This window comes from Capra hircus, chromosome 3 (genome assembly GCF_001704415.2).
Source record: "Capra hircus breed San Clemente chromosome 3, ASM170441v1, whole genome shotgun sequence".
NCBI classification, from domain to species: domain Eukaryota; kingdom Metazoa; phylum Chordata; class Mammalia; order Artiodactyla; family Bovidae; genus Capra; species Capra hircus.
The window spans coordinates 71,995,193-72,136,725 of NC_030810.1; the positions used below are offsets into that span (position 1 = coordinate 71,995,193).

Here is a 141,533-nt window from a genome sequence, read left to right on the forward strand (position 1 = left end):
GGATTGAGGCCAACTACTCACAAAGCAAAACTGAAGAATAAAAAAAGATACTGGTTTATGCGCTCAGTTCTGGAAGCCTGTGGAGTGCAAATTGTCATGAAGCCAATTTAATATAACTGCTTCCTTTATGCTGAAAGGATTCACCAGGGACCTCTCTGTTTCCATACAGGAAATAAAGCCTGTTATGTCTGAACAAAAACTAAGAAATATTTTTCTTTCTATAACACAGAATACTGTAAAAAAAAAAAAAAACAACAACAACCAAACAAAAAACCTAAAGAACAAGAAATGTGGCTAATCATACAGATTCTTTATTTAGTCCTAGAAAAAATAGTAAGTAAAACAAGTCAGGAGATAATTTGCAGGCAGTGATAAATACTTTTATACAGAAAGGAAATTTAGAGCACAGAGACATACGTACTTAATAGTTTATTAATGTTTGTTTTATAACAGGAACCTCAGTTTCCTCACTGGGTTCCTGACACATTTCTTTACTCTTGATCACCAACAATTCTCAGGATTTTCAAAAGCTTTTTTATAAAAAACATGTAGTTTTTTTGTTCCCCATTTACAGTAAACACTGTGGTTAGCAAAATTCTAAAGAAGTAAGTTGTCGTAGGTCAAACAATTCGCCCGAGGTACACAGATTTGGGATACTTCTCCTTAAGAGTTGGCCACTGAACAATGAAGTAATCGGAGAGGTGAAACAGAATCTTTCCGGACAGGGATAAATGTTCCACTCGGCAGATGCTCTCAACGTAGACAATGATCACTTTCTTTATTCCCAGTATCCCAAGGAGAAGGGCAGATATACAGATAGGAACACATGTTCCTGGTCCGTTACACAACACCTTGGAAAAGAAAACAGTTGAAGGTCAAATAAAAACACAGGATACTACTCTAAGTGAGACATTTAAAATTAAAAATATTCTAACTAAGAGTTTTTTTTTTTTTTTTTTTCAATTCCAAGTCTTGAGTGATTCCCTGCTAAGATCCAGTCTGCAGCAAACTCATGTGCTTGGCAGCCAAGTGGGGCAGTGCTGTCGGCTCCCCTGCTTATCAACTGTGTGCCCTGGGGAAATTACTTTATTTCTCAGCACCTGGGTGGCCTGCTTTGCGTTAAGGGACGTGAGCACACAGTGCCCAGTGTTCGGCCAGCACCCAAGGGACGCGCGTCTGTTGCTCTTCTGACTGGTCTGTGGATCTCGAATGTTAAATACATGGAAATCAGCTGTGATTCACTGTTTTCTAATGTGCTGACTTGTTTGTGTTGATTTTTTTTAAAGTAATCTTTATAATAGTTGGAGGACTGACATGAAAGATATAGGAGAAAACATCTTTAAATGACCAAATTATGTAGAACATTTTTGTTGGAGGTGGAATCACTGTAGTTCAATCCAAAAAAACAAAAACAAACAAACAAAAAAAATCCACCAAAAAAAGGGGGATATTTGAGAGAAGGCTACCAAATGAATGAGATTTTCCCTCAAGAGAATTCAATCCACACTTGTAATCCAGAGACTTTTAATGCTTTGAATTCTGCTAATCCCCCCCCCTTTTTTTTAATAGAAAGCCACTGGTTAAAAACAATTTGGTTGCTGAATTTAATAAGAGAAATTAATATTTAACTCATAGAGTAATTGCAAAGAATTTTTATAAGTTTTTTAAGAAAATGAGAGGAAACCTATTACACAGAACTGTTGGTATGATCATTGCTTGTTGCTTAGATGCTAAGTTGTGTCCGACTCTTTGTGACCCTGTGGACTGTAGCCCACCAGGCTCCTCTGTCCATAGGATTTTCCGGGCAAGAATACTGCAGTGGGTTGCCATTTCCTTCGCCAGATGATCTTCCCGACCCAGGGATCAAACCTCCCGTGTTTCCTGCGTTGGCAGGCAGATTCCTTACCACTGAGCCACCAAGATCATTTATTATTATTTTTAAAACATTTTGCACATCTTAATCATATGTTCATGTTGACTGAATTAGTAAAACCTAATTAAACATTTTTTACTCCAAAAATCATAAAACAGAAGATCTGTGGTTGTCGACACACACTTACTAGGCATAGCCTACGATGTCACACAGGCACTTCAACACAAGGTCCACAAAACTTATTATTAGACATTTGCAACCCCAGGACTGTAGCCTGCTAGACTGCTCTGTTCTTGGGATTTTTCAGGCAAGAATACTGGAGTGGGTTGTCATTTCTTCCCTCAGGGGATCTTCCTGAGCCAGGGATCGGCAGGTGGATTCTTTACCACTGAGCCACCTGGGAAGCCTCAGAGAATTTTAGAGCTGAAATACCCAAATGAGCATTGCAGGGACCCTCTCTGACAGACATGTGTCACAGCTGTGAGACGCATGGAAGAATGTAAGGGTTTGGTAAAGGGCATGTGACCTAAGCCCCACCTTTCCCCGAGGTAGGACCACCTAGAACACCATTCACAGAGCTCTGGGGTCAGACAGAGTAACCTGTTTTCAGGTGGGAACCAATCCTTTTTAGTCTTCCTTAGCTCTTACCTACAAGTTAAATCCCCTGCCTGTCTCCTATGAAGAATTTTTGTTCAGACTTTCTCCTGAAGTCCCAGCTACCAAGCTGCCCTCCAGGCCAGTGCCCTTTAATTCTCAATGAGTTGCCCCTATAATCTTCCTTCATGGACCCTCAAGGGAGCATGAACAAAAAGAAAATGGGACAGGGAATTCCACATATATGCATTAATACATGATATTTGTTATTCTCTAACATGTTTCACTCTGTACAATAGGCTCTAGGTTCATTCACATCATTAGAACTCACTCACATTCATTCCTTTTCATGGCCGAGTAATATTTCATTGTATAAACATCCCACAACTGCTTTACCCATTCATCTGTCAGTGGACATCTAGATTGCTTCCATGTCCTAGCTATTGTAAATAGTGCTGCAATAAACACTGGGGTACATGTGTCTTTTTCAGTTATGGTTTTCTCAGGGAATATGCTCATTAGTGGGATTGTTGGGTCATACAATATTTTTGTGCCTAGTTTTTAAAGGAATCTCCATACTGTTTGTCATAGTGGTTGCACCAATTTACTTTCCTACCAACAGGGCAAGAGGGTTCCCTTTTCCCCACAACCTCTCCACCATTTATTGTTCACAGATTTTTTTGATGATAGCCACTCTGACCAGTGTGAGGTCAGACCTCATTGTAGTTTTGATTTGCGTTTCTCTAATAATGAGCAACGCTGAGCACTTTTTCATGTGTTTACTAGCCATCTGTGTCTTCTTTGGAGAAACATCTCTTTAGATCTTCTGTCTACTTTTTGATTGTGTTGTTTGTTTTTCTGGTAACAATGGTAATCTTAGTTACCACCTCAGCTCTCACTACCACTATTTATTGACAACCCACTGTGGTCAGGTACTGTACTAAACATCTCACATGTATTCTTTTCTTTATATCTCAGATGTATTTTTAAAAATTTTTAACTGGAGGACAATGTTGTGTTGGTCTCTGCCATACAACAATGTGAAGCAGCCACAAGTGTGCATATGTCCCCTCCCCGCTGTGTTAAGTTAATCCTCACAGCAATCGTTTGAGGTTTTGGTTCCCTTTTCACAGAATATGGAAACTGAGATGGACCAGTTGCCAGATCATGCATTGCAAAGGTGGAGTTCCACTGTTTCCAGTCTCCTTTCCTCTATGTGACTCCTAACCGTATATGGGAAGTAGGAAGACTGGACCAGATGACCTTTCCCGTTAGTTCCAGGATTCTAGAATTCTCTGAGTCTCATTTGTTTCTGGTTTTGTCTGAAGCCTAAGTTACAAGATTGTTCTGAATCCTTTCAGGGTTCAGAATTCTAAAAATGCTATTAATGCAAGGTTTCTCAATAGCGGCACTATTGACATTTTGGACTGGGTTATTTTTGCTTGCGGGGGCCCGTCCTGTGCATTGTAGGGTGTTGAGCAGCATCCCTGGCTTCTACCCACAAGATTCCAGTAGCCAAGACGATCAAGAATGTCTCTGGGCACTGCCAACTCTCCAGTTGAGAACCGCTGTGTTAATGTATTCCCTAATCCTTGGATTATTTGTGTTGCTTTTTCTCATTTTTTTCTCCCATAGCACAGAACAAAGTAAAACCTGCAGCTAAAAAAATAATAAAAAGGGTTGCATGTTGGATCTTGAATGTCACAAAAGTATTTTCATGTTTGTTGCCTTTAAAAAAAAAAAAAGAGTACAGGGCTTCCCTTGTGACTCAGTGGTGAAGGATTCGCTTGCCGATGCAGGGGACATGGAATTGACCCCTGATCTGAGAAGACTCCACATGCCACAGAGCAACTAAGCCTGCGTGCCACAGCTACTGAGTCTGTGCTCTGGAGCCTGGGAGCCACAACTATTGAGCCCACCTGCTGCAAACTACTGAAGCCTGCGTGCCTAGAGCCCGTGCTCCTCAACAAGAGAAGCCACCGCAGTGTGAAGCCTGTGCACAGCTAGAGAGAAGCCCCCACTCACTGCAACTGGAGAAAAGCCTGCACAGCAAAGAAGACCCAGCATGGACAAAAATTAACACATTTTTAAAAAGTACATACCTACACGTGTTCCTTCAGTATCTGGTTGGCTGTGAATACACACACACATATGTGTATATATATTATATATCTATATCTATATATACAAGCTGTGAATACATTGATAGAAATGTCTGGAGATAGGGGCATTGGTGGGAGATGCTTTAATAACCTGCCATAGACCAGAAGCAGAGACTGTTAAGGTAAAAGTGGAAATTAAAGGTATTTTGTTTGTTTGCCTCTCTGGACTGCTGAGAGTCAGACTTCACTGAGCGACTTCCCTTTCACTTTTCACTTTCATGTATTGGAGAAGGAAATGGCAACCCACTCCAGTGTTCTTGCCTGGAGAATCCCAGGGACAGGGGAGCCTGGTGGGCTGCCGTCTATGGGGTCGCACAGAGTCGGACACGACTGAAGTGACTTAGCAGCAGCAGCTTGTATCTTTGAGGTACCTTACTGCAAAAATCCTAGGAACAATAAAATCACAAAACCCTAAACCAAATGCTAAAAAAAAAAAACCCTTAATAGTTAAGTGAAGGAAAGCTTTTAATTACATACCGGTTTTAAATCTGAGTTTTACAGAAGCCTTATTATTGTTGTTTAGTTGCGAAGTCGTGTCTGACTAGTTGTGTCTGACTCTTTTGGGACCCCATGGACTGCAGCTTGCCAGGTTCCTCTGGGGGTTCATGGGATTTTCTAGGCAAGAATAGGGACTGGGTTGCCATCTTCTTCTCCAGGGGCTCTTCTGGACCCAGGGATTGAACCTGGGTCTCCTGCATTGCAGGCGGATTCTTCACCACTGAGCTACCAGGGAAGCCCTTACAGAAGCCTGGGTAAATACTGTAAAATTGTGGATTATGGAGTTTCTGTTGTTCATCGAAGCATACCAGAAAGACTTATTTCAAGCACTAAACAAAACGGAATTTACCGAGACAGCCTGGGGAAAGAAGATTTTAAACAATATAATGGTTGAAGTTGTCTTTTTAATTTATAAAAAACACAGAAATACTCTTTCTTATTTTTCTCTTTCCTAAAATACAAATCCTCAGTAAACATGGGTGCAGGGTTATTACTATCTTTCTACCTCACTATCTTGTAAGCTGCTTATGAGCAGGGTCAACTTCTAGTATAACCTATGCTGTTCACATGTGACAAAACAGGCACTCATTAAATTCTGCTGAAGGAAGAAAAAGATGTATTGGGGGACAAGGAAGCTGGAAATCATTTGCCTGTCATATATAAAGTCAAAGGCTCCTGTTGCCAGACTCGACCTTGTTTGTAGCTCTACCACACACATTCATCATGAGCGTAAAGGCTGTGACTGACAGCTTAAAAATTCTTTATTTTTTTTTTACCATCTCACATCCATTGCCTTTTCCTCAGGGGAACCACTGTACCCCTTGCTCTCAACTTAAGTGCTTGAACAGAGTTGAGTTCACACTCAACTACAAGGAGAGGCCATATGATTCTAGTCTGACCAGTGAGAGCCCTAAATTTCCCTGGCAAAAATCATTTGTTCAGAGAAGGGCATCTAATCCAGTGAGAACCACAAGACATAGTAGGACATTTGTTGGGGCTACTAAGAGAGCAGTACCTTCTCTGCTGTACTGGCGCCTAGGAGAATGTGGGCCTGGCACTGCTAACACCTCTCTTGCCGGCAGGTGGAGAGCGGAGAATGAAGCCATCACACAGCACAGTGGGGCAGAGCTGAGAGATGAAGACAGGCCAGGTCCCAAAGGTAGCATTTAAGATCCATGAAGCCAGCTGTGCCTGAAGGAAACCACATCTAGTCCCAGGTTTGTCAGGCATGTGAGGGAATACATTCCATTTTTGCTTAAGCCAGTCTGAATCAGGACGTCTGTCACTAGCAATAAAAAGCATCCCAATTGACACAGCCCTTTATTTTGTCTAACTTATTGCCTAGCCTCTGATTGCTTACGGCGCCAACCGGTAGGTGCTCATATAGGCCTGCTGGATGAATTAACAAATCAATAAATAAATGTCTCTGAAAGCAGGAAACCCAAGACACAGATATACTAAGGATAAAGTAAGTTATGGGTCCAGAAAACAGAGAGAGGTCAGGGCTAATATACACATGAAGTCATGAGGGTAGATGAGCCAGACCAAGGATTAAGAGCAGTTACAAAAGGACTGTTGTTCCATAGATTTGGGTCACCACAGGTCCAGTCCTGTTGACTGAGATATGACACAGCACATGCATGACAACATATATCTAACTAGGGTAGTCTGAACTTCACTCCCAGCTTCGCACGAACCCCATACACAGAATGTGGGCCAAGACCTTTGGGGTCCTAGGTTGGTTTGAAGGTCAATGAGGGTGATCCAAGCATATGAAGGTGAGCTTGAAAGCCAGATGAGGTGAAAGTTAGAGTGTTAATCACTCAGTCATGTCCGACTCTTTGTGACCCCATGGACTGTAGCCCACTAGGCTCCTCTGCCCATGGGGTTTTCCAGGCAAGAATACTGGAGTGGGCAGCCATTCCCTTCTCCAGGGGATCTTATCGATCCAGGGATGGAACCTGGGTCTTCTTCACTGGCAGGTGGATTCTTTATCATCTGAGTCACCTGAAAGCAAGATGTGTGTAAAAGTTAGTCATGTCTGACTCTTTGTGACCCAGTGGACTGTAGCCGGTTAGGTTTCTCTATCCATAGGATTTTCCAGGCAAGAACACTGGATTGGGTTGCCATATCCTTCTCCAGAGGATCTTCCTGACCAAGGGATTGAACCTGGGTCTCTAGCATTGCAAGCAGACTCTTTACCATCTGAGCCACTAGAGATGCCCCATAGAGAGCCCAATGATAGCTGTAATCTGAAAAGACTGGATAGAAAAGCAGATTTCAACTCTGAGGCTGTGGCCTGAAACCTGCCCACTTGCACAGCATCTTGCTGGTAGAGGTGGAAGCTGGAGAAAGCTAATGAATGGCAGGAACACAGCTGCAGGCAAGGTTTTACTGAGCTTCCAGGGCCATGGATAAAGCTGGGGGGAACTCAAACCTATTGTCAAAGCCGAGCTGGCTCAGGCAGGTAGTCTCTGGAGGTCACAGGTCCTGTCAAAACTAACACTTCCATGTATAGGATATTGGTTCCACTATGCTGGAACCAATACAGTGGTAAAAGAGATAAATGAGCAGATAAGGGAGGGAGTAAACACAGAGGCCTGGGACTGGTCAGGAGACACAGGAAGAGCTCAGATGTGAGGCTTCCTATGAAGCCTTATAGGTAGGGCGCTTAAGAATGAACCCTTCTTAGTTTAGAAAATAAGAAAACCACAAGGCGACCTGGCTAAACCGACAGAGACAAGATCTTCAGATTTGGCTAAAAGAAGAGTAATGGAAACCCTAGAGACGGTTATGTCAGTGAATCACTGAGCTAAAATGCAGGGAGGGGAAAATGAGCAGGAGAGAGGGGGAGCTCACATGCGAAGTGGGGCCGGGGAATGGCTTACAGAATGGAATGAAGGAGCTGTACATGAACATGAAGATTGGGAGAAAAGAGTAAGAATTTAGACTATTTAGTTTAAGATTGGTTTGGGAAAAATTGTACTGAGAACATGGCAAAGGTTAAAATGGTGGCGCAGGAAGTCTACCATCACCAGATTTTCTGTTCAATCTTTATAACTTCCCAGCTCAGTGTGGCACCCCACTCCAGTACTCTTGCCTGGAAAATTCCATGAACAGGGGAGCCTAGTGGGTTGCCATCTATGGGGTCGCACAGAGTCGGACACGACTGAAGCAACTTAGCAGCAGCAGCAGCAGCTCAGTGTGAAAAGAGCAGAAAAGCATAAAGAAAAAAAATAATTCTTCTAATCTCATCAATCTGTTAACATTTTGGTATATTATATATACATTTATATTTCACTATAAAATACGTTCATGTATGCACATATGTAATTCTGAGAGCTTACATATACATATTGTAAAGTTCTTTTCAGTTATATTTTTGTGTGTTGTAAAAATTTTTTCAAATTCATGATTTTTAATTACTGCATATATTTAATCCTATGGATATATCATAATTCATCCAACTACTCCTTTATTGTTGAAAATTCAGGCTTTTTCTTTTTGCTATTTTAAATCATGCTGTTATGAACATTTTGTATATAAATCTGTGACCCCTCAAGGCTTTCATTTTGCATTAAACTATGTTCCAGAGTTCTCACTAAGTGAGAGGTTAGAAGAAACAGCTTCAAAGACTTAAGGAAGTTGTAGAAAGTTCAATAAAACAACTGTCCTCAATTGGGAAGGGGCCATGTGGCCTTTTGTTTCTCTTTTTTGTTCTTGTCTGGAAAAGGAGTGATTTCCCACCGTAAGAGCTGGGGCAGCAGGCTGAGCCCAGCTCTCACAGCACCCGTGAGATACCCCTCTCTGCGTCCCCTCTGCAGCCAGTGACTGGGCTGTGACTTGGCCTGATGTTTCTGCCTAGGTCTGACCAGTATCTAGTGGTGCAGAGAGGCAAGGCCAGAGGAGAAGCTGTTCCGGTGGCAGAGGAATCACTGGCAGAATCTGGCACCCAGTACCGGGGGGCCAGCTACATGTTCACTGTCCAGAGGTGGTGGCGGCACTGCCCCTCCAAACCAGCCCTGAGGTTCTAGCTGCTCGGCTCCCCAGCTTGTCCCTCCATGCTTACTAATCCTCCTTCATTAGCTCTCAACAGTCTTTCACTGAATTCTTTTTCTGTTTCAGTCAGCCAGAGTAGATTTTTATGGTTCATTAACAAAGAACCTGACCGGTCTGGAAAAAGACAAAGGCTTTGAGAGCAGCGAATTCAGAGCGAGAGAAGGAACAGCTCACGGCAGAACAGTCGCAGGATTTCCTCGGGCAGGGCCCCGAGCGCTGGCCCGTGTGCACAGGAAGTGGCAGAGTGGGACACGGATGAGGATGCAGAAGGAGGAAAGGCCAGGGTGAATGCTCTGGCACACGGAGACGACACTCGCAAGTCCTCATTTCAGGAGCAGAGGAGGGCAGGAGCAGTGGGAGAAAAGCCTCAGAAAACTGGAGAGAGAGGCATCTGAGAGTAATCAAGAGGGTAAGGGAGAAAATGCAGTCAGAGGGCAGGTGGTCTGTAGCACGCATAGGGTATCGTCAGAGGACCGGAAGGCCGGGGGCGGAGGTACAGCGTGAGCAAAGGCAGCGGCGAGCGCTGGTGCTCACTGGAGGTGGACAGCCGGGAGGAGCAGGACGCAGAGCGGCTGGGATGACGCGTCCGCTTGGCTCACACTGTGGCACACTGCATCTTTTCTTTTTTATGTATATTTAATCATCTGAGTAGTAACAGTTCAATAGGAATATCTAAACATCAAGACCCACATGAAATAACCAAAAAGAATCACTATTTATGAACTTCAAGACCTCTTACAATTCTCTTGCTAACACAGTATTTTCAGAGTTGCCATCATTGTGTACATGGCATTTTGAGGTCTATTTTTCCGAATATATCACTACTTCCATTCCATGTTTGTACATGGGCATCAGCTGCTTCACTGCTTGAACATGTCACCGTCCACTCAGGCCCTGCCTTACTCCTCTTTACCCAGGCATAGCTTTCATCTTCTTTTAAATCATTTCAAAAAAGGTTAAGTTATAAATCATTTTTATTTAGGCCAATGGCTTATGGTATAAAGATAATGAATTTGTTAGTTCCTCAAATATCAGTTACTTCCATTTTGTTTGATAACAACTCAAAAAAATGGTTCCCAATGTAAATTAGGTTCCTGGACCCAATTCCAACGTGTGGACAGAGGAGAGAGAGAGAGAGGAGAGAGAGAGAGAGAGAGAGTGAGTGTGTGTGTGTGTGTGTGTGTGTATGTGTGTGTACTGGCTGTAAATCAGAGGTTCCCATGACCCACTCCTTGAGGTCGAGTCACATGCTAGAATGGCTCACAGAACTCAGAAAAACCAGTTTACTCACTAGTTTATTGATTTATTATGAAGGATACTAAAGGTCACAAACCAATAGCCAGAAAAAGAGACACACAGGGTAAGGTATGGGGCAAAGGTATGGAATTTCCATGCCATTCTCCCTAAGTCTGTACGTATTAACCAATCTGGAAACTCTCCCAACTCTGATGTCTTGAGTTTTTATGGTGGCTTCATTACATAGTCACAATTGATTAAATTACTGGCCATTGGTGACTGACCCATCCTCCATCCTCTCTCCTGTGCCAGAGGTAGAGGCTGGGGGTAGGGTGGGAGTGGGATTGGAGTTCTGACCCTTTAATCACACAGCTGGCTCCACTGGCAAGCAGCCCCCATTCTTGAGTATTTTCCAAAAGTCATCTCATTAACTTAACAAGGCACCTTTATCACTCTCATCACTTAGGAAATTCCAAGGGTTTTAGGAGTTGTGAGTCAGGAACAATGGACGAAGACCAAATATATACCAAAAATATTTTGGTGATCTGAATGGCCAAACATGTATATATATTTAAATCACATAACCATACACTGTAAACTTTGGTCCTGCAGGATCTTGCTCAGTTGATAAGTCCCTAACACTGACACCCCAATGCTGATTGCTCCCAGTCAACCAGAGCATTCTCGCTCATGCTGCAGCCACATAATCCATCAAGAAGCACCAAGGTGCTTATGGACCAAGGCTTTGCAATCACACAGGTGTGAGCTGTCTGCTTAGCAGCAACGTGAATAGGGACAGACTGCTTATTCATTCTGTATCTCAGTTCCCTCACTCACGGTTTCATTTGTTCAAGAAATTGTTATTAAGTAAGGATAGTATGCCAGGTACTGTTCTGGGTATTAGGGATACTGTTGTTTACTAGTAAACTAAAGCCCCTTCTCTCACAAACTTCACAGTCCAGTGGGAAGACAGACAACACGAGGTACACATTTATATCTTTATATAAAGAAGAAGGGGACAGAGACACAACCAATGGAGGTCAAAGGAGATCTGGGAGGAGGTGACTTGTGAGCTAGTAACTAATGAAGCGGTACAGTATTTTAGGTAAACCAACTAAAGCAAGATGGAGGAGAGAGGATGTAGACTTCATGGATGGACCATAAATCGGGGCCAATAAAAAGAGTCTGGGAGGTTGGGGAGAGGGTTGTGGGCTTGAGACTGATTATAATTTAACAGAGCTGACAGGTCCAGGTGACTCTCTCAGGGGCTTTCCCCTCTTGTGGTGAATAAAGTAAACTGAGACATATATACAGGACACGATGAGACTGTCCTGAGGGTCCTTCAGGGAGATAGTAAATGCTAATGTATTCTCCTTCTTGGGAGTTAGAGATGGTTAGGTAGAGGGCGCTGGGGTGGGAAATGGTAATCTAAACAGAAACAAATATAAACACAGGGAAAGCAGTATCTATTTAGTATTGCTGCGGAGATCAAATAACATCTGTAAGGTATTTAACATAGTGCTTGTCCCATGGTAAATATTCAAGAAATGGTAGCTAATCCCATGTACAGAGGAGCCTGGCAGGGATCCCATGGGGTCGCACAAGAGTTGGACATGACTTAGCAACTAAACAACAACAAAAGCTATTCTTATAGTCCATCCGAAAGTAAAGTAAAACGCTTGCGGCATTTTGCAGACTCTGGAGAGTACCGTGTGGCTTGCCCCTCACTCTGTCACAGGCACAGCACTGCCCTGGCATGACCCACCCTACACTTCAGAGGGTACCTTATGAGAGTAACCCAACCATCCATTTTAGTCTCTTTATCTTCAAGCCACTTTTTATTTTTCTCTGCCTGATCCATTCCAAGTGATACATACAAAAAAATGACAGAAGGAGCCTCGTTGCCAGGAGTAGTGTTTTCTCTTTTTCCACAGATGGTGAAAGACTGAAGGATTCTCGAGCTCCCCTGCTCAGGATCTGAGGAGCCGCTATCATGTACTTCTTGGCCTGTGGCCAAAAGGTCACCATTACATGGTAAACAAGCCTGATGACCCGACGCGTAAGGCTGATGTTCATTTCAAAATGAAGTTTGGCTATTTTAATCTTTTGGCCAAGTTGCACGGCATGTGGGATCCTAATTCCCTGACCAGGGACTGAACTGACAGCCCCTGCATTAGTAACGCGTTGTCCCAATCACTGGACCGCCAGGGAAGTCCCCAGGTTAAGCTATTTTGTCCTTGTGTGGGAAACCAGACTTCCCAACATTCCACAACCATCCTGATTTGTTGGGTTTGGGTTGAGATACAGAGGTGGAAGTTAAGCACATGAGAGATGCACAGACAGTAGACACCAGTGTCCGCTCACAACTCCAGGATGTTCACCAGCAGTTTCAGCACATGTCGCTAAGACCTTACCGACCCAAGGCTCCACATAATTCGGCCACTCCATAAATGTTTATGGCTCCTCTGACTCTAAGTACAGAGTAGGTAAAAGAGCTCAAGGGAGACTTCCCCGGTGGTCTAGAGGTTAAGACTCTAAGCTTACACTGCAGAGGGCACAAGTTCCATCCCTGATCAGGGGAACTAAGATCCCTCATGCCATGCGGCCTGGCCAAAAGAGTCCAGAGGTTGTCAGTGCCCATACTGGAGAGGCATTTCATTGCCTTGCCCTGATGTATTTATAGAAATAAATACAAAGGGGCTTCCCTGGTGGTCCAGTGGTTAAGACTCCGCCTGCCAATGCAGGGGACATGGGTTCAATCCCTGGTCTGGGAAGGTCCCCCATGCCTTCATTATGGCATGTGGTAACTAAGCCACAACTACTGAACCCACCGGCTTCCGTGACTGAAGCCCAGGCACTTAAGAGTGCAGGCTCCACAGCAAGAGAGTAGCCCCTGCTCGCCACAACTAGAGAAAGCCGGCATGCTGCAACAAAGACCCAGCACAGACAAAAATAATTCTTTTAAATAAATAAATACATAGATAAAATCAGTACTTACTTTTTTTTTTTTAATCTGAATGGTTAAGCTGTGCCTTCTTTGCATCATCGTTAAAGATCACTGTCAGGCTAGCCAAACATTGTTTTCCGAAGCTTCCTGGCTGATTCTACTTTCAGTTGAGGAAACTGAATCTTTTAGTTTTCCTGTTCTCTGAGCCAAATGGTCAAGGTGACGATTTCCTGACTTCTTGGTCTTTTTTTGTTTTCATTGTATTTTCAACACTCTGAAATGTTTACACGGAGGCCTTTAGGTCCTAGTAATCCAGTAGTTTTCCTCTTGTTTTCCTCACACCATATACTCAGAAGCACTGATTGCTAGTGCTGGGTGCAGTCTCGGGAGTCACTTAGGTTCAGTCCTTGCCCTTTAGCTTGAGAAGGGAAGGGAAAGATCTCGATATTCACAAGGCTGCTACTACTTGCCAGGTGCAGAGCCTAAGTGTGGCATTCTGCATAATTATCCCACTTTAACTTTTCAACAGCCCTCTGACGTGGGTTCTTTATCCTCATGTCTTAGACAAGGAGGCTGAAATGCAGAGCAATTAAGTGACCTATGAAAGATCACACAGCTGAGACTCAAACCAGCTTTAGAAGACAAGCCTGGGACTCTCTTGTCTCCCATCCTGGTCCTACACCTGTCCATCAGGTCCAGCATTAGTTGGAAGTGGGCTGAAGGCAAGGCAGACTCCAAGACACAAACAACACAGGGAGTTGGATTAAGGCAAAATTCTGGCAATAGATGTTCATATTTTATAGCTTTAATTGAGAAATTAGTGACAGACTATAACATACCATTGGACTACGATGGACTGCAAAAGCTTTTCAGCAGATAAAACTGGGGGGTGGTGGTGGAAATGGTTAACATTTTCAAAAGAAAAGGGAGTATCCTTTTTAAACAGGAAGGACTGGCTTGAATTCAAAGCAATTATATAACTCCTGACTTCTGTCAAGGCCCTCTCACAGGCAGATAAGTGATATTTTATTCATGATCCTTCCCTAATTTCTTTTACATGAACCTATGTATAAAATTTCTGTCTTGCTGAACTGAAAACTACTCAGCAGTTTTCCTTGGATAATTTCCTTTATGTACAGATTGTGTGTACAGTAATAAAAAAAGCTTTACAAGTTTCTTTTATAGAGGATTATCTAATTCCTTAATTCCAAGCTGAAAGGATAGATAGAAACACTTGTTTGAGAGTTTCTGGTTGTGTGTATAAAAGAAAGACATAATACTCAAAGACAGACAATGAAACAGAGGCGAGAAGACAGAATTCAACAAAGTGAGACGCATTAGGAAGCTGTACCTTACTGCAGCTTAAAGAACATAGTATTCTAGAGCTGAGCTTGGATTCCACACTTAGAATCAGAGGTTCAGAGTTCTCCAGAGACTATGTGCTTCATTCCGTGCAGTCAGAGATTCAAAAGGCATTTCTCTTTCACTGTCCACCACGCATCTATCTAGATCCCAGCATTGGTGCCCCTGACTCCATTGCTAACTTGCAGGAGCAGAATGACACTGCTTATCAAAATCAATATCTTTGGGAGGTTTTTCTTGCCTTCAAGCTTGGCTGAGTTTTGCTAAACTTGTTTAGGAATGTTCAGCTGTACTAACAACTCTCTCTTATTATAGACTGAGAGGACAGGAGTATTGGCAGAAACTGAGAGAAGCACTGAGTTTGTCCCAGTTCTGTTCAGAGAGGGACCCTTTAAACCAGCAAGGACAGAAGAGACTCCACGTTAGTATTTCACAGCCTTCCACATCACATTCGCCCAGGGGCACTTGTCAAAAATGCAGATTCTTTGGGGAGGGAGAGAGATGGACTGGGAATGTGGGGTTCAGTTCAGTTCAGTTCAGTCGCTCAGTCGTGTCTGACTCTTTGCAACCCCATGAATCGCAGCACGCCAGGCCTCCCTGTCCATCACCAACTCCCGGAGTTCACTCAGACTCACATCCATCAAGTCCGTGATGCCATCTAGCCATCTCATCCTGGGTCGTCCCCTTCTCCTCCTGACCCCAATCTCTCCCAGCATCAGAGTCTTTTCCAATGAGTCAACTCTTCTCATGAGGTGGCCAAAGTACTGGAGTTTCAGCTTTAGCATCATTCCTTCCAAAGAGATCCCAAGGCTGATCTCCTTCAGAATGGACTGGTTGGATCTCCTTGCAGTCCAAGGGACTCTAAAGAGTCTTCTCCCGACACCACAGTTCAAACGCATCAATTCTTCGGTGCTCAGCCTTCTTCACAGTCCAACTCTCACGTCCATACATGACCACTGGAAAAACCATAGCCTTGACTAGACGGACCTTAGTTGGCAAAGTAATGTCTCTGCTTTTGAATATACTGTCTAGGTTGGTCATAACTTTTCTTCCAAGGGTAAGCGTCTTTTAATTTCATGGCTACAGTCACCATCTGCAGTGATTTTGGAGCCCAAAAAATAAAGTCTGACACGGTCTCTACTGTTTCCCCATCTATTTGCCATGAAGTGATGGGACCAGATGCCATGATCTTTGTTTTCTGAATGTTGAGCTTTAAGCCTACTTTTTCACTCTCCTCTTTCACTTTCATCAAGAGGCTTTTAGGCTCCTCTTCACTTTTTGCCATAAGGGTGGTGTCATCTGCATATCTGAGGTTATTGATATTTCTCCCGGCAATTTTGATTCCAGCTTGTGTTTCTTCCAGTCCAGCGTTTCTCATGATGTACTCTGCATAGAAGTTAAATAAGCAGGGTGACAATATACAGCCTTGACGGACTCCTTTTCCTATTTGGAACCAGTCTGTTGTTCCATGTCCAGTTCTAACTGTGGCTTCCTGACCTGCATACAGATTTCTCAAGAGGCAGGTTAGGTGGTCTGGTATTCTCATCTCTTTCAGAATTTTCCACAGTTGATTGTGATCCACACAGTCAAAGGCTTTGGCATAGTCAATAAAGCAGAAATAGATGTATTTCTGGAACTCTCTTGCTTTTTCTATGATCCAGCGGATGTTGGCAATTTGATCTCTGGTTCCTCTGCCTTTTCTAAAACCAGCTTGAACATCTGGGAGTTCACGGTTCACTTATTGCTGAAGTCTGGCTTGGAGAATTTTGAGCATTACTTTACTAGTGTGTGAGATGAGTGCAATTGTGCAGTAGTTTGAGCATTCTTTTGCATTGCCTTTCTTTGGGATTGGAATGAAAACTGATCTTTTCCAGTCCTGTGGCCACTGCTGAGTTTTCCCAATTTGCTGGCATATTGAGTGCAGCACTTTCACAGCATCATCTTTCAGGATTTGAAACAGCTCCACTGGAATTCCATCACCTCCACTAGCTTTGTTCATAGTGATGCTTTCTAAGGCCCACTTGACTTCACATTCCAAGATGTCTGGCTCTAGATTAGTGATCACATCATCATGATTATCTGGGTCGTGAAGATCTTTTTGTACAGTTCTTCCGTGTATTCTTGCCACCTGTTCTTAATATCTTCTGGTTCTGTTAGATCCAGACCATTTCTGGCCTTTATCGAGCCCATCTTTGCATGAAATGTTCCCTTGGTATCTCTAATTTTCTTGAAGAGATCTCTAGTCTTTCCCATTCTGTTGTTTTCCTCTATTTCTTTGCATTGATCGCTGAAGAAGGCTTTCTTATCTCTTCTTGCTGTTCTTTGGAACCCAAGACGGGCGGGTCATGGTGGAGAGGCCTGACAGAATGTGGTCCACTGGAGAAGGGAATGGCAAGTCACTTCAGTATTCTTGCCTTGAGAACCCCATGAACAGTAGGAAAAGGCAAAATGATAGGATACCAAAAGAGGAACTCCCCAGGTCATTAGGTGCCCAATATGGTACTGGAGATCAGTGGAGAAATAACTCCAGAAAGAATGAAGGGACGGAGCCAAAGCAAAAACAATACCAAGCTGTGGATGTGACTGGTGATAGAAGCAAGGTCCAATGCTGTAAAGAGCAATATTGCATAGGAACCTGGAATGTCAGGTCCATGCATCAAGGCAAATTGGAAGTGGTCAAACAAGAGATGGCAAGGGTGAACGTCGACATTCTAGGAATCAGCGACCTAAAATGGACTGGAATGGGTGAATTTAACTCAGATGACCATTACATCTACTACTGCGGGCAGGAATCCCTCAGAAGAAATGGAGTAGCCATCATGGTCAACAAAAGAGTCTGAAGTGCAGTACTTGGATGCAATCTCAAAAACGACAGAATGATCTCTGTTCGTCTCCAAGGCAAATCATTCAATATCACAGTTATCCAAGTCTATGCCCCAACCAGTAACGCTGAAGAAACTGAAGTTGAACGGTTTTATGAAGACCTATAAATCTTTTAGAACTAACACCCAAAAAAGATGTCCTTTTCATTATAGGGGACTGGAATGCAAAAGTAGGAAGTCAAGAAACACTTGGAGTAACAGGCAAATTTGGCTTTGGAATGTGGAATGAAGCAGGGCAAAGACTAATAGAGTTCTGCCAAGAAAATGCACTGGTCATAGCAAACACCCTCTTCCAACAACACAAGAGAAGACTCTACACATGGACATCACCAGATGGTCAACACCGAAATCAGATTGATTATATTCTTTGCAGCCAAAGATGGAGAAGCTCTATACAGTCAACAAAAACAAGACTGGGAGCTGACTATGGCTCAGATCATGAAATCCTTATTGCCAAATTCAGACTGAAATTGAAGAAAGTAGGGAAAACCGCTAGACCTTTCAGGTATGACCTAAATCAAATCCCTTATGATGATACAGTGGAAGTGAGAAATAGATTTAAGGGTCTAGATCTGATAGATAGAGTGCTTGATGAACTATGGAATGAGGTTCGTGACATTGTGCAGGAGACAGGGATCAAGACCATCCCCATGGAAAAGAAATGCAAAAAAGCAAAATGGCTGTCTGGGGAGGCCTTACAAATAGTTGTGTGGGGTTAGTAGATGCAAATTATTACATTTAGAATGGATAAACAACAAGGTCCTACTGTAGAGCACAGCAAACTATTGGGTTGACCAAAAAGTTCATTTAGGTTTGGTATCTTACAGAAAACTCGAACTTCCTGGCTGGATATCCTGGAATAAACCATAATGGAAAAGAATATTTTAAAAAAGAATGTATGTGTGTGTAAAACGGAGTCATTTTCTACTGCAGAGATAGGCACAATATTGTAAATCAACTACATTTCAATTAAAGTGGAAGTGAAAGTTAGTTGCACAGTTGTGTCTGACTCTGTGATCCTATGGACTATGTAGCCTGCCTGGCTCCTCTGTCCATGGGATTCTCCAGGCAAAATACTGGAGTGGCTTGCCATTTCCTTCTCTAGGGAATCTTCCTGACCAGGGATTAAACCTGGGTCTCCTGCATTGCAGACAAATTCTTTACCAACTGAGCCACTAGGGAAGCCCAATATATTTGAATTAAAATGAATAAAAAATTCATATTCTTTCCAAATCAGAATCTCTGGGCCCGGGGCCCAGGAATACGCGTTTTAAACATGCTCCCAGGTGTTTCTGGTACAGATTAGCGCTTGGAAACCTCTGCTCTGCACTGCAGGAAGGGGGCTGGCAATCTACATAAGCATTGCCTCATCTGCCTTCCTGCGAAGGGTCTGAGTGTGCTGAAGGAGAAGACAGCATGGCGGGGGCGGCGGGGGGAGGAAACGCGGGGACCGGTGAGCCATCAAAGGCCACTCTCTCTCTCTCTTCCTGCTCAGAAACCACTCTGGGGACAAGCAGCCTAGTTGAACTCATCTGGAAGAGCTTTTCAGTGAGCCTGAGGCTCCTAATAGCAGTGAGAACTGCCAGAAATTGAGGGGCTCTGCCAGGACGCCCCTCTTCGCTTCCACTGGCTAGGCTTAGAGATCACCTCCTTACACGGGAGCCACCCCTGGTTGGAGTCCTATCTTAGAGACTAGAAGTTAACTCTTTAATTATCTAACTCTTTAAAAATGATAAGTGGACAACATTGTGAGCATAAGGACAGGCTAAAGAGAAGGAAGGCACCTGAGGGCGGGCGGAAAGGGACACTGATGAGGAAGAAGGCAAGGCAACAGAATCTCTGCCGCTCTGTCACCTTTGCTGCCAAGAGGCCCCATCCCAAGAAGGAGCGTCTCTGCAGACATGGGGAATGGTTGCTCACGCTTCTTGGCATCACAGCCCGGGTCTTTTGGGGGTGGGGGGTGGGCTGGACAAGCAGAGCCTCAGTGGTGGGCCTCAGCCTGTCAGTAGCACTGGGCGGGGAGGGGGGGTCCTTTGCCACAGTCATCGTAAGGGCAGGGCAACAGGTTTTGATCCAGTAGATAATCTCTGAAACATCTTGGTTGACCAAAAGTCAGATTTTGTTAAGAAGAAATTCTTAGCTACTATGGAGAGAAGACCAAACCTTCAGGTTTTCTCATTCACATGTGCTCTCTCCCCAGTTTTTGAAACAAGTTTCTGTCTTATGGTCAACACGATGTGGCATCTGAGGCATTGACAGTCCAGGGAAAGGGCAGTGATGAGAGCGTGGATCCTGGAGCCAGACCACCTGAGAGTGAATCCTGGCTCTACCGCTTTCTACCCTGTGACGCTGGGCTAGTTATCTCACCCCTCCGAATCTCAGTTTCCTCATTTGCAAAATGGGGACTGAAGTCGGGCTTTCCACATAGTGTTACAGCGATGACTAAGTGAGGCAGAGTCTGCCAAGCACTTAGAACTCAGCAAGTTCCTTGTGTATTATTTGCTGCCATTATTATTTTTTTAAATCTCTCTGCCTAAGGCTGCTTCACAACAGCGACTGAAAGAGGGGTCTCAGAGCTGGAGTGGGGACAGAATCCTTGCGTCATCTGTAGCTGATGCTCTTTCAAGATCAACGGTGGCTCTTTTGACTGAACTGCAGTCTTCCCCCTCCTGCAAACCCTGCCCAGGGCACCACTGGGCCATGATCCAGGCACCTTCTCGCAGGTTCTCGCAGCCTCTTTTAAGAGCCTTTAATGGAAAAGGTGGTGGGCCCTATTTTGTTCAGTTCAGCTAATAGGACAAATAACGTACACTGGATGACTTACTGGTAGGGCTTCCCAGGGCAAGACTGAAAATAAAATTCTGTTACAGGGACAGTCTATTCTAGGGTATTAAATGGAATTATGTTCACCAGGATTAAATCATACTTCCTGCCTGTGGCAGAGCGTTTCCAGGGAGAGTACGCGCCATGCAGCTCTTAATGCCGCTGGTTCATTGTTGCCCATGACTCCCACCCCCACTGGCTGTCTAACTCCATTCAGCCTCTCCCAGCCCGGCCCACCGCAGTTTCAGTCTTTGAAAGAGAGCTGGGTGTGGAAACAAAAGCGGGCTCCCTTTGGTCCGGGAAATGTTGGCAATGAGAATGCTGGAGGGGAACTGAAGTCAGGCACTCACACATGTGATAGACGCTAACTTCAAACTAGATTTTAATCATAATCAAGCATGTTTAAAGTCCATGCTGTAATTCTAATTAACTATCACCAGCCCGTCACAATGGATGGTCTCATCCGTACGACTGCATTAGGATATTTACTCATGAATTCAATAGTTTCGTCCTGAGCAGAAGGGTAGCAGAGCACAGTGGCGAGAGCACAGATGCTGCAGCCTCAAGCTATCCGGACTTGGATCTTGCTTCTGCCACTTAGTGTCCCTCAGACTTTGGGCAAATCAATTTTTCCCCCCTTATGCCTCAGTTTTCTTATCTGCAAAATGGGGATAAAGATAGGATAGGGTTATTGCAATAACTGAATGAGTTAACACATGTAAAGTATATAAAAGTGAATAAACAGAAACCTCAGTTAAAATTGAGTTGGGAGGCCAGAAGGTTCTCATGCCCTATGAAGACAGAGCCCAACAGGGAGAAGACAGACTCCTCTTCTTGCCTGGCAAGGGCTCACAGCCAGCCAATGAAAAGCCACTATTCTTCGAACTCTCAATTCCTCCAACACTCTTTGTTCACTATCACCCTCCCAGCTTCCTCTCCCCCTCTTTAAGAGAGGTTCCCTCTTCCTGTGGCCTGGCAGCAGGGATTTGCACATGGCTCACCCATGGTCACTTCAGTTCAGTTCAGTCGCTCGGTCATGTCTGACTCTTTGTGACCCCATGGACTGCAGCATGCCAGGCTTCCCTGTCCACCACCAACTCCCGGAGCCTGCTCAAGCTCATGTCCATTGAGTTGGTGATGCCATCCAGCCATCTCATCCTCTGTCGTCCCCTTCTCCTCCTGCCTTCAATCTTGCCCAGCATCAGGGTCTTTTCCACTGAGTCAGTTCTTCACATCAGGTGGCCACAGTATTGGAGCTTCAGTTTTAGTAGCAGTCCTTCCAATGAATATTCAGGATTGATTTCCTTTACGATCGACTGAATTGATCTCCTTGCAGTCCAAGGGACTCTCAAGAGTCTTCTCCAACACAATAGTTCAGAAGCATCAATTCTTCGGTGCTCAGCTTTCTATATGGTCCAACTCTCACATCCATATGTGACTACTGGAAAAACCATAGCTTTGACTAGACAGACCTTTGTTGGCAAAGTAATGTCTCTGCTTTTTAATAAGCTATCAAGGTTGGTCATAGCTTTTCTTCCAAGGAGCAAGCATCTTTTAAAACTATGGTCGCAAAAAACCCACAAAAAACAAAAAACTACGGTCGCAGTAGTTGAATGGCAATTCTTTGCCGATCCCAAGTAAACACACTTTTGGAGAAGTACCTGGCAGTCCATTTGTTTACAGTCAACAAGTATTGTTTTTATTTTGTTTTTTTTTTTAATTTATTTTTTAATTGGAGGATAGTTGCTTTCAATGTTGTGTTGGTTTTTGCTGTACAACGAAGTGAATCAGTTATATCTTCCCTCCCTCTTGAGCCTCCCTCCTACCCCTCCCCCATCCCACCCCTCTAGTTCCTCACAGAGAACCAGGCTGGGCTCCCTGTGCTAAACAGCAGCTTCCCACTAGCTATCTAGTCTATACATGTTAGTGTATATATATCAACGATACTTTCTCAATTCATTCTTCCCTGTCAACAAATGTAATGATGCTTGGCGTTCTTCTTGGCACTTGGGTTTGGGAAGACAAGTAAGCCATCTAGGAGCTTACAATCTAGACATGTGGCACTGTATTCAGCCTTTATCAACAAGCACTTTGCACAAAACAGGTGCCCAAAAAAGTCTTAGGGGAGCTGGCAGAAATACTGATTCACTGCTGGGTCTCTAGTTTTACTGTTTAACATATCAAAATACTTCAGAAAAAGCAATGGCTTTATACACTGACTCTACAAATATGAACAAAACCCTTCAATAGTATGTCATTAATTAAAAACTCCTTGCTCCAATACTGGGCCTTTAAAAACTATGAAATGGAAGGAAAACCTTTAGTCTTTAAACAGAGAAAATAGTTTTCCATTGTTTTATGTAACCACTTAGAAAACTAAAATGTATGTTCACCACAGATATGCCGAATACTGCTCTGTTATGATGGGAACAGAGTGCTCTGTTGAATTAGCATAATCTATGGATGTAAGAAGGCTTCTCAGGAGGCGCTAGTGGTAAAGAGCCTGACTGTCGATGCAGAGACACAGGAGTCTCAGGCTCAACCCTTGGGTCAGGAAGATCCCCTGGAGGAGGGCATGGCAACCCACTCCAGTATATACTCTTTCCTGAAGAATCCCATAGACAGAGGAGCCTGGCATGCTACGGTCCACAGGGTCGCACAGAGCTGGACACAAATGAAGCGACTCAGCACGCACACACACATGGGTATAAAAGGGTGAGAGAAGAACATCGTGGACTGTTCCAAAGCCATCGAGTCATTCCTCTCTCCTTCTCCTTCCACCTTGCAAAAGCATTCACTGATCTTTTCTTGTTTACTGCTTTTAGATCCGTTTTAAGACTGAGAAGTTCTGTAACATCCTATAAAAACTGACTACAAGGAGAGAGCCTGTCCCAAGGACTGAATTCCCTCCATCCCAGCCAATAACAGAATGCAATTAAAAAACCCCAAAGAAAAAAACTGTTCACAAAACAAAAAAACATCTAGCTTAGTATCCACCTAAGAGCTTTTGTTAAATCTGTTTTTCTGGGGGAAAAACTGAAATAAGGCTTTATGTGCCTATTATGGGAATGGCTGACATAATTATGCCAGAGGCAGGACAATCTGCAACTCCACAGCATTCTTGACAGTGCCCCCGCCCCAAAGCCCCCAACTGACTTAAATTCTCTGCCTTTCTTTTTCTTCCTCTCTCTTTCCCATCAGTGGAAGGCATATCTCTGTGTCATGCCATACCCTGCTGCTTTATCTTGCCAGAGGGCTCCCTCTCGGGAGACTGGTCCAGCCCCTCTTACTGGCCAAGTTCATCTCTCCTTTGGCTTGGTCTCTCTCAGGCTGAGTTTCCCATGTTAACTCTCTAATCCTGCTTGGGAAGGGCCTCTGGCAGCACTGCCATTTGAATTCTTATTATTCTAACTTTATTTTATAGTTTCTCTAATATTTATTTATTTGGCGGTGCCAGGTCTTAGTTGCCACCTTAGTTGCTACTTAGGTCTGAGTTGTGGCATGTGGGATCTAGCTTCTGGACCAGGAATCAAACCTGCCCTTCCTCCATTGGAACCTTGGAGTCTTAGCCACTGGACCACCAGGGAAATTCCTATTTTAACTTCAGAAAAGAGCCCTCTTACCAGATACACTTCTCTCCCCCGCCCTCCACCCCCGGCATCCTGACCCTGCCAATTCTACTTCTGAAGGCCCTTAAATCTGGGTGCTGCTACTTGGCGTGAATCAATTTCCTCTCACCTGGTTCACCTCCCTGCTCTCCCAACCCTGCCTTCTCCCCTGTTTCATTCCCATAGTGCTGCTATGTGGCGTTCGCCTACAGTACAAACCTGACCCTCTCAGCTTTTGTCATCAGTGGCTTCCTGCTGCCCTCAAAAGAAGTCCAAGTACCCTGAATTAAAAGTTTTTCCCTAAAACTCACTATCTTTACTGTTTTCCTTCATCACTGTGGTTTCTAGGGTCACCTGAATTATTTTCTACAGTAATAAAGAACCTCATGAACATTATTTCCCATGTAATATACCTGCTTGTAGCCATATATTGTACTTTGGTGACCCTTCAAGAACAACCAGTTTTGTAGCTCTAAAGTAGACTCAATTGTCTCTAATGCTTCCTTTTTCCAGATTAATGAGTTGTGTAACACGTACACCAGGATTAGAAAAGATTTGTGCTTACTGTGCTTTAGGACCAGTATTCCTGCTTTTTATTTCCATTTTTTTTTTTTTAAAACAGTAGTGAGGAGGGGAAAAATGACCAAACTTGGGCTCAAAAGGAGAAGATAAAGAGGACAACAAAGATATATCAAGCCACTGAATGACAAATTCTACTTTCGGCTGGTCCTGATCAAAGGGTGACAGCTAACAGGTACTCATATTCTTCATAAACAGCATTTCATTTCACCTTAGTCCCCACAGCCACAGTAAGAGATGGGTATGATGATTCATATTTTATAGGTGACGAAACAGACTGGCAATATTTATTTTGCCTGTTACGGTAATCACTGGTTAGGTACAGTGCTTAGAGTTAAGGGCACGCTCTCAACCCTCCTGTTTCCCTGGAGGGAAGGGAGTTTCCAGGTCCCAGGAGGGAGGGGTGAAATCTCCTCTCAGGCTCCCCACTAGGTCCTGCCCTGTAGGAGGAGTGGCCTGCCTATGGGTGAGGTCAGGAGATGAGGATGCACCATGCCCCTGGATTTCTTCACTCTCTTCTCAGCTTGTCTGTCTTTGGCATCCATCCTCTATACCTGGCTTGTGTGCTGAGTAGAGAAGAGAGGAGGGCCTAATGCCTAACTCAGCAGAGAAGTAAACCTATGGTGGCTGCATATGTTAGCCACATCCTCTAATCTGGCTTCCATCAGTTGATAAAGCTGATATTTTGATTTCTACTGTCTTAATTCCAATTGGCTGGGAATATAAGAGAGGAAGACAAAAAAAAAAAAAAAAAAAAAAGAGAGGAAGACAGAGAGTAATTAATTGGCTCCCTAGAAGGCACATCGGAGATGGCAATGGCACCCGACTCCAGTACTCTTGCCTGGAAAATCCCATGGATGGAGGAGCCTGGTAGGGTGCAGTCCATGGGGTCGTGAGGAGTCGGACACGACTGAGCGACTTCACTTGCACTTTTCACTTTCACGCGGTGGAGAAGGAAATGGCAACCCACTCCAATGTTCTTGCCTGGAGAATCCCAGGGACGGGGGAGCCTGGTGGGCTGCCGTCTATGGGGTCGCACAGAGTCGGACACGACTGAAGTGACTTAGCAGCAGAAGGCACATAATAGGCACTTGATAAACATTTGTCAAATGAATGAATTTGTCCAAGGCCACAAAGCTAATAAACCGCAGCGGAGAGACTTGAATCCACGTCTGTCAGAAAAGCCCACAGTTTTCTAAAATTTCCCCTTCAGCGCTTCTTGTAGAGTGTTTTGTTTCTAGGCTTCAGCTCATGCTTTAGCATGGCTGCCAGGAAACTGGAAACAAAGGCTAGTGTAGGCCATTAACTGCCTTAAAAACAAATCTGCCTAAGAATTTGGCTGACGACCTGTCTATAATGTGACCATGGACAAGTCCAGTCCGTCTGCCTGCTGTAGCATGGGCTATTCCGGACTGAGCCCACGGGTACATGAAGAGGGACCCCGAGGATGAGAACAGCAGTGGAGGCAGCACCAGCAGTGCCTGTAACAGACCGGGCAGGAGAGAGGAGGGCAGCCAGGCAGGAAGCAGGATGTGCACAAGAGGGGCGGGGCAAGGGCCTGGGGACCCAGCCGAGGAAGGCCCACAGGGACTTAGCAGGACGGGGATGGGGGGTGGGGAGAGAGCAGGGGAAGGAAAAGTGAACAGAAAAGTCCCAGAGAGAGAACAAAAGGCCGCACAGACGGGAAATAAAAACATGTTCAAACAAAGAGTATAAAGCGGAGACAGATAAAAGAACAGGAGTAAATCACTTGCTATGAAAATAGCCACAAACTGATTTTCCATTCCACGTCAAGATGATGAAAAGTGAGGGCTGTCCTGTGTGCCAGCAGCCTTCAGGAACTAAGAAATAAAACGCCCAGGTTGAAAATAGTTTGGGAGCCAGAGGATGACAAGACTCCTCCTGCAGGCAGAAGTGAAATTAAAGGACTGACAGCACCTTCTCCCCCTTCTCCCCACTGATCCCCACTCAGGTCACAAAGGAGCGGGGAGCTGCTTGGCTGGCAATCACGTATGAGCTCAGCAGGGACCCTGTTCTGACTGAGTGAATAGAGTTAGTTTTTAAGAGAATCTGGTAGAACTCAGGATTGTGTGTTCACAAACACCGTATTAAAAAAACAGGGTCATCGCTGCCTTTCAAGCAGTTTTTTTCAGTCTGTTTAAAGGCCGGGTTTCGTCTTTTTTTCCCCTCACTAGAACAGCACACAAAGACTTCTCTGACACACTGCATCCACTGCAGATGAAAGTGCTTAAGTGTGAGTGAAAGCAACAATGTTCAGAGTGACATTTACTAGCTGCAAACAGTGAAATCAGAGCGCTCCAGTTCATGGAGATTAAATGTCAGGCTTTAAACATTTAGCAGAGTATTGGCTATGGAAGTTTTTAAAATTTAGGATTTGGTCTTACACTGCAAGCAGCACTTAAAGGGTTTTTAAAGCAAATAGTTGAGTCATAAGCTGAATAAGAATATATATTTTGTACTGAAGGTGGGACAAGGGCAGGACAGTCATAGGGTTTGGATCAATGATGCTAGAGGTGGTCACTGGTCTTCACCGTTCAGATAAGTAAGAAAAAAGTGACATTCCCCACACTTCACGTTATGGAAACTACAAGTCAAAATCCAAAACACAGGAGTTTCTAGGCACATAATTTTCCACAGTGTGCATAGACTTTACAAGCCCAAGAGTTTTCACATTGCTGTTTCAGGATGAATGCTTTTTAATACACCTAAAACAAGACAGAGCTGAAAACAGATTCCTTTTTTCTTTCAAGAATATTTTCCATGGATAAATTTATGCATGATAAAATTGTCTATAAGTGCCAAATATAACATCCGTTTGAACATGACTAAATAATAAAATCTCCAAATATAACAATATCAGCAGTCTGTGCTTCCTTCATTCAAAACAGCTGGTAAGTACCTTCTCTATTTTGCTTCTTATGAGGTGCTGGACAGATACAAAGCCAATGAAAACGGTTAACATTTCAAGCTTTGCTCTAAATACTTTGTAAGCAGTATATTATCCCCATTTTACAGAAAGAAAAACTGGGGCTTCCAGAGGTGAAGAGCTTTGTTCAAGACCACAAGGACTGCTAAGTCATGCAGGATTCAAACTGTAGCCATTGACGCTAAAGCCTGAGCAATTAACTTCTATTCAAGGAAGTCTCAGTCTGGCAGAGGCCACAGGCACATGAACAAAGTTTAACACAAGAAATGATACAACAAAGATTTCAACAGAGACACAGAGTGGGTAATTCTGTCTGAGATCTGGGACCAGAGGAGGAGACATTTCAGCTGAGTCTCCATGTATGAGTAGGAATTTTTCAAGCTGAAAAAGGTAACAGTTACTCTAGGCATAAGGGGCTGCACTAAGATCATGGTATCTGGTCCCATCATTTCATGACAAACAGATAGGGAAACAATGGAAACAGTGACAGACTATTTTCTTGGGCTCCAAAATCACTGTGGATGGTGACTGCAGCCATGAAATTAAAAGACACTTGCTCCTTGGAAGAAAAGCTAGGACAAACCTAGACAGTATTATTAAAAATCAGAAACATTACTTTGCTGACAAAAGTCCACATAGTCAAAGCTATGCTTTTTCCAGTAGTCATGTATGGATGTGAGAGCTGGACAATAAAAGAGGCTGAGCGCTGAAGAATTGATGCTTTCAAACTGTGGTGCTGGAGAAGACTCTTGATAGTTTCTTGGACTGTAAGGAGATCAAACCAGGCAATCCTAAAGAAGATCAGTCCTGAATATTCATTGGAAGGACTGATGCTGAAGCTGAAGCTCCAACACTCTAGTCATCTGATGCGAAGAGCTGACTCACTGGAAGAGACCCTGATGCTGGGAAACACTGAAGGCAGGAGGAGAAGGGGGCAACAGAGGATGAGATGGCTGGATGGCATCATTGATGCCTCAATGGACGTGAGTTTGAGCAAGCTCCTGGAGATGGTGAAGGACAGGGAAGCCTGGCACGCTGCAGTCCATGGGGTTGCAAAGAGTCGGACACGACTAAGAGACTGAACAACAATGGGGCTACACTACTCCAAAACAGAAGGCTTGGCATGTCAATGGAATGCTTAAATTCACTGTGCATTTGAAGGATGGTGATCGTGGAGGCCAGAAAACAAGGGTATTATAATAGAAGAAGATATAAGGGAGGTTGGAGCAGGGGAAACAGAGGGTCCCTGAGTTAGGACAGGCAGAAGTGATGGTCTGTGACCTACCAGATGTGCACAGGAGCTAGCTTTTTGGACCACTGGAAAGACTGAGAATGAAGAAGGTTAGGAAAGACTGAGGAGCGAGGCTAGAGAAGAGGAAGATGATGCCTTGTTCAGTTTCAGAAAAGCTGAGCTACAGCTACTTGAGGGACATGTGGGCACCCTCTCTACTACATTCTCTACTTTAATAAACACTGAGAGCCTCTTGTACCAGATACCATGCATGCTAAGTCGCTTCAGTTGTGTCCAACTCTTTGTGAACCCTGGACTGTAGCCCACCAAGCTCCTCTGTCCATTGGATTCTCCAGGCAAGAATACAGGGAGCGGGTTGCCATGACCTCCTCCAGGGGATCTTCACGACCCAGGAATCAAACCCACGTCTCATTATGTCTCCTGCACTAGCAGGCAGGTAGGTTCTTTACCACTAGCCCCACCTGGGAAGCCCTACCAGGTACTAAGGAAGTTAAGAAAAGAACAAAACTGAGTCTTGCCTTAGAGTTCATGTACTGTACAGTCTGGCTCTCAGTGGTGGTAATGATAAGGGAATGAATAGGGTTGTTTCTGCTTGTTACAGTGACCAAGGGGTGGTACTTGCATTTAGTGGACAGGTGCCAATGATACGGAGATTCTGCAATATTTGGGTCTGTTTCAGTCAACAAGGCCCTGTCCTCCATCCCATTGGTCATCTGGATGGGTGATGATCCATTTATAATCACCTGAAGGAGAAGGCAATGGTAACCCAGTCCAGTACTCTTGCCTGGAAAATCCCATGGACGGAGGAGCCTGGTAGGCTGCAGTCCATGGGGTCACGAAGAGTCGGACACAACTGAAGCGACTTCCCTTTCACTTTTCACTTTCAGGCATTGGAGAAGGAAATGGCAACCCACTCCAGTGTTCTTGCCTGGAGAATCCCAGGGACGGGGGAGCCTGGTGGGCTGCTGTCTATGGGGTCGAACAGAGTCGGACACAACTGAAGCGACTTAGCAGCAGCGGCAGAACTTAAAACCTAACTCTGTTTTACATACAAAAACAAAACTTTTTTACATATTTTATATATACACTGAAATCTTATAAGTAGAATTACCAAGGAAACTGAGGGAAGACTGTTATACATTGTGTTGTTTGGATCTTTACCAGGAGGACTCATTACTTAAGAAAACTACATCGTAAGTTGAGGGAGATGAAAAGGTCTGGAAGATGGAAGGTGGTGATGGTTACACGACAATGTGAATGTACTTAGTGCCACAGAACTGTACACTTAAAAATGCTTAAAACAATGCATTTTATGCTACACATTTTAAAATAAACAAGTTATAAATTGAAAAAAATTAAAAAGGAAAGAAAAAGAATACTGTATCATGGGAAGCAAACACATGCCTAGTTTTTTTTTTTTTGAATTGCTGATACAATGTGCCTACACCAGCCTGCAGCGTAGCTGCCCTAACAGTGCTGCTCCCATATTCCAAATCCATCTACTTTACTGTGTTTCCTGGAGATTGTGTAAAATATGTAACTTGAATACAATTTTTTTTTCCTTTTAATTGCCCTTAATACGAGGGCTGGAGAATGGCATGGCAAGCCACTCCAGTATTCTTGCCTGGAGAATCCCATGGATAGAAGAGCCTGGTGGGCTATACAGTCCATGGGGTCGCAAAGAGTCGGACATGACTGAGCGACTAAGCACAATATGAGGGCATTACAGTATATTTTTGGAATTATGTGCTGCACAGGTGGGTTATATTAATTACGAATTTCACATAGTTAAATGTGAAACTATATGTATTATATTATAATGTATATTTATATGTATTATATTAAAGGGCTACCCTTATAGCTGAGTCGGTAAAGAATCTGCCTGCAATGTAGGAGACCCGGGTTCAATTCCTGGGTTGGGAAGATTCCCTGGAGAAGGAAATGGCAACACACTCCAGTATTCTTGCCTGGAGAATCCCATAGACAGAGGAGTCTGGCAGGCTATAGTCCATAGGGTCGCAAGAGTCAGACATAACTTAGTGACTAAACCACATGTATTTGTTACGATTTATATATACTTGTTATAAAGAGAATACAATTAGTTTGAAAGAATACTTAGGTCCGACTCTTTGCGACCCCATGGACTGTACAGTCCATGGAATTCTCCAGGCCAGAATTACCAGAGTGGGTAGCCTTTCCCTTCTCTAGGGGATCTTCCCAACCCAGGGATTGAACCCAGGTCTCCCGCACTGCAGGCGGATTCTTTACCAGCTGAGCCACAAGGGAAACCATAAAAAGAATACAATCAGGTTGAAAGTTGAGAATCACTAGTGAGAGACAGACAAGTATAAACAGAATTAAAGCACAAGCGAAACCATGGCAGTACTTCAGAGAGCCAAGAGTACAAAGGGCGAACAAAGGGAAGAGATGCTATTGGCCGGGGGTCCCGGGAAGGCCCACGGTGTAGCTGTGATGTGAGCAGGCACCGACTGACAGCCTCTGCGAGAATAATTTCAGAGATGTGGGGCTTGGTATCTGTCTCCAGTGATATCCATCCCTTTTGATATGCCTTTGATTTTTATCAAGTTCTTTTTGATGATGTTCTTCCTGTATCTCCCCTCAATGACCCTTGTTCTTGGAGGCTCTAGTAGGCAAAGCACGATGAAGCCTTAGCCCATCCTTAGCGCCTCTTCCAGAAACTGAAAACTGTGGTCTCTGTAATACTTTCTAGTTAATCTTCTCTTCTTTCGGCAAAATCTCCATACTTCCTCCAAGTGTTTCTCATATAACTTAGTTTCATATTCCCTTACCATCTGGGCCATTTTCCTCTGAACATGCTCCAATTTGTTAGTGGCCCTTTAGAAGTGTGGTGCCTAGAACTGAATGTGGTTTCCAGCACTGAAATACATAACTATATTTCCTAATATCCCCCCCAAAAGGGGAAAGTGTTGTTGCTCCACACAGTGAGATCAGGATGGGGGAGGGAACAGGGGAGATCTTAATCCTCAATATATCACCAGTATTGAAAAAAATTTTTCCTTTCTTTTGTTTAAACAAGTTAAATCTCAATTTTTAATAGTCACAAAGAGAGTACAGATCTTAGAGCTATTTTTTCTCCCTAGTTTGTTTTTGTCTTGAGGATCAAATGAAAATGTGGGTTTGGCTAATAAATACTAACATTTATTTGTATTTGCCAATAGCATCTGTTTACCACCCTCCTGCAGTCATTTCTTGTCTGCCCATGTCCCAAGTCTATCAAAGACTGGCAAGTATGCCACCCATTCTAGGGGCTTGGCCTGTAAGTTGGAATCAGCATTTTTGCATGAAGCATGGATCTGGTGTGTGCAGAAAGCCCCTGCATTCCTCTATGTCTAGTGAATGTCAGCTTGAGCCCCACCATGCATAATTCTATCCAGACTTTTGATTTTTCATCCCATTTTGGTCTGAGACTGAAGCCCTGCAATAACTTAACTGGCTCTTACCATGCTGTCCCTTGGGACTGAAACAGCACCAATTCATCTCCTCATTGTAGGTATAAGGACTCTTGAACCCCAGTACACCATCCACTGGTCTGAGTCTTTGGAAGCTACGCAGAACTCTGTAGAAGAACATCACTCTGATAGAAACACTAGCTTCCTATCTGCCCTGAATGCAAAGACTTCAATGGATTGATCAACAAATAGGGGACTGGTTAGCCTCAGAAATTTAAGCCCTTGATGTCACATCAACTGGCTGCCCGTGTCTCAATATGTTTTTGCAGTGGAACAGACCAGCTCAAAGGTAAGCTAGGTGAGGGCTGGGTTATTTGTCTGTTAGTTGATGTACCCCAAGCCCTCAGAACAGTGTTCATACTGCTCAACAAATATTTGCCGAATGAATTAATGAAATGACCTGATGTAGCAGACATCTATCTTTGTTTTGCCCAGTATTTTCTTCTTTTGTGAACTGCTTCTTGATGGTGCTGCCAATAATGAGACTGAACAAGCTAGTGTTATGAGTATGGAGCTCATTAATCTGCATATCCCTAGCCCCTAGATTCCCTACAGTTTAAGCAGGTATTTGTACTCCTTCCTATGTCTGGAGAATCAAGGCATAGTGTCAGGAGGTTTGATGAATGTGAGCGGTACATTTTGCAGATAGATCATTCAGAGGCTAAACTTTATGTGAATCTCCATCACAAAACCCAAGGCAACAAGATAAAATCTCTCTCTAGTGAGAATAAGCTTATCTTTCTAAGATTGTTCATCTTTGTAACTAATCAAATACTGGTCTCAGGATATATCTTACTCACACTGAAATAAATTTGGGGTGAAACTTTTTCAAACGTATAATGATGGAAGAAATACAGCTTTTATAAGGTCATCTTTACCATGATGATACTATTTAAGGTTTCTCAGAAAAATATAATCTGTGAAACATGGCAAAATGCATACAGGATTAAAATGACCCAATAAGTGGGGAGTGGGAAGACAGTGTTATTAACCCGTGAAATATGGAAAAAATTACATACTGGATTAAAATGATCCAATAAGTGGGGAGTGGGAAGACAGTGTTATTAACCTGTGAAATATGGAAAAAATTACATACTGGATTAAAATGACCCAGTAAGAGGCAGGGATGGGAAGGAAAGGGATATAGACGTCTTATTCAATATAGTTACTAAATTAATAAATTTTATTTTATAAATAATCTTTAAGAGCCTTATATTGGTTCGTTGAGTAAGACGTTTTAAAAACTGTGGTAAAATATACATAACATAGGACTTCCCTGTGGTCCAGTACTTAAGAATCTGCCTGCCAATGCAGGGGAGGTGTGTTCAATCACTGGTCTGGGAAGACTCTACGTGCTGCGGGAAGACTAAGCCCAAGCACCACAACTACTGAGGCAACACACGGCAACTACTGAAGCCCTCGCACCCTTGAGCCTGTGTTCCACAACAAGAGAAGCCACTGCAATGAGAAGCCTGTGCACCACAACAGAAGGAGCCTCCACTCGCTGCAACTAGAGAAAGCCTGTGCATCAACAAGACCCACTGTAGCCAAAATGAAATTGATTAAAAAACTAAAAACTACACATAACATAAAATTTACCCTTAAACCACTTTTAAGTATTGTTGTGCAACCTCACTGTTTACTGTCTCTAAAACTTTTGTATCATACCAAACAGAAACTCTGTACCCAATAATAACTCCCCATATCAGCTCCTCCCAGCCCCTGGTAATCTCTATTCTACTCTCTATCAGCTAGGTACCTCATATAACCAGAATGAAAAGATATGTCTTTTTGGGGGTCTGGTTTATTTCACTTAGCATAATGTTTTCAAATAGATGTTATAGCATATATCAGAATTTTATTCCTTTTTATGGCTGAATAATGCTATTCCATATACCACATGGTACTATGCATTCATCTCTTGAAGGACACTTGTGTTGTTTTCCTCTTTTGACTATGGCTAGTGTGCTATGGGCATCAGTGTACAAATAAATCAGTGACTCAATTATTTGAGTCATTTGGGGTTAAAACCAGGAGTGAAATTGGTGGATCATATGGTAATTCTATGCTTAATTTTTTGAGGAACCAATATAAGGCTCTTAAAGATAATTTATAAAATAAAATTTATTAATTTAGTAACTATATTCTGCATTAATTCCTCACATGATACTTCACATATTATTTCTGGAGACAGAGAGACTGCTTCTGTGAAAAGAACTGAGGATACATCATTTCCTTATACTGAAGGAGGAATTTTCAAATAACTATAGATCCCCAAGAAGGTAAGATATGACAAATAACTGCAACCTGGTAAAGGTCCATCTAGTAGGATTACTGGAAAAGTTTTTCCAGTAGTCATGAATGGATGTGAGAATTGGACTGTAAAGAAGGCTGAGCGCTGAAGAATTGATGCTTTTGAACTGTGGTGTTGGAGAAGATTGTTGAGAGTCCCTTCCACTGCAAGATCAAACCAGTCACCCTAAAGGATATCAGTCCTGAATATTCACTGAAAGGACTGATGCTGAAGCTGACACTCCAATACTTTGGCCACCTGATGTGAAGACCCGACTCACTGGAAAAGACTCTGATGCTGGGAAAGACTGAAGGCAGGAGGAGAAGGGGACAACAGAGGATGAGATGGTTGGATGGCACCACCGATCCAATGGACATGAGTTTCAGCAAACTCTGGGAGATGGTGGAAGGACAGGGAAGGCTGGCGTGCTGCAGTTCATGGGGTCGCAAAGAGTCGGACACGACTGAGCAACTGAACAACAGCAAAATGTAAACGGGGCTTCTCTGGTGACTCATTGGTAAAGAATCTGCTTGCCATTGCAGTAGACAAATGTTCAATCCCTGGGTCAGGAAGATCCCCTGGAGCAGGAAATGGCAACCCACTCTCCAGTATTTCCTAGAAAATTCCATGAACAGAGGAGTTGGGTAGGCTACAGTTCATGGGGTTACAAAAGAGTTGGATATGACTTAGCAACTAAACTAACAACAAAATGTAAACACCAGGATTTTCACAAACATGAAATAAAACCTTTAGAAAACTCAGACTTTCATTTAAAAATAAAGACACAGTGAATCCCACTATGTATCATACAACTGTAAACTCTGTATGCAAAATAATTGACCAGTTTGCTTCTAAAGTGTAAATGTTATGAAAGAGAAGGAAAGACTGGAGAAATGTCACAGATTAGAAGAAACTACTGAGGTCTGGTAAATAACTAGGATAGGAATCTCAGATTGGATCTTGAACAGAAAAAGTACAGTGACGGAAAAACTGACAACATCCAAATGAAGGCTGTAATTTAATTGTTAATGGTTACTATACCAGTGTTAATATTTTGGTTTAGGTAACTGTAGCACAGTTTTAAAAGATATTAAAACCAGTGAAAGCTGGATGAATGATACACATGAATTCTCTACTATTTTTGCAACTTTTGAGTAAGCCTAAAATGACTGCAAAATAAAAAGCAGTTCATATTTTAAAGAAATTATACCAATTCTCTACACTATCTTTTTCAGAGGATATAACTGGAGGGAATACTTCCTAACTCATTCCAGGAGTCCAGAATTACCCTAATTCCAAAAACTGACAAAGACATGAGAAGAAAACTAGAGATGAATTATAGCTCAGTTGGTAAAGAATCCTCCTGCAATGCAGGAGACCCTGGTTCGATTCCTGGGTCAGGAAGATCTGCTGGAGAAGGGATAGGGTACCCACTCCAGTATTCTTGGGCTTCTCTTGTGGCTCAGCTGGTAAAGAATCCGCCTGTGATGTGGGAGACCTGGGTTTGATCCCTGGGCTGGGAAGATCCCCTGGAGAAGGGAAAGGGTAGCCACTCCAGTATTCTGGCCTGGAGAATTCCATGGACTGTATAGTCCATGGTGTCACAAAGAGTTGGACAAGACTGAGCAACTTTCACTTTCATAAGCCAGTATCTTTCACAAACATAGATGCAAAAATTCTCAACAAAATACTGGCAAATCAAATCCAAGAATGTTTGAAAATAATTATACACTACCATCAAGTGGGATTTATTCCATGCACGCAAGCCAGGTTCAACATTTGAAAATCAATTCATGTAATCTATCACAGCAACAGGATAGAAAAGAAAAATCATATTATCATATTAATAGATGGAGAAAAAAGTATTTGATAAAATCCAAATCAATTCATGATTTAGAAAAAACTCTTATAAACTAGAGATAGAGGGAAATTTCCTCAATTTGATAAAAAAAATTTATGAAAAGCCTATAGCTAACATCATAGTTATTGGTGAGAAGCCAGGAGTTTTTCCACTAATATCAGAACAAGGGAGGGACGTCCACTTTCATCACTCCTTTTCAATGTTATGCTATACGTCCTAGCTAATGTAAGTGAGATGAGAAAAGGAAAGAAAAGGTGTATTAATTGGGAAGGAAGAAATAAAATTGTCTTTGTTTGTAGATGGCATGATCTGAAAGAAATGAACAAAACATTCCTGGAAGTAGTAAGTGATTATAGCAAGGTTATAGGATATAAGGTTAATATACAAAAGTCAATCACTTTTCTATTGAACAATTGAAATTTTCAATTAAAAACACATAACCATTTATATTAGCACCCCAAACCATTAAACACTTAGATATAAATCTAATAAAATATGTATAAGCTCTATAAGAGGAAAACTACAGATCTGAAAAACAAAATCAAGGCAGAATGAAATATACATTCCATGTTCATGGATAGGAAGACTCCATACTACCAAGATTTCACTTCTTCCCAATTTGACCTATAGATTCAATACAATCCCACTCAAAGTCTCAGCAAATTATTTCGTGGATATCAATGAATTGATTTTAATATTTATGTGTGCTAAGTCGCTTCAGTCATGTCTGACTCTTTGTGACCCTAAGGCCCGCAGCCTGCCAGGCTCTTCTGTCCATGGGATTCTTAAGACAAGAATACTGGAGTGGGTTACCATGCCCTCCTCGAGGGGATCTTCCCAACCCAGGGACCGAACCCATGTCTCTGATCTAGTGCCACCTTTAATATTTATATGGAGAGGCAAAAGACATAGAACAGACAACATAATATTGAAGAACAAAGTTGGACGACTGACACTACCTGACTTCAGTAAGTAAGTACTGACTTTGTTTTACTGTAGAACTACAATATCAAGACAGTGAGATATTGGTGAAAGAACAGACAAGTATAACAAAAGAGCATACCAGAAAGCCAGAAATAGAACCACATAACTATAGTCAACTGACAGTTGACTATATAGAGTGAAGGCAACACAATGGAACAGAGATAGCCTTTTCAACAAACGGTGTTAGAACAACTGGACGTCCATATGCCCCAAAGAAAAGACACAGATTCTTTCTTACACAGATCTTATACCCTTCACTAAAAGTAATTCAAAGTAGATCACAGACCTAAACATAACATGCAAACCTATGAAATTCCTAGATGATAACACAGAAAATCTATTAATGGATGACTGTGGGTTTGGTGATGACTTTTTAGATTTAATACCAAAGGCACAATCCACAGAAGAAATAATTGATAACGTGGACTTAGCTAAAATAAAAAATCTATTATTTAAAAGACTTTATCAAGAAAATGAAGACAAGTTACAGACTGGGAGAAAATATTTGCAAAAGACATATTAGACAAAGAGCTATTATCCAAAATACACAAAGAACTTTTAAAACTCAAAACTGAGAAAACGAACAAATCGACTAAGAAATGGGCCAGATCTTTACCAACACTTCACCAATAGCAAATAAGCACGTGAAAAGGTGCCCCACATCATACATTATTAGAAAAATGCAAATTAAAACAAGATACCAGTACATACCCACTGTTGTTGTTATTCAGTTGCTAAGTCATTTCCAACTTTTTGTGACCTCATGAACTGTAGCCCACCAGGCTCTCTGTCCATAGAATTCTCTGGGCAAGAATATTGGAGTGGGTTGCCATTTCCTCCTCCAGGGGATCTTCCTGACCCAGGGAAGATCCTGAACTTGTGTTTCCTGCATTGGCAGGCAGATTCTTTACCATTGATACATGTTATTATATATTTCTCAAAATCTATTGAATGTGTTAACACCAAGAGTGAATAATAATGTAAATATCTGGGCCTTGGATGATACTGATGTATCAATGCAGGTTCACCAAATATAATCAGTGTACCATTCTGGTGAGGGATATTGCTAATGGGGGATGTGATGCCTGTGTGGGGCAGAGGGTACATGGGCACTCTCTGTACCTTCTGCTAAATTTTGCTGTAAATCTAAAATGGCTCTAAAATAAAACTTACTTTAGAATAAAACCTACTTTAAAAAAAGAGAGAAAGAAACAACAAGTTACTGTATACTGTTATTTCTCTCAGCCATGTGACTATTCATTTATTTAGTATGGATTTAGGAAATACCACAAGAAATGAGTTAGTTCTTTTCCCCATTCCGAAGATCTGCAAAGAAAAGAAAGCTCTTACTGACTGGAAGTGAAAATGATATCAGCATATCATCCCATACTTAGTGAAAAGTTCTATGAAATTGGAAGAGAAAATTCCAACAGGACCTAGCAGAAATATAAACAAGCACATTCTTCTTTATGTAAACAAAGAAACTGAATAACATCAGGGGAACTGTTCTTATCATATACTTAGAATACTGTGCGCCTCTCTGGCTGCACTATGATCATAAAGCCATCTCAGAAAAGAATGAGTGGGGCGGAATCTAAATTAGCCTGGAAACCTGAAGATTCCAATTGCTGGGTTGGCCAAAGGGTATGTTTGGGTTTTTCTATAAGATGTTGCAGAAAAACTTGAACAAACTTTTTTGGCCAATCCAATCCTTTCATGTAAAGCAGGATTAGCATTCTATTATTCCTTGTTATTGAAATTCAAAAAGCAAATCTGATAATTGTTTTAGTCTTGTCTTTTAATGAGCAAAAGTGATAAAAAGTGAATTTCAATTATTTCATCACATGGACTTCCATGTAAACATGGTTTGGATCTTTTGGTGAATGTCATGGTAATCCACAATCTCTAGTTTAGATTCCAACTCAATGAGAAGTGGAATTGGAACTAAACTTACAGAACTATTTTCCAGTTGTTTTGTCTTATTAGAGAAAGCTATGAAGTTATTATAGTACAGCCCAGTAAGATTTTGCTGCTCATTAAGTAATAATGAATTCTCCATATCTGTTACTAAGAAATACACATGCTACATTTGCTGGTCACCAAGGCTACGCTGGCAGCATTAGGTGAAGTTCTGAGGTACCTCTAATCAGGCAGTCCTCTGCAGGTCAGTCACACTTACATCATCATACATTGGGTTTCCCCTGGAGAACATCTATACTCCAGGGCCAACAGGGCCTGTTCCAGGCAGTCCTGCTTTGGTAGAATTCCCTAGAATATCTCATTAGAATCAGTGAATTAAAGACTCTTAAAGCTGGAAGGAACCTCAAAGATCAAAAGTGATATCACAGGGAAAAGTATAACTTGGCAAGATATTGTTCAACTCTTTTATGGGTTTGTACCATTGATTAAACAACAAAAAAAACAATCCAGAAGAATCTTTCCCTCTCATCAAAAATACCAGAGTTGCCACATATACATATAATCATAGAAAATGAAGAATTGCCTCATTTTTCCAGTGTAGGATAAGTAACAGGCTGTATCTGAAGTTGACCAAAAGCTATTGTTTATTTACAATTTATCCTAACACTCTACTGCTTCTGATGGAAGTTTCCTGCGCTTTATAATAAAAATACAGCAACCAGAACCTGGCTGTTTACAGTGTTTTGCCAACAATTAAAACAAACAATCCACCTAATCTGTACCGACTTTATAGACAAAAGAAATCAAGCAGTTATTTCAAAGTTCACAAACTAACTTATTGGTCTAATGAAGACTAGGCTCCAACTTAGATATTTTACTGTTTTCAGGTCCCCAATGAGATAAAATGCTTCAGCATTTATTTTTAGCCTTGAGTTACTTTTCTTTTTTAAAAATAGCATTGCCTTTAAATCACTTTTCCTTAAAAAAACAAAAAAAAACCAAAAAACCCTCCAGCATTTCTAACTTTATGATTCTCTAATTGAATTATGAAATTAAATGGTGAAGCAACAGTTTAGTGTATTCAACTTTTATCATTTTATATTTAGAATCATTCTCAGAAATCCAAATTGGCTGATTACTGAACAAGTTCTAATTACTCCCCAGAGACTGTGGGAGCTGGGGCTTTTAGCATTGTTCACTGGCTGGGAAACAGGCTTCCTCTTGTAGCGCCCGATCTGTTATTGATTTAAAAACTGACCCAAAGGGCTATTTGTTCTGGGTTCTTTGAAGTACATTTGCTGCTCCTGCATTCTGGAACTGTTCTGTCAGACATCCTGAAGCCTTATGCCTATTCTTCACTATGTAGTTTGTGAATGATGGGATAATGGCTCATTAATCAGCTCTCACCTCCAAAAGAGGGTCTTGGATTTAAAACACCTCCAAATAATCACCCTGGTGTTTCTGTTTTAAACCCTGAGGCAGGTCAGTTCAATTTCCAGTCCACAGGATCTTACTAACCCAGCACTTGGGGCGGGGCCTGTCTCTAAGACTATAGACTCTTCTGAGCATGAATGCCACCCACATCTCGTGCTCACTCCACCTTTCATGGTGGCCAGCTCAGGTCTCAGCTCACAGCAGTTATTTACTGTAAAATAATAACACCAGGGTAAATAATTTACTTATTTATAATTAATTTACAAATAAATTACAATTTTTCATCAATTTATTTACAGATAATTTTTATTTGTAAATAATAAGTTTATAAAATAACAAATTCAGGAATAAATGACTTCAAAGGATAGACGTTCAGATTATAATCAGTAAAGCTTGCTCTGAAATATCAATAACCTCAGATATGCAGATGATACCACCCTTATGGCAGAAAGTGAGGAGGAACTAAAAAGCCTCTTGATGAAAGTGAAAGAGGAGAGTGAAAAAGTTGGCTTAAAGCTCAACATTCAGAAAACGAAGATCATGGCATCTGGTCCCATCACTTCATGGGAAATAGATGGGGAAACAGTAGAAACAGTGTCAGACTTTATTTTTGGGGGCTCCAAAATCACTGCAGATGGTGACTGCAGCCATGAAATTAAAAGACGCTTACTCCTTGGAAGAAAAGTTAGGACCAACCTAGATAGCATATTGAAAAGCAGAGACATTACTTTGCCAACAAAAGTCCATCTAGTCAAGGCTATGGTTTTTCCAGTGGTCATGTATGGATGTGAGAGTTGGACTGTGAAGAAGGCTGAGCGCCGAAGAATTGATGCGTTTGAACTGTGGTGTTGGATAAGACGCTTGAGAGTCCCTTGGACCGCAAGGAGATCCAACCAATCCATTCTAAAGGAGATCAGCCCTGGGATTTCTTTGGAAGGAATGATGCTAAAGCTGAAACTCCAGTACTTTGGCCACCTCATGAGAAGAGCTGACTCATTGGAAAAGACTCTGATGCTGGGAGGGATTGGGGGCAGGAGGAAAAGGGGATGACAGAGGATGAGATGGCTGGATGGCATCATCGACTCGATGGACGTGAGTCTGAGTGAACTCCGGGAATTGGTGATGGACAGGGAGGCCTGGCACGCTGGGTCGCAAAGAGTCGGACACGACTGAGCAACTGAACTGAACTGAACTGAAACCCAGGTTTTACAATCCTAAGAAGTGGCATCAGAAAACAATTTTTACATTGACAGTTTCAGGTTCTCTTAAAAAAATAAAGACTAATTAAATGAGTAACATCTTCCTTAAGAATCAAGTGGGTATTCTGGGGGAATGGCAGCAGAGGAAGAACTGAGTTTCTCAGGTTTGGTTATCTTTCCTAAACTTTCAGTTTGAAGGGAGCCCTGCATAGTTTTAGACTTGTCATGGTTTGCTCTTAGAGAAAGAGGAGGTCCAAGTTCCCATGATCTCTGATAACTAGGAGTACAGGGCACCCCTGGCTAGCAGGGAGGGAAAGAGTCTCAAGGATAAAGGTGACCCATGGGGCAGCTGAAGGGTCCTCTGAATGTCACTCCCTACCATTGAGTGGCACCTAAGAAGGAAAAGAGGGAGGTAGCCGGGGAGGAGAAATCATTAGTAACTGGCAGAGAAGGAAGACAGTGTGGTGGGCTGAGAAGAGACGGGATCAGGAGCTAATTTTTGCCATGCTGTCCTCCAGTTCCTCACGACCCAGTTATTAACCAGAGACCTCTATAGGCACCCACACATTGCTAAGCTCCCTGGGTGGTGATAATACAGTCGGGAGATTTTGTTTCTGGCCCTTAAAGCACTCATAATGTAATCTGGGGAAGGGGAAAAACGCATGGAAGTGAGATGACCAGAGAATGGTGAGATGCTAGCCTATAAGCCCTAGGAGTTCATGGGTGGGAAAGATCTGGATGGAGTGACAGTGCAAGATGCAGCCAAGAAGAAGCTTCCAGAAACTGAGTAAAGGAACAGTGCAGCTGAGAATCAGGCCCATGCAGATGAACTCCTAGGGAGGGGCAGATTGAGAAGGATGTTGCTGGTGGCCCGGCAGGAGAGAGAACCCTGACAGACCGGTTTGGAAGGGCTGGAGTCAGTGATGAAAACACAAGAGGGCCGAAAAAGAAAGAATGAGAAGCAAATAATCCTCAGTTTTTTCACGCCTGAAGGGGCTCACTGTGGCATGAAAATCAACATGAAAACAGACACATCACATCATCCAAGCTGGGCACCATGCAGGCATTCCTTGGCCTAAGTTTAAAAATATTTATTAACTCCTTGTTAACTCCTTGTTAGCCTTTCAATTTTTGGAAGAGAATATTTAACCTGATGATAAAGGGGTGAGAAGCACTGAATTACGCATATCAGTCTGATCAAATATTTTGTTCCAGATCATGAGTTAGTGATTGATCACTATGCTTTTAGATGTAGTTTTAAAGATAAGATTATATAAATATTTTTTGAAATATGATTTTTAAATAAATTTAACAAAGTGACTTTTGTGAAGTGATTGTGTATAATAGCATCATACAATGAATTATTTATCTTTTTCCTCTAATATAAGATAACTAAAGAGGAATATTTTAATAAATAGCATTATGTTTCTCATTAAGTCATATGATAATTGAATTCCTGCCAAATTGATTAAGCTCCAAACACAATATATTTAACAAACACATCTGGTATTCTGGTTCCCTTTTGAAGGAATAATCTCAGTAATAGGATACTGACATGAATTGATAAGAATAAATATTTCATGGTCTTTAAAAGTTACATCACAGTCCACTTACCTCATGTGGAAAACTCATAAATAATTAAAACTCAATTATACTTGTAAAAATAAATTAACAAAGTATGCTGCTTTATAAATATATTTTATTATGTTTATTTACCTAATAGCTTTTTACCAAAATCAGTAATTTGCAAAATTTCTTCTCAACATTAATGTATACAAAAGGCATTATTCTTAAATTATGTGCATAAGGCTTTTATTGTTCTCCTGTTATTGCTCTCTCCCTAAAAATTGGTTTTGTAAGTCATCAAAAATTTTCAATCATTTATAAAAAAACAAACTTAACATTTAAAAAAAAAAGAGGTGAAGAGGACCTAGGAATATACCATGGAGGCTCCTCATGTATACACTAGTTATATTCACATAAGACTAAGAAGTATGTATCATGGTCTCTGTTCTACAGAGGAAAAGGAAGTTTATGGATATCAAACAGCTCACTTAAGCTTGCCCATATACTAGAATGGCATACCTAGATCCTGAACCTTAGTATACCTGCTACCCAAAGCCCATTTGAGAATATACACTTGGATGCCCTAAGTATTAGTTGCTCAGTCATGTCTGACTCTTTGTGACCCTGTGGACTATAGCCCACCAGGCTCCTCTGTTCATGGGATTCTCCAGGCAAGAATACTGCAGTGGGTAGCCATTCCCTTCTCCAGGGTATCTTTCCAACTCAGAGGTTGAATCTAGATCTCCTGCACTTCAGCCAGATTCCTTACCATCTGAGCTACCAGGGATGCCCTTAGAGAGGAAGGAAATCCATGTTTCATTTCTAGTGTGGTCTAGAGTCGAGCCTGGAGGTGGGAGTGAGAAGAATGGGGTTTGTCAACCATGCTTTGCTATTAGTTCTAAGACAATACAAGGCAAGCCCCCTTTTGGCTTTATAATCTAAACTTTAAAAAGAAGATGTAGGATTAAACAATTGCATCATCTGTGAACATTTACGAGTCTAAGTGTACAAGTAGATTGCCCACCAGGGAATGACTTACTATGACTGTTCTAATTAAAAGAGGAGGGAGGAATATGAGGACACATATTGATCTCTGTAATACAGAAATCCACCAGGCTATAACTAAACAGTTCTGTCACAAAAGCAGTGGCAGCTCTGGGATTTTAAGGAGTAAGGGTTCAGGGATAGCAGGTCTGTCTTGCTACTGAGTACACTGAGCCCACTGCTCTCACTTGCATGGCCTGCATTTAGTCCCCTGAGTGTATGAGGCCTACAAACCACTGTGCTGAGCTGCTACCACCCACTCTGGTCGCCAAGAGAGGTATGAAGGCTGAACACAAGCACACCCTGCTCAGGGAGCCTACATAAATGAGACAGCCAGAGGTAAGAGAGTATGTGCCCCAGACAGGACAGTCACTACGCAGCTCTGGCTGATGCCTCCCTGCAGTCACCTGCTCTTCTAATCCCTCAAACAGACTCAGAAATATGGATTTTTGTGCACCATGAAACACCTGGAACCACCATGTGGGAAAAAATGCCAGCTAGCTAGGTGAGTTAGACAAAACACGTTTGTATCCGCGTGTGATCCAGTGCTGATCAGTTTGCTTCAGAATTAGCTGATAAAATAGAAATGCAGAAGACCTAGTCTTAAACACTGAAAAAAAAGGGGGGCCCTCGTTGAAGTAGGCAAAGAAAAGGCATTGAGAAAGACCTTTGCTGTTTTATTTGGATAAAGTCTATCACTAAAGGATAAGCTCTTACATGTCTAACTCTAATAATGCTTACAATTTTTGTTAGTACCTATCTGCTTCCTATAGTCAAGGGGAAGAGAGCTCTTAAAACAAAGGTGAGTGTGCCAGGGACACTCACCTGGCACAAAAAACTGGGAGAACTGTGGAAAATTAAAATTAAATTCTATCTCCCAAGAGAGCTAAGGGAAGAAGAATTCCTGCAGTAGAAGGTGATCAAGACAGCTGTAGAAAAGCAAAGGTTAATGGGCAAAACTAAGGGGGTTTCAACATGAATCCCAACGGGAGGTCAGAGGTATGAGTGAGAAAGCAGAAGACAGAGAAAGAACAGCCAAGGTATAAAAAGAGACAGAAGAGGGAAGGCTGCTCTATAGGGCAGGGCAGTAGAAGGGTAGCCAAGCATTTGAATGCGTGTGTATAGGTGACAGGTGTTCTGCAAATAAACTATGAGGAACCACAGAAATGTTCTCAGAAGTAAGTCATAACAATTTAAAAAAACATGTTTTGGGCATCCACTATATCTAAGATACTGCAAGGTGCAGGAGCTTCAAGGAGCCATCAGTCATTCAGACAGGAGGTGAACAGAGCAGGAGTTAGTGGTTTTAAGTGGCAGGGAATCCAACACCTTCCTGGCAGAGGGAGCGGCCTGTTCAAAAGCAAGCGGATCTGACATCTGTGCTCTGTCTACTTATTATTCCCATTTGATCGGGAAGAGAGGCTAAGCTCAGACAGGCTAACTGATTAGCTTCGAGTCACATGCCTAATTATTCACAAGGCTGAGAGTAAACCCAAAGCCTCCTGATACCCAGTGTGGCATATTTCCTCCTGTACCAAAACCAAGGTATAATGGGTGCAAGCCAGAGAAAACAATAATGTGGAAAACAATGATGTGGAAGAAAAAAATGTAAAGCAAATATTCAGAACAAATTCTTGATGAAAGCTATAGAACAAAAATGAACTCTTCTGTGACCTGAAGACTGGAAGTCTGCCATGCACAAGTCTCACCCAGTTCTCCTAGAGAGGAGGGAAATACCCACCGCCACCCACACCCACCCCAATTCTGTTCCCTGTGCCTACTGAGCAGTTAAGGTTTTTTTTTTTTTTCTCCTTATGTGACTTCACAGAGATGAATCATGGCTCCTTGAAAAGCCAGAACAGGAAAGCTGGCTTGGGAATAATAAAACAGCAACAAAGTCCCCTGAGCCCTGGGCTCTGACTTCACTAATAAGACTTATCTGCAAAATACTGTATTGTGTAAGCAAATCTTTTGAAATATAGCATCTGGAGCTTTTAAGATGTGGACACAACTGATGTGAGCATGAGACACCTGTCTTTAGAGAAAAGTAATTATTTAGCCCATAAGCACAAACGTGTTTTCACAAACTGTCAACTATAAACATTTTTTAAAAGTTGCTTTGTATTAAATTTTAAGATCTTTAATTCTTACATGCATTCCCAAACATGAACCCCCCTCCCACCTCCCTCCCCATAACATCTCTCTGGGTCATCCCCATGCACCAGCTCCAAGCATGCTGTTCATGTTTGGGAATGCATGTAAGAATTAAAGATCTTAAAATTTAAAAAAAAAAAAAAAAAGTTGCTTTGTCAAAGATTTGCATAAATGGCTTGAGTGTGACTTCAGGAAAACCAAGAATGCAAAACGGTATTCTGCTCACAAATGGAATTTGCTGCCCTTTGCAATTTTACAGATGATCCCTCTGCAGATTTCATTCTTTACGGCAGAATATGGAAATTTTGACATCATAACCATATGAAACTTATAAATCTGCTATTCACATTTCTTAAAAGGAATGATCAGTCACGATATGTTCTTTCTATAATTTAGAGGTCTTATCAGCAGGTGATGTCTTGCTATTTTTAAGAGAGCTCTCAAGCTCTCTAACTTAATTGGGCCCTTTTCACCACTCTAAGCAATAATGCTAAAATATCTTATTCTGTAAGCCACAGCAGTGTTTGAAATTTTTAGGGTTTTATTCATTTTTCTCAGTAAATCTAGGGTAGTCATAAGTTTCCTCATCCCTGATTATAAGGTCCTTTGGAAGAATATTTTTATAATTATTTGTCCATGTGTCTTAGAGAAAATCAGAGTTTGCCCTTTTCATCCTGTAGCAAGCAAGGACCCTTGGAAGGTAAGGTACTTGGCTTACATCTCCTGGTATAAGTGGAATCTCAAATGTCATGCTCCATGTAGAGAAGTGATAAGCTTTCCACAGCTGATTATTCTAACACTAGAAAAAGAAATCCACAACCAGGAGGCTTTGCTGTATTCATGCTACAAAACATATGAATTACACCAGGAGGCCAGCAGGAAAAGAAACCACTGAAAAGCAAACTACCAAAGAGGAAAAGCCAGCCTAAAAATGTAAGTTTTACCCAATGATTCGGGCGGAGGGAAAAGAGAAATTTCAAAGACAGACTATGACAAAGATAGCATTTAGTCTCCAGAGGCTGCTGGAAAACACTGTTTCAATCTTTTTTTTTTTTTTTAAAGTAAAACACTCTAAGTAGTTTCATGATACTCAGGCATTAAAATAAAGCAACTCTTGATGAAAACGTTTTGGAACCTAATAGAGGTGCTACTTAATACTGTCTATGTACTAAATGCTACTGAACTGTACATTTTAAAATGGTTCATTTTATGTTATGTAAATTTTATCTCAATAAAAAGAAAAGTATAGTAAAGCAACTGTATTCTGCTTAAGGTGAATGAGAAATGTTTGTTATTTCCTTTTGATTGCTCTGACAAAGACAATATTTAATGCTTCAGACACATGCCACCAAGAAAAGCCTTAGATGAATTCCAGGGATCAGTTCAGTGGGTGCAAAGGTTAGCCAAGGAGCAGTTACACAATGTTTTTTCCCCTATTCTATTTTTTCCACCCCCTTAAAAGCTCTCAGCAGTCATCACAAAGTTTTAATAGCTTCTCTGACTCTTTCCTTCCTATATTCCTCCTACCCAACTTCTTTCCTTCGGTATTTATTGAACTCCTACATGCCCCAGAGCACTTTAAGAGGTGCTAGGATTGCCAAGATGAGTAATACATCTTACCTTTCCTCAAGGAGTCCACAGTCTGTATTCAAATTTAAAATACTCCCCAAGCTACTTCCATACCAACTTGAGTTCCAGACATCTCCAAATCGTTAATGACTGCACTTGACTTGGACTGTAGCAGCCCTTCCTAAGCTCACCTATTTCACACCTATTTGTGTTCTGATTGTGCTCCTTTTTTTTCTTTTTAGTTCAGACCAAAGGGAATTTTTAAAAATCTGAGACAAAAATGGCACCTTAGTGATTTTCAGATACTATAAATACAGAGCTATACTGATTCACGTGAAACTTTAAAATAGGCACTGTAAGGTTCTGAAACTGGCAGTTCTTAGGAATCATTATTAAAACTGAAGATCATTTCAAAGATTTCCTTTCTCCTGATCCCACTCTCTGTTTTCACTTAGCTACTGGTGCCTTCCACCACCTTTCTGCACAAGGCCAGGTCTCTCTGAGGTCACTGCCTCTGATTACATATCAATCCTTTCTTGGAAAACAGCTTTGTTCCCATCACGCTTCCCTAACCCTTTCACAAATGAATTTCTCTTCCTTCAACTTTTGTTTCGGTTTTCACTCTAGCCACGTTGTTATCCTTATGAAAAGAGGCTAACTTTCATCTCAAGAGCAAGAGGCCCCGCCAGACCCAGATCTCATCTGTGCCTGTAATGATCTGAAACAGCGACAACTCAAAAGAGTGATGTAGGCAAAGTGAAATGAGAGAAAATGGTAGGCAAAGCCACACTGGCTTCTGCAGAGAGGAAAAACATCATGTTTACCAAGCAGAAAAAGGATCAACTCAGAAAAGAAAAGAAAACTTGTTTTCAAGCTTTGGAGAATCCCCCAAAGTGGAGAAAAAAAATTCAAAGCAATCTCTAACTGATAATACACAGCATAATTTTGACACAGATTTTAAGGGCACTCAAAATGTGAACCAGAAACCATAACATTTAAATCAAACACCTCAACTGTGGATGGAAGCAGCTACAGGTTGTCACCTAGCCAGGTGTCCGTGGCACAGCTGGTAGTGTCACACGCAGCTGGGAAAAGCAGTTCGTCAGGCCTAAGAAACCAGACATGGGGGAGAATGTTCACTCCTCACAGTGGGCTCTGATCTTTATCAGACCTGCTAAATGCATATACAACACCAGCTGTATCTCTATGAAAGTTGCTAAATTTACAGTACATGTATGGAGGGGAAATAGAAATTGGGAAAAAGTAACACTGGTATTATTTTAATGTGCTACAGGGGATTGGTCAACAGAGGAACAGGAACTGAACAAACTTAAACAAATGGCTCCAAGTATGATTTCATTAATCTTGGAAAACAAGAGGCAACAGACGACTGCGAGCTGATTGCTTCTTATTTGACTTGGCTTGAAAAATCATATTCTCACTTAACTCTAATTACAGATAGGCATCTTGGGCCAGCTGACCTTTTCTTTGTCTAGCTTAGTTTCCTTTGAACATGCTATAAAGGTTCTGATCACCGAAAAACATAATACCAGATGAAGGTCATTATACAAAGAATCAAACCGACACAAATTAAGAGGAAAAACAAAGTTCCTGTAAAGGTTCTGGCATATCAACAAGAAATTAACTGACTCTTCCTAATGTCTGAAACACATGTCAATCAAGAGGCCAATAAAATTTTTATATACTATGCAAACAAGTGGTAATCCCAGTACCACCCAGTTTGTGGTTTACCACTGAAAATACTTCATTAAAAAAAATCATAGTATTCCATTTATGGACAATAACCCATTATCCATGTCATCAACTTGCTACTGCTATGAACTTAGACACTTCACAGCTCAAACTGGATATAGAACATGGAAAAAAAAGACTAAGTAAAATAATGGATTTCTTTCATACAAAGCATGAGTGTACATGTAATAAATACATCTACATTTGTCATGGTGAATTAAATCAGCTTCAGCTTCAGGCAAAGAGGCAGTGTATTAGGCTGAAATGGTCCATTTCTTTCCAATTTGTTATACATGTAGAATCTGATATTTATTTTTTACTTGATTAAAAATTAAATTAGGTTTCATTTTAACATGCAGAGCTCTTTCTCTGAGTATTTCATTTAACAACAGCCAGGTTGGAAGGAAGCCAGTAATCAAACGCTTGCAGACCTGGGAAACCCTTCTGGTTTTTCAGACTCTTTAATAAAGACTGAGAAGAACACCAGTATAGGGACCATGGATCTTTGTTTTTGTGATGACTCACATCATCCAGTATTCATTCATTTATTTTTAAGTCATTCCACAAATATGTGGAAGACACTTTTCTAAGCAGGGACCATGGGAAACAGAAAAATACATGGCCTTTATCCTCAAGAACTTTACAGATCTCTCTCCCTCAACGTAAGCAGTCCTCTTTAGTTTAATGATCAGTAACTCACAAATTCAATGTTCTCTTTTTCACCTTGAAACAAATTTTTCCATAGAAGTATGTTTTCAAGAGAGTATGCGATCAGCCAACTTACTGAAAAAATGATTTAAAGACCCCTACTTTTAGGAGAAACTAAAAAAACACAATAGTGAAGAAATACATGGGTTTTGAGAGACAAAACAGTGAACTATAAGGTCTACTTAAAATTCATATTACTGCAGGATCAAAGTGTACATTACAATAGGGGGAACAGGGCACTGAATGGATTATGAAGAGCCAAGACCAATGAGACCATTTAGACATAGCTTTAGAATGACTCAGAAATGGTCCACGTCTTTCACAGTTATATGTAGGCCTATTAGATGGAAAATCAGCAAAAATATAGAAGAGCTCAACAGCATCATCCATCAAAAGGATCTAATGGACAATTACAGAACATCCTGTTCAACACAGCAGAACACACATTCTTTTCAAGCACCCATGGAATATTCATCAAGATAGACTATATCCTAGATCATAAAACATTAAGTCAACATATTTAAAACCAGAGCGTGTTCCCTGACCAAAATCAATCAAACTAGAAATCAGTAATAGGGGAAAAAAAATCTCCAAATAGGAATTAAAGCATGCTAAATAATCCATGGGTCAAAGAAGAAGCATCAAAGGACATAAAAAATACTTAGCACAGGATGAAAATACATCTACAGGATGATGCTAAAGCAGTGCTTAAAGATAAATTTAAAATACTAAATGCTTACATTAGAAAAGAAAGGTCTAATCAGTGATCTAAGTCCCTACCTTAAGAAACTAGAAAAAGAAGAGCAAAGTGAACCCAAGACAGCCACAAAAAGGAAAAAATAGAAGAGAAAATAGATGAAACAAAAACCTAACTATTAGAAAAGATCAAGAAAATTGATGTCTCTAGTAAGACTGACAAAAAGAAAAAGAGAGAAAACAGAACCTCACAATTTCAAGAATGAGACCAAAGATATAACCACAGACCCTAAACCTGTAAAAAAGAAAAATTAGGGAATATTATAGCTCTATGGCATCTGGTCCCATCACTTCATGGGAAATAGATGGGGAAACAGTGGAAACAGTGTCAGACTTTATTTTGGGGGGCTCCAAAATCACTGCAGATGGTGACTGCAGCCATGAAATTAAAAGATGCTTACTCCTTGGAAGAAAAGTTATGACCAACCTAGATAGCGCATTCAAAAGCAGAGACATTACTTTGTCAACAAAGGTCTGTCTAGTCAAGGCTATGGTTTTTCCAGTGGTCATGTATGGATGTGAGAGTTGAACTGTGAAGAAGGCTGAGCGCTGAAGAACTGATGCTTTTGAACTGTGGTGTTGGAGAAGACTCTTGAGAGTCCCTTGGACTGCAAGGAGATCCAACCAGTCCATTCTGAAGGAGATCAGCCCTGGGATTTCTTTGGAAGGACTGATGCTAAAGCTGAAGCTCCAGTACTTTGGCCACCTCATGCGAAGAGTTGACTCATTGGAAAAGACTCTGATGCTGGGAGGGATTGGAGGCAGGAGGAGAAGGGGACGACAGAGGATGAGATGGCTGGATGGCATCACCGACTCGATGGACGTGAGTGTCAGTGAATCCCGGGAGTTGGTGATGGACAGGGAGGCCTGGCGTGCGGCGATTCATGGGGTCGCAAAGAGTCGAACATGACTGAGTGACTGAACTGAACTGAACTGATGCACATAAATTTGAAAATTTAGATTAAATGGAACAATTCCTTAAAAACCACAAACTACAAAATCTCACTCAATATGAGACAGAGAACCTGAATAATCCTATGTCTATTAAAGAAATGTAATCTGTAGCTAAAGCTTTTGAAAAAGGAATCATCAGGACCAGATGTTTTCACTGCAGAATTTTACCAAACATTTAAAGAAGCATTAGCGTAGATTCTAAATAATTATTTTCAGAAAATAAAGAGGGTGAAACACCTACCAATCATTTTATAAGGTCAGCTTAATTTCAATACAAGGCTGAAAGTCTAAAACAGAAAGCTAATGACAAATAACCCTCATGAATATCATCATTAAAATTCTCACAAATTACTACCAAATCAAATCCATCTATACCCCAAAATGATTATATACCATGATCGGGTAGAATTCATTCCAGAAATGCAAGTCTGTTTCAATATTTGAAAATCTCTCACTGTATTGTATCAACAGCTAAACAAAAAATCATGGTTGTATCAATCAACAAAAAAAGTTTGGACAAAATTCATTTTGTCATTAATACATTAATTTTTCACTAATGTAATTAAGAAAAACATTATCAGAATACTAGGAATAGAGGTCGTAATGGTTAATTTTACATGTCAATTTGACTGGGCCATGAGGTGCCCAGAATTTGGTCAAAGGAGATCAAACCAGTCAATCTTAAAGGAAATCAGCCTTCAGTAGTCATTGGAAAGACTGATGCTGAAGCTGAAGCTCCAATATTTTGGCTACCTGATGTGAAGAGCCGACTCATAGGAAAAGAACCTGATGCTGGGAAAGTATTAAACATACTAGAAGTCTTAGCCAGTGTAATAAATTAAGAAAAAAAAAACTTTCATATTTGCAAAAAATATGATTGTCTAGAAAATCCCAGAAAATCTATTTAGGTGACAGAGGATGAGATAGTTGGATGGCATCACAGACACAATGGACATGAGTCTGAGCAAACTCCGGGAGATAGAAGAGGAGAGGGAAGCCTGGCATGCTGCAGTCCACGGGGTTGCAAAGAGTTGGACACAACTTAGTGACTGAACAATAACAACAATGTCAGTGAGGTGTTTTGGGGTTACGATTAACATTTCAATCAGCAGACTGAGTAAAGCGCATTGTTCTCCCTAATGTGTTAAACTGAACACCTAAATAGTACAAAAAGGCTGAGTCAAATTCTATCCTATTGTTTCTGGTTCAGTTTTTCTGGAGAACCCTGACTAATACAAAAGGGAAACTTCTTCAACTTGATAAGGAGCATCCATAAAAAACCTAAAGTTGACGTCATAATCAGTGGTAAAACAATGAATGCTTTTTCCCTAAAATTGGAAAAGAGACAAGGCTGCTCCCATCACTCTTATTAAACATAATACTAGAAGCCCTATTCAGTGCAATAAAGTAAGAAAAGGAAACAAATTATATACTGATTGGAAGAGAAGAGATAAAACTTTCTTATTTTCAAAAAATATGATTTTTTTCTAAAAAATCCAGGAAAATCTAGAAAAGCAAGATCACAGAATCTGAGTGAGATAAACAAAGATCAACAGTATTTTGGTATGTTAGCAACAAACATGTAGAAACCAAAATTAAAAACACAATTCCATTTATAACTTGCAATTTTCTAAAAAAGCACAATACCAAGATACTAATTTAAAACACATGCACATAATTTAGATGCTGAAAAATGATAAAACATTGATGAATAAAATATAAGAAGATCTAAATAAGTGAAGAGACATGCCATGTTCACATTTTGGAAGACTCAGTATAGTAAAGATGTCAATTTCCCCCCAATTGATTTATATACATAATGCAATTCCTATCAAAATCCCAGCAAAACTCTGTTTTATATATAGAGAAACTTATTCTAAAGTTTATATCGAAAGGTGAAGGGATCAGAATAGTTAAGACAATTTTGAAAAAGAAGAATGAAGTAGGAGAAATCGCTCTATCTGAAGTTAAGGTTTATATGCTATAGCAACCACAAGGGAGTGGTATTGAGAAAGGAGAGACACAGATCAATGCAACAGAAATTTCACACAAACACACAAAACTATCTTGTTTTTTAAATTTCTAACTGATTTTTTTGTTGATTTTTTAAAATAGTAATCATTCTCTTAAAAAATTTTATTTGGCGGCACCATGCTGCATGTGGAGTCTTAGTTCCATGACCAGGGAGGGATTCAACCTGAGTTCCCTGCAGTGAAAGCAAGCAGAGTCTTAACCACTGGGCCACCAGAGAAGTCCCTCCAACTAATTTTTAACAAAAGGGAGAAGCAATTCAACAGAGGAAGGAAAGTTTTCTTTTTCTTTTCTTTTTTTAAAAAAACAAACTGTGCTGGGCATCCAGGCAAAGTAAGCCTTCATCTAAACCTCACACCTGATGCAAAAATTGACTTATACATTTAAATGTAGAACATAAAACTAAAAGACTTTAGGGAGAAAATATGAGGAAATCTTTGTGATTGAGGGCTGGATGAAGAGTTATAGATATGATGATAAGAGAATAATCTATGAAAGAATTTGATAAATTAGACCTCATCAAAAGTAAAAAGTTTTGCTTTGTGAAAGACTTTGTTAAGAAGATGAAAAGACTATGAAGTGAGGGAAAATATTTGTCAATCACATATTAGACAACAGTCCAACGCCTAGAATATACAAAACTCAAAAGTAAAATGAAAAATTCAGTTAGAAAATGGGCAAAAGACATGAGCAAGCGTTTCAGTGAAGAAGAGCTATTAATGACAAAGAAGCACATGGAAAGATGTTCAACATCATTTGCCATTACGGAAATACAAATTAAAAACACAATGGTATATCACTACACACCTAAGAAATACTGATAATACCAAATGCTACAGAGAAGACAGAGAAACTGGATCTCTCATACACTGCTAGTGAGATGTAAAATGGTATTGGCACTATGGAATATAGTTTGGCTTTTCTTTGGGGGTAGGGGCTGTGAGGGTTGTGGGATATTAGTTCCCTGACTATGGGATCAAACCCTTGCCCTCAGCAGTGAAAGTGCAGAATCCTAACCACTGAATCGTCAGGGAATTCTTGGCAGTTTCTTATAAAGCTAAATTTGTACTTTCTATCAGACCCAGCAATCTTATTCTTGGGCCTTTATTCAGAGAAATGAAAACTTGTGTCTACACAAAAACCTATATATGAATATTCACAGTAGCTTTATTCATCACAGCAAAAAACTGAAAAATAATACAAATGGCCCTCAGTATAAATGGTTAAACAAACTGTAGTACATCCATAGGATGAAATCCTATTTAACAATAAAAAGGAATTATTGATACATATTAAAAAACTGAATGGATATCAAGGGCATTAAGCTCAGTGTAAAAAGTAAATTTCAAAAAGTTTCATACTGGGTGATTCCACTAATAGAATATTCTTGAAATGACAAACTATAGTGATGGAAAATGAATTAAAGGCTACCATGGAACATGGCCTGGGGCTAGAACAGGGCTAGCACAGTTCTCTGGCAGTGATGTGAAACAGTTATGTACCTCGACTTTGACACATGGATTAAAACAGCACAGAACTACATACGCACACACACACACGCACACACACACACACAACCACACATGAACACATATGAAAAACAGTGAAAACTGAATAAGGTTTTTAGTCTGGTTAATAGTATTATGGGGACACACACACAAAGTGCGGTTTTAGAAACTTACTGTAGTGTGTGTTAACTAGTGTGTGTTGTGCTCTGTTGAGTCCGACTCTTTTGTGATCCCCATGGGTTGTAGCCTGTCAGGCTCCTCTGTCCATGGAACTTCCCAGGCAAGAATACTAGAGTGGGTTGCCACTTCCTTTTCCAGGGGCTCTTTCCAACCCAGGGATCAAACACGTGGCTCCTGCCACGTCTCCTGCATTGCAGGAGGGTTCTTTACCGCTGAGCCTCTAGGGAAGACCCTGACAGTATTATACTAGTATCAATTTTGCACTACAGTTACATAAGACCACCACTAGGGGACGCTCGGTGAAGAGTACCTGGAACGCTATGTCTATTTCTGCAACTTCTTGGAATCTGGAATCATTTCAAAACAAAAAAATGCTAAAAAATCTACTCAAATGCTTTTTAAAAGAGTCTCAGCTACCAAACAAGGCGCAGGCTGAAGAGATGGATGAACTGTTTCTGATTTAAATGGCTTCCCCCTCCGCAACAGAATTACTAGTCCATGTCTACCTGTTATTTCTTTATTCCGTTTTCCTTGAAGCTAACTAAATAAAAGCTTCTTAAGGACACTGGCTATACTTTATTTAGCCAGTGCTGCTTTCAGTGCTGCAATACAGACATTAAAAAATGCTAGTTACGTTTCTATTGGACAAGTTATCTAATTCTGGCAGAACCTGACACATTTCTAAGAGAATTGGAACTATGCTGCTCTGACTAGGTTGGTGACCTTGGTTACTCAGACCTCTCTGGATTTTGAGCTTTTTATCCATCGAACAGAGATAAAGAGTACTGTGTCACAGGGCTGCTAAGGGAATTAAATGAGTTAACACGTGTAAAGCACACAAAATAGTAACTGACACGCGGAGAGTTGAAAAAATTTTATTTTTCTAAAATTTAAAAAAAATACGACTTTAAGGTGTTTCATTCTGATGAATCAAAATGACAAATCAATAAAATGTTTAAGTGGTCATTTCCTTTAAATACTATTGCACTTCAATGAAAAAAATCTGTTTATGGGATTTATAGAGAAAAAAGTCCCATATGTCGTCTTAACAGTACTCATAATAATTAACCTTATAAAAATGGCTACCTTGCTACTGCATTCAGGTCTTAAGTTTTGGATCTCATTAATTTCTAACAACAATAAAATATACATGAAATGCTAATTAATAAAGGTACAGTCTCAAGACTTCAATCTTATATACATTATGTGATTCACTCAACTGACTTATTAATCTTTTACTCTTTTTAAAATGACCTTTTTTCTATTCTCTGACTGATCAACTCTTATCCATCTTTGCTTAAATGTCATCTCCACTCTCAAGCCATATCCAGCTCCCCAGAGGGCCTACTGCACTATAATAACCCAGCTGGGGGCAAGACTGCTGTCTGCTGTGCTTGCTTTCATACTTCTCACACTCAGGATAAGTCCTGTCACAGAGCAGGGCTGACCACCATTTGTGAGTGAGGGAACCACTGAGTTCTTCCGATACTCCCATAGCAGTGTTCACTCGCCACCATAAGGCACCAGTGACTTAGCACCGTGCCTGGAACATTCATCAGAAATACGCGCTGAGAGGTTACCAAGCGCCAGGCACTGCTGCACCAGTACAGTGAACATGGCAGCGGCCGTTTCTTATGGAATGGCACACACATACATAAAATAGCTTTTTTAATCTTTTTTTAAAATTGGGATTAGGACTCTGAAGAAAGTAAAGCAGGGCAGTCTCTCAGAGAGGTGAGGACATGGGCTGGAGGAAGGGGAGGCCTTTGTGAGGAGGGAACATTTGAGCTCAGAGAACAAAAAGGCACCAGTCACATTTAGAGCAGGTGTGAAGAGCCCCACCCACAGGAAACGACCGGTACAAAGGCTCTGAGACATGAATCAGATGGGTTTGCCGGGGGAGAAAAAAAGGCAGGTCTGGCTGGCACAGAGAGAACTAGGAAAGAGAGGAGGAGGAGAAGAGGTCAGAGAAGCTGGTCAGGCTGGAGCATGCAGGCTACAGTGAGAAATTTGGATGTTATCCTAAGAACATAGAAGACTGCTGGACGTAACAGCATTCTGTGAGGAGTAACAGACTCTGATTTACATTATAAATCACACTGGCTGCTGAGTGGTGAAACTGCAGGGGGTTATGAATGTCCACGGGCAGACAAGAGACCATGCAATGGGGATGGGGTGGTGCTGGATCGCATGGGGACCGTGAAGATGGACGGAAACAGACAGAAATCATGATAAACTGTGAAGACATGGCTTGGCAGGGCTTGCTGTTGAACAGGAGTAGGGTGTGGCAGTGATAAATCAAAGACGTCTCCTGAGAACTTGACTTAAGTAAGTTTACCAAGATGGGGAAGAGTGTGTGTTTGATCCCTGGGTCAGGAAGTTCCTCTGGAGGAGGGCATGGTAACCCACTCCAGTACTCTGAGAATCCCCAGGGACAGAGGAGCCTGGCAGGCTACAGTCCATAGGGTCGCAAAGAGTTGGACATGACTGAAGTGACTTAGCATGCACGTACGCGCGTGCGTGTGTGTGTGCACGCGTGCGTGCATGCAAGTGGTCAGGGAAGAATACTGGAGTGCGCTGTCCTTTCCTTCTCCAGGGGATCTTCCCAACCCAGGGATCAAACCCACATCTCTTGTGTCTCCTGAGTTGGCAGGCAGAATCTTTACCACTGTGCCACCTGGGAAAAATAGGAAATACCTACTATTTTGAACCAAGAAAGTTTCAGATCCCTATTGGATGTACAAGTGGATAAGCAGTACAAGGGGAAAAGCAGTAGGCATTTAACATATACTTTCAATAACTCTTTGATGATAACAGACTCACCTAGAATCAAACACATAATACAGCATTGCAAACTTGACCAGCTCTACTTACTGTTTCCAAGGTTACAGAGACAAACATAAAATAATAAGTGATTGAAATGACTAGAAATCTCAGTTCATTTGATGAACTATGTCATTTTTGGCTGCTAGTGATGTTCCCTGACCCAGATTCGTAATTCAGCAAAGGAGTTGAATTTTCTGTTAGAAATTTTAGATAAACGTTGTAACTCGACCCTGGTATTTGTGCTACTTAAGAGAGGGTCTTAAAAACATTAGCGTGGTGAGGTGCAGGGAGGAGTAAGCAAGGATTCACCAAATCACTTTTACTCAAAGATAATTACATGTTATATATGAAGCTACTGGGAGGCAAAGATTTGAGGCTTTCAGCCACAATTCAGATTTTAAAATGGATATTTATTAAGATATAATTTATAGAGTGAAATTTATCCTTTTTAGCACACAAGTCTTAGTTATGACAAATGCGTGCAATTAACAACCACCACCATCACCATCACCACCACAATCAAGAACAGCTTTTCACCCAAAAATGTTCCTTCAAGTTTTTTTTGTAGTCAGTCCCTCCCCCACCTCAAATGCTGGCAACCAACGATCTATTTTCTGTCCAACTGTCTTTTTAGACTCAAGGATACCCTTAGGAACTTACAACTCTTACTCACAGGATGCCTGGCAAAGCCATATTTCTTGGAAAAATATGATACGTGAAATATCAGAACCACCTAAAAAGTTATTTCATGACCTTGTAAAAGAAGAAACCACCCGTTCCAATTAGTAAAGATTAGATTCAGGCCTCCAAATCAGAGTTTATAACCTTTCCTCTAAGATGCTTTTCATCTAATAATTGCTTAGAAGAAGCAAGCATGACTTTTTTTCCACTGCGTGGCATGTGGGAGCTTACTTTGCTAACCAGGGATCACACCCAAGCTCCCTACATTGGAGGCTTGGAGTCTTAACCACTGGGCTTCCAGGGAAGTCCCCCAAACAAGCATGCCTTTTAATACATGCTCAATAAGCACAATTGTACACTTTTCCCTCAAAACAAGCTGAGTTTTTGGATTACTATCTCATTTAAAAAGTTAAATTAAGATATAATATTACATATTCTTACAATGGTTTTGCATATGATTTTCTATAATAGAAAACTGATAAATATGAATTCAATCAATTTTCCACATCAGTCTCATTTGTTAAATTCTGTAATACTTCTTTATTAACACTTATTTGAATCATCCATTTTGAATTCTAAAAGTATTCTATTTTGAAAAATATACATGATACTTAATTTTGAAATATATACTATTATTATATTATTCAATTAGATCAGTCTTTATTAAATCTATTATGAAAGCAAATACTTAACTTGAGCTGTTGGGGTATATTTAAATTTACATACTCAATTAGAGGGCTGATATTTAACATAATTTATTTTTAAAGTAATTTATTAATTGACTTCTAATTGGCCTACATGAATGAATACACCTTCCATGGTGAGCCAGAATGGGGCATACAGTCCAGTAGTTAAGGCTTTGGGCTGTGGAATCAGAAAGACCTGGATTCTAGACCTAGCTCTGTTATTTCCTGGTTTTGCATACTCTGGGCAAGTAACTTCTTGTCTCACAGAGCCTGAGTTTCCTCCTCCATTGAATGTGCATAACAGAACTACCCACCTCACACAGCATGAATGCAAGTACTAAGGACCAAGCCTGGCACATATAAGTGTGGTCAATAAATGTTAGCTATTATATACCAGATGGAATTTCCATTTAAAAAACACTGAAATGTTCTATTATCCACCATTCGCTCTGAAACAAGGAAAGTGACTTTATTTCTGTTTTACAGATGACAAAGTGAGGAACAGAGACAGTTGAATGGAGAGTCAACTTACTGGCTCAGGTGCATACAACTGAGGTGAAGCAGAAAACCACCTTGCTGTTCAGACAACTCAGGTAATTTAAGGTCTGATATCACTACTGTTTCTAAAACTGGGGTTTTCTTTCCTAACAGAATTAAAAAGAAACTTTGATCAAAGTCATAAGAATGCACAAAAACAGACATATGGATCAATGGAACAGAACAGAGTGCACAGAAATAAACCCAGGCACTTGCGGTCAATTAATTTTTGACAAAGGAGGCAAGAATATACAATGGAGGAAAGGCAGTTTCTTCAGCAAGTGGTATTGGGAAAGCTGGACAGTCATGGGTAAACCAATGAAGTTAGAATATATCCTTATACTATACACAAAAGAAACTAAAAATGGCTTAAAGACCTAAATGTAAGGCATGATACCATAAAACTACAAAATAACATATGCAAAACATTCTCTGACACAAATTGCCAGACTATATCCCCAAGACAATAGAAATAAAAGCAAAAATAAACAAACAGGACCTAATCAAACTTAGAAGCTTTTACACAGCAAAGGAAACCCTCAACAGAACAAAAAGACAATCTACAGACGGGGAGAAAATATTTGAAAATGAAGCAAACAACAAGGGCTTAATTTCAAAAATATACAAACAGCTCATACAACTTAATAACGAAAAACCAAACAACCCAATCAAAAAATGGGCAGAAGATCTGGAGACAATTCTCCAAGGAAGACATACAGATGGCCAACAGTACATGAAAAGATGCCCATCATCATTAACTGTTAGGGAAATGAAAATCAAAATTCACACGAGTCAGAATGGCCATCACCAAAGAGTCTACAAAGAATAAGTGCTGAGGGCATGGAGAAAAGGGAACCCTCCTGCACGGTTGGTGGGAATGTAAATTGATGCAGTCACTGAGGAAAACAGTATGGACATTCCCTAAAAAATTAAAAACAGAGTTGCCATATGATCTAGCAATTCCACTCCTGAGCACAGATCCAGAAAAGATAAAAATGTTAATTTGAAAAGATACACGTTCATAGCAGCACTGTGTATAATATCCAAGACATGGAAGCAATGTAAGCATGCACAACAGATGAATGGGTAAGAATGTAGCATACATATACAATGAAATATTGCTCAGCATCAAAGAGAATGAAGCAATGGCATCTGCAGCATCATGAATGGAACTAGAGATTACCATACTAAGTGAACTCTGTCAGAGAAAGACAATACCATATGTTATCACTTATTTGTGGAACCCAAAACCAAACAAAGAAAAAAACGATACAGATGAACTTATTTACAAAACAGAAACAGACTCACAGACATAGAAAACAATCTTTTGGTTACCAAAGGGGAAGAAGGTGGGGGGACAAATTAGTTTGAGGTTAACAGATACAAACTACTATACATAAAAGAGATAAAGAACAAGGTCCTACTGTATAGCACAGGGAACTATAATCAATATCTTGCAATAACCTGTAATGGAAAAGAATCTGAAAAAGAACATATATACATAGACACACACACACAACTGAATCACTCTTCTGTATACCTGAAACTTACACAACAGCACAAATTTACTATATTTCAGTTTAAAAGGGCAAAAACATACAAAAGAATTAGAGCCATTTATAATTTTTAAAAAAAAGAAAAAGTCAAGGATGAATACAGGAGAGAGCTGCATGTTGTAGTCCTGCTTTTGAAGTAGGAAAAAAGGCCTTTTACTCATTAACTTGGTGTGTGTGTGTAAAAGGGACTTTCACTAAGTAGGAGTTCATTTTGTGAGGCCAACCATATCAGAACAGCAGACTGGACAATGTTCAGGTTTGAAATAATTTTGAAAACTCAGTTTAAAATGGAAATAAGTACCTCACATTCCCTCCTTTCCCCCCTCTTATTCCTTTAGAAACATAATAGTTTTTTTCCCCTTCCATTCTTTATAGGCAAATTTATGGCACTCATAAAATTTTAGACTAAGTTTGAAGGGAACTGAGAGGACATCTAGTTCAATCCTTTTGTTTTAAAGTAGAGAATCATGCCCAGAAGGGATCTAAAATCAAATAAAAGCCAAAATGAGCCTGGGACTCAGTGTCTTAATGCCCCATCGGCTACTCTTCCCACTACGAGGGTATCAAACACTTAGGCCAGGCAGACAGCAGAGTCCTTCACGTCCACAGCAGACGTCAGCCGTCACGTCATTGCCTCCTTCTCACTTTCACACCCTAGCGTCCTCAAGTCATCACACTCGAACCTGGCTGCTGCCTGCGACAGTGGCCATACCCCCAGTGGCTTAGTAGATGTAAACTCAAAACCTCCAGCTTAAAACGTGAAGACCATTTTTCTTCCTTCCACTTTATCTCTTACGTTTCAGGAATAATTAAATCTTTAAGAGCAGTACACACGTGTGCACTCAGTTGCTCAGTCACGTCCAACTCTTTTGCGGCCCCATGTACTACAGCCCACCAGGCTCCTCTGTCCATGGAATTCTCCAGGCAAAAACACTGGAGTGGGTTCCCATTTCCTCCTCCAGGGGATTTTCCTGACCCAGGGATCAAACTTGCGTCTCCTGCGTTGGCAGGTGGTTCTTTACCACTGAGTCATCAGGGAAGCCCCTTAAGAGCACTAATGATCTTTCAGAAAACATCTGAATTTTACACACTAAAGATGTGGTTGGAGACTGTGAGATAAATTTACTTTGTCAACAATTTTAAAATAAATATAAGCAAAATTAATCTATAGTGAAAGAAATCACCAGAAATTGGTTGCTTGAGGAGGGGCCGTTGGAGTGATAGAAATGTTCTAAACCTTGATAAGACATATAGTCAAATTATATACTTAAGATCTGTGCATTTCACTGCTTGTAAATTATAGCTTTTAAAAACAATCTAAATTATTCATATAGAACATTCTGGCTTTAAAATTCTAATCTAAAGGAGGCACTTGAATGGCAATTCAGTTGGTGAAAGGCAAAGACCAAACTGATAGCGGTCTTTCAAAATCATCAGAGCTAAGTGCATTTTTGCCCAACTATTCATGAAAATAATATCCACTGTGCCAGAAATCATGTATAAGGTAAGCTAATCAAGAGTTTCTTTCAGGCTACACAGATTAACGGATTCTGCGTTAAACAGGAATGAGAGTATTATTTAAGAGCTGTCTACACTATTGTGATAACATATCTGCTGATCTGCCTTACACTGAAATGCATTTAGAATTTAGTAACAGAACTTCATCCACAGAGAATTTAAGACCATTATAGATAAGGAAGGTAAGGTTTAATACGGTGTATTAATTAAGTTTTCACATTTCTATCTTCTGTATTACTTTCCTATAAAAACTTGGGAGTGTATGACATTCTGCCCATTGCATATCATTTCTGGTAACAGAGTTTTATTTGCCTACTAGATTGCTAATTTTTAAAGTTTTTACTGGGGTATAATTGATTTACAATGTTGTGTTTGCTGCAAGTGTTCAGCAGAGTAAATAACATACATATATCCACACTTTTTTAGATTCTTTTCTAAATAGGTCATTACAGAGTATCAGTAACAGAGTTTTATTTGCCTACTGCTGCTGCTACTGCTGCTAAGTTGCTTCAGTCATGTCCAACTCAGTGCGATCTCATAGATGGCAGCCTACCAGGCTCCCCCATCCCTGGGATTCTCCAGGCAAGAACACTGGAGTGGGTTGCCATTTCCTTCTCCAATGCATGAAAGTGAAAAGTGAAAGTGAAGTTGCTCAGCCGTGTCCGACTCTTAGCGACCCCATGGACTGCAGCCTACCAGGCTCCTCCATCCATGGGATTTTCCAGGCAAGAGTACTGGTGTGGGGTGCCATTGCCTTCTCCAATTTGCCTACTAGATTCCTAATTTTTAAAATTTTTACTGGGGTATAATTGATTTACAATGTTGTGTTTGCTATAAGGGTTCAGCAAAGTAAATACCATACATATATCCACACTTTCTTAGATTCTTTTCTGAATAGGCCATTACAGAGTATTGGTAACAGAGTTTTGACAAAACAAGAAGAGTATTGAAAAGGAATAGAAAACTGGTTCTTTTCCAGCTGACAAGTAAGCACATGATGTTGGCTCAGGAACCACAGGTGGACAGGAGCACAAATTGGTTAAAGACAGTGCTCTGTTAGTTCTTACTGCCATGAGACAGAGAGCTGAAGAAGGCAAATTCAGAGTTCAAGTTAGCCAGACAGGGAAGACAAATTCCTCACCTCTTTCAGGAAAGTGCACTGAAATGATAAATCTTAGCACATGCTAGTACAAGGCCTGGTACAGTATCTAGCGCAATGATAAATAGTAGCTGTTTAAGAAAACAACTTGTCCTATTACCAACAAAGCATCCACAGAAGAGTGACCCTCGCTCCCCTCCAAATACCAAATCTGGTATTTGGTACCAGATACATACCAAATCTGGCTTCACTCGGTAAGTCAGGGGGAAAGAGAGACACATGGAGTACAAGGTGGTGAGCACTGAAGACAGCCAGGACTGCTGGACCTCCCGGCTTCTGGGAATGCGGTGAACATAGTATTCAGGAAACTGGAAGGAAATAGCGAAAATCCAAATCAACTGGGCCACTGATACGGGAGTTAAACATAGTAACAGTTAACATTTGTACAAACAGGAAATGCTCTCTTGATTACTTTTAACTTTGGAATTAGATTTAAACTAAGCCTTTTTCCTGCTTTATACAACACACATCATTGGGTTATCACAAAAAGTTCCTAAATATGACAGGCTTGTTAAAGTCAAGACAGTAACTGTTAGTTGCTAGGTCATGTCCAGCTCTTTGCTACCCCATGGACTGCAGCCTGTCAGGCTCCTCTGTCCATGGAATTCTTCAGGCAAGAATACTGGAGTGGGTAGCCAGACCCTTCTCCAGGGGATCTTTCCAACTCAGGGATCGAACCTTGGTTTCCTGCATTGCAGGTGGATTCTTTATGGTTGAGCCACTAAGGAAGCCTACTGACAATAGTTGAGGGAAATTTTCTATCAAATATGTTTTATGTAAAGACCTTAACATACTGATATGCAGAGTCATTACAAATCAATATATAAGACAAGTAACCTAGTATCAAGATGGGCAAAGGAGATGAACAGATAATTCTAAACAAGAAACACAGTCAAACATTTGAAAAGATGGTTAACAATTAAACATAAAAGGAAGCAATGAGTTATTTTTCACCTACCGAGTTGGCAAAGATTGTGGATATTTAATGTTACTGAGGATATAGGGAAACAGATATTTACATTCCCTCGGCACACACACTGATGTAAATTTGGGGGGAGGCCGTTTGGGAATATCTATAAGAATTTTAAGTGTGTCTATTTTTGATCCAGCATTTCTGCTTCTAGAAATACATCCCACAGATTTATCCATAAGCTATCCACTTTATCACTGTATTTGTGGAAATTGGAAATGGTCCAAATATCCTCCAATAGGGATAGGAAAAGTCCATGCAATGAAATATATGGAGATACGTGAACAAATGATATAGATTTATATGAACAGATATGGAAGATGTGCCCAGATAAGTTGTCAAAGTGAATATGCACGTTGCAGGACAGTATGTTTAATATGATCCAGTATGTATTAACAAATCACAGAGTTATGTGTGTTGGTATACACACTGGTACACATATTAGTATTTGCATGAAGACATACAAATATTAGTATTTGCATGAAGAAATTGATCCCTGAGCCACGGACCACCTGGTCTGAGACTCATAAAGCATGAGATCATGTGTGAAGGTTTATGCTATCCTCCAGGAGGGCATCTATGTAGTTCCTAGAATTCAGCATAAAGTGAAAATGGGGGACACATGTGAACACTCTCTTTTACATATGATGATAAAGGATATTCCTTCTTCCTTCCATGCTACACCAGTGAAGAACAAAAGCTCTGGGCTCAATATGTTATTCACTATTATTATTTACTTATTATTTACTATTTCAGTGTGTTTGTTTTCTTCCAAAGGATTAAGGTACTAAATGGTCAATGAGAAAATAATACAAATAGTTTCCAAACTATAGACCGTACAAGGAGCAGAATCCAAAAGGGGGCAAACTTGTAAGGAATCTTGTTGGAGGTTGTATTTGCCTAATTTGTAGAGATTATTCATTGAAAACGTGTAATGGGTAAAATAGTCCTGTTAGCTGAAACTGAATTCCCCTAAAACGGAGTTCCCTTACTGAGTTTATGACTCATCTCTCTATCCAAATCTTTATTCCCTTTATTGTCCCCTCTGACCTCAATCCTATGCTAACTGAGCACTAATCCTACCAGTGTCCGATGACTAAAACATATATTGCCAACACTCATTGTCAATGTACTAAAATCACTAGTATGTGTTTTCATCATTAACATACAAACCCAGGTTGTTTCTCCAGGACAAGATAAACTAACAGACCCCCGAGTCATGGACCCCCTGGTCTGAGACTCACAAAACAGAACATCCTGACTCCCAAAACTATGATTAAGTAATGTCACAAGGCAATTAATATCAGTCTTTGTTCTTGCCCTTAAAAAAAAAAAATCCCTAACTTGAAGAAAAAGTGGGAATGGATCTGAGGCTTGCCTCCCACTCCCTTGCTTAGTGCCTAGCAGTAAACCCTTACTTTGCTGCAAACTCTGGCTGTCGGAATTTGGCTTTCTGCACTGTGGGCACATGGGGTCTAGATTTCAGCACTACAGAGGCAAAATCCCCTATCAGAAGCCTTTTGGGTCAGCAGTGTTGTGAACAGGTATTACAGTACATATACCATATATTACACAACACTCACCTTTAAAGTTTGGAGAAGTAACCAAAACTTCTCCAAGCTTCTTCAAATATTAATATTTCTGCAGCAAAATAGGAGTATTCACACTAAGTGAGATGAGACAATAAGCTTCACGCCAATTCAACCCAGGTTTTACTATCAGATAAACTTGTGACAAACTTGGAACTTTTTTTCTTCCTTGGTTTTCCAAGCTTTCTAAGATTTCAGAATAGGGACTGTGGACCTGTACTAGACAATACATCTGAACCCAGTAAGATGTCATTATTATTACAGTAAAAAAATTTTTTTGGTGTTACTTCCAAAATTTGAGGCCTGACTTTAATATCTACAATATTTTATTCAAAAAGCATGGGTATTTACTATGCCCCTTGAATCTTTTAAAGCTGTGAACAATATAACTTCAAAAAAATTTTTTATTTTATTGAAGTTTAGGTGATTTACAATGTTGTATTAATTTCTGCTGCATAGCAAAGAGACTGCTATACACATATATATATTCTTTTTCATATTCTTTTCCTTTATGGTTTATCACAGGATATTGAATGTGTAGTCCCCTGTGCTATATAGCAGGACCTTACTATTTATCCATTCTATACGTAACAGTTTGCATTTGCTAGTCCCAAACTCTCACTTCATCCCTCTGCCATCCCCACCTCGGCAGCCACAGTTTGGTTTCTATATCTGTGAATGTTTCGTAGATAAGCTCTATTGTGTCATATTTTAGATCCCAAATATGTGATAGGCATGGTATTTGCATTTCTCTTTCTTACTTCGCTTAGTATGACAGTCTCTAGGTCCATCCATGTTGCTGCAAACAGCATTATTTCACTCTATTATTAATATATATATACACACACGCACACACTGCGTCTTCTTTGCTTATAGCTATGTAAAGAAGCAATGAACAATATTTGGGGGGGTTAGCATCCTGAGGGGTTGGAAGGGAGAATGGTTTGACTCTGGCTTGAAAGTCCACTCCTCTGACTCCTTCTGAACCCCAGAGAGGCAAAAGCACAGGCCCCCTAGGGCCTATGCAAGGGTCTGGAGACAGCTCTCCGAGACCTGGACAAGGGAGAAGAGCCTACATCTCATCCCAGGTGGCGGCCTGAAGAAGTTGAGAAAACAGGTTCTGGGAATCTCTAGTCCATTCCCAGCAGAAGGGAAACTAGTGGAAGCGTGTTCTGGAGCCTCCTTGACAGAAACGAGAAAGACAAGCCTGAGGGTGAAAAAACAAGGTAGTGACTGAAGAGGGGTGGCCTATATTTGACTTCTGGATGAGCCATATAAGGAGCTAACCTCGTTCTTCAGATCAGATGCCAGGCTGGGGAGGGGGTCTTGGTTCCACTCCTGAGCTGGAGATAACTGGGCCCATCGCCACTTGCACACAGCGACCAATCATCCAGTTTGCACAGGATGGTCCCAGTTTATACCTGTAGTCCCAGCATAATTACTAATACTACTTCCTTATGCTCTCATAAGCGTCCCAATTCAATGATAGAGTATGTTGTTACCCACAGGGTGGTCAATGAGAAGGTAGGTTCATCCTAGAGATAGGAAAGAAAATTTATTCAGAATAGTCCAAGGCAATGTGATGCAAGCATCTACATTACCATCAAGGGTGAGAGCTTAAGTGGTCGCTGTGAAGAAAGCCAGCCTGGAAGTTCTACCAGTGCGATAAACAGGGCAAGAGAGAGGTGGTGACCAGTGTGGAGAAAGGGGGGTAGTAAGGATCGAGCTAGGCAAGGGGTCAGAACCATAACGGTTACTAGCAGGGGATGGGGCCAGGGTGAGTGGTGGTGGTTACATATGGTGCCACTTTCTGGCCTATGGCTTCACACCAGAGAGGCCAGTACCTCCAAATACCATCTAAATTTTCAGGTAACTGGCAATCCTACCAAAATAGAGATTTCTCTCCAAATCCAAGTCTCTTCCCACCCAAATCCACCAGATCAGTTCTCAGAGGCACCTTTTCCGACTAATCTTTCTACATAACCCTGCTCCTCTCGCCTGTACACATACTCCTTTCTCCTCCAAACACCAGGCTTGCCTTTTGTTTTAAAGTTACCCTAGTTACTCTCCTGGCATATTATATGTTTCCTCCACGTCTGTCTGTTTGCTCCACTAGAATATAATTTACCTGAAGAGGCCAGGAATCTGAATCACTGAAATCTCAGTGCTTATGAGTATTTGAGCAATGCATATTTACTGAATAAATGATTTGTACATTATTGGGTATTAATAGAAAATAATTCAAGCTTCCTGTCACTTAGCTGAGATGTATTTAGACTAGGAATGAAGAAATGACACAAAGGAGGTAATTTCAGAGTGCTTCCATGGGCCTTATTTGTACAATCTACTCAATAAATGGAAATTCCTGAGGCTAGAGGGAAAATGCCCAAGCACAGCTCAGGACTGAGAGTTCACAAACAGCCAGAGTCAAGAGGCATGAAACCTTAAGGAAGATGAGAAGGAACCAAAGACAAATTAACGAGACCTGGGTACACAGCCTAGACTTCTCTCTGTGAAACTGACCATTCACAAGGGCCTCGAGGAACTTCTTAGCCCTTGTGGATCCTCTCCCCAGAAAATAGATCCATGAGAGAGGAGTGATCTGATGCTTGAGGTATGAGCACAAAGGGAAAGGGAGTGAGGTTAAAGGAGAGCCTTCCACTGTGTATCTGGAAGAGTTTGAAGAATTCTATGTCCACCGGGTCTGTACTAACCTATGCGCAGGCATACAATCAAGTGGGGGAGCCTGAGGCCATCTGGATATGGACAGGGCCCTCAAGTTTCCCCTGCCTGATACACAGAAGTTGGTGCTGGGGTGTCTGATGTCCCACGTCACCTAAAAGAAATACTGAGAACCAGGCCAGGACAAAATCTTAAAGAGAATTTTTATTACTTTATAGAGTTTCAGAAGATAATCAAATATATAAAGAAGTGAATGAGGAAAACTGATTGACAGAATGCTTATATTTTGGGCTTCACAAAAGTTCCTTTGAAGACAAAGGAATGGAATAATTTCAGAGAGCTATAATTTAGGCTTGGCTACGACCAGGCATTCTGAGGAGTTGTGGCATCTGGAGCAATTCAAGTGAAGGCATCTTTATAGGCATACTGTTTTTGTTTGTCTGTACCTTTGCCTTGAAGAAACTGTCCCTGACCCTTTTTTTTATGTCTTATTAATAGGATGCAGGACACAAAGGATGCTTCATCCATCATTTTACCCACTGAGCCACATCCCCAGACCTAACATTTGATTTGGGAGTGGCCACATGACGCAAGCAATGGCACCCTACTCTAGTACTCTTGCCTGGAAAATCCCATGGACTGAGGAGCCGGGTAGGCTACAGTCCATGGGGTCACAAAGAGTCGGACACGACTGAGCGACTTGACTTCACTTCACTTCACATGACCCAAGCAGAGTCAGCTTTTTCCTGGATTCTTACAGAGACCCAGGGGAAGTTCTTCCTTTGAGAAATGCTGTGGACTGCTAACCTGGCCCTCAATCCATTCTGCTAGGGCAAGAAATATATACTTGGCTTTGGTGTTCCTCTGTTTACTAGGCTTTTCTATAACATCTTGAAACTCAACTATTATATTTGCTACCAAAACAGGATACTTACTCCTGCACTCCCACACCAGAAATTGACAAATGAACAGGAGACTCTGTCATAAGCAGATTTCCTGAAGAGACATGAGGATCTATGTCGGCACTAGCAGAGACGAGGGCTGGTGGGGGGACTGTCCCCGTTTCCTTCTTCCCAGACCTCTACACACATTCCTGTCTACCCACTTCTTCCCTACATCCTTGCCACTTTCATCCAAGCCATCACCACCTCTCACTATTCCAATTCCCTCTTTATTCATCTCTGCTTCTCCTCTTGCTCTCCTTCATTTTATCCTTCACAGAATCTCCAGAGCGATCTTTCCATAATGTACAGCAAGGCTTTCCTTTCATTCTCCTGCTTAAAACCCTCCAAAGGCTTACCGCTGCACTTGGGATGAGATCCAACTTTCTTACCACTGCCTCCAAGGTCCCATGTAGTCTGGTGCCGGCTTACCTCCCCAACAGCCCCCTGCTCACCCTAACCACACTGGTCTCCTTTCTGCTGTTTGAATGTGTCGGACTCATTCCTTCCTGAGGGCCTTTTCTGCTTCTTCTGAGCGGTCTGCCTTAGCCCTGGACTGTCTCCTAGGAAGCTCCTTCCTGCAAGTCAGGTTTCTCTCGAATGTTCTCTCCTCAGAGAGGATTCAGTTCTCCTCCATCAGCCCCTCCCCGACCACACTGCCTTCTTTTACCATCTTCACAGCAGTTCTTGGTAACGCAAATTAACTTGTTCGTGATGGTTTGCTCCCAGCCTCTTTCTCCAGGGCGAGAACTCCAAGGAAAGGACAGGATTCCGTGATGCTGGCACACAGCATGGTGCTTCATGAGTCACACATGCTCTCCACCACTGAGTAGATAAACAAGTGTCACTACCATTTCTAGAAGTCCCAACCTGTGGTCTCTGCTGCAGAGGATAATGGTTCTTTATCTCATAAAGCACCAATTAACCCCATCTCCTCATTTCACAGATGAGGAGTCAACTTTCCCGGGGGACAGAGCCAGCAAGTGGTAGAGCCAGGACTGGAACCCCAGCCTTGAGGCCCTAAGCCTTCCTGCTGAGAAGCCTGACTCCCCAACACACAGCTAGTTGAATCAGCCTGGAGCTGTGCTTCCTGGCCTCCTGTCGTTTCCGAGACAGCCAGCTACCCATCCTGACCCATTTTCTCTTCTTGCTCTGCGCGGCAACCCGCCTGCCCCGTGCGTCCCCAGCCTGCCACCCCGGAGTGAGCTGCAGCTCTCTGGGAACTGCTCTCCTGGCCTCCTTGCTCCTCTCTGCGCTTCGTGCTCCGCTCTGCACTGTTGGTTTGGCACCCCTCCCCCACCTACCACTGTTACCAGTGACTCCCTCCTCTGCCCCCAAGCCTTTCTGGGGAAAATTCAGGACAAAAACGCAGGGCCTTAGAAATCTTCAGACTTTTCTGTTGAATATTAGACCCCGAGTCCCTGTTGGCAGGTTCTGCCGCTTTGCTGTTGCTCCTACCTGGCAGCCAACTAGGTCACCCACTCCTAGAAAGTATGTTGTAGTTGAGTCCTTTCTCTCTGTGCAGGTCAACATGGCCACCCTGCAGTATGTGTCTGTCTTGCAACGTGATCCAGTTTCTTTCACACAACTGGCAGTGATATCAAAGACAAAGAGAGACTCTCTTATTCTCTCTTCACCATATAGTTAGAGACATCCTTTCCATCTATCTATATAAGCTTTCTCATTAAGAAGTGGCAGGGACCAGGCTTACGTTACTGTGTAGCCCACAGAGCCTCCCAGTGTTCCCCACACATACTTGATTGATGTATAACCAAATCCACAGCAAAGGCAGAATGGTTAAGAGTTAAAAAAAAAAAAAGAGTAATAGATTTTTTTTTCAAGCTTCTAGTTTGTCTGGAATTATATGGAACCCTAAGTGAAACGCTAAGGGTATACGACAACTTGTAACTTTCAAAGTGTCTTTCAGAATTACATCACTACTAAAAACCACAAACATATCTGGCTTTAGATTTGTGACAAGCTAAATAGGAGTTTATAGTGATTTAGATGGAAATAATTCCACCAAGGAATCCAGATGGCATCATAAACCACAACAGAGCAGGTCAAGTGGTCTATGAAGTCATTCTTTGCTGCTACCACACACTGAAACGTACAATACATTTATTATTTAGGGAATGCCACGCTAGTGCAGAATCTTGGAAACAAGACAAAATGAAAATGGTAAAATTCTATTCAACCAAAAATGGTTTCAGCTTTCATAACTGCTCTTTTTAATAATGAAAAGTATAATATACAGTAAAAGTATGTTGGATGATTCACCCAACTATTCTGAAATCAAGATGACCATAATTTACCAAAAAAAAAAAAAAAAAGGTTTTATATGCATGTCCTTCCAGAACTTGGTAGCTGCTCACTTCGCGGCAGATGATGACGATGCACCGTGAAGTGACTTAGGATGAATGAGCTGTGGGTTCCAAGCCAGGTTCCGCTCAGATAATCAGCTCTGAAACCCGGGTGACTTAGCCTCTCTGGACCTCAGGTCTCTCACTGGAAAGCAAGGAGGCCTGGCTGAGATCAGGGATCCTTAACCCATCACGATCCCATAACTGGTTCTCAAGCTTGACTTGTCAAAGAAGACAAGGCTGCTGCTCCAGCCCTGCCTCACGACTTGCAGTCACTCCTCACTTCACCTTGAGAAGCTCTTTTCTCATGTGGAGGTCTCAGGCTTCAGGGAAATAAAAGAGAAGTTTGTTCTTGAAACAATTATGGGAGTCTGGCCCAAAAGATTTCTAAAGTCCTTCATAATGAACATTAGTTGTCCTTTTCCAGACTTTTATTAACTCTTTCTTTTGCCAGCAATAATCCGATTTTTCCTTTGGGTAACGCACTCTTGCTCACATTCGCAGTCAGATGCTTTTGGTGGGATTTTAGCCCGTCTCCTTAACCCCCAACCTGTAGCTCCAAGAGTAGACCTGGAATAGCTTCAGCACCAGGGAACAACGCTCACCTCTGGCTGTGATGATGAGCTGAAAGATGGGAACATGACCCAGTTGGAGATCATTAGGCAGCAGATGTTAGCTTGGATTTTGGGGAAAAGATGCTTTATCTCTCCCTCTCCTACATCCTATAAGAGACCTTCTTCTTCCTTAGACAGTTAGGGCAAAGACATGAAGCCGGGAGGTGCTAATGCTCTTTGCTCCCCTGGAGGGAGAGTCAGGGGCTGCTGAAGGCAGCACTGGGGGGCCCCATGGTGGCGATGACTCTGCGGAGGATGGAGCAGAGACACGCCGCTATCCTTGGTGACCTCCCTGGGAAGCTGGACCAAGTCTTGCCAGAAACAAGACTGAATTTTTCCCATGTCGTAAGTCAAAACATTCTCTTTATTGTTCGAGCCAGTTTTGAGTTTGGTTTTAGGGCACTTGCAGTTGAAACACCCTTCCTTTTAGCTTTAAAATGGTATGAATTTAAAGACTGTTTTCCTCTGCTATATATTCAAATCATAGATGAAGCAGTCATTTACAACACTGGCTATCAGAGCTGGACTCTTCATTGTAAGCTCAGATCAACTCCCAAGAGCACCTACTAGGTGACAGAACTGGGCTGGGAGCACAGGGGTAAGTAAAATATTTATAAGGAACTCACTGCCAACTGGGAGAGTGACACAAGACAACTAATAATTGCAATCAGAGAGACTGATACAATAAGAGACATAATTAATAAAAATAATGTTAGCACCAAGTAAGAAATGATGAATTAATACTTTGAAAACTAAGTCAAGCTTTAAGGAAGAGCTGTTTTATCTAACTTGGAAGAATATGAGATTTACCATGTCTAGCAGAGGGGGAAAGAGGTTCTTCTGGCATGTTCACAGCAGGGAGGCATGGAGTGGCATGGAATACCTGGGAAACTAGATTTTGGCATGTAAAGAGCAGAGAGCAGCAGCAAATGGAGCTTGAGAAGTAGGCCCCCAAAGCCATGCTAAAGAGTATGTGCTCAAATCTAAAGGCAAAGAGGAGATACTGAAGATGCTAAAAAGGAGAGTATGAAGAGAGTGGATAGAGGGGCCCTGCTGAGGGGTCTCAACCAGAGAAGGGAAAGCATTTGGGAGAAACTGAAATATACCAGGAGAATGATGCTGAAGGCCTAATAGATACTCATAACACTAAGGCGAAGGACTGGAGAGGGCAAGAGGTGGGGATCAGGGATTTAAGGAGGATGCGGAGCTTGGGGTGACTCTCAGGTTTCTAGGGGAGTGATGGTAAAAGGGGAAACAGACTGAGAGCGTATCATTATGGTTTGGTTTTGAGCATAATTTTGAGTCAGAAAAACACTCTAAGGACAAAATATATCAGTGTTAGAGAATGTGCGTGCTAAGACGCTTCAGTTGTGTCCGACTCTTTGCGAACCTACTATAGCCCGCCAGGCTTTTCTGTCCATGGGATTCTCTAGGCAAGAATACTAGAGTGGGCAGCCACGGCCTCCTCCAGGGGATCTTCCCAACCCTGGGATCGAACTCACGTCTCTTATGTTTCCTGCATTGGCAGGCAGGTTCTTTACCACTAGCACCACCTGTTAGAGAATACATACAGGTAACTTTCAGGTTGAAATGGGACAGACAAGGATTTGTACAGGAACATGGGCAATGGACTGACTTGGCAGGGTGGTAGACAGAGTAAGACAACTGGGAATCTAGGAAAAGGCAGGGTTGGGAAATCTAGACTCTAGGCAGGTGCCGACAAGTCTCAGGGTAACCTGGCTTGGAGCAGAGGCCTCATTTGTCTCAGACAAGTCAGACTTGACAGCTAACAGTGGGATCACGGATGCCTGTTGAGGATCCCTGGCCTCAGCCAGGCCTTCTGGCTTCATTCACAGTGAGAGGCTGAGGTCCAGAGAGACTAAGTTGCCCCAGGTGAGAGAGGTGGTTGGTCATCAGCAGGACCCAGCTTGGAACCCAGAGCTCCTTTGTCATAGGTTGTCACTTTCTACCGTGACTCAGGCGCCTATTACATCCTTGAAGGACAAGTGAACACCGCTGGCACCCCCTCTTCCACTTTCGCCTCCTTCCAGTGGTCAGCTCTTTTGTCAGTTGGTGAATGAAACCACCACTGATCAGCCTCACTACTTGCAGGGCTTAGAACTATGTTGTCCCTGGCAGAATTGTGACTACTGGCTCCAGAATTATTTCCTGGAGCTTAAAGGCTAAAAGGGACCAAAGAGTCTCCATTTGTGCAAAAGGAAGGATAAAAGGAAACAGGCCACATCCTGATTTCGTGTCAACAACAACAAAAATTACTGTATGCTTGGGCCCACGAATTTTTAAAGCATGCTATTTAAGTATTTAAATTCAAACACTGGTTATTATAACATCTTTAATTTGCTTTAAAATGGAGAAATAACAGCATCATACTGTAAAATATTACCAGCTCTGCATGTTGTAAGAAGCCCATACAAATTTCATTGGCACAGGGAAGAAGTTAAGTTACCTGAAGGTTGAAATAACTGTAATATGCTATTTACAGTTACTTTAATAACACCAATTCAGAATCTGATTCAAAGAAAGTTTAAACTAACTTGCCTTTTTTGTAGAGATGGAGGATGTGACAATTAAGATTTGGGAAGGAGTTTAAGAGATTAAGCCACTTAAATTACTTGAGAACCATATATTATACATCTATCTGATGTACTGTTTTAGAAAGAATCATTTATTCACTGAAAGAGCCACGGCAGGATCTCTAAGTGCAATACATTTTAGATACTTTCTATTTAAGGTATCTCAGGCGTCTAGAATGATCCGCTTCCAAATTAGAGATATTTTTTACCTTCACCTATAATTGAATATAGTTAAGGTCCACTATAAAGAGGAAAAGTGCCTGTATACACTGGTCACACTCTAAAAAGGTAAATATGTTAAACCATGAACTGTAACACACAATTCAGAAACTGAAACAAAACCCCATAGCTGCTTTTACACAGTTCACAAACTTACTTCTTTTAGGATTGCAGGGGAATTATGTAAGAGAGATACCAAGTGTATTAGCACTAGATTTAGAAGTCTCAGCAGTGAAACACAGCCTCAGCTCACTGTGTGAAGTTAGCACCCCACCTTGTGGAAAATAGCAGGTGTTGTTAAATGGCAGCACGGCATGCTAATTTCAGAAGTACTGGTGGATGAGTCCTGCAATCAGGAAACTGCCACTGAATCATACAGACAGGCTAAAAGATGATGCCAAAAGATCCCTATTTATTAAAGTAACAGAAAAAGTAATGTGCTTCCAAAAACTTATACTAGTCCCAAAATATTAGTGCTGATGAAATGTGGGTATTCAGAAAATTACTTCCACTGTGGCTTTTCTCTCTTCTCAGCTTTATTTCTAAAAAAATTAACAACAACAACAACAAAAAACCCCAAACCCCTCCAAAACACTTTGTTTTCTAATTATAACTTTAGAAAACACAGAAAATGTTCAAACAAAACTGAAAATCAACCATTATCGGTAACGCTAAGATGATTCCTCTACCCACTTTGTACAATCTTAATACCAGCTAACTTACATCTCTTCTGCAACTGAAAACATTCTAAGACGGTCTTGGGTTTCTAAATCTGAAATTATTTCTTGCCTTGTAAACTTAACCGGCTGCTTTGAGCAGCTGTCGTGACTCTTGCCAAACACAGCCTCTATTTGTTTGTGCGAGCGCAGCACTTCCCACCTTCCTTGCTTTTCCCCAGGTTCCCTTCCGGAGAAGACCCCGCCCCCAACACCCTAGCTCCAGAGCTGTCCCTCCTCCACACGCACATCAGCATGGGCTTTCCTCTCTCCGGGCCTGCTGAACACGGCTGTCCTCACACGGAACTCCTTCCTTGCCATCCAATTCCGCTTGCTGCTCTCAGACTCCTGGACTAAAGATTTCCTCTTTCTTGGATTCCCCTTGTTTTGGTGGAGCGCGTCCCCTGTGAAAGGATTTATGGGGAATCAATTTGAGGACATGTCTCCACTGTCATTCTGAATGCCATTAGAATCCCCAATGTGACTCCTTTCCTTTTTCTTTCTGGATGTTTTTTGAATTTTTCTCTTTAACCACTAGTTCTGAAATAGTATGATGATATATCTTGTTATGACTACAGTTTTAACTGGCTTGGGGGTAGTCCTTTAGTTTGAAGGTCATATCCTTCAGGTGCTGGGAATTTTTTTTGGCTCTTCACTTAAAAAAAAAAAAAGACAACTTCCCCCATGTCCTTGGTCCTTTTGGATAGTAGACTGCCAACATCTAATTTAATTATTTAATTTTCTTACCTTTCCTCTACTGTTTTTATTTTTTGTTCTTATTTACAGGAGAGTTCTTGAATATGATCTTCCAATGTCCTGATTTTTTAATTCCTATAATTAAAATTTTAATAGCCAAAGGTCTTTCTTATTCTATGAGGGCTTTTAAAAAGTAGGTCTCATTCTTTTTTTTAAAGATACAATGTCCTTCATTTCTCTAACATTATTGTTTTCCTTCAAAATTCCCTCCTCCGCCCTCCCCATTCCTTTTCTCAAAGTCCCTTTCCAGGTTAGTTTTGCCTTCCTTTATGTTAGGGACTTTCTTCCAAGATTTGGTAGTCTGTGGATGCTGGTTCAAAGCAGTAGCTCTCAAGAGAGAGGGGGAGATTTCTCCCTCAGAGACCTTCAGGCGACAAGGATGAGAGACATGTTTGGTCGCCAAGACTAGGGGTGAGGGGTGGGACTGGGGGTGAGGGGTGGAGAAGGAATGGGTGCTACTGGCCTCTAGTGGTGAAGGCTGGGGATGCCGCTAAACATCCCACAGGGAGAAGACAGCCTCCCCATCTAAAATATCAACAGTACCACGGCTGAGAAATCCCAGTTCCTACTGAAGAATGAGGCATTAAAAGGAAGACGGAAGCTCTGCGTGCTGGGTGGAACTTGTCACGTAGAGGACAAAAACAGGACTTGACCACTTCACAGGGGGAAAATCCCAAGTGTTGGAATACATAGTTCTATTCTCCAAAGCAAATCAGTTTCTTCAAAGTTAATGTTTAAACTCCTGCCTGAGGGAAACATATGAAGTGATGGCAAAGGAGACCTAAGCGGTATGCATGGGGGGAACAGGGGTAGTTATACACATACCTTAAGCTCTCAGTTTTTAGGGCAAGGTCTTAACCCATCTGCAATTTGGTTTGTTGTTTCCAAAGCCAAAACTTCTTTACTTAACCTTTCCGGTGGATAAACCTTGGGTTTTCTACCAGGTAAGGGCAGAGAGGCTGGGAGCCTAACTGACAATGCATTAGGCAGACTTCAACCAAGAGGCTTCTCTCCCACCCTACCCTGTACTCCATACTCCAGAGGTACCTGGTGCTGTATTATTTTTTAGTCAGTAGCACTGCCCAATAACACTATCATTAGTTCCTAAGGTTTCCCGTATTCATGCTCTGCTGGTCCAACTACACCAAAAAGACCTCAGATTAAGGGTACTTCCTTTCCTTACTTTATAAAAACACAGTCCAAATTCTGCATACAGAAACTACTTAATATCCACTTATAATTTTCAAGGATTTTACTTTTGGGAAGGCTTCTAGGGAGCTGTTCTACCTGTCTCAAATAAGCGTATAAAACAAATAAACAGTACTGCAACCTCAAGAAGGTGTTTGGTGAAGAAAGTCTTTAAATTCACACTCTACATGGAAAGACTGCTAGAAAGACAGTTAGAGCCTTTTCAAACTCAAGAAAGGATATTATCCCTAGCAAGGCTATATGATGCTACTAAAAAAAGAATTGGGGACAATCTCTCGTCATCTTCCCCAAGCCAGAATAGTATGCGATATATATTAGAAATCCATTCTCAAGTCCAGCGGTCCCTTGCCAAAGAGTATAATGTTCCGCAGTGCGCTGCCACCTGGTGGCATCGTGAGGGAATGACAGCAACATGGGGTGAGGAGGCAGCCGAGGGAGAGTCTTAATATTTTACAAAGTTCTTCAACACCTGGAAGGACTTCGAAGAATCATTTCTGGAGCTTGAAAGGCCTTTTCGGGTTGGAAGAGGAGGATTGAGAGGGGAAGCAGGGAAGGGGAGAGAAAAAAGAGAAAGAGAAAGTGTAAGGGCACAGGGCTTAGGAAATAGTTTTAAACCAGTGCTGGGGGGGCCTGGGCAGCCCCTTTGAATCCCAGGTTACATCCTGGTTCCTCCAGCCAGTGTAGAGGCTGTTGACTCATCTGGGTGGTACAAAATATTATTTATAAAGACACTTGGAGATGAGGACGCTCCACTGATAGACTTTCCAGGGCCACTGACAGCATCTCCGAACTTCTGCTTGATTTCTCTCTTCTTCTCAACTCATATCCAATCTGTCAGGAAATTCTATTACTCTACTTTCAGGAAAAAAAAGAAACCCAGATTCTAACCATTTCCCCCTGTTCCTATCCCTAGTAATACAAGCCACACTCTCTCTGGCTTGGATTGCTTCAACTACCTAACTACCCTCTTTGGTTTCACCCTGTCCCTTACAGTCTACGTGCAACACAGCAACCAGAGTGATTTGTTTAAAATAGCAGTCAGGCCACTTCACTCTCTGGAACAAAACCTTCCAACAGCTCCCTATTCTCCTCAGAGCAAGACAGGAAGTCCTCACACGGGCTTACAAGGCCCCACACCATCTGGCCCCAACCTACCCTTCCGTCTCTTCTCTGGTGTCCCTCCCTCCACTCACTCTGACCCTCAGCCATTCCCCCAACATCTATTAGGCAGCTTTTCCAGACCACACCCTCTGCCTGAAATGCCTTCTCCCAGGTGCTCCCATTTTCTTGAAGATCCTGATCAGAATTGCAAATTTTTCCTCCTTGTCAGAATTCTCAATCCCCCACCCCACCCCCGGTTCTTGGGCAATCAGCCCCCAGCACTGATTGCCTACTAACAAGCTGTATGGTTTTCTTATTCACTCTGTCTAGTATTACTGCCTTTCTGATCCAGCTCAAGTAGAGTAAGTTTCATGATTGCAAAATATTTCTGGCCTGTTTTTTCACTGATGTATCCCAACTGCCTATTACAATGCCTGGCAAGTGGAAAACAAATATTTAACATTGAATTAAACCAAAAGTTAAAAAACTCTAGAATTCTGACTGATACTACATCATAAATTGGGGAAAGAAATGCTGGGCTGGATGAAGCACAAGCTAGAATCAAGATTGCCGGGAGAAATATCAATAACCTCAGATATGCAGATGACACCACCCTTATGGCAGAAAGTGAAGAATAACTAAAGAGCCTCTTGATAAAAGCGAAAGAGGAGAGTGAAAAGTTGGCTTAAGGCTCAACATTCAGAAAACTAAGATCATGGCATCCAGTCCCATCACTTCATGGGGAATGGATGCGGAAACAGTGGAAACAGTGGCTGATTTTATATTTGGGGGCTCCAAACTCACTGCAGATGGTGATTGCAGCTATGAAATTAAAAGACACTTACTCCCTGGAAGGAAAGTTATGACCAATCTAGACAGAATATTAAAAAGCCGAGACATTACTTTGTCAAATGTCCATCTAGTCAAGGCTATGATTTTTCCAGTAGTCATGTATGGATGTGAGAGTTGGACTATAAGGAAAGCTGAGTGCTGAAAAATTGATGCTTTTGAACTGTGGTGTTGGAGAAGACTCTTGAGAGTCCCTTGGACTGCAAGGAGATCCAACCAGAATCCTAAAGGAAATCAGTCCTGAATATTCATTGGAAGGACTGATGCTGAAGCTGAAACTGCAATACACTGGCCACCTGATGCGAAGAATTGCCTCATTGGAAAAGACCCTGATGCTGGGAAAGATTGAAGGCAGGAGAATAAGGGGATGACAGAGCATGAGATGGTTGGATGGCATCACCGACTCGATGGACATGAGTTTGAGCACGCTCCAGGAGCTGGTGATGGACAGGGAAGCCTGGTGTGCTACAGTCCATGGGGTCACAAAGAGTTGGATATGACTGAGTGACTGAACTGAACTGAACTGAATTGGCAGGTATGCTTGTTTGGGGTCTGATTCTAGGGAGAAGAATGCCTCTTATGGAGATTGGCTTTTGACTCCAAATACACTTTTTCACATTAAGGAAATTAAAAATGTTAGAATAATTGGTTATTTGTTCAATGCACTGTTTAAGGACGATAAATGTAGGCAGCCAAGAATATGAATATGATGCAGACAAGAAGACTAGAATTCAAAGTAACTGCAGTATATGTGGGGTTTGAACATAGCATGCATTCAGTACCACCTGGCCCAGTATATTACTGAAAAATATGAAGAGAGGGCCAGGAGGGTTTTATTTAATGACCAAAACAGTAAGAGTTTGGGATAGCTATTACACTGATTCACCCCACAGGATACTCTCATATATTTACTGCATTTACTTCAAATCAAGAATTCAATCAACATTCTAGCAGAATGCTACAGTACCAAAGGGGCCCTACAGTGCCCTTCCATGTCAGCAAGGTACTTACTTTGGGCTTTTTGTTTTTAATTTTTTTCTAATCAAAGTCACACTCACATTTGCAGAAAAATCTAGAAAGTTATAAGAATACTTGCAGACTATCTATAACATAAATTCAAAATTGTTTACTGCAGTATTCAATGAAAACTTGAAAACCGCAATAGGGAAAAGGTACAACAGTACTACATATCTAAGCTTTGTAAGGTAGACCTACAAGTACCAACATGGAAAACTATCTAGGTATGGAGTTCAAAGAAGAGAAAAGCTGAAAGCAATGTACAGGGTATGATTTACAAACTAGCCATGCTATGCTCTCCCACCCCTGTTTATATAGCCAAGTATATATATATGTACACATAATTCATAACATTCTGTTATAAGGATATGTGTAACAGGAGGGCAAAAAGTAATACCAGCAGGATATGACTCAAGCTGGTGCAGTGTTTCCCTCTAGACAGTGAGACTGGAGTCGTTACAGGAAACTCCCATTTTTTACTCCCATACTTCTTTGCTGTCTACAGTTTTTCAATCTAGGAACAAACAAAACTTTTGGAAAAGAAAAGAAACAGAAAAATAACTGTTTACAGTCCTGCAGCAGGTAATTATGGGGCATACTGATTATAAAGATATGCTGGAATATCCACCTAAGCATAATGTCTTGTACAGAATTGGCACACACTGAATATTCCTTTTTTTCCCCCCACAAAATAAACAAATAATCTTTCTTGGCAAAACATTATACGCTTAACTATAGAGTAGTGAGAAATCTAGTCAGTGACCCAAAAGTAAAGCAGGTTGACCCTAATTTTCAACCCTTCAACTCAGTTTTCAGAAACTTCTGTTATTGTTTTACATAAGAAAAAAGCCCACTCTTTTAATTTTTATGTGTATTCAAAAAATGTTTTATTCACGTGTCACTGAACTTCTGTCTTTACTGATACGATCTGAAGGTGCCAACTCAGGCTCTAACAGAAGCCACAAGGAGTAATGGTTGTCAAGCCGGGTGGTTAACAAATAAGGCGCAGACTGAGAAGCAAATAAAAAAATGAACCAGAATCTACAGTGCAATGCCCTGACTCTCATTTCCCTCAGTGTCCCAAAGGGGTGGATGTCCCTGCTGAAACACAGGCCAACAAGTGGATGACTGCTTTCCGGGAAGAAGCTCTGCTTTGATTTTTCACTTATGCTTTATATAATACAGCTCTGGTAATTGGTTCTATTTGGAAAGGTTACCATCCAATTTTTCGAAAAGATATTACTTTAGCCACTCTTTACTTTAGAGATAATCCCAGTGGAAATTACATTTTCTTTAGAATGCTTTTCCAGATTTTTTTCATACAGGTAATTTCACAGCTAAACATGGTTTTGTTTTTTATTTCGCTCAGCGTCCTGCCCCTCACCTTTCTAATCTCAGTTGCTTTATTTGAGTAGCATCGAGATGTTTCTCCCCAGAGAAGCCTGTTTCTTTTCCAAAGCTAGTTAAACTCCTTTAAGAAGCATAGACTGAGAGGAGTTAAAAGTGCACCAGAAATGACTATTTCTCTTCACTCTTGTGTAACTATAAATAAGATAAATTATGTACCTAAAGATGTTAAATACAAGTAAAAATGTACTGAATCAAAGGAATTAGGAGGAATTTGAATGAGGTTTCTGCAACAAAAGTAGGTCATCTCTACCATTCAATAATAAGACTATATTATTAACATAAAATTTAGCTTTAAAATCTGTTAGATTTTTATATCTATTATAAATAGACAAATATTAACATTTAAATATTTTTCTAAAAACTAACAAAAATATTTAGAAATTCCATATTACACTAAGTTATTACCAAACAGTAGAAACTTCCTATGCGACTTGGGCAACAATATGTGATTAACAATAGATCATTTGTATCTTCTGGTTTCTGGGAAGGTCTTCTTTATGTTTTTAGAAGAGCAGGCTTGTGCTGAAAATGTACGGTTTGGCTTCTTACCAGAACCAAGTGGGACTTGATGCACTTTTATTCCTAAAGTGCTCTGAGTGATATGGATGAGACACCCCACCCAGGCACAGAGGGCAATTATTGTTAATGCTTTAAAGTGGTACAGAGTTTCTGGTTTACTTAAGAAGTCTGAAAAAAATTAGACTAAAAAGAGACAGTCAAGAACTTGAACTGCAGGAGTATTATCAACTGCTAGAAAACTGCAGTTGGTACAATTATACCAGAGTTTAAAGAGTGAGGAAAATTGAATAGGTAGGAGGTGCTATTTATTAGGTGTACTAAACACATTAATAAAGACAGTGTAGAACAGGCATCTATCCAGAGGATACATTAAAACTCTGACTTAAACGAAGACCCAAACCCTTCTATAAATGGATTAAAATGCTGCAAGATACACAACAAAATATAATTTTATCTAAACTGGAAAGAAGGGAAATCTCTGCTTGCTAGAAACAAGAAGAAAATGAAATGGGAGCAGTCTGTGACCCTGGAGCTTGGGAGGAGGACATAATGATGCCAGAAACCTAGCGCTGGGTTTTGGGTTGCCCTCCCCAGGTTCCGGAGCAGAGGCCTAATGAGGGACAACAAACTGATGGCTGATAACTTCACAACAGTAACAGCTCCCCTATATCTGAAACCTAGAGTGCTCTGGGCTTAGTGCTTAGCCATCTTCTATTTCCTAACTACATTCAATCCCTGGGTGATATCACAGTTTTTCGTTTTGAGTCAAGTGGGCTTTAGAAAGCATCACTATGAACAAAGCTAGTGGAGGTGATGGAATTCCAGTTGAGCTATTTCAAATCCTGAAAGATGATGCTGTGAAAGTGCTGCACTCAATATGCCAGCAAATTTGGAAAACTCAGCAGTGGCCACACGACTGGAAAAGGTCAGTTTTCATTCCAATCCCAAAGAAAGGCAATGCCAAAGAATGCTCAAACTACTACACAATTGCATTCATCTCATACACTAGTAAAGTAATGGTCAAAGTTCTCCAAGCCAGGTTTCAGCAATACATGAACTGTGAACTTCCTGATGTTCAAGATGGTTTTAGAAAAGGCAGAGGAACCAGAGATCAAATTGCCAACATTCGCTGGATCATGGAAAAAGCAAGAGAGTTCCAGAAAAACATCCATTTCTGCTTTATTGACTATGCCAAAGCCTTTGACTGTGGAAAATTCTGAAAGAGATGGGAATACCAGACCACCTGACCTGCCTCTTAAGAAACCTATATGCAGGTCAGGAAGCCACAGTTCGAACTGGACATGGAACAACAGACTGGTTCCAAATAGGAAAAAGAGTATGTCAAGGCTCTATATTGTCACCCTGCTTATTTAACTTATATGCAAAGTACATCATGAGAAACGCTGGACTGGAAGAAGCACAAGCTGGAATCAAGATTGCCGGGAGAAATATCAATAACCTCAGATATGCAGATGACACCACCCTTATGGCAGAAAATAAAGAGGAACTAAAAAGCCTGTTGATGAAAGTGAAAGTGGAGAGTGAAAAAGTTGGCTTAAAGCTCAACATTCAGAAAACGAAGATTATGGCATCTGCTCCCATCACTTCATGGGAAATAGATGGGGCAACAGTGGAAACAGTGTCAGATTTTATTTTGTGGGGCTCCAAAATCACTGCAGATGGTGACTGCAGCCATGAAATTAAAAGACACTGACTCCTTGGAAGAAAAGTTATGACCAACATAGATAGTATATTCAAAAGCAGAGACATTACTTTGCCGACTAAGGTCCGTCTGGTCAAGGCTATGGTTTTTCCTGTGGTCATGTATGGATGTGAGAGTTGGACTGTGAAGAAGGCTGAGCGCCGAAGAATTGATGCTTTTGAACTGTGGTGTTGGAGAAGACTCTTGAGAGTCCCTTGGACTGCAAGGAGATCCAAGCAGTCCATTCTGAAGGAGATCAGCCCTGGGATTTCTTTGGAAGGAATGATGCTGAAGCTGAAACTCCAGTACTTTGGCCACCTCATGCAAAGAGTTGACTCATTGGAAAAGACTCTGATGCTGGGAGGGATTGGGGGCAGGAGGAGAAGGGGACGACCGAGGATGAGATGGCTGGATGGCATCACGGACTCGATGGACGTGAGTCTGAGTGAACTCCGGGAGATGGTGATGGACAGGGAGGCCTGGCGTGCTGCGATTCATGGGATCGCAAAGAGTCAGACACGACTGAGCGACTGAACTTAACTGATGTAAACACAGGTGACTCCAAAATTCATGTTGAAGACCAGCTTCCTTCAACTTCAGACTCACACATCTAACTGCACAGCCAACCTCCTTGCTTATATATTCGCAGATATCTTACACTCAGGCCTGCTGTTCTCTCATGTAGTCTTCCTCATGTAAATGAATGGCAGCTCCATTTTCCTGGTAGCTCAGGCCAAAAATCTGGATGTCATCTCCCACTCTGTTTTTTCTTCACATCTCACACCTTGTCTGCCAGGAAATCCTATTAGTGTTTCCTTCACAGTATGTCCAGAATCTGACCGCTCCCCATCACACCCACCACTGCCATCCTTGTCCAAGCCATGCTGGTCTCTCACCTGAATTATTGCAATGGCCTCCAAACTGCTTTCCTCGCTTCTGCCCTTGCCCCTTTTAGTGTATTCAGCAGCCAAAATGATCCTATTAAAATATAAGCCAGATCACATCATTCCCCTTTAAAACTTCCCAATGGTTCTCCACATCACTCATGGGGGGAAAAAAACCTAAGGTTAAAAATGGACCAAAAGGTCTTAAAAGATCTGACCCTGTTCTCCCCACTTTGACGTCTATGGCTTCGTAACCTACTGAGCTTTCTCTTGCTTACTCTGCTTTGGCCACACTGATTTCCTTTGCTGTTTCATAAATATGCCAGGTACAATTCTGTCTCAGGGCTCTTCACTGCAGTTATTGTTTCCTCTTCAAGAACTGGCTTTCCTCAGGCTGCCTTGCACCATACCTCCATCAAGTCTTGGTTCACATATCACCTTTCCCAACCACTCTACCAAAAACTGCAGTCTCCCTTCAACTCCCCAATATCTCTGTTCCCTTACTGCTCTACTTCTCTCTTTAGCATTTATCACTAGCAAATTATACATTTTATTTAAGTATCTTGTTTATCATCCCCCTACTGAGATATAGACACCATAAAGGAAGAGACACTTGTAATTTATTCACTAATGTATCCCTAGCACCCAATGGGAATGCAATAAATACTTGTTAAATAAATAAATGAATGCCAAATTCACAGTTATTAAGGGAAAAATTCAAACTAGAATTCTAAATACAGAATGCAATCAAAGGAGGGCCAAACCCAAACATATTTTCAAACAAACAAACAAAATGGAAAGAATAAATCCCTTACAGACCTTCCATGAAAGAACTAAATATATATATATATATTTCTAGAAGAAAAATAGTGGATCCAAAAGAAAGGAGTAGTGAGGGTGAGGAAAGAAAATACTACATACATCTAAATAAATACAAACTGCATAAAATAATAGTAATAAGTAATATAAGCGGAGTAAAAACAAAGTAGAACCAAAACTCCGAACAATAACATATAGGATGGGAGGTGGTGCTCACAGTTAAAATATTCTAAAAGCCTTTTCTTTTTTTTCAGAATACTAGAAATAATAAGATTTTGATTTTAAGTTGGATATCTCTATTAACAGTTTAAAGAAAATACCCAAGAGAAGAGGGTAATTTCCATTCCAGGATAAGAGGAGGACAATGAAAACTCAATCCAAACAGAAGGCAGAAACGGAACAAAAAAAGATTCAAAGAAAATGGTAAGTAGAAAGAACCAAATAAAATAGAAATAAATCTAATATATTAGTAACCAAAATAAACATACATCTACCAAACATGTTTGTTAAGAGACAATGATTCTCAGTTTTGAATTTTAAAATTATACTTTGTCATTTATAAAAGACACATTTAAAACATCATGACACACAAAACTCAAAAGAGATGGAAAATACGCAAACACTATAGCATAGATTACAAAAACAGCAAGAGAATATTATGAAAATATTAATGCCAAAATATTTGCAAAGTTACCAAAATTAAACATGTTCTTAGAAAAATATCTTAGTTACACTGGTTTTAAAAGAAACAGAAAGCCTGCAAAGTTATATTTCCATAACAAAAATAACACATTGGGGCCACTGTATAACAGACAAGTTATACAAAACTTAAACTGGAAAAGAACAAAATAGTGACTTTTTGTTGGTGCTATGATATTTTATATATAGAAAACCCTAAAGACTCCACCAAAAAACTGTTGGAATTAAGAGACACATTCAGCAAAGTTCCGGATACAAAATCAATAGGCAAAAATCTTTTGTATTTCTACAACTATTAACAAACTATCAGAAAGAGAAATTAAGAAAACAATAACATTTATGACTGCATCAAAAATAATAAAATACCTAGGAATAAATTTAGCCAAGGAGGTGAAAGACTTGTTCACTGAAAATTATTGGACAGTGATGAAAGAAATTAAAGAAAACACCAATAAATAGAAAGATATTCTGTGCTCATGGATTGGAAAAACTAATCTTGTTAAAATGCACCATCAAACCAGAAATGTTAAAGGAACTTACAAGAAATGTTAAAGGAACTTCTCTAGGTGAAAAAGAAAAGGTCACAATTAGAAACTAGAAACATGAAAATATGAATGGAAAAAATTAATCAGTAAAGGCTGTAGCTCAGCTGGTAAAGAATCTGCCTGCAATGCAGAAAACCCCAGTTCGATTTCTGAGTCAGGGAGATCTACTGGAGAAGGGATAGGCCACTCCAGCATTCTTGGGCTTTCCTGGTGGCTCAGCTGGTAAAGAATCTGCTTGCAATGTGGGAGACCTGGGTTTGATCCCTATGTTGGGAAGATCCCTTGGAAAAGGGAACGGCTACCCACTCCAGTATTCTAGCCTGGAGAACTCCATGGGCTATATAGTCAATGGGGTTGAAAAGAGTTGGATAGGACTGAGCGACTTTCACGTTCACTTACAAAGGCAAAAATACAGAAAAAGGTAGGAAATTTTCCATGCACAAAGCTAGCAGGAAGGTTATCCACAATAATCAGATAAGGGATACATGAAACAACTCCTGGTAAAACCTGATATCTAAAACAGTTATCATGAGGGGAGGAGAATACAAATGCAAAGTTGTTAAAATGCAGTTGAAATGAAGAGATCATGAATTTAATCATATATATATATAATCATAATCATATATATATCTCATGCAAAAAGAAAAAAGAATCCAAACCTAATCCTAAACACAGTCATCAAATCATGAGAGAACAAAAGAAGAACAAGAATAAGAAAGACCTACAAAACAATGAACAAAATGGCAAAAAGAACATGCATATTAATAATTACTTTAAATTTAACTGGACTAAATGATCTAATCAAAGACAATGAGTGGTTAAAAAAAAAGCTGCCTACAAGAGATGCGCTTCAGATCAAAAGATACACACAGACTACAAATGAGGTGATAGAAAAACATATTCCACGCAAGTGGAAATCAAAAGAAAGCTGGGGTAGCAATACTTATAGCAGAAGAAATAGATTTTAAAATAAACACTGTTACAAGAGACAAAGAAGGACATTACCTAATGATCCAGAGATTGCTCTAAGAAGACATAAACATATGCACCCAACATAGGAGCATCTAAATACATAAAAGAAATACAGACACAAAGGGAAAAATCAACAATAATAGTAAGGGACTTTAACACCCTACTCACATCAATGAACAGATCATCCAGACCAGATAGAAGATTAATAAAAAAAAAGTACTATCCCTAAATGACACAATAGTCCTGATGGACTTAGGAGTATTTATAGAACATTTCATCTAAAAGCAGCAGAATACACATTCTTTTCAAGTGCACATGGAACATTTTTCAGGATACATTACATGCTTCACAGAAAAGAAGCCTTGATAAATTTAAGAAAACTAGAGTACTATCAAGCATCTTTTCTGACCACACTGCTATGAGACCAACAGTCAACTCTAAAAGAAAAGCTTCAAAACACATATAGACCCGTGAAAGCTAAACACTATGCTACTGAACAATAAATGGATTGCTGAAGAAATTGAAAAGGAAATAAAAAAAATATGTGAAGACAAATGAAAATGAAAACACAATGATCCAAAACCTTTGGGATGCAGCAAAAGCAGTTCTAAAATGGACATTTACAGCAATACAAGCTTACCCCAGGAAACAAGAAAAATCTCAAATCAGAAACCTAGTCTCAAATCTAAAGGAGCTGGAAAGAGAAAAACAAATAAAACCTAAAGCTAACAGAAAAAAAGAACTTATAAAGGTCAGAGTGGAAATAAATGAAAGAGAGACTAAAAAACAATAGAAAAGATCAACAAAACTAAGAGTTGGTTCTTTGAAAAGGTAAACAAAATTGATAAACCTCTAGCCAGATTCATTAAGGAGAAAAAGAAAGTGGGCCCAAATCGATAAAATCGGAAATAAAAAAGAAGTTACAACCTACACCACAGAACTACAAAGAATCATGAGGCTACTACAACTATGTGGCAATACAAAATGGGCAACTTAGAAGTGGACAAATTCCTAAAACTCTTACATGACTTCTCAAGACTGAATCGGGAAGATACACAAATATGGACAGATCAATTACCAGAAATGAAAATGAATTAATAATTTTTAAAAAATTCCAAACAAACAGAAGTTGAGGATCAGAAGGCTTCACAGGTAAATTCCACCAAACATTTAGAGAAGAGTCAACACCTATCCTTCTCAAACTATTCTAAAAATGTGCAGAGGAAGGAACACTTCCAAACTCATTCTATGAGGTCAGTGTCACCTTGCCACCCAAACCAGACAGACATACCACAAAAAATAAATTATAGGCCAAGATCACTGATGAACATAGATGTAAAATCCTCAGTGAAACACTAGTTCTAACTGACTCTAACAATACATTAAAAGGATGATATACTACAATTAAGTGAAGTTTATCCCAGGATGTTAGGATTTTTCAATATCTGCAAATCAATAAATATGATACACCACATTAACAAACTGAAGCATAAAAGCCATATAATCATCTAAATGGGTGCAGAAAAACTTTTTCATAAACTTCAACATCTATTAATGATATTGAAAACGGGCATAGAGATAACACACTTCAACATAATAAAAGCCATATATGACAAGTCCACAGCTAAGATCATACTCAAAACTGAAAAGCTGAAAACATTTTTTTCTAAAATTAGGAATAAGACAAGAATGTCCACTCTCACCATGTTTATTCAACACAGTGTTGGAAGTCCTATCCACAGAAATCAGCAGGGAAACAGATTAAAAAATCCAAACTGGAAAGAAGTAAAACTGTCACTGTTTGCAGATGATATGATACTATATGTAAAAAATCCTGAGGACACCACTAAAAATCTATTAAGAGTTCATCAATGAATACAACAAAATTGCAGGCTACAAAATTAATATACAAAAATCTGCTGCACTTCCACACACTAATCACAAACCATCAGAAAGAGAAACTAAGGAAACAATCCCATTTACAATTGCACAAAAAAGAATAAAATATCAAGGAATAAACCTACCTAAGGAGGAAAAAGTCCTGTGTTCGGCAAATTATAAGACACTGATGAAGGAAATTGAAGACCACATAAACAGATGTAAAGGTATACCACGTTCATAGATTGCAAGAACTAATAATCTTAAAATGACCATGCTATCCAAGGCAATCCACAGGTTCAATGTAATTTCTATCAAACGACCAATGGCATTTTTCACAGAACTTAAAGAAATTTTTTAATTTGTATGGAAGTACAAAAGACAACAAAACAGCCAAACAATCTTGAGAAAGAACAGAGCTGGAGAAATTGTGCTCCCTGACCTCAGACTATACCATTAAGCTACAGTAATCAAAAGAGTATGGTACTGGCATAAAAACAGACACACGGATCAATGGCACAGAACAGAGATCCCTGAAATAAACTCACACACTGATGGTCAATTAGGATAAAGGAGGCAAGAATACACAGTGAAGAAAAGACAGTCTCATGGAAACAACCTAGATGTCCATCAGCAGATGAATGGATAAGAAAGCTGTGGTACATATACACAATGGAGTATTACTCAGCCGTAAAAAAGAATTCATTTGAATCAGTTCTGATGAGATGGACGAAACTGGAGCCGATTATACAGAGTGAAGTAAGCCAGAAAGAAAAACACCAATACAGTATACTAACACATATATATGGAATTTAGGAAGATGGCAATGATGACCCTGTATGCAAGACAGGGAAAGAGACACAGATGTGTATAATGGACTTTTGAACTCAGAGGGAGGGAGAGGGTGGGATGATTTGGGAGAATGACATTCTAACATGTGTACTATCATGCAAGAATTGAATCGCCAGTCTATGTCTGATGCAGGATACAGCATGCTTGGAGCTGGTGCACGGGGATGACCCAGAGGGATGTTGTGGGGAGGGAGGTGGGAGGGGGTTCATGTTTGGGAACGCATGTAAGAATTAAAGATTTTAAAATTTAAAAAAAATAAAAATAAAAAAAAAAAGAAAAGACAGTCTCTTAACCAAGTGGCAATGAGAAAGCTGTATAGCTACATATAAAAGAATAAAATTAGAATATTCTCTAACATCAGGTAGAAAAAATAAACTCAAAATGGATTAAAGGCCTAAATGTAAGACCAGAAACCATCAAACTCCTGGAAGAAAACATAGGCAGAAGATGCCCAACAGAAATTGTAGCAGTGTTTTTTGGATCTGTCTCCTAAAAAAAGGTAACAAAAGCAAAAATAAACAAATGGAACCTAATGAAAGTTAAAAGCCCCTGCACATGAAAGGAAAACAGTGACAAAATAAAAAGACAGCCTACTTAGTGGGAGAAGACATCTGCAAATATATGATCAATAGGGGGCTAATATCCAAAAATATATAAACAGCTCCAATATCAAAAAAGAAAAAAAAAAGCCGAGCAACCTGATTAAAAAAGGGGCAGAATATCTGCACAGACAATTTTCCAAAGAAAAGATCAGATGGCCAATGATCAGGGAAATGCCAGGTAAAACCACAATGAGATATCACCTCACACTTGTCTGGCTGTCATCAAAAAGAACACAGGTAACAAATATTGGTGAGGATGTGGGAAAAAAAGAACCCTCATACACTGTTGGTAAGAATGTCCATTGGTGCAAACAGTATGGTTTCCCAAAAAACTAAAAATAGAACTACCATATGACCCAGCAATTCCACTCCTGGGTATATATTTGAAAAAAGAAACAAAAACACTAAATCAAAAAGATACACGCACCCCAAGGTTTATAGCAGCATTATATACAACTGCCAAGATACAGAAGGAACCTAAGTGTCCATCAACAGATGAATGGATAACTAAGATGTAGTGTACACACACACATGCACAATGAAATACTACTCAGCTATAAAAAGAATGAAATTTTGCCAAATGCAACGATATGCATTGACTTGGAGCATATATACTAAGCAAAGTAAGTTAGAGAAAGACAAATACTGTATAATATCACAAGTGGAATCTAAAAAATAAACTAGTGAATATAATAAAAAAGAAATAAAATCACAAACACAGAGAACGAATTAGTGCTTCCCAATGGGGCAACGGAAGGAAGGAGGGGCAGGTCAGAGAAGGGATTAAACTCCTACACATGAAATAAATAAGTTATAAGGATATATTATACAGAATACAGCCATTATTTTATAATAACTACAAATGAAGTGAGAGAATAAATTTCCGTTGCTCTAAGCCACCCTGTGTACAGTACTTTGTTATAATAGCACTAGGAAACTAACGCACTATTGAGTCCTGAAACAGAAATGAAGCATTTTGGCTCATCCCATGCCACATATTTCACTATGGCTGAATAATAATAGCAGGTGGATTTCAATCTTGTTTAACGGGTATCTTACAAGAACACATTCTAATAGTGCGTAAGTGAGCGATGGCCACCTGATGCGAAGAGCTGACTCATTTGAAAAGACCCTGATGCTGGGAAAGATTTGAGGGCAGGAGGAGAAGGGGACGACAGAGGATGAGATGGCTGGATGCATGCACACAGTGAGGGATGACACTTACAAGTGACCAAATCGTAACTAAAACAAGGTTTAACTAGCTAAAAAGGTCAGCAGAGGGTGAGTTACCCATTAGTGCACCCTGATTTCCAAGAAAGATAACGATAGGGCCCATATGAGGGCAGCTCTGGAGTAACTGAAGGCAAGACTCAGCATCTGCTTTCCCATCTTGCTCTTCCTGTATATTAACTTCATAGTTTGCTCCAGCTGCAGTCTGTCTTTAGCTAGCAGGTGAAAACATGGCTGCTTTTCTCCAAGTTTTCTCTTTTATAGAGCTGAAGCACCTGAAGAAAGACTATTTCCATTCTCAGGGTCCTCAAGTCCAAAGAGCCCAGAGGAACACTTTGAGTGGCCTGAGCTGGGTTGTCTGTCCATTCCTGAACTACCTGTTGGAGCTCCATGGCCAGGCAGGTACCAGAGAGCGGGAACGATGGAGACAACCTAATGAAGAATAGCTCTGGTTTCTTTCCTTGATAAAATAGTTTTACTTTTTTTCAATTTACTCCAAATTCTGATCAAAATGCTAAAATGAAGTGAGCAATGAGGAGTTGAGAAGTAATTTTAAAGGCAGATACAGATATAATTGGAAGGATAAATAGTAGTAACAGATAAATTATCAATACACATAATACATTGATAAAGAACTTTAATGAGAGACTTCCTTGATGGTCCAGTGACTAAGACTCCATGCTCCCAATGCAGGGGGCTCAGGTTCAATCCCTGGTCAAGGAATTATATCCCACATGCCATGACCAAGAGTTTGCACATTGCAACTAAAACCCAGCACAGCCAAATAAATAGATAAATATTAAAAAAAATTACACTTTGGTGTGTTCTTCAAAAAAAAAAAACAAACAACTTTAACAAAGAGCCAATAAGCACATGAACTGGATGCTTTAATGTATGTACTTATAAATAAAACAATTTTTGCAGTTGGAATTACCAAAAAAAAAAAAATTTCCATTTAAAAGAAAAGAATATAAGAAATTAGCATCCATTTTTATCTGAAGATTTATTTTAAAGAAGCTTTTATCTTTGGGTAGTAAAGGCACTATATTTCATTGGCAATAAACATGTGACTGTATTGTGTGAGCAGGGCACTGAAGTGCCATGAGATTGCTTCATGAGAGAATGAAATTCAATATACAACCTGTAACTTTCTTAGACTCAGAAATTATTACTTACCGTAGCACTGGGGTTTCTATCAGCTCGAATTTGTTCAAAAGAATTTATTTTATGGGTACTCATTTCATCAGTGTCAGCAACGATATAATGTCTAGGAGAATAAGCATTGGACAGGTTCTCCAGCAGCCTTAGGATCTCAGTGGTATGCCCACCTGGAAAAAATATTGGAAGACCTAAGATGAAGAAACTTGTAATGGACATATCCATCTGATGATGTTATCCTAATGCTAACTTTTGTGTATTTCTCAAAATACAGAAGGAATATCTGGAAACAATAATCTGTGCCCTTGTAGAAATATTACTTCTATATGGGGGAAGAGGATAATAGATGTATAAAAATAAAATCAGTACCAGCAGTAAGTCGTGCTACTATACTAGCTGAAGAAGGTACAAAGAAGTATAAGACACTGTACTGTGCGTGCTCAGTGGCTCAGTCCTGCCCAGCTCTTTGCGACCCCATGGACTGTAGTCCATCAGGCTCCTCTGTCCATGGGATTGTTCCAGCAAAGAATACTGGAGAGAGTTAGCATTTCCTTCTCTAGGGGACCTTCCTGACACAGGGATCAAAACTGTGTCTCAAGTCTCCTGCATTGCAGGCAGATTCTTGGCGATTGCATCACTTGGGAAGCCTGGTATAAAACACAGGTCCTGTTATCAAGAAGTCTGATGGGACAGGGGCAAGACACACACAGGTATATAAAGAGTGATGCAAGACAGCAAAAAACATTAAAATGAGGGGGACAGGCAAGCAAACTGTTATGAAAAGCAATGCCCTCAGCATAGAGAAGATCCCTGGCAAAGGCTGAGATGACTTAAAAGTGAAGCTAATGGGCAGACAGGTTCAGGGATGCCACTGGGTGGGGTTGGATCATTAGGACATGAGAAGACAAGATCTGGGATGGGTGTTCAAGGCTTGGTGGGAACCCTGGGAAGAAAGATGAAGGTGAAGTAAGGTCAGCAAAGTAGGCTGGAAAATGGGAAGCAGCTGCTGAAGGCTTCCATGTTGTGAAGTAATATTAGGCAGGCATGAGCGCTGATTGCCAGGGCTCAGATCTTTCTAAGGAAGACTTTTGTTCAACACCTCCTAACAGAAGTCTCAGCTCTCTGCAGGTCCTCAAACACTTACCAAACTTCACCCAACCACTGTGTGTTCAATTTCTGAAATCGTACAATCTCCAAAATTTTCCCACTTTAATTTTAAAACCATGAATTTAAAAGTCAACCGTGTTCATTAAGGTTTCTTTCAGGGGAAAAAAATCAAAAGAATATATTTATCTCATTAACTATATGCCAATTAAGCAAGGCAACTGAACTTCTTAAGAATGAGCCCTATCATATCTATTTAATTGCACAATCCCTTGGCCTCAGCCAGGTTGATGTCTTTAACATTCTCTGTGTTCATCTTATTTGTTACCTCTTCTTTGCTTCTGGTCATGCTACAAAGCTCCCCCTGCTACAAAGCTCCCCCTGTTGTAAGAAAGCTTTCAATAGTGATACAAACAAACAAGTAGGATAATCAAACAAATTAAGTATGTGTTTTCTCGAAGCACATATATTTTCTTATAGTAGAAAGGGAAAGATTACTCTCTAGATCTCAGAAGGAATTAGATATAGAAATAGTCAGTACAAAAAATACATGGGAATTAGAATCATACTGTAACTTAATAACTTGTCACCCATTTCCTTCTGTGAAAGTGAATGAAAGCGTTAGCTGCTCAGTCCTGTTCGACTCTTTGTGACCCCATGGACTGTAGCCCACCAGGCGCCTCTGTCCATAACTTGTCACCCATCTTCTTATGCAAGTAATTCACACATCTCATACTCACCTTAGAATTTTTGTTTTTAACTTTGCGAAAGTGTGGTAGTTTGCAAAGTATGTACTTATTTTCACAGCTGGAACAATTAAGGATAAAACCTAATATACATAACATCTTCCACTGTAGCTAAGACTTCATTTTACCTGCTTTCATGGTCTTTTTTCCTTTAAAGGAAACCCTCACTGAATACATTCTTTGAAAATTTAACCTTGTTACTGAATCAGGTCATTAAAATGATGGGCTTTGTCTTCCATTTCACTCTTTCATTAAGATTTATTCTTTGGGAATGAAATCCTCTCAGTTCTATCTTAAGATGTACCCAGAATGCAATCACCCCTAACTTCCTTTGCAAGCATCCTGATCCAAACCACACCTTTCTTGCATGGATTATGACTATAGCTTCCCGGTCTATTCCCCTCACTGCTCTTGTCTATTTGAGTACCCAATATAGTCTATTCTCAACACAGCCTCTAGAGTGATCCTATTAAAAAGAGTTGATCAAATTATTTGTCTCTATTCAAAACCCTCCAAGAGCTCCCCTTCTCATATGGAATAAAAGACTTTTTGTAAGCTCTTGGGCCATTGCACTCATCTCACATGCTAGTAAAGTAATGCTCAAAATTCTCCAAGCCAGGCTTCAGCAATACGTGAACCGTGAACTCCCTGATGTTCAAGCTGGTTTTAGAAAAGGCAGAGGAACCAGAGATCAAATTGCCAACATCCGCTGGATCATGGAAAATGCAAGAGAGTTCCAGAAAAACATCTATTTCTGCTTTATTGACTATGCCAAAGCCTGTGACTGTGCGGATCACAATAAACTGTGGAAAATTCTGAAAGAGATGGGCATACCAGACCACCTGACCTGCCTCTTGAGAAATCTGTATGCAGGTCAGGAAGCAACAGTTAGAACTGGACATGGAACAACAGACTGGTTCCAAATAGGAAAAGGAGTACGTCAAGGCTGTATATTGTCACCCTGCTTATTTGACTTATATGCAGAGTACATCATGAGAAACGCTGGACTGGAAGAAACACAAGCTGGAATCAAGATTGCCGGGAGAAATATCAATCACCTCAGATATGCAGATGACACCACCCTTATGGCAGAAAGTGAAGAAGAGCTAAAAAGCCTCTTGATGAAAGTAAAAGAGGAGAGCGAAAAAGTTGGCTTAAAGCTCAACATTCAGACAACGAAGATCATGGCATCCAGTCCCATCACTTCATGGGAAATAGATGGGGAAACAGTGGAAACAGTGTCAGACTTTTTTTTGGGGGGCTCCAAAATCACTGCAGATGGTGATTGCAGCCATGAAATTAAAAGACACTTACTCCTTGGAAGAAAAGTTATGACCAACATAGATAGTATATTCAAAAGCGGAGACATTACTTTGCTGACTAAGATCTGCCTAGTCAAGGCCATGGTTTTTCCAGTGGTCATGTATGGATGTGAGAGTTGGACTGTGAAGAAGGCTGAGTGCCGAAGAATTGATGCTTTTGAACTGTGGTGTTGGAGAAGACTCTAGAGAGTCCCTTGGACTGCAAGGAGATCCAACCAGTCCATTCTGAAGGAGATCAACCCTGGGATTTCTTTGGAAGGAATGATGCTTAAGCTGAAACTCCAATACTTTGGCCACCTCATGCGAAGAGTTGACTCATTGGAAAAGACTCTGATGCTGGGAGGGATTGGGGGCAGGAGGAGAAGAGGACGACTGAGGATGAGATGGCTGCATGGCATCGCTGACTCGATGGACGTGAGTCTGAGTGAGCTCCGGGAGCTGGTGATGGACAGGGAGGCCTGGTGTGCTGCGATTCACGGGGTCGCAGAGTCGGAAGCGGCTGAGCAACTGGGATGGGCTGGGCTGGGCCTCATCTGCTTCTTCCCCACCTTATGCAGTATACTCCAGCCACTCTGGCCTCCTTGCTGATGTGTCATCTCGCTAAGGCGGCTTTCTCTGACAATTCTATCTAAAATGCAACTTCCTTTCTCTACTTCATAGTATTTATTGCCTATAACTAACTATACAGTCTATTCACTTTTTCTGTTTTGGTTTCCCCCACCCTAGTCCCAGTAGACAGTAAACACCATGATAGCAAGGGCTTTTATTTTGTTACTGCTATACCTCCAATGACAGACAATTTAATATTACATCTGAAATTGTCTAAGCAGGTCACATGTCTTTGAAACATAGTATTTCAAAGACAAATAATAATTTTGATTGGTATTCTTTAAACAAGTGATACATTATGGTAAGATTAAGCATTTTTTGATATTCAGGATAGACAAGGAAAATGCCTTCCCATGCTAAATTTTGGACATGAACTATTAAATTATTTATCTAACTACAAATCTTTCTTTGGTTTGGATGACTTTTGGAGGTCCTTGACTCTTCATACCCTTCATGGTTCGAATGACAGAGGGCACCGCTTGCCTGACAAATGCTCAATTTTAGTTTTGCTTCCCAGTCTGCCAAATCTCATGATGTTAAGTGAATGGCTCGAACATCCATTCTTCCATCTATCTGCTCAAGCCAGAAACCCAGACATCACTCTTGAGCCCACCTTCCCATCACCCTCCACTTCCAATCCACAATTCTAGTGATTTTTATCTCCTAAATCTCACTTAAATGCATATATTTTTCTCCATCCCCTCACTCATCAACCCCAGTCAGGCTGTCATCTGTCACCTGAAGTATTCAAAAGGCTACTACTTGTCTCCCTACCTCAGTCTTTGTCAAAACATTCTCGTGATAATGCAGGCTGAATGATCTTTGTGAAAGCTCAGATTCAACTGGGTCACTCTCCATTCAAAAATTCTTTAAAAGATTCCTTTGCTACTAGGACTATCAAAAGTCATCACTTATTAAATGCATTACTATGTGCCAAGCACTTTGCTAAGCACTTTACCACCACATTTACTCTCTCATCCTAACTCAAATTTTTCAAAGTAGAAATAGAAGGTTCAATGAGGTTAACTAATTTGCCCAAGATCACCACATTATTAAGTGGCAGAGATGTCATTGGAGAAGGCAATGGCACCCCACTCCAGTACTCTTGCCTGGAAAATCCCATGGATGGAGGAGCCTGGTGGGCTGCAGTCCATGGGGTCGCCAAGAGTCGGACATGACTGAGCGACTTCACTTTCACTTTTTACTTTCATGCATTGGAGAAGGAAATGGCAACCCACTCCAGTGTTCTTGCCTGGAGAATCCTAGGGACGGTGGAGCCTGGTGGGCTGCTGTCTATGGGGTCACACAGAGTCAGACATGACTGAAGTGACTTAGCAGCAGTAGCAGCAGAGATGTCATTTAACTCCAGTATTATGTTAATTTAGAGGTAAGTGATCCTAATGACTACATGGTAGAATGCAGTGGAGTAGTGTCCCTTGCTCTATGTGTGTGTTTGGGGGGTGTTAAAATACCCTCTCCAATCATTACCTCCCCACATCCAACTCACTGCAGGAGTGCTCTCTCACGTCTGGCCTTCCAAGTGCCATGGCTTTCTTTACACACCTTTCCGACCTCAAAGACCCAGCTCCCCCTTGTCTGGCTAATTCTTAGTCATCTTTCAAGCATCCCTTTAGACATCACTTCTTCCAGTAAGCTTCCTGCCTCAGGTTCAGATAAAGTGATGCCCAGTGTGAACTTACATAGCAGTTTCTACTTCCCAGGTTACAGCACTTTTCTCATTGCAGTAAGGATCCATTCTGTTTTTTGTTTTCTGTTAGTTTTTCTATATTCTCCATTTCATTCACAGCTGTTCCCTCACACCTTTCAGTGCTTGGTACATAGTCAGCACTCCACGACAAGTAGTGTTAATCAGGTTTGTTATTTTTAGGGCTTAGTTTATTGCCTGCCCTCTCTCCCATGGCTCAAAACACATTAAGGGAATAAAGTAACGAATTACACGTGAACATAGGTTTAGAACACGTGCTAATACTATAAATATTAATCTTTCTGGATGCAATCTTCTGGCATTTCTATATATACATAGTGTGGGTGTGTATGGCTCTCAGAACTGTCCATTTAAAGTTGTAAGCGCCTACAGAGCAGGCCGATTCCGTTTAGATTGCATTATCTGACTGTACAGATTGTTGTTCATTCCCTGACACAATATCCTGAGGTGTGTATTGTTCTCCTGTTGGTAGGTAATTGCTTCTACACTCGCAGATTTTGTATATCAGTTCCGTTCAGTTCAGTTGCTCAGTCGTGTTCGACTCTTTGCGACCCCATGAATCGCAGCACGCCAGGCCTCCCTGTCCATCACCAATTCCCGGAGTTCACTCAGACTCAACGTCCATCGAGTCAACGATGCCATCCAGCCATCTCATCCTCTGTCGTCCCCTTCTCCTCCTGCCCCCAATCCCTCCCAGCATCAGAGTCTTTTCCAATGAGTCAACTCTTCCCGTGAGGTGGCCAAAATACTGGAGTTTGTATATGTATACTTATAAATGCGACGATTCGGTTTGTCTTGTTTTTCATGCAGCAACTGTGATTCCTAAATCCCAAATGTCTAGATTAATAATGCAAAACAACATTTTTCAGGGAAATTTCATGTTGCATCAACAGGCTTCTGTGTCATCTTTGGTAACTGATACTTACTTTGTTAGAAAAATATACGCTACAGAAAAGCTTATTATAGATAAGTGTAAATTATGCATTTGTCAATAAACGCGCGGCTTGAGGCACTTTGACAACAAACCAGCGTTTTGCCCAGGTTGGGCTGACTTGAGCCAATCACTCAAACTACAAATCTCAGCATTCAAAGCTGCAAAAAGTCCTACTGGCGCTGCGAAGAGCGCCGCGGTGGACTCTGGGTTTTGTAGTCCCCGACCCTAATCCGCCAGTCACGGCCCGTATACTCACCAGATCCAGCCACCACCAAGAGGCTGAGAGACCGCCGAGGCACAGGAGCGCGAGGACTCAGGACTACCCACAGCCGCACTGCCAGCAGCAGCAAGGCCACGGCTCCTGCAGCCGCCGCGAGGATAAGGGCGCCAACCATTCAAAGAAAATACGCATGCGTGCTATCCCGGTGCCGGCCGAGGAGCGGTCAGAGTTCAAAACTACGGGCTCTCCGGAGACTCAAATTCGAAGAGTGGGCGTCTTGGTGGGTGTGGCTTGCTTGAGGTGGGAGGAGTTCAAGGCCAGAGGCGGAAGCCCGGGCTCAGACCGCTCCGCTGGCTTCCGGCGGGGTGGTGGGGGGCGGGTTTCTGCTAACAAATAGCCAGTGCATAAACTGAAATTCCCGGATTAACACCCTGGAGAAGTTTGGTTGCAGCGCATGAGAATGACACGCTACCTGTGCGCTCTAAAGAACCCCGGAGCGCCCAAGTTAGCAGGTGTTCCAGCTTTACCAACTTTGTGACTTCCACCTGAGGCCAATGGCATACATCGCCGTTTTTTTTTTTATGAAACGCCGAGAGAAATGTTTCTGTTGCACATGCGCAGCTACTACTGAAAGTGTTTGCAGTTAAAGTACCTTGGTACAGAAAGTTGAATTTAGGGCCTTCGTATTTCTCCTCTTTCCCAACGCTCAGACTTTTCACTTTTCTAGACGTTTTCACACATCTCAAACAGTGTGACCAGAGTAGGTGATCACCTCAGGTTACACCGTGATCCTGAGACGAGTGGATGCTCAGGGGCTCAAGGTGGCGGGCTAGAGATGGCATCGTCCTATTCAGTTAATTTTACCATAAAGGCAACACCTCCCCTATCTCAATTTTGCTTAATTTTGTGTTTACTTAATTCCCATTACAGCAATATAAAAATACTGGGAGGAACCCCTTCATCCCATGGGTAATTTGTCTTCAGTTCCCCGTGGACTTGTAGGTTAGATAGGACAAGTGTACAGAGGAGTAAACAAGTCCAGAAAGGTTAAACAGCTTGCTCAAGTGAGATAGTGGCAGGTTTAGATTTAGACAGTGGAAACCCCAGCTCCTGCTGCATAGGAGTTTACATTGTGTATTCCTTTGCTAGGTCTTCGCTGATTGCTCAGATGGTAAAGAATCTGCCTGCAATGCAGGAGACCTGGGTTCCTTCCCTGGATTCTGGATCAGGAAGATCCTTTGGAGAAGGAAATGGCAACCCACTCCAGTATTCTTGCCTGAAGAACTCCATGGACAGAGGAGCATGGTGGGCTACAGTCCTCAGGATCACAAAGAGTAGGACATGACTGAGCAACATTTTCACACATTCCTTTGGTAAATTCAAACTTGCTTAGATCCTAGAACAGTGTTTTTAAAAATGTGACTTCTAGGGTACAGTAGGGAGCTACTGAAACAGAATCCCCAGGGGAGAGGCCTAAGATCAACTCATCTAACCAATCCGTCTATTTGTATCAGCAGGCAAGTTTGGGAAGTATTTAGGAACTATGTGGCATCATTTTTTGGCTAATGGACCTTGCAGCACTTCCTGTGGTCTATCAAATCCTCTTAACGCTGTATCCTCACAATAAGGTCATTCATAAGGTGAATCTTATTTTTGAACTTTACAGATAAAGAAAAGGATTCTATAAAAGTTAAATTGCTTAACATTACTTAGCTGGTAGTGGTGGTGAAGTTTTATAATTGTGGGTTTGGAAGTCAGTGCCTCTCAAATTTTGATGGCATCAGAATCCCCTGGCCTTACAAATACATAGATGAAAGTCCAGAGGTAGAGCCTCTGGCTCAGTATGAACAACAGCTTAAGAACATTACAAAGGATATAGTTTTCTTTCATCTGCCCGCTCTGCCATTCCCAGCAATGGCTTCAGCTTAACGCTGTTTCCCCTCCTACTTAAAAGCAGGTATTTAGTGGTCTCAGAAATTATATCTGGTCTCCAGATTTCAAGAGGTTATCTTGTCATCAGGCCCTTGTTTGTTTGTTTGTTTAAGAGGGAGGAAACCTTTTCCAGAACCTCTCACAGAAGACTTTCACTGTCTGGCCTTGTTTATATCACCTGCCCACTCATCAAAGGAATGAGACCACAAAGCTGGCTGGGGTAGGATGGAGGATGACATACAACTCACCTGTTGTATCTGGCTGTTTGCTGTAGGGTGGGTGCTGAACAAAAAATGGACATTCTCTTGGAGAGGAGGAAGTTGGAGGAGGGTGGAGGAGAGAGAATTGTTGGGTAGGCAAATAATAGTGTTTGGATTGCTGCGGAGATCGTATGTCTGAGGTGGTGCTGTAAACTGACACAGGCAATGCAGATGTTGGACATATTGATAATGTCTAGAACCCAAGCCCCAGGAGATATCCCTACATTCCCTGTTACCCGTCTCCTCACTACTGGAATTACCTGTACGAAAAATCAGCTTGACCACACTTAGTTGCAGGTGGAATGAATAGAGGGTGATCAAGCGTTTTAGTGACTACCAATAAATACCTAGAATCAAAGAAGGTGGAGTAGTAGACATTGTTTGGAGTTATTGGTTATTTTGAATTAAGGCTGACAAGGAAGTTGAGGACACAGGGAGGAGCTGAGTGGCAGGCAGGGACAGAAACCAAGTTGGGAACTCCCGAACACAATAAATATCTGCTGTGTGAGCTGAGTCCTGTGGGCTTGACAGGCATGGAATATAATTAAGAGGTCAAGAAACTATACTGGATTAATCAGAAAAGGCTGGACTGATCAGGAAGGAGCAACAAAAATTTCTTTTGGGGAGGTAAGCTGCACTGACAATGCAGATAAATGCACAGAGGTAAAGTATGAAAGTGTGAAAATGTATTAGTAATTGATAAACTGAATAATAATATTGAGCCGTAATCAATCCTAAGTAAAGTCTGCCTGGAAGTGATTTTTATTATCGTCTTAAATCTGTTTTCTAAAATTTCTCTAACAAGTATTATTCATGAATATTTTTAAAAGTAAGATTATTTTGCACTATTAAATAGCATTGTACTTATTAATTTTTTTCAACATATTTGATGCACACATGCTGTGTTCTAGGTTTCAGTGCAGGGGATCGTGTATGAGAAGGACACTGATCCAGACAAAAACCTTAGACAAGGAAGATGACAGTGGGAGGCAGAAGAGGGTAGAGTTGACATATATTTTATGGATAGAGTCAGTAAGACTCATTGATGGATTAGATATTGGGAATCAAGGTGACTGCTAGATGTTTGGCTTGAAAACTGGTTGGATGATGTCATGCCAGGACTAGACAGGAGGAGAAACAAGCTTTTGTGGGTAAAGAAAGGGGAGGAGGGGATGACAGTGAAGTGTTCTGTTTTGGATGTTAGTTTGAATAGCCTGTTAAACATTCTGGTGGTTGTGTCAGTTAGGCATTTTACGTATAAATCTGAAGTCTGGGTTAGAGCTAGAGGTATAAATTTCAAATTCAACATATAGATGGTGTTTAAAGCCATGGGACTAGCTGGGTGAGATCACCTAGGGAAGGAATTTGGGTCAGTCAGGTCCAACAGAAGTTTCTGCAGTGACGGAGATGTTTTGTGTCCATGTTGTCCACCAGCCACACTTGCCTACTGAGCCCTTGAGATGTGGCTAGTGTGATGGAGGAACTGAACTTTTATTTCATTTCAGTTATTTTAAACTTAAATAAATACATGGACATTAGCCAATGGCTAATATATGAGACAGCTCAGAGTAGAGAAGAGTCTGGGGTCATTAATATTTAGAAATCCAGTTAAGGAGATTGCGCCAGCAAAGAAGAAAGATGGAGAAGGAAAAGCCAGGGAGCCAGGGAGGAAAATCAGGAAAAATGGTGTCCACAAAAACCACAGGAGGAAAATGACTCAAGAATAGGAGCCCAGTTAGCTGCAGATAGATCACATCAAGTGACTTGGGAACAAATTAGTCACTGGCAGTCTAAACAGGAGCAGCGTTTCCATGGAATGGTGGTAGTGGAAGGCAGATAGAAATGGGCAGAGGAGAGACTGGGAGGTGCAGAGAAGCAGCATCTGTACATAGTTGTTTCAGGTTTGCCTTTGAAGAGGAATGGATGAATTGGATGGGAAATGGAGGAGAATTTGTAGTCAAGGAAACATTAAAAAAATTAATTTATTGATTTCAATTGGATGCTAATTACTTTACAATATTGTGGTGGTTTTTGCCACACGTTGACATGAATCAGCCATGGGTGTACATATGTCCCCCATTCTGAACTCCCCTCCCCCCTCCCTCCCCATCCCATCCCTCTGGGTTGTCCCACTGCCCTGGCTTTGAGTGCCCTGTTTCATGCATTGAGCTTGGACTGGTCATCTATTTCACATATTGTAATATACGTGTTTCAGTGCTATTCTCTAAGATCATCCCACCCTCGCCTTCTCCCACGGAGTCCAAAAGTTTGTTCTTTATATCTGTGTCTCTTTTGCTGTCTCATGTATAGGGTCGTCATTACCATCTTTCTAAATCCCTAATATAAGGGAAATATTTTTTAAGATGGGAGTTAATTGTCATATTCAGTTCAGTTCAGTCGCTCAGTTGGGTCTGACTCTTTGCGACCCCATGGACTGCAGCACTCCAGGCTTCCCTGTCCATTACCAACTCCATATGATGTTAAAAATGGTCCAGTAGAGGCAAATTGATGCAGGAAAGAAAGGGAATGAGAATAGGAACACGTTTATTTATTTTAATTAATTATTTATTTTTATTTTTGTTTCCATTGGGTCTTCATTGCTGTGCACGGGTTTTCTCTGGTGGCGGGAAGTGGGGGCTACTCTTTAGTTATGGTAGGCAGACTTCTCATTGCAGTGGCTTCTCTTGTTGCAGAGCACAAGCTTTAGGGCACACGGGCTTCAGTAGTTGCGGCTCTCGGTTCTAGAGTGTGTTCTCAGCAGCTGTGGCTCACGGGCCTAGCTGCCTTGTGGTATGTGGAATTTTCCCGGATCAGGGATTGAACCTATGTCCTCTGCATTGTCAGGCAGATTCCCAACCACTGGACTACCAGGGAAGTCCTGTAATGCATTTATTTTAAAAATGAAAAGGGTTGAAATCTTGAGAACAAAGGGAGTGGTTGGGCTTTGGTGGGAGGGACCCTTATTCCATGGTTACAGGATGGAGGGCAGGGATATGGATGCAGTACTGGGAGGTTTGTAGAATTGGTGGTGAATAGAGAAGGGTGTGGAGACGTGGGTGCAGAAGAGTATGAGGAGCTCAAGAAGAAAGAATGGATGAATTAAGCATCTTGAAGAGTAATTGGCATACTTACCAGGATCAGCCTAGGATTTCTGAGTGGATTGGGATGCCCATTTGTAGCTTGAGATAGCAAATATAGAGAAAAACCAGCTGGCATGATTTTATGTCCCCCCCCCCCCCGCCCCGCCCCCACTGGAAAAGGTGAACAGTTGGCTTTAACCAGAGTTAAATTTTTGACAGGTGAATACATTAGAGAGGTTCTTTTCAAGGGAGTGAGTTCCATGGAGTTTTCTCTGGACACAGTGGAAAGTGAAGACAGGGGAGTGGAGGTGGGACTGTGGATGAATCATGGAAGAGTATAAAGTCAGTGGATTGGAGGCCTAAAAATTGTTTAAAAATTGCAATGAAAAGAGTCAGCGAACTTTAGAGATAAGAGGTGGTGGTCAGCAAATGAGATGCTTGAAGCCAATATTGTTATTGTTGGTGGTAGTAGTTAGGGTGTGACAGTATGAATGGATGAAAAAGATCACGGGGTGAGGATGCACACCCAAATGGATGCTGAGGTCACTAAGGGGTGGAGAGGAAGAAAATGAGCTAGGAGTTCACGTCGTCAGAGAGTAAGAGGTTGAAAGATGATAGCAACCAAAAAGAGCATTTTTTTTTAAAAGGGTATTTATTTATTTGGCTGCACTGGATCTTAGTTGCAGCACTCAAGAAGGGTCTTCTATTTTTGTTGCCACATGTGGGATATAGTTCCCTGACCAGGGATAGAACCTGGGACCTCTGTATTGGGAGCACAGAGTCTTAGCCATTGAGCTACCAGAGAAGTTCCCCCCCGCCCGGCCCCCATCCCTCCCACCCCCGCCAAAAGCATTGGTTTTAAGCTAGATATGTTCCATCTATTCCTCCAGATCTGCATTTCTCCATCGCGCTCAGTGCCATGGGAGCTCAAACCTAGATTAAACCAAGTGGGTTTTTTTGCCCTCTGGTTCTGGTTGGGTTTGGCCAGTGGGGATCCTCAGAAGATTGGATGGAGGGAGGCTGTGTCCCTGAACTCAAGATCTCTGCTCTTGAACGTGGCTTTGGCTACACATCTCTCTGCTTCTGGGTGCCAGTGTTCCCTTTCCTTGTTCATCAGGCCTAGGAATGATGATAGTTCCACTGATACTAACCTGAGTTGCTGCATGACCTCTTGTGCCTTCCTTACCTCATTCACATCTTTGTAAATATGTTGACCTTTAAATAGCACAGGTTTGAACTGTGGCAATCCGCTTATATGTGGAGCTTTTTCAATAATAAGCACTTCTGTACTTGTGAGCTGAAGGTGGTTTAAATTATGGATGCAGGAAACACAGATATGAAGGAATCATGGATATGGAGGGCTGACTATACTAGAATTTTCCACTGTACAGAGTGAAAACCCTAACTAGGGTTAGAGTCAACACTGCAGTCCCTTTATTAAATCATCTTCAAATTAACCGCATACAACTGTGCCATCTGTATGCTGTCTTTTAGGGATGCTGATACAGGGTGGTACAACGGCATGACTAGAACTTCAAAGGAGCTGGATTTTTTAAAAGAAGAAGGAGAAATGGTTTGGAAGCAGTGACAGGGGTCCAGAGGAGTACTTTCCCCACCTCTTGTAAGGATATGAGAATCAGACAGCCTCTGTTTGAGAGACATATTGAAGAAATGTGAGAGAGCAAGTTTTCAGCTTATGCAGCAAAAGGAAGAAGACATTCAGAAAGAAGTTGAAGATTCAGGGGAAATTTGCAGTTACAAGAGGTCTAAGGTGCAGTGAAAGGGTTTGTAAGGTGGTGAGGAATGCCATTGGGGCCATTTGGGTCAGTAAATACAGCGATGAGGCTTCTGGCTCATCTGGGACACTTCTGGATTGAAGTAAAGAGGGTTGAGGGCAGGCTCTCAATTCATTTCCATCCAGGTCTATTAGTACCTGTTACATGCTGCACTCTGTGGGCAGTGACAGCACCCCAACAGTGACTTTACAATGATCCTGGCTATATGAGCTGTGTATGTCTTACCAGAGCCTCCTAGAGAAGAGTCACCTTCCCATGCTTTCATGGGCTGCCTTGAAGTGTGGGCTGCCAGGAAGCCTAGCAGTGAAGCTCTTCCCACCAGAGTTTAGCAATCTTCAATCTTAATGAGAGTGGTAAAGAAGAATGAAGCTTTTCTGCAAGAGCATTATGTTTGATCTTGACAAGGTAGGATAAAGCTGGAAGGGAGTTCTTAGCCTGGGCTAGAGATAAAACTATGGCCACTAGGATGGATGGTTGTATGCTTTACCATAAAGATCTTCTGGAAAGTTGGGTCAGATAGGTGACAGAAATTGTGCCAGTACAATCAAATATCTGAGTTATAGCCAAGACTTTTTTTGGCCAAATGTACTTAACATATAGGGCTTCCCAGGTGGCTCAGTGGTAAAGAATCCACCTGGCAAGCAGGAGACACAGGAGACATGGGTTCTATTCCTAGGTAGGGAAGATCCTCTGGAGAAGAAAATGGCAACCCACTCTAGTATTCTTGCCTGGGAAATCCCATGGACAGAGGAGCTGTCAGGGCAAAGAATTGGACATAACTGAGTGACTGCACACACACACACACACACGTACACACACTTAGTATATATTTAAGTCACAACCTTTTCCTGGATGAAGCCAATTCCTAGTGTTTCTTGAATGCTACCTCTTTAAGGTCATTGTTTAATCCTTAACTGGCATTTGACTGTGTGCTTAATATATGCCAAGCACTCAGATCATGAATTAACTAATTTAATGCTCACAACAACTCCATGAGGTAGGCATTATAATGACCCCCATTTTGCAAATGAAGACATTAAGGTACAGAGAGATCACATCATTTACTCTAGGTCATAAAGCCAGGAACTGGTAGTCAGAATTCAAAATATCTCACACTCTTATCTTCTACAGTATCATTAAATGTGTTTATTGTGTATTTACACCAGCTGCTGTGCTACACATTATAGAAAGCAAGATAGAAATGCAGTATTGTTTACTATGCCTGACTTTTCATTTGTAAAATTAGAGCTCAATAGGAAGAAAAGGATTTTGAAAAGTAGCTGTTTCACATGCCAGTCAAGAATTGGTTTACTGTTAGCTTTTTCTCCAAGTATTGATACATTAAAATACGATACTAGATTAGATAGGTTGACAGACAAATGTATGCTTCTCTCTCTCTCTAGACATAAAGTGAGAGAACAAAATTAGTGTGTCTAGTCATTTCACTGTAAATTCATCTTAACACTTGATTCAATATATTTGCAGTGAAATGACTAGATATGCTATTTTTTTTCTCTCACTTTATGTCAGTTTATCTCAGCTATGCCTTTCCAGGCATGTTTATAAATCCCTGCCCTAGCCTTGTGCACCCAGAATGCCTTATCAGTTCCAAATTTAACAAGACATTAAAATCTTATTTATAAATGTATTCCAAAACTATCATGGTAAGTCCCATACCACATTATACTATTGACTAATGACAACCACAATAGAAGTAGCTCTTTTAATTTTCAAAGTTACCATATTTTCTGTTTTAGACTTATAAAGAAACAATTCCATTTTTCATGTAACACTGCTTGTCTTTGAAATCTGCTGAATTTTCTCCTCATCCCAACCCTTCCTCCCCCTCTCAGAGCCTCTGACCAGCACCTCCATCAAATCCATCTTTTCTTCTTCATTGTATATCTGCCCTTTATTCTGTCTTTCTCAATTTGTTTTCTGCTTCCAGAGAACTTTTTGTCCTTGACTTATTATTGTTTTTCAGTCACTAAGTTGTGTCTGACTCTGTGACCCCATGGACTGTAGCATGCCAGGGTCCTCTGTCCTCTACTACCTCCTGGAGTTTGCTCCGATTCATGTCCATTGAGTTGGTGATGCTATCTAACCATTTCATCCTCTACCAGCCCCTTCTCCTTTTGCCTTCAATTTTTCCCAGCATCAGGGTCTTCTCCAGTGATTTGGCTCTTTGTGTCAGGTGGCCAAAATATTGGAGCTTCAGCAACAGTCCTTCCAATGAATATTTAGGGTTGATTTCCTTTAGGATTGACTGGTTTGATCTCCTTGACGTCCAATGGACTTTCAAGAGTCTTACCCAGCACCACAGTTTGAAAGCAACAATTCTTTAGCACTCAGCCTTCTTTATGGACCAACTCTTACAGCTTTGCCATGGCCAAGGGGCTTGTGTAGATCAATGAAGCTATGAACCATGCTGTCTGTGCAGGACTGCCCAAGACAGATGGGTCACAGTGAAGATTTCTGACAAGATGTGGTCCACTGGAGAAGAAAATGGCAACCCACTCCAGTATTCTTGCCTGGATAACCCCATGGACAGTATGAAAAGCAAAAAGATATGAGACTAGAAGATGAGCCCTCCAGGTTGGAAGGTGTCCAGTGCTACTGGGGAAGGGCAGAGGGCAATTGGTAATAGCTCCAGAAAGAATGAAGTGGCTGGGCCAAAGCGGAATCAGTGCTCAGTTGTGGATGTGTCTGGTGGTGAAAGTAAAGTCCGATACTGTAAAGAACAATGTTGCATAGGAACCTTAGGTCTGTGAATCAAGGTAAATTGGATGTGGTCAAGTAGGAGATGGCAAGATTGAACATTGACATCGTAGGAATCAGTGAAGTAAATTGGATGGGAATGGGTGAATTTAATTCAGATGACCATTATATCTACCACTGTGGGCAAGAATCTCTTAGAAGAAATGAAGTACCTCTCAGAGTCAACGAAAGAGTCTGAAATGCAGTACTTTGATGTAATCTCAAAAATGACAAAATGATCTCAGTTCATTTTCAAGGTAAACCATTCAACATCCTAGTAATCTCAGTGTATGCCCCAACCACTGATGCTGAAGAAGCTGAAGTTGACCAGTTCTATGAAGACCTGCAACACCTTCTAGAACTAACACCAAGAAAAGTTGTCCTTTTCATCATGTGGGATTGGAAAGCAAATGTAGGAAGTAAAGAGATACCTGGAATATAGGCAAGTTTGGCCTTGGAGTGCGAAATGAAGCAGGGTAAAAGCTAACAGTTTTGTTAAGAGAACCCGCTGGTCATAGCAGAACACCTTTTTCAACAACCCAAGAGATGAATCTACACATGAACATCACCAAATGGTCAGTATCAAAATCAGATTGATTGTCCTTGATAGAAACACACAGATTATGTTTTCATCCTTTTATCTGACTATACATTATTCCTTAACTTTATATGAAAAAACAAAATTCAGATACACAGTCATACAAGCAGTCTGCCATTTAGTAGGCATTTGTATAGCTTCTCAACTACTTCTCCAACCATCTTATGAACTTAAGTACTATTATTATCCCCCTGGACCTCCCTGGTGGCTCAGACGGTAAAGCGTCTGTCTACAATGCGGGAGACCTGGGTTCGATCCCTGGGTTGGGAACATCCCCTGGAGAAGGAAATGGCAATCCACTCCAGGACTATTGCCTGGAAAATCCCATGGACAGAGGAGCCTGGTAGGCTACAGCCCATGGGGTTGCAAAGAGCTGGACACGACTGAGCGACTTCACTTTCACTTTGTAGGTGAGGAACTTAAGGCTCTACTGTGCTAAGTCAACACCACTGACGTTTTGATTTGACTTCCTGTGGATGTACTGTGGCCATCTAGTGGCTTCAGGAGTATAGTGATATTACTTAGGGAAAGTAATTCATGCAGAAAATACAGAGAACATGTTACATTATGAAGGAGATAAGAATGAAATTTACAGATGTGCCTCTTAAAGGTTAGTGTTTTTTTTCTCCCTAAAATTCTGTGTGAATAATATTGAGTATACTTTACAACAGGGGATATATAGCTCTTGCTGTGACGTGTAACATGTAACCTGGTTTCTTCTCAGCATCTCCACAGTTTATTTAATATCCTAATCAGTTTTCATCTATATTAGGTACTCTATTCACTGTGAATTACTTCTCAAGTTGTTACAAACAGGCTTGACAATTTACTGAAAACCTTTTTTTAGATAGGAATCTCAGATGGCTTGGCTGTTTCCCAAACGTAAGATTCCTTTCTCTACACCAGTGCTCCAGTGGGATCTTTGCTGGTTATGTTTATTTTGGAGTAAGGTGGCACATTGGTAAAAGAATCTGCCTACCAGCACAGAAGAGTCAAGAGAGTCGGGTTTGATCCCTGGTTTGGGAAGATCCCCTGGTGTAGGAAGTCGCAACCCACTTCACTGTTCTTGCCTGGAATATTCCATGGACAGAGGAGCCTGGCGGGCTACGGTCCATGGGGTCACAAAGAGTCAGACACGACTAATCACACACACAAGTTAAAAAATAACTTAAATGAACCTGAGAAATTCTTAACACTCTGTAATACTTCATTAATGTTTTCCTGGAAACTGGAATGTCTGTCTTAACTTAGGGAAAAAAACAACTCTCAATTTCCCTTTCTAAAAAGGTGCTATAAATGAAACAAAACCTTTTATGGTCAATTTCCTCCAGCAATTATGCCTTTTCTCCTGAATCTTTTAACTATGGACTCTAATTGTATTTTTGCCCTTAGCCTCTAAAGCTGAAGTCTTTCCCATTAAAAAATAAAAGCACAATCAATAAAACCCTCCCTCACTGGGCCTGTCTCAGCAGAACTCCTTTAAACTACCAGTCCTGCACAGCCCAACCACACCTTCTATCCTTTTGCCAGAGTGTTTTTCCACTCCCAGTCTATTTTTAAGCAATTGGGCTATTTCATAGAACTGAAGCCTTCTGGTGTGCACAGAACAGAATTATTTTTCAGTTGTTGAAAGGCAGTCATCCTGAACATGTAGCTAGGCAGCCTGTTTTTGGTGGACTCCAAGCATATGGAGGCTGCTCTCAGCATATGGAAGAAACTTGGTCCTCCGAGCACTACAGAAGTCAGGTATTGATTTACACAGGGCTTGTCCTAGAATGACAGTGCCCTGTGCATACTAGTTACTTTCATAATCTATTCCGAGGATCAGAGAGCTCTGTTGGGTTACTACCGTTTAAGATGTACATTATGTATATGCTGGACAGCTAGAACTGTGAACCACCCTAGTCTCCAGGACCCAATATCCCAACTCAGCCTTGGAGACTGGTTCTTATCTTAGTCCACATGCTAGTGGAACTACTCATAACTAGTTACCATCATATCTTTTCTTTCCTATAAAGTCTGTTGTTACAGACTACTCCATACTCACTGTCTAGTGTTTTTTTTTTTCCTCAATTCACTGAAATCTAGCTTCTGCCATAATTATTCTCTAGTAACTACTGGATTTTCAAACCCAAAGAACATTTCCTTTCCTGATTTTTTTTCTTTTGTCTTCATTCAGGCCATTGAATTTTTTTCTCTCATTGACCTCCACGACTCCATTTTCTCCTTCCTACTCTCCTCATACTAGTCATACTGCTCCTCATATTGCTCTTCTTTCTACTCTCGTACTGCAGCCTTATCTAACTCAGAGAAACTAAGCCATGCCATGGAGCGCCACCCAAGACGGATGGGTCATGGTGGAGAGTTCTGACAAAATATGGTCCATTGGAGAAAGCAATGGCATACCATTTCAGTATTCTTGCCTTGAGAACCCCATGAACAGTATGAAAAGGCAAAAAGATAGGACACTGAAAGATGAACTCCCCAGGTCGGTAGGTGCCCAATATGCTGCTGGAGATCTCTGGAAAAATAACTCTACAAAGAATACAGAGACAGAGCCAAAGCAAAAACAACACCCAGTTGTGGATGTGACTGGTGATAGAAGCAAAGTCCGATGCTGTAAAGAGCAATATTGCATAGGAACCTGGAATGTTGGGTCCATGAATCAAGGCAAAATGGAAGTGGTCAAAGAGGACATGGCAAGAGTGAACATGAGCATTTTAGTAAACAGAAAACTAAAATGGACTGGAATGGGTGAATTTAACTCAGGTGATCATTACATCTATACAGTGGGCAAGAATCCCTCAGAAGAAATGGAGTAGCCATCATAGACAACAAGAGAGTCCAAAAGGCAGTACTTGGATGCAGTCTCAAAAACGACAGAATGATCTCTGTTTCCAAGGCAAACCATTCAGTATCACAGTAATTCAAGTCTATGCCCCGACCAGTAATGCTGAAGAAGCTGAAGTTGGATGGTTCTATGAAGACCTACAAGACCTTCTAGAACTAACACCTAAAAAAGATGTCCTTTTCATTATAGGGAACTGGAATGCAAAAGTAGGAAGTCAAGAAACACCTGCAGTAACTGGCAAATTTGGCCTTGGAGTACAGAATGAAGCAGGGTGAATGCTAATAGAGTTTTGCCAAGAAAACACACTCGTCATAGCAAACACCCTCTTCCAACAACACAAGAGAAGACTCCATATGGACATCACCAGATGGCCCACACCGAAATCTGATTATATTCTTTGCAACCAAAGATGGAGAAGCTCTATACGGTCAGCAAAAACAAGACTGGGAGGTGGCTGTGGCTTAGATCATGAACTCCTTGTTGCCAAATTCAGACTTAACTTGAAGAAAGTAGGGAAAACCACTAGACCATTTAGGTATGACCTAAATCAAATCCCTTATGATTATGCAGTGGAAGTGAGAAACAGATTTAAGGGACTAGATCTGATAGACAGAGTGCCTGATGAACTATGGATGGAGGTTCATGACATTGTACAGGAGACAGGGATCAAGACCATCCGCAAGAAAAAGAAATGCAAAAACCCAAAATGGCTGTCTGAGGAAGCCTTACAAATAGCTGTGAAAAGAAGAGAAGCGAAAAGCAAAGGAGAAAAGGAAAGTAATACCCATTTGAGTGCAGAGTTCCAAAGAATAGCAAGGAGAGATAGGAAAGCCTTCCTCAGTGATCAGTGCAAAGAAATAGAGGAAAACAATAGAATGGGAAAGACCAGAGATCTCTTCAAGAAAATTAGAGATACCAAGGGAACATTTCATGCAAAGATGGGCTCGATAAAGGACAGAAATGGTATGGACCTAACAGAAGCAGAAGATATTAAGAAGAGGTGGCGAGAATACGCAGAACTGTACAAGAAAGATCTTCATGACCCAAATAATCACGATGGTGTGATTACTCATGTAGAGCCAGGCATCCTGGAATGTGAAGTCAAGTGGGCCTTAGGAAGCATCACTATGAACAAAGCTAGTGGAGGTGATGGGATTCCATTGAGCTATTTCAAATCCTAAAAGATGATTTTGTGAAAGTGCTGCACTCAGTATGCCAGCAAATTTGGAAAACTCAAAGGTGGCCAAAAGGACTGGAAACGGTAAGTCTTCATTCCAATCCCAAAGAAAGGCAATGCCAAAGAGTGCTTAAACTACCATACGATTGCACTTGTCTCACACACTAGTAAAGTAATGCTCGAAATTCTCCAAGCCAGGCTTCAACAGTATGTGAACTGTGAACTTCCAGATGTTTAAGCTGGTTTTAGAAAAGGCAGAGGAACCAGAGATCAAATTGCCAACATCCACTGGATCATGGAAAAAGCAAGAGAGTTCCAGAAAAATGTCTATTTCTGCTTTATTGACTATGCCAAAGCCTTTGACTATGTGGATCACAATAAACTGTGGAAAATTCTGAAAGAGATGGGAATACCAGACCACCTGACCTGCCTCTTGAAAAATCATATGCAGGTCAGAAAGCAACAGTTAGAACTGGACATGAACAACAGACTGGTTTCAAATAGGGAAAGGAGTATGTCAAGGCTGTATATTGTCACCCTGCTTATTTAACTTCTGTGCAGAGTACATCATGAGAAATGCTGGGCTGGATGAAGCACAGCAGGAATCAATATTGCTGGGAGAAATATCAATAGCCTCAGATATGCAGATGACACCATCCTTATGGCAGAAAGTGAAGAAGAACTAAAGAGCCTCTTGATGAAAGTGAAAGAGGAAAGTGAAATAGTTGGCTTAAAGCTCAACATTCAGAAAACTAAGATCATTGCATCCCATCCCATCAGTTCAGTTCAGTTCAGTCACTCAGTTGTGTTCAACTCTTTGCAACCCCATGAACGGCAGCACGCCAAGCCTCCCTGTCCATTACCAATTCTTGGTGTTTACCCAAATCATCCTTTGAGTCAGTGATGCCATCAAACCATCTCATCCTCTGTTGTCCCCTTCTCCTTCTGCCCTCATTCTTTCCCCTCATCAGGGTCTTTTGAAATGAGTCAGCTCTTCACATCAGGTGGCCAAAGTATTGGAGTTTCAGCTTCAACATCAGTCCTTCCAGTGAACAACCAGGACTGATCTCCTTTAGGATGGACTGGTTGGATCTCCTTGCAATCCAAGGGGCTCTCAAGAGTCTTCTCCAACACCACAGTTCAAAAGCATCAGTTCTTTGGCGCTCAGCTTTCTTTATAGTCCAGCTCTCACATCCATACATGACTACTGGAAAAGCCATAGCCTTGACTAGAAGGACTTTTGTTGACAAAGTAATGTCTCTGCTTTTTAATATGCTGTCTAGGTTGGTCATAGCTTTCCTTCCAAGGATTAAGTGTCTTAATTTCATGGCTGCAAGGCACTATTTGCGGTGATTTTGGAGCCCCCCCAAAATAAAGTCACCCACTGTTTCCACTCTTTCCCCATCTATTTGCCATGAAGTGATGGGACCGGATGCCATGATCTTAGTTTTCTGAATGTTGAGCCTTAAGCCAACTTTTCCACTCTCTTTCACTTTCATCAAGAGGCTTTTTAGTTCTTCTTCACTTTCTGCCATAAGAGTGGTGTCATCTGCATGTCTGAGGTTATTGATATTTCTTCCAGCAATCTTGATTCCAGCTTATGCTTCTTCCAGCCCAGCGTTTCTCATGATGTACTCTGCATATAAGTTAAATAAGCAGGGTGACAGTATACAGACTTGACGTACTCAGCTGGTCCCATCACATCATGGCAAATAGATGGGGAAACAGTAGAAACAGTGGCTGACTTTAATATTTGGGGCTCCAAAATCACTGCAGATGGTGACTGCAGCCATGAAATTAAAAGATGCTTATTCCTTGAAGGAGAGTTATAACCAACCTAGACAGCATATTAAAAAGCAGACATTACTTTGCCAATAAAGATCTGTCTAGTCAAGGCTATGGTTTTTCCAGTAGTCATGTATGGATGTGAGAGTTGGACCATAAAGAAAGCTGAGCAGTGAAGAACTGATGCTTTTGAACTGTGGTGTTGGAGAAGACTCTTGAGAGCCCCCTGGACTGCAAGGAGATCCAACCAGTGCATCCTAATGGAGATCAGTCCTGAGTATTCATTGGAAGGACTGATGATGAAGCTGAAACTCCAGTACTTTGGCCACCTGATGCGAAGAGCTGACTCATTTGTAAAGACCCTGATGCTGGGAAAGATTGAAGGCAGGTCGAGAAGGGGACAACAGGGGATGAGATGGTTGGATGGCATCACCGACTCAATTGACATGAGTTTTGGTAGACTCTGGGAGTTGGTAATGAACAGGGAGGTGTGGTGTGCGGCAGTCCATGGGTTTCAAAGAGTCAGACATGACTGAGGGACTGAACTGGACTGAACTGAACTGAGTCTCCTCATATCACTATTACTCTTCCTTCATATTCTTCCTGGGCCTTTCTTTCTCTATCTAATTCTCATTTAAAAAAAAAACACATATTGAAAAATATATTCAGACAAACATTGGAAAAAATAAAATTGGAGCTTAGGTACCCACTAGCTACATAATTTTGCCTTCCTTCTTTCTTTTCCTTCCCTCCATCCCTCCTTCCCTTCCTTCCTTTCTTCCTTGTTCAGACTGTCATTTTTTTCCTCTCTAAGAAAGAAAAGCTTTATTTATACCACCATGCCCCCTACACTTTAGCTTTTTAATTTTTATTTCTGAGGTTTCTTAACTTTGTATATCTTTTTTCTTAAGGTAAATGATTGTCACCATAAAATCCATTCTCTTCTCTATGGTTACATGCTCACTCAGTTGGCAGTTTCATTTCTTATCTTCTTCTGCCGCTAGGTATGATTTTGGGGTTAAGTTCTTGCCAGTGGAATATAACTAGAAATGATGAGAAAATCTTTTGCCTTACACTTTTTAAAAGAAAATGGCTTGCCTTAGACTCCTTTCTGTCTCCTTCATGGACATGTCTGTGACCCACTGCAGCACAAAACTGGGGGAGAAATGGTAGGAGAGGATGGAACAATGAGGTAGAAGGAATCCGGGTCCTAAATGACCTCATAGCACTGGATGCTGTGTCAGTCTAGGCCCAACTATTATCTGAGAAAGAAAGAAACTTTCATTTTCTTTATGTCCGTGACTTCTAGGGCTTCTTTATCACAGCAGTTTAGCAATTAATATAAAAATTGATACCTGGAAATGGGGAACTTCTAACAGAATCTTAAAACGTATGGCATTACATAAACAATCCGACAACTGACAGTGAAGGAACAGATCTTTCAGGTTGGAAAACTGGTGATCCTTGTAATACCACTGCAAAATGTTTGGTAGAAATTTTACCTACTCAACTTGGAAGCCTGACCATCTTCTTTCTATGGCTGAATTTTAGTGGAAGCATTTGGGAAGAACCAGAATATAAATGTGTGATGGTTGCTTCTTGCTGACTTTAGCAAGATTTTTTGAGAAAGAGATGAGCTCACATCAGAAATGAGGGTTTTGTAAACAGAAACAGAAGGAAATAGAGTGTATAGAAAATTTGGGCCTCACAGGATTAGAAAGTCCAACTATTTTTGTAGTGCAAACAGGAGAATAAAGGTTGTTTTTCAGATATATATATATTTAAAGCCCTTCCATTAAGATTTCTCATGCTCAGCTGTGTGTGACTCTTTGCAACCACAGGACAATAGCCCGACAGACATCTTTGACCATGGGACTGTCCAGACAGTAATACTGGAGACCACTTCCATTTACTACTGTACAACTGTGCTCATTTTCACACGCTAGTAAGGTTATGCTCAAAATCCTTCAAGCTAGGCCTCAGCAGTATGTGAAGCAAGAACTTTCAGATGTGTAAGCTGGGTTTAGAAAAGGCAGAGGAACCAGAGATTAAATTGCCAGTATTCATTGGATCATAGAGAAAGCAAAGGAATTCCAGAAAAACATCTACTGCTTCATTGACTAAGCTAAAGCCTTTGACTGTGTGGATCACAAGAAACTGTGGAAAATTCTTAAGGTGATGGGAATACCAGACCACCTTATCTATCTCCTGAGAAACCTGTATGCAGGTCAAGAACCAACAGTTAGAACTGGACCTGGAACCCCAGACTGGCTCCAAATTGGGAAAGGAGTACAACAAGGCTGTCTTTTGTCACCTTGCTTATTTAACTCATATGCAGAGTACCTCATGTGAAATTCTGGGCTAGATGAGTTGCAAGCTGGAATCTGGATTGCAGGGAGAAATATCAACAACCTCAGATACGCAGATGACACCACTCTAATGGCAGAAAGTGAAGAGAAACTAAAGAGCCTCTTGATGAGGGTGCTAGAGGACGGTGAAAAAGCTGGCTTAAAACTCAATATTCAAAAAACTAATATGGCATCCAGTCCCATCACTTCCTGGGAAATAGAGGGGGAAAATTTGGCTTCAAAATCACTGTGGACAGTGTCTGCAGCCATGAAATTAAAAGATATTTGCTCCTTGGAAGGAAAGCTATGACGCACCTAGCCAGTATATTAAAAAGCAGAGATCTCACTTTGCTGACAAAGGTTCTGTATAGTCTAAAGCTTTTCAGTAGTCTTGTACAGATGTGAGAGGTGGACTATAAAGAAGGCTGAGTGCTGAAGTATTGATGCTTTCAAAGTGTGGTTTTGGAAAAGACTGACTGAGTCAAACCAGTCAGTCCTAAAAGAAATCAACCCTGAATATTCATTGGAAGGACGGATGCTGAAGCTGAAGCTCCAATATTTTGGGCACCTGCTGTTAAGAGTCAACTTATTGGAAAAGACCCTGCTGCTGGGAAAGATTGAAGGCAAAAGGAGAAGAGGGTGGCAAAGGCTGAGATGGTTAGATAGCATCACCGACTCAGTGGACATGAATTTGAGCAAACTCTGGGAGATAGTGAATGATAGGGGAGCCTGGCATGCTGCAGTCCATGGGCTCACAAAGAGTCAGGCATGACTTAGCAAGTGAAAAACAACAACAACAAATTAAGATTCCTTAGACAAAGAAAGAAATATAGCCTTTCAGCAAAGATCAGATTAAGAGTGCTAACACTCACTTATTTTTTAAGATTACCTCAAAGTAGCCACCATTAAAACAATGAAAAGAGGGATGAGTAGACCATGCTGCTGCTGCTGCTAAGTCGCTTCAGCCGTGTCCGACTCTGTGCGACCCCAGAGACGGCAGCCCACCAGGCTTCCCCGTCCCTGGGATTCTCCAGGCAAGAACACTGGAGTGGGTTGCCATTTCCTTCTCCAATGCATGAAAGTGAAAAGTGAAAGTGAAGTTGCTCAGTTGTGTCTGACTCTAGCGACCCCATGGACTGCAGCCTACCAGGCTCCTCCATCCATGGGATTTTCCAGGCAAAAGTACTGGAGTGGGGTGCCATTGCCTTCTCTGGGGTAGACCATAGAATAAGCTAATTTAAGAGCTAGGTCCATAAAAGAACTTTGGCATCATTTTTGATGCATAACTTGATATGAATAGTACAAAAGCCTAAAAATTTTTTTTTTAGGAAATTGCATTACTAAAGAAACCATAAATCTGACCTGCAAAAGCCATTCAGTGTGTCCTCAAGGAGTTTCTGGGAATGCTAGTCTCCAAGGTCCTCTTCAGTCTTGATCCTAGTGAATGGTCAATATGAAGAACTTCCCAAAGAGTGAACCCAGGGGTCTGCAGGCATAACCAAAGGCATCTAGGTGGGTTCATTAGGAATGTCTTCCATGGTCAGGGCAAAAGTTTCTGTCTGGAAAGAAAGGATTACAGGTTGCTACATGTTTCCCATTCTTTCATTTTTCACATGGAAGTTTGTATTCTATTCTTGATCCACCTTTACAGATTGGATTGAAAGTGGGGATCAAGTGAATATTTTTTGGTTTATAAGTCATTGGACTGTATGTAGACGCATCTGGACAAGAAAGAGAAGGTTCTACTTTCCCCCGAGATAGTAGACTTTGAACTGGCTTTGGAAATGAATAGGCCCACAGTTGGGTCCTGTTGGAGAGAGGTTGAAATGTATGGGAAGAAGGGTGCACTTAGACATCTCAATGGTATGAGGGATTGACTGAATCTCTCTGTTTACCTTTAGCTGAACTAATATAGTCTTGCTTGAGGTTCTGATTTCTTTATTCAGGAACCTATCTCCTGCATACCGACAGCTTTCAAATTTGTATGCCCAACCAGGATTCTCTTTTATATTCTAAACCTATATTATATGAATAGTAGACAGCTTTGCCTGGATTTATCACTGGAAAAACCTTAATCACCAGATGTCCAAGACTGAAATGATTTCATTTCTCCTTAAACATGTACCCCATTGGTGATAGATTGCAATAAATGGTCACAAACTCATCCTGTCCCTCTGCACACACCCCTTTGCAACTACTGAGCTGGTGCCCTAGAGACTGTGTTCCACAGCAGGAGAAGCCACCACAATGAGAAGCCTGCCCACAGCAGCTAGAGAAACCCATGCAGCCAATAAATAAATAAATAATACAGCAGAAGTAACAATGTGGCAATTACGAGCCTAGACGGCAAGAGCCTTGCAGGCTTTGCTATCAGTCTCTTGGAAAGCTTCTACCATTATGTGAAGAAACTTGGGCTAGTCTCTTTAAGGATGAGAAGCTATGTGGAGAAAGATGCCCAGCTGACATTTAGCACCAACCACCAACATGACTGGCAACATAATGTGCAAGGTCAGGAGGGCCTCTTATTTCATAATTATTAAGAATTTCAAGGTAGAAATAGCAGAACGATGAGCCAAGCACAAGTCACGTGTGTGCCGCTGGCCTTGACAGATGGAGACAACACTTCAGAGCATCAAGCCCTTGCCGCACTGTCACAGCTGACTGTCACCCTGTGAGTGAGCTCAGACAAAACCAGCTGAAGAACTTGCCAGCCAAGTTCAGCCCAACTGTTAACCCATAGAACTGTTAGCTAATGAACAATTATTATTTTAAGGCATGAACTTTGATGATTGTTTGGACAGCAATAAATAATTAAGTCATCCTTGTAATCTCTTATCCTGGGTGATTACAGCCTGAATCAATTCAGCTCACCCACACTTTCCATCTCATTTTGTGAGGCCTGAGGAATCTTTATGCTACCTGCTTCCGGATATGTTCCTTCTTACCCAGAAATATATGTAGAGTTGAACTAGCGAGGCTTAAATTCTAGATCCTACCATTTCTAATTGTGTGACCTTGGACACATTATTTTTACCCCTTGTGCTTCCATTTCCTTATCTGTAAAACAGAACTGACCTTATCTTTTTTTATTAGGATCTGTGAAGGTTGATGACCTTATCTTTTTTTATTAGGATCTGTGAAGGTTGATTGAGTAACACAAATGGCACTTAACACAGTGACCGTGCTCAGTAAATATTAGTATGATGACCTTCGATCCGACACACTGTCTGTGAGATTCAGTAGGAAACTTGCAGGAGGACTTCAGAAGACTTCTGGGGTTGTACGGAAACAGTATTCAGAGAGGCTTAAAGAGGCCCAGCAAAAATAACAGACATAGTCTGGAGAAAGTATAAGTGGTGTGTGGTTAGAAGCTTGACTTCTGATGTCAGACTTTCTCCTCTCACATCTCAGCTTTGCCATTTGTTCTGTTTCTTTGTCAAGTTACTTAACCTCTTTAAGTCTTCATTTTATCAACTGTGAAGTGGGACCAAGGAAAGGAAATGTCCTATAACATTATTGTAAGGCTTGAAAGAGGACTAAATGGTTAAGTCCTATAGGCCTGATTTAGAGAACTCCTGTGAGCCTGGCATGTAGAATATATGCACCACATGATACTTGAAATGTGAGTAATAGTCAGAAAGGCAAGCCAAGATCACGTTGAGAGGAGATTTACCAAATATGAAGCACACTATATATAAGCCTATAAGCAGGATATGAGGTAAGTGATAAGGACCCAAAGAGAAGGTGAACAGATTAAGTTTGGAGATAAGACAGAAGTGAAACTATTCAAGACTTTGGATGCTGCATCAGTAACTCTGGAAGATACATTGCATGTTTCCTTATCCTCGCTGCAAAGTATAATGGCAAAGCAGAATATGCTTCAGAAGCAGATTTTGGATTAGAGGGAACAGCTCAAACAAATCTTTAGCTCATTCTCCATCAATTAGCCTTTGAGGGCTCTCTCTATTTTTAAGGTGAAAAAGTGAAACTGTTAGTCGCTCAGTCGTGACCCACTCTTTGCAACCCCATGGACTGTAGCCTGCTAGGTTTCTCTGTCCATGGAATTCTCCAGGCAACAATACTGGAGTGGGTTGCCATTCTTTTCTCTAGGGGATCTTCTTGACCCACAGATCGAACCTGGGCCTCCCACATTACAGGCAGATTCTTTACAGTCTGAGCCACCAGGAAAGCCCATTTTTAGGGTGGTTCTTGTCTTTTTCTTCCTGGACAGTCAAGAACCCATATATTCACAAATTATTTATTGAATACCTTGGAATACAACAATTTCCAATTGTACTGTACTCCCAGAGCCTCAGACTAACCGGAGAGTCAGATAATTAAACCAGCAATCTCAACACTTTGTGAGAACTTAGGAATCAGAGAAAGCTTCCTAGAAGAAGTTACATTTAATGTGAAACTTAAAATATAGATGAGTTGGCATCAACTAGGGCTTCCCAGGTGGCTCAGTGGTAAAGAATCCACCTGCCAATGCAGAAGACATGGGTTCGATACCTGGGTTTGGAGGATTCCCCAGAGGAGGAAATAGCAACTCACTCCAGTATTCTTGCCTGAGAAATTCCATGGACAGAGGAGCCTGGCAGGCTACAGTCCATGGGGTCGAAAAGAGTTGGGCATGACTTAGTGACCAAACATCAACAAGGCATCAACTAAGCTGGTGAATGGGGGAAGAGTGTGGCTGTTGGCTGAGGGGAGAAGGGAGTATTCCAGGTCAAAATAACAGCATACGCAGATGCATGGAAAGAAGACAGTCAGGAACTCGGGGGAATTTAAAGTAGTTCAGTTGGGCTGAAAAATTGAGCTAGAAGCTAGAAGTGCTAGAGAGAAGGCTAATGAGATGAAATCTATTCTGTTAAGGAATCTGGACTTTATCCTAAGGGGAATCTATTCTAGTTTTTAAGCAGAGAAGTGACATTTAGAAAGACTACCCTGATTATAATGTGGAGAACAGAAGGAGCAGGATAGAAAGCTTACTACCTGAGTTTGTAAATAAAATTTTATTGGAACACAACCATATACATTCATTTACATATTGTCTATTGCTGCTTCCAGGCCATAAGTGTAGAGCTGACTAACTGACCATCTGGCCCACGAAGCCTGAAATATTTATAAAATAGCTCCTTAAGAAACCCAGAGAGATTATTGTAGTAACCTGGGTAAGACAATATTCCTGTCTTCCCAACACTGGGGAAGAAAGGAATCTTAGAAAGGCAATCATTGCCAATAGCTGAAGAAATCATGACCTAAACTGTCATAATCTGTTTTGTTTTTTAACCAAATTATTCTGCCTGTTTTCCTCTAAGAGTTTTATAGTATCCAGTCTTTCATTTAGGTGTTTAGTTCATTTTGAGTTTATTTCTGTGTATGGTATTAGAGAATGTGCTAAGTTCATTCCTTTATATGTAGCTGTTCTCTTTTCCCAGCAGCACTTATTGAAGAGAATGTCTTGTCTTCACTGTATATTCTTCCCTCCTTTGTCAGAGGTTAATTGATATAGGTATGTGGATTTATATCTGGATTTCTGTTCCATTGGTTTATATTTCTGTTTTTATGCCAGTATCAAAAGCTGATTCCTTTAGGTCTGTTTTTCTTTCTCAGGATTGCTTTGACTATTTGGGCTCTTTTGTGTTTCCATATAAATTTAGAAATTTTCTGTTCTATTTTTGTGAGAAATGCCATTGGTAATTTGATAGGGGTTGCACTGAATCTGTAGATTGCCTTGGAGAGTACAGTCATTTTGACAGTATTGCTTCTTCAAATCTATGAACATAGTATATCTTTCCATTTGTTTCTGTTAGCTTTGATTTCTTTCATCAGTGTTTTAAAGTTTTTTGAGTACAGGACTTTTGTCTCTTTAGGTAGGTTTTTTCCTAGGTGTTTTATTCTTTTTGATGGTAAATGGGACTGTTTCCTTAACTTCTCTTTCCAATTTTTCATTTTTAGTGTATAGAAATGCAAGAGATTTTTGTGTATAGTAAAAAGTGTGAAAATGAAGTCACTCAGTCGTGTCTGACTCTTTGCTACCCCGTGGACTGTAGCCTGCTAGGCTCCTCTGTCCATGGGATTCTCCAGGCAAGAATACTGGAGTGGGTTGCCATTTCCTTCTCCAGGTGTATTTGTACACATTTGTACACAAATGTGCTCTTAGAATAGAACTCATTTAGCACATTTGTAAGCCAAATTTGTTTATAAGTACAACAAAGTTAACCTAGGTACCCAACTAACACATTTTGTTGCAGGAAGGGGGACCCCTTCCAGGGTCCAAAAGTGGGCTCTTGTCCAACATTCAGAAATGAGTTGTCTGAGGAGACACATGTGCTGACAAAGCAAGAGATTTTACTAAGAAAGGGTGCCCAGGCGGAGAGCTGTAGGGTAAGGGAACCCAGGAGAACTGCTCTGCCAAGTGGCTTGCAGTCTCAGGTTTCATGGTAATGGGATTAGTTTCTGGGTTATCTTTATCCAATCTTTCTGACTTGGAGTCCATCCTGGTGGTGCACACCATGTTCAGTCAAGATGTATGCCAGCAAGAAGGATTCTGGGAGGTGGTTAGACATGTGGTGTCTCCTTTTGACCTTTCCCAAATTCTGGGTGCTGGTGGCTTATTATTTCTGTGTTCCTTACCCGGACTTCCTGTCATAAAACAATTCATGCAAAAGGTTACTATGGTACCTAGCCCTGGTGGGCAGTTTCAGTCAGTGTGCTTCCTCTAACAATTTGACGATATAGTACTGTGTTGTAATAGGTTTATGATACTTTTCACACATATAATACATAAAAATAAATACCAAAAAAGTTTTTAGTCTTGTAATACAGTACCTTGAAAAGTACAGTAGTACAGTATGACAGTTGGCATACAGGGGCTAGCATCAGGTGAACAGGCAGGAAGGGTTACTGGCTGGAGGAAGGAGAGGACGAGGGAGATGATAAGAGTAGAAGGACTGTTAGGATGGAGAGCAAGCTGCAGTCACTCATGCCTGACGCTGATGGAACACATGTTCGCATCTTTGAAAGTTTGCAATTTGATGGTTCATATGTAGGAGACTTACTGTGTTACTGTATCTTCCAGCTTTACCAAATTCACTGATGAGCTCACTGTTCTCTCGTGGCGTCTTTCGGCTTTTCTATCATGTTGAGACTGGTTCAAGCCCCTATTACACAACTCTTAAACAAAATACATCTCCTGAAGTGTTCTGCAGTTTTCTGGATGCTTGTGGTTTTAGCATTATCATGGATCCTGGTCCTACCAATGAGTTCAGTTTATGAACTGTCTTGCTGTTCTGGGTGTGCTGTCTTTGTTCTGCTCCTGTTTGATCCAGCAGTGGAACTTGGCCCCATGATTTCTTGACTTATCCAACCATCATCTCCACTTACAGTGTGTATGCTGTGGGGAGGTGGGTGGTATAGGGGTAGTGGAAGACTTACTGAAGATTTGGGAGAAATGAGGGGAGTTGAAGACATGCAAATAACAGAATCTTGCACATGAAAAAAAGTATGCCATTATGAAGTTACTCTGCCTCCTGTCTCTTTTCTTTCTCTTCTGTCTTCTCTTTTCCCCAACTTTTTCCATACCCCTAAGTGAATTTCTAATGTAGAACAATCTTTGTTTATACTGCCTCTTGCTAATCCAAGTTCTCAAGCACTATTCATAACAACGTGTCTATTCATAACAACTCATCAAAGTGTTTCCCCCTGAGAAGAATTCTAGTGCCTGCTGTTAAGAAATTGGTTTAACTTTACTATGGTAGCAAGGCATCTTGGAACCAGGATAGGGTTCTGAGGATAGGCTTTGATCAGATGAGGTGTAATCTGACTCACCCAGGAAAGGAAGGAGTCCAAAGCTGAGGGAGGAGGGAAATGAAATAGAGAAACCAAGATCACTTCCAAAGAGTAGTGTAAATATCAGACCTAAATGGTGAGCGGCGGGTTATAAATAAAAGAGGAGGTCAGGGATCTAGAATAAAGAAAATTAACCCAAAGAGCTGTATTGTAGACTCTTGACTTATTGTGAAGAGAGATTATCTCTGAACTGTTTTTATGTATGCATCACTTAATACAGTGTTGAACACAAGGAATGTTTGACAAACTGAACCCTCAACCTCACGCCATTTATGAAATCTGATTTTCTTTGTGTTCCTGGGACTTTGCTGTTCTGATAAAGATCAATCTACTATGTCCGAACAAATCAAGCAGTATTGGCTTTATTTCTAAGCAACCCAGATAAAAGACTAGAGATCTCCTCAAGAAAGTTAGAGATACCAAGGGAATATTTCATGCAAAGATAGGCTCGATAAAGGAAGAAATGGTATGGACCTAACAGAAGCAGAAGATATTAAGAAGAGGTGGCAAGAATACACAGAAGAACTATACAAAAAAGACCTTCATGACACAAATAACCATGATGGTGTGATCACCCATCTAGAGCCAGACATCCTGGAATGCAAAGTCAAGTGGGCCTTAGGAACCATCACTACAAACAAAGATAGTGGAGGTAATAGAATTCCAGTTAAGCTATTTCACATCCTAAAAGGTGGTGCTCTTAAAGTGCTGCACTCAATATGCCAGCAAATTTGGAAAACTCAGCAGTGGCCACAGGACTGGAAAAGGTCAGTTTTCATTCCAATCCCAAAGAAAGGCAATGCCAAAGAATGTTCAAACTACGGCACAATTGCACTCATCTCACATGCTAGCAAAGTAATGCTCAAAATTAGGCTTCAACAGTATGTGAACCGTGAACTTCCAGACATTCAAGCTGGATTTAGAAAAGGCAGAGGAACCAGAGATCAAATTGCCAACATCCATTGGATCATCAAAAAAGCAAGAGGCTTCCAGAAAAACATCTACTTCTTCTTTATTGACTATGCCAAAGCCTTTGACTATGTGGGTCACAACACATTGTGGAAAATTCTTCAAGAGATGGGAATACCAGACCACCTAACTGGCCTCTTGAGAAATCTGTATGCAGGTCAAGAAGCAACAGTTAGAACCAGACATGAAACAACAGACTGGTTAGAAATAGGGAAAGGAGTACATCAAGGCTATATGTTGTCACCCTGCTTATTTAACTTCTGTGCAGAGTACATCATGTGAAATGCCAGCAGAAACTGGAACTAAGATTACTGGGAGAAATATCAATAACCTCAGATATATATCACCAATAACCTCAGATACACCATCCTTATGGCAGAAAGTGAAGAAGAACTAAAGAACCTCTTGATGAAAGTGAAAGTGGAGAGTGAAAAAGTTGGCTTAAAACTCAACATTCATAAAACGTAGATCGTGGCATCTGGTCCCATCATTTCATGGCAAATAGATGGGGAAAACAATGGAAACAGTGAGAGACTTAAATATTTGGGGCTCCAAAATCACTGCAGATGGTGATGCAGCTGTGAAATTAAAAGACTCTTGCTCCTTGGAAGAAAAGCTATGGCCCACCTAGACAGCATATTAAAAAGCAGAGACATCACTTTGCTGACAAAGGTCCATCTAGTCAAGGCTATGGTTTTTCCAGTAGTCATGTATGGATATGAGAGTTGGACCATAAAGAAAGCTGAGCACTGAAGAATTGATGCTTTTGAACTGTGGTGTTGGAGAAGACTCTTGAGAGTCCCTTGGACTGCAAGGAGAACAAACGAGTCATTCCTAAAGGAGATCAGTCCTGAATATTCATTGGAAGGACTGATGCTAAAGCTGAAACTCCAATACTTTGGCCACCTGATGTAAAGAACTGACTCATTGGAAAAGCCCCTGATGCTGGGAAAGATTGAAGGCAGAAGGAGAAGGGGACAACAGAGGATGAGATAGTTGGATGGCATCACTGACTCGATGGACATGAGTTTGAGCAAACTCCAGGAGCTGGCAATGGATGGGGAAGCCTGGTGTTCTGCCTGGTGTTCTGTCCATGGGGTTGCAAAGACTCGGACATGACTGAGTGACTAAACTGAAGTGTATTTCACATGTTCTGTCTTCAAAAAGACCTACACTATTGCTAGTCTGTATCATGACAAAAATGGCAATAAGCAACTGTTAATGCAACCACCATCATTTATCAAATGCCTACTAGATCTAAAGTACAGTCAAGTATTTACCTATGTTCTTTCCTGTACACCTCATATAGAAAACTTGGTATTGCCTAGTATATTCATTGTATAGATGAAGAGCCTGTTGCTCAGAGAAGTTGTCTTTCCTTAGGTCATGATAAGTGGCATGGTGTCTGGCTTCAAAAGTCTTGACCTCAGTAATACAGGCCTCTGTTTTTTCCTAACTCATTGCTGTGGCACGAGTCTAAATCTTTGAGTTCTTTACATCCCTTGCTTAAAACATTCATTGTTTCCTCATTTACTCCTGAGCAGAGTCTGCAATATTTAGTGTGACATAGTTTATTTTTCACAATCCCTGAAGTGACATTTATTGCTGTTTCCATATATGTACGTTGAGTTCCAAGTGTTTCTGGTTCCTGAGGATATCCCGAGCTCCTCCATGCTTCCAAGATTTTGCACGTTTTCCTTCTTTCTAGAGTGCTCTTCTTCCTCAACTTGCCTGGGCTTTAAAATCAGGAACTCAATTGCTAATCAGTCTTTCCTGGAAGATTTCATAATCACTCTGGGTTTTGACTCTTCTATAGTAGGAGATTATATTTCCTACATTTTGGAAAGAGGTTATCTGGGATGAATGGTGGCTTTGACACTCACTGTATCATCTTGGGAAAGTTGCTTGACTTCTCTAAGCCTCAGGTTCTTTTCTTCATAAAATGGGATAATGAAGGTTATCAGAAACAGGGCCTGACACAAAGTAAGTACTATTATTTTATCACTCTTGTGTGAATTTAATAAAATTAACATATATAACATTCTAACACAATAATTGTTAGCATACTGTGCTTCCTTTAGTGACTTCCTTGTCACCCTTCAAAATTCAGCTCAAATTCACCTTTATAATGCTTTTCTGGAATCATTCTGTACATTCCTCTCATGGTTAGCCATTTTCTTAATTGTGCTCACAAATCTTGAATTTTACTTATTATATCCCTTGTAATTATGTGTTTAACTTCTTATCTCTGCCAGTCTGGACTCCTTGAAGACAAAGACCATTTTATAAACCAGCCAAACATAGCATGAATAGGTGTTTTATATACATCAGTTGATTGAATGAATTACTACATACATTAATAAACAAAAATAAGTCTCAAAGAAGTTATAGTTGGTGGTAATACTACCAATAGTACTACTACCACTGTGTAATGTTTATCAAGTATCACTTGCTCAATACTGTCCTAAGCTCTTGGAACTCATTAGCTCATTTAACTCAACAATAGCTCTGTTAGGTAATTATTGTCCCCATTAAAACTTTTCAAAAACAATGAAACCTTATTGCCATTTTATAGATAAAGTAACTGAGGATCAGACAACATAGTCAAAATCAAACAGCTAGTAAGTAACATGGGGTTTCCCTGGTGGCTTGGTGGTAAAGAATCCACCTGCAATGCAGTAGACTGCCTGTAATGTAGAAGACATGGGTTCATTCCTTGGGCTGGGAAGATCCCCTGGAGAAGGAAAAGGCAACCCACTCCAGTATTCTTGCCTGGGAAATCCCACAGACAAGGGAGCCTGGCTGGCTTAGTCCATGAGGTCGCAGAGTCAGATGCAACTTAATGACTAAACCACCACCATCACCAGTAAGTAACATACTCAAAATCAAACAGCTAGTAAGAGGTATAGAAAACAATATCATGTTTCAGCAGAAAACTTGGTATCGCCTACAGGAAAACTTCCAGGTCACCTCGCTCTTGCTTTTCATTGTCTTGGAACTATTGCACATCCTTCTGAATTATCTGATTGTAGCCGCTTATCATCTTTGCTTCATTTTACAACTTTGAATAAATATGGCTTTTTTTTTTTAAGATTCTCTTTTGAACAGGTTGTAACATCTGCCTGGTTCCTTCACTGAATGAGTTAAATAACATCTTTAACTTTTTTGCTTTTCTGTCTGAATCAGTCATGATTTTAGTTTTTTTCTTAAAATCATCTTTTAACAGGGATACAACTGGAATGCTACTCCCACTTGCAATGACTTCAAAACCCAATTTTGTACCTCACAGGCCTCCAACTTCTCTGTGCCTCTTTTCAAGTTGCAGAATTCTGAGTTCCACCTCGAGAGAGTCTGATTCTGTAGCATTTTGTTTTAACGAAGACTCCAGTTATGCTATTGCAGGTGGGCTGAAAAGCACTGCTTTGAAAAACTATATAATACTGTATTTTTTTTTAAGTGAAAGTGTTAATCGTTCAGTCTTGTTCGACTCTTTGCGACCCCATAGACTGTAGCCCACTGGGCTCCTCTGTCCATGGGATTCTCCAGGCAAAAATACTGGAGTGGGTAGCCTTTCCCTTCTCCAGAGGATCTTCCCAACCTAGGGATTGAACCCAGGTGTCCCACATTGCAGGCAGACTCTTTACCATCTGAGCCACCTGCAGGTGTTTTTTTTTTTAAAGCAGGATGAGTAAAAATACTCACACAAAGCAAGCTACAAACTAAGTTTCAAAGAAAGAGAGAAGAGAGAAACTGTCTGAAAGAAACACTAAGCTTTATGAAGAAAGTGGCATTTGATCTGGACCTTAAACTAGGCAAGCTTTTGACAGAAAGATATGAAGACAAGACGTCTTGTTTTAAAAGCAGTCTGAGCAAAGGCAAGGAGGGAGGGAAATGTATAGCACTTTCGGGAGAATGACTAGTGATTAGATTTGACTAAACTGAGTAAAAATTTAGGGGGAGTATGGACAATAAGACTAGAAATGTAAATCTGAGCTAGAATGGAGGATTTTGATGCCATGCATTTACTTGAAAGGCAATAAAGAGTAATAAAAAGCTTTGATTGGACATAAAAGGATAACATAATCAACAGCAAGTTAAAGGAATCCTGAAGAAGCTTGAGGTTAGATGAAGAGAGAGAGGCAATCTAATGAATGGCCAGGAAAAGAAAGATGAGAGATCACAAGGATTTGAACTCTCTTCTGTAATTAATGAATATTTACTGATGGTCTGTCACATGTGAAATATGTGTTATTAAGCAGTGGGAAGGAAGCTGTTATCCTGGTACTTTGTGTGTAAAGGCTCAAAGAGGGAAGATGTCAGAGAGGCATCAGAGGTTACAGAAGGTATATGGGCCTAAACTTTGGTGAGTGAAAGAGGAAGGGTGCAGGACATAAATATATGAAAGATTAGAGAGTAGAATTGATAGAATGTGGTGTCTACTTGGATACAGAGGGCTAAATAAGAGGGGAGAGTAGGAAAATTGAAGTTTCTGGGTTGGGTGATTAGGCGCATAATGACTCCATAAACTGAGAAAAAAGAGCATGGGGAAGAAGAGGGGATAATGAGTTATGTTTTATTGCATTTGAAGAACCTGAGAACACATAGTAGGATATTGGGAATGTAGGTCTGGAGCTCAAGAAAGAGAGCCTTACGTAACTATTATGTAAACAGTTGATAACAGGTGTACCTTGGTGAATTGGGGAAATAGGGAGAAGATAAGATCAGGTCTAAACTGAATGAGGCTGTCACCTGGAGTGGGTGGAAATGAACTAAGCAAAAGGTTGATTGCAAAAATCAGAGCTCAAAATTAAAGCAGGAAAGCCCATATGTTGTCAGGCTATGCAGAAAGTTGTCTAAACTTGAAGATGAAAAGGTCAAGGGGCCAAGAGACTACAAGAGTTTACTGAGAGATGAAAGCAAGATAAATGAATTAAGTTAAAGAGTGTTTTCCCTAGGACTTATTTTAGGATTAATGCTGTAGTTGTTTGGAAGAACTACTTTAGGTAAGCAGTGAAACTCCAGGGATTTTAAGACACTTAAGATGCCCACTCAATTCTCATGTGAGGAAAAAGGGAGAGGAACACAGAGCTCTTTCACAGATCATTCGACTCCTCAGGAATCTCCTCAATTGTATGTTGAGTTGGGGAAAACCAATTAGAGATAATTTTCTGTGAAAGCTAGAGGGAGGGCTGAACTCTGGGTCCAGGGTGTTGCAGGGCAGCAGGAGTGTCAGTGAATTAATTCTTTGTGTTTTTATGTTGATATCCAAATTAAAAGAATGATGGTTTTTACTGTTGTAATGGTTATTACAAACCAAAGAAGGGTGAATCTACCATAAAACATCTAAATTATTGAGGAGACGTGGTTTTAAACTTTAATTCTATTTGTCCTCTCTCTCTTTGAGATCAATATGTTGAATCTAGACAGTTGTTTTTAGCTGTTGGTTGTAGTTAGTTTTTTCTATGAATTTCTTGTATGGCTTGCAATCAGAATTTATGGAATTAAAAATATTTATTCATTTATTTGGCTGCACCAGGTCTTAGTTGCGACACATGGGATCTTTTTTTTTAAGCTGTGGTATTCAGGAATATTTTAAATTTGGTTAAATGCGGCATGCAGGATTTTTTTTAAGTTGCAGCACACAGGGTCTTTAGTTGTGGCGTGTGGGATCCAGTTCCCTGACTAGGGATCAAACCCGGGCCCCCTGCATTAGAAGTGTGGAGTGTTAGCTGCTGGATCACCATGGAAGTCCCAAATTTATGCACACAGAGAAGTGGTTTGTTTGTTTATCTAAGACAGATGTAAGGCAGAAAAACACACCTGGAGAGAAGGAGTGTGAGTGTCCTTTCTAATGAGGAGAAGCTCAGTAAGTCCAAAGCTAAACAGAGATACACACCCAGAGAGGAGTGTGGGTGTCCAGAATGAGGAGTGTAATAAAGAGGTGACTTAAGTCACTTTTATAGGACAGTCCTTCTGGGTCTTTGTTTACCTTTGGCTATTATCTTATTTCTTTCTTCACACCTGACTGGTCCCAGGACCCACCCCAACATGCACATGCAACTTTTTGTTAAGATGGATCCTCCTGTAAAGGCCTGTGGGTGCATGTTCACACTTATTATGGGGTTGGGCGCCTTCCCTTTTTGACCCCCAAGATGCCTTCCTGTGTGCGTGCAGACAGGAAAGTCTTCCTTGACCTCAGAAGTGGGCACCTTATCTCTCTAGCAGAGTTCACCTTTTGCTACTAGCTTTGTCCTCAGAGTGTCTGAGTGGGAACAAAGCTTCAGTTTTACTCCACTTGACAAACATCAGCTGTCCAGCCCAGGGGCCCATCTATCTGCTACCTCATTCTAACCTATGGTGGCAATCGAGGTTGATTAGGATATGTGGGAATAAGACTGGAGCAGAGGAGACAGTTGCTATAATGCAGATCCTAAATCTGTGGGGCTGGAAAGGAGTCCAAGGTGTCTTTCAGTTGCTGGTGGATTGTGTTGGCCATGCAGAGAGAGAGAGACCTAATGCAGATAATATTCCCTCTGCCAACTGGTTATTGCCAAATATGCAAATTCCTATGACCTCACCTTCTATCTATAAATGTTTAGAGGAAAAGTGAATTTCATGTCTACATCAAAAAATAGTTTCTATGCTAAAAATTTTTGACATTTCATTTTAACTTGGTGTATATATATGATTTTTGTGAAACCCTTGGTTTGTATTTGATTGGAGGAAGAATTCATAGATTAAATTTCCTTATCCTGATGATCTTTTTCATCATCGATATTATAGTTTCTAACATGCTTTGAATAAATGGTATAAATAGTTAAAATTTTCCTTACCCCACAATTCATTTCTACCTACTTTTTGGCTATTCAACACTATGTTAGCATTTTGAGACACTCCACATTTTATTATGGGATATATTTGAAAAAGTTTGAAGACACTTAATTTAATAGTCTTTCAAAAGTTATTTCTTACCTCATATTTTCTGGCAAGGAGAATTTAAAAATCTGTGACTAGAACCACACATTTTCTGGTGGAAAAAAATTTCCAATGGATGATTTCTTCTTTTATTAAAGCTAGATTGGCTTCTTAGTATATTACAAAGTATAACAGAAGTATTTTGAAAAGAGATGATAATTTTTTGAAACTGTTACTTACTGGAAGGCAAAAATGTTTTGTTTGTATTAAAAGGCAAAGAACACAAGCCTCAAGATTAAGTGGCAGATCAGAATGTTTTCTGTTTTTTAGAATGTAATGTTTTCAAAATATTATTTTCTATAAAAAGAGTGATTATAACTGTCATTCTTAATGCTTCTAACTTCTTATACAGAGTGCTGAAAACAGTCACTTCAGTTAGTGATGAACACAGTTTAAACTGTGGGTTGATTGTAGTAATACTACCACATGAATGGGCTTCCCTGGTGGCTCAGTGGTAAAGAATTGCTGCCAACGCGGGAGATGCCGGTTTGATCCCTGGGTCAGGAAGATCACTTGGAGAAGGAGATGACAACCTACCTCAGTATTCTTGCCTGGGAAATTCCATGGACAGAGGAGCCTGACAGGTTACAATCTACAGAGTCTCAAAGAGTTGGACATGACTTAGTGACTAAACAGCAACAACAATCATATGAATGAAAATCATAATGACATTAAGAGATCAATTTGATTGGGACATATAAGGGAGATGGGCTTCCCTGGTGGCTTAGATGGTAAAGCATCTGCCTGCAATGCGGAAGACCAGGGTTTGATCCCTGGGTTGGGAAGATCCCCTGGAGAAGGAAATGGCAACCCACTCCAGTATTCTTGCCTGGAAAATCCCATGGACTGAGGAGCCTGGTAGGCCCCCGTTCATGGGGTTGCAAAGAGTCGGACATGACTGAGCAACTTCACTTCATTTATAAGGGAGATATTATGTTTGTATATTAAAAAAGTAGTGTCATGAAAATTGCTTATTTTTTAACTTTAGTTACTTTTTGGATAGTTTATATGGCTAGTGCATATGAGCATATGACCAATGAAGTAGCTGAATTATATCACTACAAAATTTGATTCTTTTGGAACTGAATATATTTGGCAGAGGATGGAGCTGGGGTAGGAGATGTTTATACTAAGGAATATTTCTAAATTCTAAAATTATATTTGAAAACAATGAAAACTACTTATGAATAATTTATCAGCTTATTTTTTAAAAAACATGATTGTTTATAGCCTAAGGATAAGGAACATACTGATTTTTATCATACCAATATATGGGTTATTCATATTTCAAAACAGCAAGCATGAATTTTAGTATGTTGATAAGCAGTAATACTCTAATGTTATCTTCCTAAGATCTGTATGCCTTGTTAACAAAATGTATGGGATATAGAACTTGAAGAAAGACACAACTTCATAAATGTCCCATTTGTTTCCCTCAAAATGATGCTAGATAGAGCCACTCTAAACAGAGTGTAGTGAGAGAATACTGAGAAGGTAACATAACAATCTGTATGGACGGGATGAGGTTGGTCAGTTGTAATTTGCTTATCTTTAATGAATGAGGGCCATGTATAATGTTTAAGGGTCATTTTTATATTTCTTTTTATATCTCTTGTCAACATCCTATTTTCAGGGGGGATGGCTGCAGGTCTTTTTTTCTTCTTAATTTCTAGAAGCTTCATATATATTAAGGAGATTAGCTCTTTATCTGTGATTTGAGTACTAGATATTTTTTCCCTGGTTTGTAATTTGTATTTCAACTTTGCTCATGTTATTGTTGGTTTTGCCTTATAGAAGTGTTTTCTTTTTAGTTAGATTTATTAATATTTTATGATTTCTAGATTTTGAGTCATAGAGAGGCCTTCCCATCCCAAGGTAGGAAAAAAATTCACTTATATTTTCTTAGAGTAGATTCATTTGTGTTCACAGTTTATATATTTGACCCATTTGAATTTATCCTAGTATACAATATGAGATACAGATTTAAATTTATCTTTTCCACATTATCTATTTATTAAAAAGTCCATTTTATACTACTGATTTGAGATGACATGTATTTGGGTCTGTTTCTGGACTTTCTACTTAGTTCCATTAGTATCTCTATTCCTATGGCTTATCCCAAAATATTTCATTATTGAGGTCTGCTAGTATTTTTTAATATATATTGGAAGATTTTTTTCCTTTTCAAAAGAGTTTTTTGGGTGATTCTTGCTTACTTAATTTTCCATATGAACTTTAGAATCAGCTTGTCCTATTCCAGAAAATAGTTTCTTTTGATTTTCATTGACATTGCAATAAATTTAAAAATTAAAAATTTTTGAGAATTGACATACATTGACTTTTCCTATTTAAAAACATGGTCTGTCATTTCATTGTTTGAGTCTACATTTGGCTCCTATAGGAATGTTTTAAAGGTTTTCTCATATAAGTTTTTCATGTTCCTCATTAAATTTATTCCAAGGCACTTGATATTTTTTGCTGCAGTTACAAGTGGAGGCTTTTATTTTGTAAATGGGTATTGTGTGTGTATACACATATCTATATATATCACAGATTTTCACAAATTAATTTTATATCCTCCTCCCATACTTAATTTTCTATTGTTTATATTTTTCAGTTGAGATCTTCTTGGAGTTTTCTAATTACTTAATCATAATATACAAATAATTACAACTTATTAACCTTTTTCTCCCACTATTTACTGTTTTTACTTTCTCTCTTTCTCCAGGACCTTTGACTGATACCTCTAGTACCACTGTATTAGCAGAGGAAGAGTCGCCACCCCTCTTGTCTTCCTCTTGACCTGAGTAGGAATTCTCCAGTGTTTCCCCATTAAAGTTGAAACTGGCTTTGAATCTTTATAAATTTCTAGTCAGAGGTTACCACTTTATTACCACTTTTCTATTTGGAAAATAGAAAATTTGGTCCATTAGTAAAGTCTATGCCAAAGACTTTTTTGTGTGGATCATAATAAACTGTGGAAAATTCTGAAAGACATGGGAATACCAGACCACCTGACCTGCCTCTTGAGAAACCTCTATGCAGGTCAGGAAGCAACAGTTCGAACTGGACATGGAACAACAGGCTGGTTCCAAATAGGAAAAGGAGTACGTCAAGGCTGTATATTGTCACCCTGTTTATTTAACTTATATGCAGAGTACATCATGAGAAATGCTGGGCTGGAAGAAGCACAAGCTGGAATCAAGATTGCCCGGAGAAATATCAATAACCTCAGATATGCAGATGACACCACCCTTATGACAGAAAGTGAAGAGGAACTAAATAGCCTCTTGATGAAAGAGAAAGAGGAAAGTGAAAAAGTTGGCTTAAAGCTCAACATTCAGAAAATGAAGATCATGGCACCTGGTCCCATCACTTCATGAGAAATAGATGGGGAAACAGTAGAAACAGTGTCAGACTTTATTTTTGGGGCTCCAAAATCACTGCAGATGGTGATTGCAGCCATGAAATTAAAAGATGCATACTCCTTGGAAGGAAAGTTATGACTAACCTAAATAGCATATTGAAAAGCAGAGACATTACTTTGCCAACAAAGGTCTGTCTAGTCAAGGCTATGGTTTTTCCTGTGGTCATGTATGGATGTGAAAGTTGGACTGTGAAGAAAGCTGAGCGCTGAAGAATTGATGCTTTTGAACTGTGGTGTTGGAGAAGACTCTTGAGAGTCCCTTGGACTGCAAGGAGATCCAACCAGTCCATCCTAAAGGAGATCAGTCCTGGGTGTTCATTGGAAGGACTGATGTTGAAGCTGAAACTCCAGTACTTTGGCCACCTCATCCAAAGAGTTGACTGATTGGAAAAGACCCTGATGCTGGGAGGGATTGGGAGCAGGAGGAGAAGGGGATGACAGAGGATGAGATGGTTGGATGATATTGCCTACTCGATGCACATGAGTTTGGGTGGACTCCAGGAGTTGGTGATGGACAGGGAGGCCTGGCGTGCTGCGATTCATGGGGTCGCAAAGAGTCGGACATGACTGAGTGACTGAACTGAACTGATATCTGACTTGGCAAATTGGGAGAGATCCCCTTCATGGATCACTGCCTTGTTGTGGTGAAGGGGCTTGCATAACTCAACGAAGCTATGAGCCATGCCATGCAGGGCCACCCAAAGAGTATCATAGTGAAGAGTTATGACAGAACTGGAGGAGTAAAAGACAAACCACTGCAGTACTGCTGCCTCAAGAACCCCATGAACACCATGAAGAGGCAAAAAGATACGACACCGGAAGGTGAGCTTCCCAGGTTGGAAGGTGTCCAGTGCTGCTGGGGAAGAACGGAGGGTGGTTGTTAATGGCTCCAGTAAGAGTAAAATGGCTGGGCCAAAGCTGAATCGATGCTCAGTTGTGGATGTGTCTGGTGGTGAAAGTGCAGTCCAGTGCTGTAAAGAACAA

At 40.9% G+C, this 141,533-nt stretch overlaps 1 protein-coding gene across 1 annotated transcript; it reads right to left on the reverse strand.

The window, feature by feature from the left end:
• ALG14 (ALG14, UDP-N-acetylglucosaminyltransferase subunit) lies at nucleotides 290-103,021 on the reverse strand. The gene is made up of 4 exons (XM_005678129.3): nucleotides 102,777-103,021; nucleotides 96,098-96,249; nucleotides 65,366-65,497; nucleotides 290-851 (listed from the first exon to the last, which is right to left on the reverse strand). The coding sequence occupies exons 1-4, from the start codon at nucleotides 102,913-102,915 to the stop codon at nucleotides 621-623; spliced, it is 654 nt and encodes a 217-aa protein (XP_005678186.3). The 5' UTR covers nucleotides 102,916-103,021; the 3' UTR covers nucleotides 290-620.

Bases quoted from the DNA above. Each gene is read 5' to 3' on its own strand.
- ALG14 (XM_005678129.3), bottom strand. From the start codon at position 102,915: ATGGTTGGCGCCCTTATCCTCGCGGCGGCTGCAGGAGCCGTGGCCTTG. The intron at 65,498-96,097 runs GTAAGTAATAAT...ATTTCCTTCCAG, and splicing joins ATAGAAACCCCAGTGCTACG to TTTCCTGAATACTATGTTCA. The intron at 852-65,365 runs GTATGTATCTGG...TTCTTTTCCAAG, and splicing joins ACCGAGTGAAGCCAGATTTG to GTGTTGTGTAACGGACCAGG.